The sequence below is a fragment of the Euleptes europaea genome, chromosome 18 (assembly GCF_029931775.1).
Source record: "Euleptes europaea isolate rEulEur1 chromosome 18, rEulEur1.hap1, whole genome shotgun sequence".
Lineage (NCBI taxonomy): Eukaryota > Metazoa > Chordata > Lepidosauria > Squamata > Sphaerodactylidae > Euleptes > Euleptes europaea.
In genome coordinates this window covers 971,166-1,084,079 of record NC_079329.1, presented here as the reverse complement: position 1 = coordinate 1,084,079, position 112,914 = coordinate 971,166, and the positions used below count along the sequence as shown (strand labels likewise).

Sequence of the window (112,914 nt, the reverse complement as noted above, 5' to 3'; positions counted from 1 at the left end):
TCGCGGGCGTCTGCGTGGGGCGACCCCTACAAGGCCATCCGAAGCGAAGTCAAACGCCCCCCCAGTGCCGTCCGCGAAGGGGGGGAGCCGTCCCGTCCCGCTCGGTGGGGGGCGGATTTCGGGGAACTGGCGAGCAGCCCCCCCCCCACGCCCCGGCCCGCCAGCCGTCCGCCCGTCCGTCCCGGGACCAGACAAAAGCGCCGCCGTTTCCCAGCTCGGCGCGCAGCCGCCTCCAAACCAGAAAGTCCGGAATGGCAGAGGAAGCCCAGCGAGCGCCGCACAAAGGGAGGCTCCAGCGGCGAAGTGGAGCAGAGCGGGGCTGGGGGGCCGCAGACGGGGAGGGGGCGGGCGAAGTGGATCCGGGTTAGGAATTTGGGGGAAGCGGCCGGGCGTCACTTCGGACGGGCTGCTGGGGCTGCACGCGCGGGGCGGGGGGCGGGGGGCGGGGGCTCTCACCCCCCTCCCACACACGCACCGCCAGCTGCGAGCGGAAAGGAATCTCCGCACAAACTCACCCCCCCGGTTGCTTTGCAAGCGCCAGGACTGCCCCCCCCACCCGCACTTGTGCCAAAACGGAATTGAAAAGCCAGTTCTGGAGATTTCTCCCACCTTAGGGTACACCTAAAAAGTTTAAAAAAAAACACCCAAAAAATAAGCAAAAAAAATAAGCATCCCAAAAAACTTTGGGAAAGTAAACAAATCGCTGCCCTCTCCCGCAAAAATTCCTGCCACGCGTTTGCAGAAGCAGCTCCGCCCCCCCGCCCCCTCGGCCAAAACGAACTTCTTGCAAAGACGGCTCCCCCGGAGAGCGCGGCCTCTGCAAACACGAGACCCCCCCCCCACGCACAGACGCACGGTTGCAAGTGGAGACCCCCCCATGCCGCCCCCCCTTTGCAGAGCCAGACTCGTCGCCCCTGCACCAGAAGCAGGAAGCGCAGACGCCGGGGGCAGCTGGGAGGCGCTGCGGGGCAACCGGGAGGGGGGGGCTCCTCCCGCCCTCCAACCTGCCCTCCCCGTGGGACAGGCAACCCGCGGGGGGCCCAGCCGCCACTTGGTTGCAAAGGCGGCCACAAAGTTTCGAGGCCCGGGGCCGGTGGGTGGGGGGATAGGACACCCGGGGCCCCTGCAGCGCCCCCAGAGCGTGGGCGGCAGGGTGAGAACGTGTGAACGCTCGTCCCGGGGCCTGGGTGGGTGGGGGACGACCGCTTCGGCCCTGGAGACCTTTGGTGAAAGGCAAAGAACCCGCTGCCTTTTTGAACTCGGCGCCCCATTCCCAAAGAAAGGCTGCAGACGAATAACAGGACAGTGAAACAACTAAATCGTCTTGGAAGAACACACAAGCCCGGGGGAGGGGGGGTTGGCGTGCACGCAACTCTCTGGATCAGATCCACATCCTATTCTGCTTGCTGGTACACAGATGCATTTGGCCCAAACCTGCCTCTGGTATCCGGAAGGTATACTACCCCTGCACATGGAGGCTCTACTTTTAAGCTGTTCATCTTGGATAGACCTCCCTTTCCTCCTCCACAAACTTGTCTAACCCTCCATCTGAGCCGCTGGCCAGCATGGCATCTCATGGCAGCGCACTCCCTAAGTGTGGGGGAGCACTTTTTTGCCTCTCATCCCCCCCCAAAACCCTCTGAGATAAGTGGGTGTTCCTCCCATTATGGAGGGGGGAGATGAGATTGCCCAGCCCCAAATCCCCCAGTGAATGGGGGGCAGTCTTTAATGCTTATCCAACACATGAACACATGAAGCTGCCTTCTACTGAATCAGATCCTCCTTGGTCCATCACAGTCGGTATTGTCTACTCAGGCCAACAGCGGCTCTCCAGGGTTTCAGGCAGAGGTCTTTCCCATCACCTGCTTGCCTGGTCCCTTTAACTGGAGATGCCGGGGATTGAACCTGAGACCTTCTGCAGGCCAAGCAGCGGCTCTACCACTAAGCCGCAGCCCCTCCCATAATCAAATCCAAATCAAATGCAACCTCCCCCACACCCCATGAACCGAGCTACACTGGGCTCCACCAAGCGGGTAAGGCCTCTCTCCAAATTCTCAGTCCACACCAGCAAGTTGAGAAAGCTGGTTGTGAAGAAAGATGGGGAGGTAGGTGGGGGGGGGGCTCAGCAGCAACAGGCCCGTGACCCAGGAGAGGCCGCATTACGTGGGGTTTCCTGCCTGGCTCCAGCCATCCGGAATGAAACAATCCCCTGCCCTTTCCGCTCTGGCAGGGCTGCCCCATCAGGCCAGGGAAGATGAGGCCGGAAAAGCCGTCCTGGCGGGAGGGAGCACAGGCAGAGGCCGCCTCTCTCCTGGCAGGAGGCACGTGGGGGTGGGGTGGGGGGCAGAGGGCGAGCCAAGGTTTCCCAGCAGTTGGCGCAGAATCCGGGCTCCAAGCTACCCCCTTGCGTCACTTCCCACCCACCCCTTTCCATGAAGCCGGGAGTTCCGGACCCCCCGGACCCGGGTTCCATCCTCCCTTCCCTCTTCTAGTATGCCAGATTCCACTCACCACCCCGGGAGATGCAGTGGGAATGAGAAAAGCTTCACCTGCTGAATCTCTGCCTGCCATGAAATGGCATTAAAGGCACAGGAGGTCATGTGGGCGGCAGCCGCAAGTGTTCTATAAGTCCCTTGTGGACCTGGGCTGCATTTTGTCACTCGGTACAGGACCGGCCCAATGCAAGCAGCACTTGGGGTGGGAAATGAGAGCCAGCGTGGTGTGGTGGTTAGTGTGTTGGACTAGGGCCTGGGAGACCCAGGTTCGAAACCCCGCTCAGCCATGGATGTTTGCTGGGTGACCTTGGGCCAGTCACACCCTCTTGGGATAACCTACCTCACAGGGTTGTTGTGATGATAAAATGGAGATGAGAATGATGTAATCCACCTTGGGTTCCCATTGGGGAGAAAGATGGGAACTAACCAAATAAATAAATGCTAAAGGGCCCCCAGCAAAGATGCTCTCACAGCCACAAGGTGCATCTCGAGTCGTCTTTGTGAAGTTGCCAGGGGTGGTCTCGGGCCTGGGAGGCGGGGTTGGGGGAAAGACCCCCTTGAAAGTTCCACATCGCCAGTTCGAGGGTTTTTAGCTGGCCCCAGGGTTAATTGGAGCCAGACCTTTCTAGTGCTCTCTCTGATTTCCATACAAGGCCTGAGATATGGAATGGAAAAGGTAAGGATGCCTCTGAGCATGCGCAGAATTCTCCCCATGCAGCTCTAGCTAGCCCAGGAAAAATAAATAACATTTGGCTTCCTCCTACAGCCACTCTGTAAGAGACCCCGTTTCCTGTGGCTACCATCAGGCTGCCGAGGGGGCTGGGGCACTTCCCGCCACGGGTCACACCTTCCACTCAGACCTTTTAAGCACAGAGCATGACTTCCATTTTCCAAAGGAGAAACTGAGGCAGGAAAAAAAGAAAGGCTATGCCAAGCCCCCCTGCCCCCAGCCAAGTCCACAAAGCCACGCTGGCCTTCAGTGCACCATGGAATGGACCAGTTAATAGGTCAGGTCTGGGGGCCTCTGATTTGGAAGCCCTTCTCCACTACTTGCAGATGGCCGACCACTCCTTAGAAATGACTGGACAGTACTCTACATGTGCTTCAAAGCATGCATGCTTTGAAGGGAGGGCATCTTGGCCATCTTCTGGTCATTGGGGGTGTGGAGGGGGGGAGGTAGTTGTGAATGTCCTGTATTGTGCAGGGGGTTGGACTAGATGACCCTGGGGTCCCTTCCAACTCTATGATTCTGTTACTCTATGCTTCCATTATTACTCCACTGAGGCCACAAGCAAATGCAAGAGCTAAGCAAAGCCCTCTTCTTTCCTCATTATTTAACAGCGATCAATAACTATCTCTCATCCTTTGCCTGATCCCCCCCCCAACCCCTCCGCTCCCATTCTGGGTGGAAAAAATCCCAACTGCCCTGCAAGGTCAGCTGCCAGCAAACCAGCGGCTCCCTCTCCGGGGTTATCTCCTCAGCCAGCTGCAATCACACACACCGCACCCCTCTGAGGGTCAGGCGTGGGGCAGGAAACAGAAGGGGCAAAGCTCACATGCTTTGGCGGGGGGTATGGGGGAGAACCAGACCCACTGATGCCTGGAGTCAGCGCCAGCTGATCACATCTGCCAGAATACCCCACAATTTAGTGAGTGCTCATTTATCGCTCTAATCAGGCGGCCTCGTCAAGTGGTTATGGGATGGGACTGGGAACGGAAACAGAAAGTCCTCAGCAGAAGCCCCAGAATGTCGCCAAAGCGAATCTTGGGCTATTTGACAGGATAGAGAAGACAAGGGCTCTTCTGAGCCTAGGCAGAGGGCTTCCTCCCTCCAATCCACCCAGCTTTCTCCTCCCATCGGCCTTCAGTCCATGATCTTTGGCAGAACTTTCCTAGGCAGAAGAAGAGTTGGTTTTTATATGCCGACTTTCTCTACCAGTTAAGGGAGACTCAAACCGGCTTACAATCACCTTCCCTTCCCCTCCCCACAACAGACACCCTGTGAGGTAGGTGGGGCTGAGAGAGCTCTAAGAGAGCTGTGACTAGCCCAAGGACACCCAGCTGGCTTCGTGTGGAGGAGTGGGGAAACAAATCCAGTTCACCAGATTAGCCTCCACCGCCCATGTGGAGGAGTGGGGAATCAAACCCAGTTCTCCAGATCAGAGTCCACCGCTCCAAACCACTGCTCTTAACCACTACACCACACTGGCTCAGCGACACCTTGGAGCTTCCTGCCAGCCACTCCTTCCCGCTGGCATCCTGGTGCCCTGCAGCCTAACCTGGGAGAGGGGTCCTGCCAGCACTAAGGAAAACTCGAGACTGAGGTGGGGGGGGGGGCTTGTGTGTGTGTGTGTGTGTTTAGTGCTCCCCCCCACCCGCTTGAGCTCCCAGCCTCTTCCACTGAAGTAGTACAGCAGGTCCCGGCAGCTCCAGATACAAATTGGTTCCAGACCGAGCTGGTCAGGGAACCTGGGTCTCTGGCTGGTTGGAGTGCTCTTGGAAAGCCAACCTGTTTTGAATTACGCCGGCTCTGCTCCCCCTCCTACCCAACGCCCCGATAAATTTCTAGTCCGTATCCGGACTTGGGGGTGGGGGGAGATTAAAAAGAGAGGAAAGGAGTCAACCAGGGAAACCCACAAGCAGATTCCCTTTGGATAAATGAGGGGCTGGGGTACCCACGGGGGACCTGGGTTGGCTTCACCTCAGTGGGGTGGGCACAGACTGCCTTTTGCCTCTGCTGAGGGGCTTCCCATTAGGCCCCCAAAAGAGTCAGAGCCGGGGGGGGGGAACCAACACAGAACTGGCTGCTGGGCCGGGACAGGTCTGCCCAGATGTTCCTCATCTGTTGGATGTCTCTGGGCGTTTCTCAGGTCTCCATCTACCTTTTCCTGCTCTGCTTTTTAAAATCCCTGGGAACTGGTAAATGGATTGAGTGCAGGGGAGGGGGGGCAGGCTCACCTTTGGGCTGCAAGGACCGCCCCCCTCCCACACACATGCACAAGCAGGCACAAGGGTGGAATGCTGTCATTTCGAGAAGATGGGAGCCCAAGTTTCCAGATCCTTCCCCCCCACACACACACAACATGTTCACCTAAAACTGATATCCTTCTGTTAAGCTCCAGAATCTGATCCCCCCCCCCCCCCGCGCCTCTAACCTGCTAGAAACACCTACAACTCTCTTGGAGAACTTCTGCCTTTCCCCGGGCCAGGAGCTGCCAACTTTTGTTTCTGCTAAGGGGTTCATTGATCTCTTGCCATATTCCCTTATCCCCCCTCCCTTCCCAAGAAACCCCCCCTCCACACCTTAACTCCTTCCACACCACTGCATTTCAGGACCATTTTCCAAACTGGAAAATTCTTTTGTTCTCCGGTTTCTCCCGGGAAGCCGGGGAAGGGAGCTGAGGAAATCACACCCGTTTCCTCCCGCTGCCATCTTTGCCAACCCAGCAGCTGATGCTTCCCCCCACCCCGCTGGCCACCAACACAGCCAGTGCCCCCGCCCCCAGACATTGCTTTGGGGACCAGTGACTGTTCCCTGGGCACTCAATCCCCCCCCACACACACACATAACCGAATCGGTGCCCGCTTGGAAGAGGCCTGGCCTTGTTTAGCTTGGCAGGCTCTCGAAAGGGACTATTTCCATCCAGAATGAGGGGGGGGGGCTGAAAGGAGAGAGGCAACGTCCCGCCTGCCAAAGTGCCCAGTTTGGGGACCAATTAAAAACAAGCAAGGAAGGCTTCGTTGTCGAAGAGAGAAGCTCCTGGCCTCCAGCACTGCCCAGCACTCACCCCTTTCTCCCGGGTGCGATTTCACGTCCCTCAAGGTCAGTATCGTCTACTCTGACTGGCGGCAGCTCTTCAGGGGCTGAGGTTGAAGTCTTTTACATCACCTACTACCAGATTGGAGATGCCAGGGATTGAACCCGGGACCTTCTGCATGCCAAGCAGATGCTCTGCCACTGAGCCATGCCCCCCTCTCTTTTTTGTGAGAGCTTTGGGAATTCTGGAGGCTGGATCTTTATTTTTATTTATTTAAAATACTTTTATGCCACCTTTCCAACCAATCATGCTCCCCAAGGCGGTGAACATAAAAAAATATATTCAAACAATTAAAAATACATTTTAAATTATTAATTCAATAAAACACAAACAAACCAGAATGGAGGCCCAGTAACCATTATTGGGAGGGTGCCAAACAAAGCAAATAAATCTTCACCCGTTGGTGGAAGACACCAATAGAGGGAGACAGATGAATCTCCCTGGGCAGGGAGTTCCAAAGTTCTCCATTTCCAAAGACGGAGAAGGCCCTTTCTCGGGTTGCCACCTGTCTAGCATCCAAAGAGTATTGCCTTGGTATTGCTTGGGATCAGATTAAGCGCTGAAAACAACAGCAGTGATAATGAGAGAACTTTCTTCCATGGGTGGAGGAGATGGTGGGATACAGTCCCTACGCTCTCCCCAAGGAAGAAGAAGAGTTGGTTTTTATATGCCGACTTTCTCTACCACTTAAGGGAGACTCAAACTGGCTTACAATCACCTTCCCTTCCCCTCCCTACAACAGACACCCTGTGAGGTAGGAGAGCCTGAGAGAATGTGACTTGCCCAAGGTCACCCAGCTGATTTCATGTGTAGGAGCGGGGAAACAAATCCAGTTCACTAGATTAGCCTCCGCCGCTCATGTGGAGGAGTGTGGAATCAAATCCTGCTCTCCAGATCAGAGTCCACTGCTACAAACCACCACTCTTAACCACTACACCAAGCTGCGATGCAGTCCCAGGAAGCTCCAGGCTGGCATGTGGGAAGTCCCAGGTCCAGTGCCTGGCCTCTCCAGCATGAAGGATCTCTACCCGCAGGCGATGGATGAAGGGCCCACCCAGCACCTGCGAGGAGACCCACCGCCCAGGAGGCTCCCACTGCACCGCACCACAGCCGGCCTCCTCTCCCCCTTCTGCTTTCATCCTCCACCCCAGAGCCAGCTGCCTCTCCAGGCAGCCGTGGTGTCAACAGAGTAACTCTCTGGCCGCCCTCCCCACAGGCAGCCACACAGAACAATAGGCCCAGGCAGATGAATGCCTGGCAGTGGCTGGAGGAATTTCCTGAGCAGAAGTGGGGAAAGCAGATCACCAGGCTACAAAATAATAGATTGTGCTGACTGTCCAAAATGATCACTCTGTGCGGGGCTGCTGTCACTGGCCCCGCTTGCCTTATTTCAGCCAGCAGAGAAAGGAAGCAGGCTGGGGGGTGGGGGGGGGGAGAGAGAGAGGAGGGTTGAGGTTCAAAGGCAGGACTCCTGGGTCCTCTGGGAGGTCTGGCTCCTGGGCAGGGGCTCGCTGAAGACCAAATCTACAGCCTGATGTTCACAAAGTCTTCTTTATTTATTTCATTTATGTCATTTACACTCCACTTCCCCCCTCTCCCCCGGGGGGACCCAAAGGGGCTTACATCAGTCTCCTCTTGTCCATTTTATCCTCACTGCAACAACCCTGTGAGGTAGGTTAGGCTGAGTGTGTGGCCTGGTGTCACCCAGGCAGCTTCCATGGCAGATCGGGGATTTGAACCCGGGTGTCCCAGATTCTAGTCCAGCAGTCTAACCACTACATCAGACTGTTTTACTTGGAAGACTTATTCACGTCAATGGGATTTCTACCAAATAGGTGTTTTTAGGGCAGCAGCCTTTCATTTCCTTGAGGGTGAGTTCTTAGGGTATCTACTGATGGCAGCTGGAAGCAAGCAAGCAGTGGGGGAGTGTTCAGGGACAGCAAGAGAGCCCCCCCCCTCGGTGTTTCAGAGGGCACAGAATCATTTCCAAGAGACCGCTCTCTGGCAGGCAACATGGCGCCCACAGGCACCACGTTGGGGGGGCTCCTGATTTAGCAGATCCGATCGTGTATCTTTGAGGCGGGGCCTCCCCCCTACAGCTCCTTTTACAGAGCACCGAGATGCTGGCGAGGGCTTGAATAAATTAAATAAATTAAGCAGAGGCTAGATGGCCACCTGTCAGCAATGCTGATTCTATGACCTTAGGCAGTTCATGAGAGGGAGGGCATCTTGGCCATCTTCTGGGCATGGAGTAGGGGTCACTGGGGGTGTGAGGTAGTTGTGAATTCCCTGCATTGTGCAGAGGGTTGGACTAGATGACCCTGGTGGTCCCTTCTAACTATGATTCTATGAAATAAACCACAATTCTCAATCAACGTACTTATGAACTAAAATTTTCAGTAGAGCCGTAACTCTTCAAGCTGTTTTGTGAGGAAATCCTCAAAGCCTACATTGGGGGTGGGGTGCGAGGGAACTGTTCCCTTATCTTTCTTGAGCTCACATCTGGTTGCCCTGTTGTGCTTCTGCTCACGGGCGACATTTCTTTCACACCAATGGTGCATGCAGGCCACATGTGAAGTCTCCACTGGCGGAGGCCAAAGCACTCCCCTGGGGGCTCCTCACTCACCCGGCACTTTGCGGAAACTGGGTTGCTACCCATATATAGGAGATATGCATCCTGCGTCCTGTGTAGCTGATTTGAACAGGTGGAACTCACCTGAGGGTGAGTACCAAAGCTCCTGGGAGAGTGTTCCGGCCTCAGCCAGCATCCCAGTTAGAAACCAAGCCTTTTAGCCCTCGACAAGTCTTTCATGATGGCAGGTGTGCCAGGCTTGGCTATGGGTATATAAGGCAAAGGTCCCCCTGTGCAAGCACTGGGTCATTCCTGACCAATGGGGTGACATCACATCCCGACGTTTACTAGGCAGACTTTGTTTACGGGGTGGTTTGCCAGTGCCTTCCCCAGTCATCTTTCCTTTATGCCCAGCAAGCTGGGTACTCATTTTACTGACCTCAGAAGGATGGAAGGCTGAGTCAACCTTGAGCCGGCTACCTGAAACCGACTTCCGTTGGGATCGAACTCAGGTTATGAGCAGAGCTTGGACTGTAGTACTGCAGCTTACCACTCTGCGCCACGGGGCTCACTTGGGTGTGGGTAGCCTGCCTCAAATTCTTGCTTAGGGCACATACTTTTAATAGTAGGTTATTTATAGTCCGCCTTTCTCTCACTGAGACTAAAGCGGATTATATAGCGTAAGTCAAGTACAATCACTAGGATGGGACCTCCAGTAGTACAACATGGTTTGAACTACAGAAGTCAGAAAACAAACCAAAGTCTCAAAACTAAAAACAAAGCACGAGCTTTTAAACATGATAAGTTAAGTGGTGTAAAAACTACCTGGTCTGGAGCAGTCTTATAGTGATTGGCAGCAATGCGGTCACGTCGGCTGCAGCCCCTCTCCCTTTGCCAGTGCCGCTTTCTGACCATTTCCTTACAGCACAGTCCTCTTTAACCTGTGCAAAAAGCCCCCTTGAATAATTCCATTTTGCATAGTTTGTGGAAAGCCAGGAGAGTGGGGGGTCTTCCCAACCTTGTCAAGGAGGCCCTTCTAGGAGGTGGGGGTCACAACAGAGAAGGCGGGAGTACAGGCTTTCCACCCACCATTTCCAAGGGGGCTGTGGCTCAGAGCTTGAACGGATCCTGGCTTAAGTCTGGCATGAAAGACCCCTCCAGCCAGTCGGAAAAGCCAGTACCAAGCTCTGTGGACCCTGGGTCTGGCTTCATGCGTTCCTTGGTGAAGTTCAGAGCCAAATCTAGCCCTTATGATTTGAAGGTGGCCAGAATTGCCACCTCTAGTACGTTCCCTTTACACAGCACTCGTTCTGAAAACTGATTTTTACTCCAAGAATGGCCCTCGAAATGTTGCTGGGAATCCCTCCCTCCAATATGGCACCTCTAGGAACAAAAATACCAGATTATTTGGGATTTTTGTGTGTCTGCAGGGGAGGGGGGCTGTGCATGAAGACTAACTGGCTTCAGTTGGATGAGGCAGAATCAAGACTTGTAGATCATAAAATTGCAAAATGGCCCTGTGACACGTTAGACTTACAGTTATCTTGAAGGCATCAGACTCTTGTTATTTTGGCTCCAGCAGCTTCAGTTTGTCTGTATCATAAAAGCGGGTTTTGTGTGTTTTTTTTAAAAAGTAACACAGTAACCCGGAGCAGGACTCGAACCCTGGCCCTACGCTCCGTGCCACCATGTTTATTTCTCATGCGCATGCGTGCATTCGCTGCCATTTCCCTCTCAGCGAGTTCTGCCACCAGCGGCCAGTTCGGCTCCATATTGGCCATAGGGCGGTTTCAGTTTGGCCGCCATCTTGGTTTCACAAGAGACTAACCCAGCGGAAGTTCCCCGCCCTCCTTTGCTGTCATCGGAACGGTGCGCCCCCATTGGCTCCCTGTCTCTGTAGGCGGTGGTAAAACTTTAGGCATAGAGATTGTCATGAAGGCTTGAGCGACGCACATCAACTTGCGGCAGAAAGGGAAATCCGCCCTTGCGCCGAGGCCGCCCCGTGGTCGCTCTGGGCCCTTGCAGTCTATCGTAGAAACCCTCACTACGCTTCGAGATAGGGCACTTTCAGTTCGGCGCCATTTTTGATTGAAACCGAGGCTGCGGGGCGAGTCAGGCGGCATTTTTCCTGCCCGCAACGGTCCCCACGTTCAGACGAGCTGCGGGAAAGGAGTTAGCGGAGGTAGGAAGGGCGGCGCGCGAATGGAAACTGAGCTGCAGAAAAAAGCGCCGCTACGGAAGGGGCAGAGGCTGCAAACTGCCCCCAAGTTCGTGGGGAGCGGGAAAGGGGGAGGGAAGATTGCACCAATATACCACACATTTGTCAGCAGCGGGGGGGGGGAAGGGGGCCAGGACGCTGCCCTCCCCCCAGGAGAGGGGTTGCCCGGGGTCCCTCCTTTTTAGTGCATGCAAAAATAGGAGGGGGGGCTGGAAACAGTTTCGTGCTGGCTGTTCTGGAAACTGAGGCTGGCCGTGGCAAGAGCCCCCCCTGGCGGTTGTGAATCTGGCTCGGACCCCCGCCCCCCTTCTTTCTCTTGCAGGCGACGCAGATGGCCGCCCCCCCTGGTCCCGGTGGCGGCGACCAAGACAGCCTGCCGTGTGCGGCCCCCGCTCCCCTCCCGGCCCCCCCGCTGCAGCCTCTGCTCCCGGACCCCGAGGTGGTGCTCACCCCGGACAGGGAGGGCGGCGCTGCCGGGGGCATCCTGCGGCGGCGCCGCGCGGGCAGAGCCCCCCGCAGACAGGTGAGTGCAAGCGGGCCCGGGGGAGGGGCGCTCGAAGACGCCGGAGCCAGGCTGGGGGCAGCCTGCACGGGAGGAGGGCGCGGGCCTTCTTCTCAGGAGCCTGGACTCGGTTCTGGAAGATGCAATTAGGGTGCATCTCTGAGCATGTGCAAAGGGCCCAAAATGCAATATTCAGCCAGGCCTGAGCCCCGAAAGTGCTTTTAGTGATGAAACCACTCCCCCCTCCCCACCAAGAAATGTTCTCCTTTGCTGCCTGACGTCTGTTCCCTCCTAGGTTCGTTTCCAGCTGGGCTCCAGTTCTCATGAGGTTGGATGCGGCAGCCTGCATCTGCCAGGGCGGGCAGAGGAGGCCCAGGGTGCCCATGGCAGCTGCCCCCTTGCTGGTGGCCTGCTGACGAGAGAGCCCCATGGCAGTTTGACAGAGGACCAGTGGCCTGAGCAACCCCACGGGCTTGGCACCCCTGTTCTACAAAGCACCATCGCTTTGGGGGCCGAGGTCCAGGCGGCACGGGAGCAGGGCTTTGATGCCCAGCGGGCAGCCAGGGACCTCCTCCAGCGCTCCTTTCTCGCCCGATGCACAATAGAAGCTCGAGTAGGCGAAGGTATGTTGGAGGGGCGAGCTGTGGCTCAACAGCTTTTCCACTTAAAGGATCCCTCGTGCGGGGCAAAATCCCTTCCTGGCCTGAGATTCTGGAAAGTGGCTGCCAGCCAGAAAAGGAAGCACCCAAGAAAGTGTGGCAGTAGCCAGACTAGGATCTGGGATACCCAGGTTCATATCCCTGCCATGGAAGCTTACAGGGTGACCTTGGGCCAGACATAGAATCATAAGAGTTGGAAGGGACCACCAGGGTCATCTAGTCCAACCCCCTGCACAATGCAGGAAATTCACAACTACTTCTCCCCCCAGTAACCCCTATATTCCATGCCCAAGAAGATGGCCTCTCATGAATTGCCTAAGGTCATAGAATCAGCATTGCTGACAGTTGGCCATCTAGCCTCTTCCTAAAAACCTTCAGGGAAGGAGCGCTACCACTTCCCAAGGAAGCCTGTTCCACTGAGGAACCGCTCTAACTGTTAGATTAAATTCTTCCTAATGTCTCGACGGAAACTGTTTTGATTTAATTTTGACCCGTTGGTTCTGGTCCGACCTTCTGTGGCAACAGAAAACAACTCGGCACCCTCCTCTATATGACAGCCCTTCAAGTACTTGAAGATGGTTATCGTGTCCCCTCTGTCTTCTCCTCTTCAGGCTAAACATACCCAGCTCCTTCAACCTTTCCTTATAGGACTTGGTCTCCAGACCCCTCACCATCTTTGTTGCCCTCCTCTGGACACCTTCCAGCTTGTCTACATCATTCTTAAATTGTGGTGCCCAAAACTGAACACAATACTCTAGGTGAGGTCTAACAGAGCAAAGTGATACCATCACTTCACATGATCTGGACACTATACTGTTGATGCAGCCCAAGATCTCATGTGCCTTTTTAGCTACATCACACTGCTGACTCATGTTCAGTGTTTGGTCTACTAAGACCCCAAGATCCTTTTCGCACACACTATTGCTAAGACAAATCTCCCCCATTATATAATTATGCATTTGATTTTTCCTACCGAAATCCAGAACTTTACATTTATCTCTGGTGAAATGCATTTTATTGGTATTAGCCCAATTCTCCAGTCTGTCAAGATCATCCTGTATCCCGGCTCGGTCTTCTACTGTATTTGCTACCCCTCCCAATTTAGTATCATGTGCAAATTTAATAATTTAACATATACTCTCATCCCAGCCTACCTCAAGGGGGTTGTTGGTGTGGATAAAATGGAGAACATAGGCCACTTCACATCCCTGTTAGAGAGAAAGGCAGGGGGTATAATGAAGTAAAATAAAATACCAGGCTGGGTAGACTTCTCATCCGGACTCGCCAGAAGAAAGCCAGTTAAGCTCAAAAAGCACAATTTTGGAGGCTGCCTCCCAGACAAGTACAGGGAGAAAAAAGGACCTAGAATACAAGGATGCAGATGGGGCATTAAGAACCACCACCGCACAAGATGGCCTACCATCATACTTCCTTCAACAAGAGGCCAAAGAAACAAGGATGCCTAGTGGCTAGAGAGCAGTGTTGAGGTGGTGGCCAATTCCAAGTCCTGCCTTCGCCACCTCGCTCTCGGTTGCTTTTTCTTCCTCCACCTAATCACCCTGTGAGGGAGGCAAACCCTGAAAAACCAGGCAGCAAAGTTATTCTGGGCCCGAGGGTGGCAGGAACGGTGAAGGGATTCTTGCTGCCATCTCCTGCCCAGGAAAATTGTAGAGGAAACTCAAGGCCACCTTTTGTCCCTGGGAGCTACTTCCAGCCTCAGCATCGCCCTGAGATTCTCCTTCACTGATTTTGCAGCAGAGTTCCAACATAATCTGATTTTGCAGCAATGGCTGGCAAAACTGTACAGCTCCTTCTGCAGGCCCTGTTCTTCTAGAGCGCCCCCCCCCCCGAGTGGTGGGCAGAAACATTATGCATAACTCCGTCACTTCAGAATTCCAGGCGGAAGCTCTGTTTGCCATTTGAAATGAACATACTGCATTAAAATATTTCTGTGCATGTCCATCGCTTGTCTTCAGTGATGCAGTAAAAGACCCCTGTGCTCTGGTGGCAGATGGTCCCAAAGAAAATATTTTTTTTAAAATCTGCAGCCAGCCTATCAGAAGCCCCATTGGGCAAAAGCTCCATCTAGCCCCGGCCGCTTCCTCAAAACCCTTGGGTGAGCACCAGGAAAAGTGCTGGTGGGCACTGTGGCGCCCACAGGCTCCGTTGCATTGGGGACCTGTGTTCTTGCCGGACCCGTCCCTGGTTTACTCTCGCCCCACAGGCATGAACCTCCCTCGGGAGCAGCAGCTCTACCAAGGACTAGTCAGCCTGCAGGTGCCTGAAGAGGAACTGCTGAGCTCTGTCATGCAGGAGAAACGGGTGCTTGCCGGGCCCCGGCCTGAGGCCAGGAAGGTGAGCAGAGCCAGCATGGTGTAGTGGTTTGGAGCAGTGGACTCTGATCTGGAGAACCGGGTTTGATTCCCCACTCCTCCACATGAGCGACAAACCCTAAACTAATGAACTGGATTTGTTTCCCCACTCCCACACAAGAAGTTAGCTGGGTGACCTTGGGCTAGTCACAGCTCTCTTAGAGTTCTCAGCCCCACCTACCTCACAGGGTGTCTGTTGAGGGGAGGGGAAGGGGATTGTAAGCCAGTTTGATTCTTCCTTAAGTGGTAAAGAAAGTTGGCATATAAAAACCACTAACCTCCGCTCTGGCCTTGCCTGCTAGGAGCCAGCCTGCAAAGGCCCAGACCTGATGGCCTTCTATGACCCAGAACAGCTGTTCACAGAGACTGCTTTCTTGGAGGTGGAGGGGTTACCCCCCCTGGAGCTGAAGCCACGTGCCCGAGACCCTGCGGCCACCTTCTTGATGTACCGGAAGCTGCGCCAGTGGGACAGCTGATGGGGGGGGAAGGGCAGAAGCATCGCCCCACCGCGGCTTCCTCCTCCAGCGGACTCAAGAGACCCCCTTGCGCAAAGCACAGCAACAGGGCAGTATATTCACAGGGGACTCATTCATGCTCCATGTGCACCACGCGGTTATACATAAAGCAAATTGCAAGCAATCCTTGGAGTTCCTTCCTCCTTCTGACAGGACGGGGGGAGTGGAACCCAGAGACTGAAGGGGCCATGACAGTGGTTGGTTCTGTGGCTCAGTGGCAGAGCACCTGATTGGCATGCAGAAGGTCCCAGTGAAAAAAGATCAGGCAGGCGGTGATGTCAAAGACCTCTGCCTGAGACCCTGGAAAGCCACTGAGTAGACAATACTGAGAGCGATGGGCCAACTGTTTAATTCAGAAGAAAGCTTCACATGTTCACAGACCCCGACACTGGAGATAGCTGCCCGCACACACCCCATGGACACACACTAGGCTAGCAACTGGTAATCGGTAGGCTTTATTTATATATAGAATCAACATCTTTGTAAATATGAAAGTCCTGGATGAAACCAGGGCCCCCCACAGCAAGGGGAGGGCAAGGCGGGCGGCTCCTGGGGGGGCGTCCTTCAGAGGGAGGGGTGGCCTGGCTGGTTGCAGAGCTGCTTTTCCAGAAGGGGAAAGTATTGGAGGGTTGCCAGGGCACACACAGGAGGCAGCCTCCCACCCACCCCCAAAAAAGCTGGGGCAGGAGCTCAGCCTTGTTCTTTCTTCCTGGCACACCAAACTCAGCTAAGGGAGCTCATGGGGCAGAGCTGCCCTGCCCAGGAACCAGGGGGGGAAGCTTTGCAGTGCTACAGGTGAAGGTTTTTGCCCTGCCTGGGGAAAATGGCTGTTGAGTGGTTGCTCCCCCCCTTCTATCCCACTCCACAGTAGGGGGATTCCACAATCCTCGGCATCCTCTGCCTAAACGGAGAGTGCAGTGGCTGGCTATGTTTGTTTGATTTGCTCTTATTCTGGGGTTGTGAGTGCAGTATATCCACTAGGAGGAAGCCACCCCCCCCAAGAGAGGCATCACCTGCCCACTCCCCTATCTCCGCACCCCCCACTGCAGCATAAGGAACTTGGTAGCAGCTCCAGGCATCTTCGCTTGCTCTGCTCTTCACTCTGCCAGTTGCACACAAACAGACGGGGACCTCACAGGTCAAGCAGCTCCAACTCACTCCAGGGCCTCAGGCGGCCAGCCTGTCCCCTCTGTTCTTACCCGCGCAAGGATCTCCAGCAAATGCCCCCAGTGGCTCAGAAAGGTGAGCTGGAATCCAGCCACGGATGGGCTCTCAAGGCCGGGCAAAGTTCCTCAGTGTGTTCTCAGGGGGCCCTTGTGGAAGAGATAGATGGGGCGCTGGAATCCTGCGGAGACAAGCAGTCAGTCAGAAGGGCCCAGGTTCCCTGCCCTGTCTCCCCTGTGATGGGAGAACACTGCTGCTCTAGTCAGAGGAGGCAATTCTGTGCTAAATGGGCCAGGAGGCTGACACCACAGCAGGCCACGTTAGGGGTCTGAGCCGCACAGAAGACCCCCCTCCCCCATGCCCTGGACCAACCAGACCTTAGTGTCTCTCCCCCGCCCAGCATGACTGATCTTAACTACCCATAATAGTGTGTTGCAATATTAGGGGGAGAGCAACATTTTGATCCTGAAGTAGTACTCCCACGTCCTGGGAGTAAAAAAGCAAAAGGGTTCCTTGGAATAGCCCAGCCAGGATGCTGAGGATGTCTGCTGGGTTTATACCCACGGTTCCACAGTGGGGTGGCGGTCTTGCCTCCTGCTTGTGCATCTCCCAGTGGCTGTCCTGCCCCACTCACCTTTTGAGGTGTGCCTGGGCGTGGCCACCAATTCGTAGCTGGAGAAGCCCACTTCAGGTGAAGTCAGGTACGAGGGGAACTGGTCCGGCTTCAGCTTGATGCGGTGGAAGTTCCTGCACGTGGCTTCCTAGGAGGCGAAGGGAGGAGTGAAGTGCCCCGGCCAGCAGACTGCCCACCCCCACATTCCCACAGAGGCATCAACTCAGCATGCTCAAGCATGAGGGGGCCGGGCAGGTGGAGGGCTGCAACCGCGACCTTCAACCAAGATGGTGAGGTCAGAGCCCCAGGGACAGAGCAGAGCTGCCCAGGACCCTAGTCAGAGGGTGGAACCACCGAACCAGAACGGGTGGACAAGAGGGTGATTGTGACAGCGGCCCCAGATAGAGCAGGCAGTGCCCTGCGCAGAAGCTCCCAGCTTCTACACCAGCCTTTGGGACTAGCAGCATGCCGCACTGAGATCTCTGCCAACCCTATGTGGGTGCCCAGCCCAACCAATCACTCCAGCTGGCTCTGCCTCGAAGGTTGCTCTTCCTCAAGGCAAGCAGCCACACAACACTGGCCCACACCAGGCTCTCCAGCTCCCCTCCCCCAGCCCCCCGGTATGCCAGGCAGGCCTGCCACTCACCGTCAGGTTCTTTCTTTTGCCGTAGGAGGCCCAGGCTTGGGGCTCCAGCAGAAGGATGCCGCCGGGCCGTAGGTGGCGGAAGAGGCGCTTGAAGAGGCGCTTGAGGCCCTCGTCTCCCCAGTTGAGGTGCACCCACTTGGTGAGGCTGAGGCAGAGGATCACGTCATACTCTGGCTGCTGGGCCTCCAGAAGCTCGTCACGCTCTAGAACGTAGTTGCCCTGCGGGGAGAAGTGAGGAGCGTTGGCCGGGGTGGGACGGCAGGGGTCCCCAAACAACCAACCGGCACGGAGCAATCCTGAGGCAGACCCACCCCCTGAGGCTGTGCAGCTGGCTTCCACCAGAGGCTGCTCAGCACCCGTGCCAAAGCCACACAGATCCTCACCCGAGAAGAAAGCTCACAAGCTGGGAAGATGCCAGTATCCAAGGCCAAAGGGGTGGAGACAAAGACGGGTGGGAGTGGGGGGGGGCTCAAGGCCAGTGGGGAGAGAGGTGAGAGGCTGGTGCGGGGAGGGGGGGAGACTGGGCCTGCACAGCTGAAAACTGCCCTTCCTGGCTTTATTCCCAACTCAGCCCTTCCCACCCCACCAGGTAGGCATGAGCCCTGCAGGACCTCTCAAGTCAACCTTTCCAAGAGAGAAGAGGGACAGATCTAGCATGGTGCTGCTTTCTGCACCCTCTGGGACTGGGGGGGGGGATGGGACTGTGCACCTGGGCAGCAGCTGCCTGCATGGCTAAGGGCAGAGGCGTGCCTGGCACGTAAGAAACCAAAGCGTTCCTGCACAGTGTAAAAGCTCGCTTTGGTTTTGAGGGCTTGGGAAAAGCTCATTTCGGTGGGGGTTCTGCCAGGAGGTGCCTGTTTCACTTTCGCTATTAATGCCCTCAAAGCCTCTGGCTAGAGCCACCAAGGCCCAGCTCACAGCCCCTTTCTCTGCACCACCAGACTTGTCGAAGGCCAGGCTGGGGCTCCACTGCTGCAGGTGTGGAGCTTCAGGCAACCTCCCCACTGGCTTCTGCTGCTGCTTGCCTAGAGATGCACCTGGCCAACACCAGACTCCCCCGCATGGCCGCGCTGCCAGAAGCCAAGGGGACCCCTCCCCCGGCTGCTATCTCCCCTGTCAGCCTCTTCCAGCCCCCTCCTCCACTCTTCTTGCCTTAATCCAGACTGGACTGCCCCTCCAGGGCCACCCAGCTCTCTCTCCCTCCCTCTGCCTTTTCCCACAGCCAAAGAGCTGCAGGCCAGTGCTCCAAGATCAGAGCTGTGGCGAGCACCGGGGGAACAGCCATGCTCCAAGGCCCCATCCCTTGCCCTGCTTACCCAGGATCATTTTAGCCTGGGGGGGGGGGCAGGAGGAACTGAGCGTCAACTTTTCTTGCAGACAAGGTGTGTGGGATGCTGATGGCCAGGCTCATTCTGAGCTGTCGGGACTTGGAAAGCAGGAACCCATTTGAGACAAACCAAATTCCCCTCCCCACCCCAAGGTGGGCAAACTGCCCCTCTTCATCTGCACCTGGTTGACTGCCTAACAGGCAGGGCCCCCCGCCCACACCACACCAAGGCTGAGATGACCACAGGCTGTTCCTCAGCCCTCCGTGGCTCATGCCTTTCCCTACACCAGCGAGCAGAGAAACCAAGCACCTGGCAGGGGTGCAACACAAGGCCAGGAAAGGGCCAGCATCAACGTGTTAAAAGGGCAGGTGTGCCAGTGGAAAGCAGGAGGGGCCCAGAAGAGGCCAGGCTTTCCAGGGCGTCATGGACAGCAAACAGCCCTCCTGGGCTCCGCCCTGGCCTCAAACTGCCCCAGAGGCATCCTCCTTGGTATGAGCTGTGCTGCAGGCTTCTGAGTTCCTCCATCCTCGGAATACTGGCCCTCTGACTGTGGGGACCCCTCCAAGAGAATGCCTCTGCTGCCTGCAAGACCACTTGGGGCCATCTGCTCTGCTGAGCTACCCCCCCCCAAAAAATGTCCCAGTCTCTCCCAGGAGACCAGGCAGCGTCTTCCCAGCATTGGGCCACCTGCCTCTAAATTCTCTAGAGGACCCAAGCACCTCGGAGAGCCTCAGTGATCCAGAAGGCCCAAGACACAGCAGCCAACCCTTCTGCTGCTTAAGGAAGCAGCGCCCCCCACCAGGAAAAACAAGCCACTTCTTTCCTGGCATGTGCACCAATTCAGTCAAGGAGACCCAAACCAATTCAGTCAAGGAGACCCAAAAATGCTTTCAGAAGGTGTTGGTCTGCAGTAGAAGAGCTGGATTGGAGGCCAGGAGCATCTTCAGAGACCGACAGGATTTTTCAGGGTTTGTCAGCACTAACGCTAATCAGCACTTATCTTCCACTCCTCCCAGCTTGGATGGATATCTAATATTGGCAAGTCACATGCTAGCTCCTCCTATATGAGCCCCCCTCCCCCAGGACACGCCTGCACATGCCCATAAGGCAGCTGCTGAGGCCCTATCCATCTACACCACACCTGAAGGCCAGTGTCACGGCCCCCAAGCAAGAACACTAGGAAATGTAGTTTTATTCATAGAATCATAGAGTTGGGACCACAAGGGTCATCTAGTCCAACCCCCTGCACAGTGCAGGAAATTCACAACTATCTCCCCCCCACACCCCCGGTGACCCCTACTCCATGCCCAGAAGATGGCCAAGATACCCTCCCTCTCATGATCTGCCCAAAGTCATAGAATCACCATTGCTGACAGATGGCCATCTAATTCCCAAGAGACTAGGAGCCTAAAGGTGGGATGAGAAAGGAGGCATGACAACCTCCACTGGTACAAATTTGCAGACCCCTTGAGAGGCACAAGAACCCCCCAAACCCCCCTGCTAGGGCTCCCTCCCACCCAAAGCAGCAGAACACGGCGTTGACAGCAGCAAGCCCCGCCCACCTTGACTCCCAAAGAAGGCAAAGCTGCCGCAGACACTGCCCTTCCTCCGCCTTACCTTAACGAAGATCACGTTGTTGGGGAAGACGGCAGCATCTGCCCCATCCTGGGGCACCCGCGGTGCAGCAATGGGCCCTCGGCTGGCCATGAGAGACACTGGGAAGGTCTTCTTGGCGAGGCTAGCCCCCTCACCGTTGCCACCCCCAGCCTGCTGCTGCTTCATCTCCTCGGAAAGGTAGTGCCGGATGTTCTGGCGTGCCGAGTGGATGAGAGCCCCGTCAATGTCCACCCCCACCATCCTGCGGGGACCCCACTTCTTGGCCACACTCAGAGTGAGGTGCCCCACGTTGCAGCCCACGTCCAGCACCTCTTTCCCCTGGAACCACTCCGGCCTCATCACCCGCAGCCGTGAGTCCTCGCAGTCGGGATTGCGGTAGCCATAGTACTTGCAATAGTTGCCATACTGGAACTTGCGCTGCCACTGCCGCGGGGGTTGCTGGGCGGGAGGAAGCGGCTGGTGCTGGCACCTAGGCACGCTCCGTCCCCTGTCTGGGCTGCTTCGGAAAGGCGCCTCGCCTGCCACAGCCGCCCCCTGATGCCTGGCTCCTGCCGCCCCCTCTGACTTGCTACAAGTCCTGCGCCTCTTGCGATGGTGGTGATGGTGGCGACTGCTGCCGCCACCTACAAAAGAGGCCATGGAAGCACCAGAGGGGGTGACGCCCCCAGAGCCCTGCTGGCCACGCTGCCCATCTCCACTGCCCGGCAGCAAGGGGGAGACCACCTCATCCCGGCAATTGATGGCCGTGTTGAGTTCGTAGGGCTGAGGGGTGGCCCCGTTGCACGCCTTCTGGCACGACTTGCACGGGGGGGCGGCCTTAGCCCCCTCGGCGTTGCTGGCTGCCCGCTGCGCCCCCCGATGGCGGTGCCTTTTGCGCCCCGCTTTGACCGGCGAGGCCAGCACCGGGGGGTCCTCCTGGGCGTTGTTCAGGCTCAAGGGGTCGGTGATGTCCTTGGGGATGAGGATCTCCACCGGGTCGCGGCCCTTGGCCGGCAGGGGCGACGACTTGGGGGTCTCGGCGTTGAGGGCCTGGTTCACCTCCTCGTCCAGCAGGCTGTTGAGGTTGAGGGGGTCGAAGATGTTGCCCCCCAGCAGGAACTCCGAGGGGAGGACGGGGTCGCACTCCGAGTTGACCCGGCGGCGCCGCTTGAAGGCCGGGTGCTTGAAGCCCCCCCCGCCGCCGCCGCCCCCCACGTTGCAGCTGTTGCGCCTCTTGCCCCCGCCGGGGGGCCTCTGCTGGGGCTGGAAGCCGTTGCGGGGCCGCTGGAGCTCGGCCACGCTGTCCTCCGCCTCCTCCTGGTGGGGCTGCGCGACGGGCTCGTCCCCGCTGCTCCCCTCGCGGCCTTCCTCCGGCGGCGCGCCCCCCGGACGGAGCCGCGCCGCCGGGATCTCCCCCCCGCCGGCCCCGGCCCCTCTGGGCGGGGGCTTGAGGGGCGGCGGCGGGGCCGGGACGAGGAAGGTCTCCTTGTCCGTGGCCATCTCCAGCATGCCTCACCCGCGCCGGGGCCCGGCCGCTCCGCCCGCCCGCCTCACACCGAGCTCCAAGCGCCGCTCGCCCCTCCCCCCCGGCCCCTCCTACGCGTGCGCCGTAGGGCTCCTAACTTCTGCGCAGGCCCGGCGCTTCCCAGCGCGCAGCCGCGGCGCTCCGGTCCCAGTCAGGTTCCGACGCCCATGCGCAGAGGCGCTCGTCTACACCCGTCGACGGCTCCTCCCCTCCCGGCGCATGCGCGAGGCCAGGAACCGCTAGAGGAACAACGCTTCGCGCGTCCTGCCTTCCCGCGATGGCACGCTTCCCCCTCGACTGGGACTTATATATGCGGTGGGCGGGTTCCGAAAAAGACTCACCTCCTTCCCTCAGAAGGGACCAATCGGAATTCAGTATTATGGCCACCCGCGTGGAATCAAAACCAATCAGGGTCTTTTCTACAGAGAACTCTAGAAGCCACCTCCCCTCTCTTCCTCCCGCCTCTTTATTTCCATTTTAGCCAATAACTGAACAGATTTAGAGTGACTGGAGCCAATCCAATCTCACTAATTTTCTCCATAGGGCGGGTGAGGGTCCTCGTATTTTCAGGGTAGTCTGTGTTAAGCGCCTGCGGCAGTGTATTTCAGACTTCAAAATAACAAAAAAGGACGAAATGCCTACCAAGATCCATTTATACAAAGTTTTAGAAATAGAGCAGACGCTGAAAGACGTGGAAAAATATGTTTCCAAAAGCCAGGTACTGTTTTCACAGGCATTGATTTAGTCTCCTCAAAGAACCCCTGAGGAAAAAACGTTATGGATTTGTAAGGATTATAGAGACCTTCTCTTAAAGTGCATAGGCTGACGAGAGAGATTATGTGGAATCGGTGCACTGTTTCTTTTGTGTATATGAAAATTAACACATTTAATTTTTAAAAGCCTTCCAATATGGACAGTTGTCAGAGATCACGTGACTTCAAATGTCTACCGCAAACTGGCTTGCGCAAAGGACACTGGGAGTCGTAGTTTCGAAGTAAGCAATGCCTGAACTTTGCGCCTGCGCTGGAGAATTTTAACTGGATAAAACTGGGAGGGCAAGCTCAAACGCGCATGCGTGTTTTCAGTGTAAACAAATAGCCTCCTTGGTCCCGTGGTGGACTAACTACACAAAATGGCTCTGCGAATCGTTAAAAGGATGCTACTCCAACAACTCAACCAGTTTTCAGTGACTCTGAGCATGTGCAAAGGGCTCTCCAATCCCTGACAGGAGGGGGTATCGAACTTCCAGCAAAGGATGAAAGCTTCCCTTGACAAATCCTTCTAGCTAATAACAAAATTCTTCTGGTTAGCAACAACATCAGTCATATTTCAAAGCACTTTCACTCTTCATAAGGTTTCACATACATTACCTTGTTGGAAACCTTACAACAGAGCCATGAGCCAGGCCAATATCCCTTTATTCCAGATGAGAAGCTGAGGCAGGGAGAGGGCTTTCCTAAGGCCATGTAAACGAATTTGTGGTAGAGGAGAGATTTGAAACAGAGTACTAGATCACAGCTTCCTCCCAGGCGACTCAAGCTCTGCAGCGTGATGAGCAGCAGAGACAGGATCTTTTACGTGGTGGACACGAGGGTAATACCCTCCCTTCAGTTCTTCAAGGGGGGAAAAGCGTTCGTCTTCAAGCGAACCTCTGATGGAGGGTGGGTGGAATACTTCATTACCCTCCAAAGGAAGAGCTGGTATTGCCTAGCTGCACAGAGATGGAGCTGCAGCTTTGTCTGGTTCAAATCTTGCCTCTACCACAAAAGACTCAGCTGCTCTTTGTCAGCATCCTTCAGCAAAGTGGAGCTTGGCAGGCTATAGTGTTGCTATAAAGGAGATAATGCTTGGGAAAGCCCTTTGAATACTGAACACCCTTTTGCAACAGTGCTGTTTCATAGATGAAAACAGAGATGCTCTTAAATTGTCATATCCACAACCACTGCCTGAAGGCTCCCTTCTGGCTATCCTTTTGCATGCTGTGTGGGGGTAGTGGTTAAAAGCAGTGGACTCTAATCTGGAGAACAGGGTTGGTTTCCCCATTCCTCCACATGAAGCCAGCTGGGTGACCTTGGGCTAATCGGTTCTCTCAGCCCCACCTACCTCGCAGGATGTCTGTTGTGGGGGAGGGAAGGTGATTGTAAGCCGGGTTGAGTCTTCCTTAAAAGGTAAAGCCGGCTTATAAAAACCAACTTTTTTTCTTAATAACAATTTACAATCTACCTGTCAGCATCTGTAGCAAGCAAAACAGTAGGTAATGCACCACAAAGTACCTAGGGATTCAGGCATGAATGCTGCAGATCTGGCCCTCCCATTTGAGGACCTGAACTACAGGCAAGTGGGCCAATGCAGGTAGCCCACTGTCGGTCCAGGGCAACCTGAGCCAAGTGGCCTCTGCAGAGCTACCACAGTCCCACAGGGCTCCTTGAGCAGGGCCCAGGCTTGCCGGTCACTTGGTTCAGCATGGTTGAGGTCAGCTCCAGTTTTCCTAGAAATGCTGGCCTCCCTAGCTTACTCCACTGCTGCTGAGTGCTATTTTAGTGGAGACTATATATTTGTTTAGAACTGCCTGCAGGTCATACTGTGGCCTTATATCACAACTTTATGCACCATTTAGTAAATGTGATTTTAATCTGTTAGGGCTGTTTTAACCTATTGTTTATGTGATTTTATAGCTTTGTGTTTTTCTAGTTTATGTGAGCTGCTACCAAGCTGCCTGAGCTGACCCCTACAGAATTAATTTATTTATTTACTTCATTTATACCCTTTCTCCCCAATGGAGACTCAAAGCAGTTTACATCATTCTCCTCTCCTCCATTTTATCCTCACAGCAACCTTGTGAGGTAGGCTTAGGCTGAGAGCACGGGACTGGACCAAGGTCACCCAGTGAGCTTCTACGGCAGAGGAGGGGTTCAAATCTAAGTCTCCCAGATCCTAATGCCACTCTCTAGCCACTACACACACTGCCTTTTAAAGACTGACACTAGCCCTGCATCTCGACAAATCTTTGAGGAAACCCCAAAAGACAAGAAGAAGGCTGGGGATTTTTGCAAGGATTATATTTTGTTGGTTTGTATGTTTGCATTTTATGCATTATACTTTGGTTCCTGACCTGGAGAGCCAGCATGTAGTGGTTAAGGGTGGTGGTTCAGAGCAGTGGAGTCTGATCTGGAGAACCGGGTTTGATTCCCCACTCCTCCAAGTGAGCAGCGGAGGCTAATCTGGTTAACCGGGTTGGTTTCCCCACTCCTCCATGCGTAGCCAGCTGGGTGACCTGGGCCTACTCACCCTCTCTCAGCCCCACCTACCTCACAGGGTGTCTGTTGTGGGGTGGGGAGGGAAAGGGAAGGAGATTGTAAACCGGTTTGATTTTCCCTTCAGTGGTAGAGAACGTCGGCATATAAAAACCAACTTCTTCTTCTTTCCTCGGGTAAGAGGGAAATGCACGCAAATGGTTTGAATAAATAAATGCTCCCATGCATGCATTCCAGAATTAATGATATATCCCCTGTTTTTTAAGGCCCAGAAAATCCCCAGCCCTGAAATTACCTGCCCCACTCCTAAATTGTATACGTAAACAACGGGTGGTCGGGAAGAAGCACTTCGCGCATGCCTAGAGTCCCTGTCTCGGAGGGGTGGGGCCGAGGCCTGGTCAACGAAGGGAGGGAGCCGCGCTCGAGTAAACACCACGGTGGGGCGGGAGCTTCAGCCTGGAATCCAAGTGCGCATGCCTGTAGCGCGGCTTCGCTTTCCTGCCCTGAGTCATCGGGTCCGCTCTGGCAAGGGGGAAGAGAGTCGAGGCGCATGCGCAGTTCGGGTTGCCCCCCTAGAGCGCGCGGGTTCGGTGAGGCGCAAAAGGAGCGGGGACGGGGGTGGGGGAGGGGAGGAAAAGGCGCCAAAGGTCCGAGCGGGAAAAGCGGCCCTCGGCTCTTTCGTGGCCCTTCGCTCTCGTGAGGCGACTAAACGGAGCTCCGCTTTGGTTTTAAATAGCCAGTGAGGAACAAATCGCCCCAAAAGGCTCCTTTTCACCTCATAACGGATGGCTGAGGCGAAATTCTGTCAAAATTGGTGACATGGGATAGAAACACATTTTGTTTTTAACCTCTGTGCTGCCAGTCCCGTCCTAACAACGCTTCCTTGGGAGTAAGCCCCATTGACGAAAACGAGACTTGCTTCAAAGTAGACCTGCCGGGGCTGGCTCCCTGTTGCCTCTTTCATGCCTTTCCAAATAGGGATAACTGCAGTTCTGCGCACAAGCAGCGTCCCAGGCACAAGAGAGGGGGTCTCCTCGCCGTGGTGGAGTGTGGATCCCCATCATTAATGGATCCCAAATGTGGAAGAAAGACCCCCCCCCCAAAAAAAGGGGAAGTAATCTGGCTACGCCTGGCCTCGGAAGAGGCCTGGGGGGGAGCCGCCACCGGCCTCCAGGGCCGGCGAAGCGGGCTGACCCAGGGCCGGGCCGGCCGGGCGTCCCTTCGGCCAGGTCCCGGCCCAAATCTCAACCTTTTAACTCCCACTGTGGGTTTCTGAGGCGGGTGAAGCCCCCTGTTTCAGCTGTACCTGCTGGAACAAAAGTCAGATTTCGAAGTGCTTCTCCGTTTAACTGGATCGTGCCCGTTTCACCCACAGCCTTTCTGGGACTCCCTTTGCCATTTATTTGCTTCATTTATCCCGGGTGTGGGGGGGAAACGAAGACCCCAAAGTAGCTCACTCCATTCTCAGTTTTATCCTCACAATAACCCTGGGAGGTAGGCCAGGCTGAGAGGGTGCGACCAGCCCAAGGTCACCCAGCGAGCTTCTGTGGCAAAGGGGGGGGGAATCATAGCCCCATATTGCAGTTCCCCTTCTTTCCCAGTGCCTTGGCCATAATCCCAACTAATGGAGGCACCAGTGGAAACAAATTAAATCAGAAGAGTTTCCGTCTAGACATTAGGAAGGACTTTCTAACAGTTAAGAGCGGTTCCTCAGTGAACGAGGCTTCCTCGGGAGGTGTCGGGCTCTCCTTCCCTGGAGGTTTTCAAGCAGAGGCTGGATGGCCATCTGTCAGCAAGGCTGATTCTATGACCTTAGGCAGATCATGAGAGGGGAGGGCATCTTGATGGGCCTTGGTCTGATCCAGCATGGCTTTTCTTATGTTCTTGGCCATCTTCTGGGCATGGAGTAGGGGTTACCAGGGGTGTGGGGGGGAGGTAGTTGTGAATTTCCTGCATTGTGCAGGGGGTTGGACTAGATGGCCCTGGCGATCCCTTCCAACTCTGTGATTCTATGAAATTTGGCTTCATCCTGGCTTGGCTCATGTCCATATTTTAGTTAGGAAAAGCCCAATCACACCTTAATGTAATCAGGTAAAACCAGCCCAAAGCATAAAAGATAGTTTCAGAGGGTAGCCGCTACTGGTCTGCAGTAGCCCGGTTTGAGTCCACTAGCGCTTTAGAGACCAACAAGATTTTCAGGGCATGAGCTTTCAAGAGTCAAAGGTTCTGACAAAAGGGAGGTTTGACTCTCAGAAGCTAATACTTCAAAATGCTTGTTGGTTTCTAAGGTGCTACTGGATGTAAAAGGTCAGTTTTCCCTGCTGCCATGAAGCTGCCGTATACTGAATCAGACCCTTGGTCCATCCAAGTCAGTATTGTCTACTCAGACCAGCAGCAGCTCTCCAGGGTCTCAGGTAGAGGTCTATTCACATCACCTACTTGCCCAGTCCCTTTCACTGGAGATTCCGGGGATTGAACCTGGGTCCTTCTGCATGCCAAGCAGAGGCTCTACCACTGAGCCACAGCCCCTCCCTCTTATGCCTAAACATAAGCTAGGCACCAGGCTGCATGAGGTGAGTGGGTGGGATTCTGAATGGAAGTGTAGGGTTGCCAACCTCCAGATGACACCTGGAGATCTCCCACTATTACAGTTGATTTCCAGATAACCTAGATCAGTTCCCCTAGGAAAAAAATGGCTGCTTTGGAGGATGGACTCTATGATATACCCTAATGGAGTCCCTCCCCAAACCCTCCCTTCCCCAGGCTCCATCCTCAGAATCTTCAGGTATTTCCCAACCCAGAAAGGGGGAAAACCCCTGTCTCTGGTGACCACCCACATCACTTCTGAAGTTGGGGGCACACTTGTCAGGGCCTCTGCAGAAAATCTTTGCTGACAACCGTGCAGGTTCATGTGGGAATACATGATCCTTCCATTAGGAAGAAATCAGTATGTGGTAGGGAGTGCCCTAGCCTGTTGACGTCTCTTGTACTGGGATTAAGTGTGGTGGGAGCTAGCATGGTGTAGTGGTTAAGAGCAGTGGACTTTAATCTGGAGAACCGGGTTGGTTTCCCCACTCCTCCACATGAAGTCAGCTGGGTGACCATGGGCTAGTCACAGGTCTCTTAGAGCTCTCTCAGCCTCACCTACCTCACAAGGTGTCTGTTATGGGGAGAGGAAGGGAAGGAGATTGTAAGCCGGTTTGATTCTCCTTAAAAGGTAGAGAAAATGGCATATAAAAACCAACTCTTCTTTTTCTTAAAAGCAGAAAGCTTTTGTTCAAGCATTTTTAACACCCTTTCAGTTTGGTTAAATTATTTTGGAATAACTATCATACCCTCTATTCCATATTTTTGTGACCTTGCCCTGAGAGGACCTCACATACTTCAACTTGGTTAAATTATACAATTGTGTGTTAAGTGCCATCAAGTCACTTCCGACTCATGGCGATTAGATTAAATGTGAAGTAAGGGTAGAGGGAAAATCCTGGGTACTCTCCCAGTCTTTATTTTCACAAGGAGCATTACAGCTTTGTTTTTATGGAAACCCAGTTAAACATGTGCCTTTATTGCTTGCTCTCTTCTCTCTCTCCCCTTCTTAATAAAAAAGTTGGATGGGAAACAAATACCTCCAAGACACACAGTTCTATAATGGCAAGTCAGAACAGCAATGATGGTAAACTCAGTTTGTACTCTGTTTATTTATTTTAAAGGAAGTACAGGGAGGGGCTGTTTTTTCACTGGGGCTGCTTATCAATACAATCCTGCAATCAGAACAGCCATTTTCCCCCTTTAAGTAAATTTCTCAAGGAAATAAAAAGAATGTTCTGTCCCCAAGGATTCTAAATGGGCAATGAAGGAATAGCTATGCCTGAGTTCCCCTCCCTCTTTTTAAATAGTGGGCTAGATATGTGCACACCAATGCTAGGGAGAGGAAGACCATGTATTTCAATCCAGTTCCTGCTCTCCCAAAGGCTGTGACTGAAACTCCTTAATTTTGCTTCTTACAAAAACAGGAGAGGGAAATTGACAAGAATAATGTAGTGGTTAAGAGCAGTGGTTTGGAGTGGTGGACTGTAATCTGGGGAACCGGGTTTGATTCCTCACTCCTCCACATGAGCAGCAGAGGCTAATCTGGTGAACTGGATTTGTTTCCCCGCTCCTACACACTAAGCCAGCTGGGTGACCTTGGGCAAGTCACAGCTCTGTTAGAGCTCTCTCAGCTCCACCTACCTCACAGGGTGTCTGTTGTGGGAAGGTGATTGTAAGCTGGTTTGTGTCTCCCTTAAGTGGTAAAAAAAGTTGGCACATAAAAACCAACTCTTCTCCTCCTCCTCCTCCTCCTCCTCCTCCTCCGTGCTGTAGGGGAGAGGGAGCCCACATGCTCCAAACAGAAAGAAATTCTTATTTTTTCCTCCATCATTAATAAAACAATATTAAAAGGCTTTTCTACAGGATAACTTCCTGGTGAATTGTAATGTTACCCTCGTAACTTGCACATATGTTATTTGGCCCAGCTTCAATGCTACTGGAAAGTGGGGGTTTCCCCATTTCCTCACACCACCATGGTGCGTCCATGCACCACCGGGGTTTTCCTTGACCTTACAGTGATTTTCCAAACCTGCTTTGTTGCAATACTTTGGGAAAGATCACAGCAACGTTGGGTTGGGTGCTATATGGATGGGAATGTCTGAATTTTCCCAGTTCTACCTACACAGCAGCCATTTTCCCTGCTGAAGTCCTCGTAGTAGCCATTTGCCCTCCCCATGCCACTGCAGGGTTTTAAAAACAAATTATTTCCATTGGTTATTTGCATATCAATATAATGGTATATTGATATGTCTATTACCGGTTTGAAAAATCTCTCTGAACTAGCTGCTTCTCCCACCTTCGTAGCGCAGGGAGGAATGGCCACTGTGTGGACTGGGGCAGGGGAAATGTGGGGAAAGCTTTCATCAAGAAGGCCCATTGCTGCTGCACTGCATTGGAAACTGCAGCAACATTGAGGTTTCCATAGGGAAGCACTGGCATGTGGAAAATACATGTGTAGGATTTCCTGCCTCAAGCTGTAAAAAGTCAGCCCCGTGGTAGAGGCATATTATTAAATATTATATACTGTAACAGAGTAGCTTCCTTACTGTGCTATTCTAAGCAAAGTGACATGCTGCTAATTCCATTGAAGTCAATGGACTTAGAAGAAGAGTTAGTTTTTATACCCCATTTTTCTCTAAGGAGTCTCAAAGCAGCTTACAATCGCCTCCCCCTCCCCACAACAGACACTTTTTGAGGTAGGTGAGGCTGAGAGAGTTCTGAGAGAACTGTGACTAGCCCAAGGTCACCCACTAGGCTTCATGTGGAGGAGTTGGGAAACAAACCCAGCTCTCTAGATTAGAGTTTGCTGCTCTTAATCACTACACCATGCTGGCTAGAAAGGTGTAACTTTGCTTAGGATAGTTTCAGAAGGTAGCTGTGCTAGTCTGCAGTAGAACAGGTAGATTCAAGGCCAGTATCACCTTAGAAACCAACAAGATTTTGGGGGTATAAGCTTTCGTGAGTCAAAGCTTCCTTTGTCTGGTGAAGGGTGTCTGGTAAAGGGAGCTTTGACTCTTAGAAGCTCATATCCCGGAAATCTTGTTGGTCTGCTTAGAATCACACTGCTAGTCCGTTGTAGTAAAAGCAAGACTAATTTTTGTAGCAACAATTTTCCTTAGTATATTATTCACTGATGAATATATGATGTTGTCTGTGATTTCAGAATTCCAGAAGGTGTCAAAGAAACTCTTTACCCCTCCATTAACTAAACACAACACTCCCTTTGTTAAAGGGGAACAAGAGCTTCACAGGAAACAAGAAGAAGGCCAAGCAAATGCTATTCCTTTGAACCAACCTTCAGGCAATGGATCTGCAGGCAAACTCATAAAAGCACATTGTCCGAAGGTCAACATGAAAGGTCAAGATAAGAAGCAGGAGAGAAGCACTAAAGTAGAAAAGGAAGGAAAGCACAAGAAGGATCGAGACATTACCAAGAATGTAGGTGGAAAGGTAGATCTGGCCCCTTGAGTTTGCAGTGGCAGTGAGGAATTGCACAGGGACAGCATGGAGCCTCAGCATGGAGGGGCCGTGGCTCAGTGGTAGAGCATCTGCTTGGCATGCAGAAGGTCCCAGGTTCAATCCCCAGAATCTCCAGTTAAAGGAACTAGGCAAGTAGGTGATGTGAAAGACCCCTGCCTGAGACCCTGGAGAGCTGCTGCTGGTTTGAGAAGACAATACTGACTTTGAGGGACCAAAGGGGGGGGAGTGTCTGATTCAGTATAAGGCAGCTTCATGTGTTCAAGGCAGCCCCTTACACAGCATCAGACTGCATCTTCTCCACCCCCCACTTCCTCCCCGCCCGGCACAGTTGCAACTCACCATGTGGTGTCCCCAGAGCTTGTGATGATCTGGTTATCATTAAGGAACCGGCAGCAGGAGAGGTACCCTTGAGAGGAAAAGGAATTGCTGCTCAGTGGAGAACTGATGGGCCTCCCATGTTCCCCCCTGAAAGGGCTTTTTTCAGCAAGGGGGGGGGGGGACCAAGGGTCTGATTCAGTAGAAGGCAGCTTCATGTGTTCATCTAGCTTGGGGTAGTTCCCTTCCCCCCCCCCTTGTGCCCTCCATTCCCCCCCCATCTTCCTCCACAAGACTTTTTGCATGGTTTTTTAGATCAGCAGTTTGTATGTTGCTATAGTGTTGTAACGCTATAGTGATATATGTACTGTCAGTTATTAAAACCTGGAGGTGGACAATAACACCATGTGGAAGTCCCCAGAAGTATTACTGCAGTTTGGGAAGCAAGGTGGAGAAAGAGGCCCTCTTGGAAGCCCAGTTATTCTTGGAAGGCACCACCAAAGCGTAGAGGAAGGGAGGGAGCTGGGTGTAGCTTCTCACGGCTGAGGAAAACAAAAGGTGGCTTTAGGTGCCAGAAGATTTATTATAGCATAAGCTTTTGGGGCCTAGAGCCCACTCCAGCAGCTGCTGGAAAGCTTATGCAAACTACACCTGTTAGTCTTGAAGGCGACACAACACTCCTTTGTTGTTTTGCTATGACAGATAACATTGCTGCCCCTTTGGAGTGGGTAAGGAAAGGGTACACAGAAGCACTGCTGTCTTTATGCCTCAACATGCCCCACTGATGACTCTTGGCATTGAAAACAAGTTCGGTGGTTGAGTGCTGGTTAGCCCAGATACAAACTCAGCCATGAAATAGTGACTTCTGGTTCTACACTTCTACAATCCCATGTGATTGTGGAGTATTCCACACAGCAACTGGGAGGAGCTGTGGCTCAGTGGCAGAACACCTGCTTGTCAAGCAGAAGGTCCCTAGTTCAATCTCCAGCATATCCAGTTTAAGAAGACCAGCCAGTAGGTGATGTGAAAGGCCTCTGCCCAAGACCCTGGAGAGCTGCTGCCAGTCTGAGTAGACAAGATTGACCTGGATGGACCAAGGGGTGGGTTTCCACCCAGGAGAAGGCAGTATCACAGCAGCAAGGGGGCTTTGCAGGGGTGGGTTTCCCCACACTTGCTCTGCCCTGTTTCTCCACAGCTGCTGTTCTCCCCATGCCACTAGAGGCCTTTTCAAAAAGCCAACAAAGGCTGGATGGCTATACCATTGTAACATTATAACCATCTATTAGGTCCTCTGAATTCCCAGCTTTTTAAAAAAGTACATCTCTACCCCCTTTGTTCTGGAGAAAGAATAGAAAAGGTATAACTTGGCAACAAGAAGAGCTAGAGGCTTACTTTTCTAAACAAGCGAAAGTTGAAATTTAGAGGACCCAATAGGTAAATTGTTACAATGATCCAGCTATTGCTGGGGGAAGAGCCCCGTGGCGCAGAGTGGTAAGCTGCAGTACTGCAGTCAAGTACCCCTTTCAATAATGAATAAAATCCTCAAAAAAAAAAAAAAAAAAACTCTTGGCGGGTGTGAATTTAGTTACATTGACTGTAGCCAAATATTTTGCTCATATAATTAAATTCAAAGGACCTCAAAAAAAAAAAAAAAAAAAAAAGAAGCTCTGCTCACGACCTGAGTTCAATCCTGACGGAAGTCGGTTTCAGGTAGCCGGCTCAAGATTGACCCAGCCTTCCCTCCTTCCCTCCTTCCGAGGTCGGTAAAATGAGTACCCAGTTTGCTGGGGGTAAAGGGAAGATAACTGGGGAAGGCACTGGCAAACCACCCCGTAAACAAAGTCTGCCTAGTAAACGTCAGGATGCGACGTCACCCCATGGGTCAGGAATAACCTGGTGCTTGACAGGGGACCTTTTACCTTATTGTGGGGGGCACCCAAAAAATTCCCCTGGTTTCATGGGAGGGAAATGCCAGCTGAGGGGTGACAGGGCAGGGTAATGGTGGCAAAGTGGGTGGCACCTTTTGAAGTGCAGCATGGCTTCTGTGCAGAAGGCAAATGAGCTTTGGTGTGGATCAAAGGTAGTTTGAGAAATTGTGGAGGAAAGCATGGAAAGAGAATGGGTGAGCCATGGTGCTGTGTGGAAGCTCATAAAGAATCCTTTGCAGTTGGGAGCCCAAATTGGAGCAAAAACTCCATTTGGAAGTCCCCTGTAAGACACTGTAAGACAGATGATGTCCATGCCTCAGGGGCCATTTTTGTGCTCCGGTGTCAGTGCTGTTTCTTCTCAGAAGAAAGATTAGAATTGTATTGTTTGAGAAAGCACAGATGAAAAGCCACAGCTAATTAAGACCTCTGTTTCCCTGAGAGGCAGCCAAACTTACAGCCCTCAAGATGTTCTCATTCCCCCCTCCCCCGAGATATTTTGCATGAAATTACATGTTACTTTAAAAGTTACTGAACACTGATATTATTTGTACACGTTGTACATCTGATGTTCAACAGGGCCTCTCCAGCCAGATATTAAATTACAGTCATGAAAAACAAGGGCCCCGCCCAGACATTAATGCACTTAACCAATGTGTGGAAATAACTTGGGACTATGAGAGAGTGGTGCCATGGGAAACCATTAGATAAAACTCCTACTGGAGGAGAGAATGGATCTCTCTTGCACTTGAAGACCCTACTACACAGTCCTGATCAATCAGCCACGTATTTGTGTAAGCAAGGGGTGCTGGCTTGGGCTCTGTATTTACTGTCCTGTGTACAGTAGTTGCCGCAGGCTTGTTGTAACTGCCCTATTTGCTCATCTTTTGGCAGGAAGACGATTGCCTCAAGGACTCAGTATTTGAAGAGATTGTTGAGAGTGTACTTAAGAAGTCTTTGGAGGAGTGCATAGGTACGCTGACAGAGAGAACTTGAGAACGGGCAAGAGTACTTCTCGAGAAAAGAAGTTCTTCACTCACATAGTAAATCAGCTGTGGAGTTCACTGTCACAGAATGTAGTGACGGCCTCTAGTTTAGATGGCTTTGAAAAGAGATTAAACAGATTCATTGAATAGGAGAAGTCTGTCAATGGCTGTTAGCCCTGATGGCTCAATGGAATTGCCATGTTCATAGGCATGAGAATGTCAGAAGAGCCCTGCTGGATCAGACCAGTGAGGGTCCATCTAGTCTAGCATTCTGTTTCACACAGCGGCTGACCAGCTATTCTGGAGGGCCAGCAACAGGGCATAGAGCAGTGGTTCCCAAAGTGGGTAGTACCACCCCCTGGAGGCTGGTGGGATTACCTAGGGGGGCACTAAGAGGCAAGCAGGGGGGCGCTAGAGGTGGCCCCTTCAACTGTGTTGTTCACTAATTTACAATGGATCAAGTTGTGGCACCATGCTGGCAAATTTGGGGGAAACTATCAGATTTTTCCCCCAGACTTTGAAGAGCTGGTACCATTGGATCAAGTTCATCATTTCTGTTGAATACATTTCAACTAAAAAGTTTTAATTTGATTTTGAATAGATGTGCAATTAATTGTTACTGTTTTGAAATTTTATTGTTATTATCTTCTTTCGTGTGTCATGCAAACCCCTATTTTGAATAATGTTTCTTACAGAGTAGGGTAGAGGGGCGGTGACCCAAAAGGTTTGGGAACCACTGACATAGAGGCTGAGGCCTTCCCCTTACCTTCTGGCACTGGGATTCAGAGGCTGAGTGCCTCTGAATATGAAGGTTGCCTTTAGTCACCATGCCTAGTAGCCACTGATAGATCTACATGACAGTAATGTTCTGAATTCTAGTGCTGTGGGGGACAGGAAAAGTAGGAGGATTTTGTGCCCTGCTGGTAGGATTTCTGTTGACATCTGGTTGGCCATGGTGTGAAAAAGGGTGCTGGAGTACGTGGGCCATTGTTCTAACCCAGCACACACAACAGCTGCTTTAGGTTCTTAAAAGAACCTAAAAGAAGCTGCAATGTTAACAATGAGAATTACAATCTGCGCTGCTGCACAGAGCTGGTCGTAATTTTATCTGGTTTTAATTTTTTTTTTTTTAGTGAATGGGACGGAGCAGTCCAAGTATCTTGTACTGTGCCTCCATTTTCCTTCCAAATGGCCCTGTCATTCTAGCAGTAACATAATGTGCCAGCAGAAAGCAGGAGTGTGAGATTTTAAAGGGGGGTGGTTAAGAGGTAGATGGTGCAGAGCTGGGCTGGCTGACCTCGCTTGGCTTGTCGGCCACTTTAGCTCTTGGGATGCAAGCGAAAAACCACAGTGGGTTTAGATACTTGATCTTGGACAATCTGCTTTAGATGTCTGTCAAGTTTTGAAGATCATATCTAGGGGTTATCCATACTGTCACACAAGACAACATCAACCTACTTTCACTCTTCAGACTTTATGAACTCATAAACTTTGAGCTTGCAAAGCTGCTTAAAGACATTTAACTTTTTATTTGCAGAAGACTTTAGGAAGATAGCTCCTTCAGCTGAGGAACACAGTCTGGGAAGGTAAGTTTCTCAATCCTGTTTGTGTACGGCAGCTGTCCTGATTCCACACTGAAGGCAGAGCATTCTGCACTTTCTCTGAGGCACTCTCCAGCCGGGGAAATTACTCTGTGCTGTAGTGTCTACAGTTTTGGTGTGTGGTTGTTTTCTATAGAGGACCTGATCATAAACCAAAGTGAAACAAATACACAAACCCTTAGATGAATCTGATCTGTTTCATTGATTTCTCAAGTCTGTTTTCTTTCCATCTATCATCGGGTGCAGTGAACAAAGGCTTTCTACCTTGTTGTATCTCTGGTGTGAGCCACCCTGAGCCTGATTTTGGCCAGGGATGGACGAGATACAAATTAATTAATTACATAAATAAAATAAATAAAGATATATACTTGGCAGAAATGTAAATAGAAATGTGAAGGCATGGGGGGGGAACATAATTTTTTTGAGGGGTTAGGTTTTTTTCTGAGACCTATTTTACAATTTTTCCAAAGGAAAAAGTTGAAATTTGGGGGATATTAAAAGAAAACTCCTCTGAAATATTTTCTCTTCAGTAATTGAAATGCTTTTAAAGGTAGGCATGCTGTAGACATATGCAGCCTTTAAACCCAAGCATTTCTGCACCTAATCTTCATGAGGAGAGCAGGCAGGGCTTTCATTGCTTTTCAACTGTAACATGCCTCCTGTTGTCCATTTGACCTGATTTGTGGTTGACCTTGTGGTTGACTATTTCACCTCTCCTTCTAACCACTGTGAGATATACCCACAGATCCGGTAACAAGTAGTTTATTGCCCTACTTTGCTGGAGGGAAGAAAAGATCAGAAGGAGATTTGGCAGAAACTTCACCAAAGTCCCAGATGAAAACTCTGACAGTTTCATTGAGAACTGAACACTCTCTATCCAGATAGCAAAGATTAAGGTACACGTGCTAAGACAGCATAGGGTGCATCAGCTTGCAGTTTTCTCTCAAGTATTGGGTATATTTGCAATTTTGCTTGTAGTGCAGCTTGTAGTGCAGTCCTAAGGTGAATTTCTTCAGTCTGGGCTTAGACTGGAGTAACTCTCTTTAGGATTGCACTGTAAGAAATTTATAACTTTTAAGTTCCATAAATATGTCAAATAATGCAATTGTATATGCTAAGTTATAAATGATGCATGTTATGTTGCTAAAGAAGTAAAATTAGTTTAGGTTTGAGAGGACAGTAAGTATTACATATATTTGAGTTTTTCCAAAATTTCTGTTTTTTCTTTCCCCTGTGGTTTCAAATTTTTGAAAGTTTTACATCTCTAGTTGTAAAGTAGATTTTGCAGCTTCAATTTTGGCAAGGCTCCTGTGTTTTTAGCAGAGGCTTGACTGAGCAGATGAAGTTTCTTTCGGCATGCTGACAAAAGCTCTGCCTTTGAATGTTTGCCTGCTGTGCTACTGTACATTTTTATTAATGTCTTTATTTGCTTTATTTCTGTACTGTTTTCCCTTGTTGCTCAATGCCAGGTACAATAAAATCAGACAGTTAAAACCAATCAGAACCTGACATAATAAAACAATAGTCATGGTTTTGTAGTAGTGTTATAACAATCACCCGAAAAACCAAAGCGTCCTTGTCTGAAAAAGCAATACTTCATTTCCCTTTAAAAACTCCAAAGGCTAATAATTAACGATTGATTCAGGAGTATGAGAACAGGAAATAATTAATTAAGCTGGAAGCAGAAGCAAAGGAGGACAATTTAATGGAACACTGGCCACAAGAAGCCCCACTAGCACTTTCGCTGTCCACACTGGACTACCTGAGGCAGCCACTGGTGTTTTACATTTCACAAAAATCACCACAAGTCAGATCTGGAAAATGACTGGCCAATGTGGAAGCACACTGGACTGCCACAGGATGGCATGATGCCCATGCCCGGCCAAACTACTGGTGTGGAAGTAGCCTGGAACTCTCCAGCCTTTGCATGGAGCTCTTGTGCAGTGTGCTGGAGGACAGAGAGCCAACATGGTGTAGTGGTTAAGAGCGGTGGTTTGGAGCGGTGATCTGGAGAATCGGGTTTGATTCCCCACTCCTCCACATGAGGGGTGGGCACTAATCTGGTGAACTGGATTTGTTCCCCCACTCCTCCACATGAAGCCAGCTGGGTGACGATGGGCCAGTTATGCTCTCTCAGCCCCGCCTACCTCACAAGGTGTCTGTTGTAGGGAGGGGAAGGGAAGGTGATTGTAAGCCGGTTTGATTCTGCCTTAAGTGGTAAAGTCGGCATATAAAAACCAGCTCTTCTTCTTCCTGACACCCCTTTTACCTATTTGTTTGTTCAGAACATTTCTATGCTGCCTCTCCAGGAAACCTGTTCAATCTGGCTTACAAGTAAAATAGAGTAAAAACACCAAACATAAAATTATAACAAACTATTAATGCAGTATTGAAAACACAACTTCTTAAGGCCTTTTCAAAATTGAATGTTGTCAACGGTGGGGGACAGAAATGTAGGAGAAAGACTGAATGTACACTATAATCAACATGATATTTTACATTTGCAGCTCAGTTTAAGCCTTGGGCCAAGAGGTGCTTTTCTCAGCCGTATGTAAGCAACCTTGCTTGTGAAAATGCCCAGAGACTCCCCAGCCCCATCAACAGAAAGGAATGCAGCAGCCTGCATGTGTATGAAATCACATTTGTGGCCTCTGGGTGGTGCTCACGTACAGGCTATGCATATGCCCACTCTTCAGCCTTGCAAGTTGCCAACTGCTCCCAAGCAAACCCCTGACTCTACAACTGTGCATGATGCTGTTTGTGTGTTTTAAATTAAAAAAAAACTAGTGAGTGGCAGAAACTGAGTAGAGAGAAAAATGAACGGGGGGAGGTGTTTAATATTTCCCCACCCACCTACTGCTTTGAACAAACCTTGCTAACCACTTCTCTGTTTGCAGGATTTAAAATGCAGGTTAAAAACACGTCTTGATTCCCACTACTCTCAATAGGGAAAAGACACATCCCAGGCAAGTGGAGGGGAGGGGCAGTGGGGAAGGACTACTTCCCCCTTACTCTTTTTTCAAAAATAGCATTGGGGCTCTTTTCTGTGTGTGTGTTTACACATAACAAACAGCTGGGCATCTCAGGCAGAGCGTGGGTGCCTGCTCTTTCTCCTGAATACTGGGAGGTCTGAGGGGTGCTCACATGTAGGATCTCTTTCCCTTGGCAGAGAAGTTGTGGTTTTCTGGACTTGTTTAGGTAGACACGCAGGAGACTAAACCAAAACTCTTAGAAGTGAGAGGAGTGATTTAGTGCTGCTCTACATGCAGTGTTCTGTCAGTGGGACTCCAAACATGTTGTTTAGCCTTAAAAAGCTGGAGGGAAGGGGAGAAATGGTCAGGATTGGGCTTCAGCATTGGGGAAGGGGAGATTTAACTCTTTTCTTCCTCTCTTCTCCAGGCTGTTTCCCTAGTTGGAAATCTGCACACATGTGTATGCACACACACATACACAATAGGTTCAAGCTCTGGCAGGGAAAAAGACTACCTGTCTTGTGCCTGGTTTTGTTCCCTCCTGGAACAAGCCTGGACAGAGTATTTCTCACTTGTGCTCTTGGTGGGGAAGCCCTGGTCCAGATAGGACTAAATGATACCGCTCAAATTCTAGTCACAGTAGTACCACATGCCCTTTCCCCCCACTCCCAGTTCTTCCTTGAAAAGATCCTCTGTGGCTCATTTTAATTGCTCTAAGACGGCATGATTTTTCATGGGAAGGGGGGCTGAACTCAGGCTTGTGCTTTCCCTGTTTGTTTCAGAGAGACTGTGGAAGCCTTTCCACCTACAAAGGAAGCTGTCTCTGGAAAAGCAGGCAGGGATGAAGGTGGGATGATGCTTCTAGAAGCAGAACAACAGGAGCCTCGGCCCGAGAAGAGGAGACACAGCAGGCTTCCTCTGAAGGACAAAAATGAGAAAAGTAAGCCTCTTGTGTGGAGCAGATCTCCCTGAGAAGCTCACTGCTGTGGAAAGAATGGGAGTCGTGACAAAGCTCCACACCATGGGCTGTGCGAAGAATGTGTCAGGGTGGGTGGGAATCAGGATAAGGGGCAGCTGCATAGGGTAGAGTGGACATCCACATTCTTTCCAGGGTTTAAAAACAAGTTGCTTCTGTTGACTGCTAGACAGCTCCTGGTTTCCTCTTCCAACCACCAGCTCCAGTGTCGCCATCTCATCACTCGTCTGGTATTTTTCTAAAGAGGCAACAACACACACAGGGCTTGTTTTTCTTTGTCTCCTGGCAGATGAGAACCCAGAAGCAGACAATGGGGGGCGTAAAGAAAACCGGAAAGGAGCGCCCAAGAAAAAAGTTCAAGGCAACGCCCAGATCATTCACCAAGAGGAAAAGCGAAAGGAGGGGGAAGAGAAGGAGGCAGCAGATGAAGGAAGTGAGCCTCCCCACCCCCCTCCAAAGGGTTCCAGTATGGGTAGACAAAATAGGTGGTGGCCAAAGACCTTGGATGTCAGATGAACTTGGGAGCACCAAAATGCCACACAGCTGTAGCTTTACGGAGAGAGCCAAGGCACCAGCGAGAATGAGAAAGGAAGCTATTTGGCCCACTTAATTAGAAGATGTATGATATAAAACCTACCGGAGTTATTAGGTTCTTCCCTTCTTCTTTAGTCCAGTGTGTTGCCAACACCAGTAATCTAGGTCTCTGGCAGCCTGTTTTGGGGTCGGAATTTAGAAACAGGGATGTCTCTTAAGAAATGGAGAATCTCATGTTGCTAAATCTCTGAGCCCCTTGTGTATGCTAAGGAGACATAGGTGCACCCACAGCTGTATGGGACACCTTACTTTGAAAATCTTTCTTGGTCTGTGAAATCTGCTAGGATCGCATTCCCCCCTCAGAACTGAAGGTTAGAACCACATCTTCGCACAGTGACCCTGCTTTCTGAAGCCCTTCTATGGACCCATGCGCTCATGAGGCTCACCTGGTCACTTCACTGTGCCCTCTCTCATAGATTGATTTGTTACTTCTATGCCTATTGTAGGGTGCTTTTGGCCATTTTGTGGGACAGATTACTGAGGAAGCTGGAAGGGCCTCCTCCTTCTTATTTGTAGAAGAGCTTGCAAATCAGTGCTGCTCCAGAAGGCTTTTATGAAGGATTGGCAAGATTTGAGTCCAGGAGCACCTTAGAGACCAGTAAGATTTTCAGGTATGAGCTCTCGAGAGTCAGAGCTTCCTTCATCAGATAACAACAAAGGGAGATAACTCCCTATCAGATGAACGGAGCTTTGATTCTCGGAAGCTTATACCCCGCAATTCTTATTGATCTCTAAGGTGCTACTGGAGTCAAATTGAGCTACTGCAGACCAACATAGCTACCCTCAGGAGATTGTTGGCCATGTGGCTGTGTGCTGTTATGTAGGAGGGTTGAATATCTCATTTGTTCTGTTCTCTTGCCTGTTGGTATTTTGTTTGCCACACTGGATCCCTGGAGAAAGGTGATGGTAATGTACATTTTGATTCAGAAGGATAGGATGGAAGACTTCACACTGTGACAGAAGACTTCACACACCAACCATACCCAGGGAGTGATGGGAGGGGCCGTGGCTCAGTGGTAGATCCTCTGCTTGGAGGTCCCAGGTTCAGTCCCCAGCACCTCCACTTAAAAAGACCAGGATTTAGGTGCTGTGAAAGACCCCTGCCTGAGACCCTGGAGAGCCGCTGCCAGTCTGAGTAGACAATCCCTTGATGGATCAGTGGTCCAATTCAGTATAAGCCAGCTTCATGAGTTCATGTGATGCCTCTTCACACCATACCATGTGTAGCACCAAGCATGTGCCATAAAAGTTCATTGTGCTCTTGCCTGTTCTCATCCCAGGTTGGTGTGTGGTATGGGTTCAGTGCTCCTCTCCAGCCTGTGGGAAGTGGAGGCGCATCTGCAGTGACATAGACCCATCAGTTCTGCCTGATGACTGGTCCTGCAGCCAGAACCCAGGTAAGGCAGCAGGCCCAGTCTTCTCCTGGGAGAGAGGTAAGGCATTTGGCCACTTCTGCTTCCCTCCGTTCAACAAGCAAGATGTACCAATGTTACTTCTGCCTGTTGTTTGTCGTCAGAAACCACTGCCTGCTGGGGTATAAAGGATGGGACTGAATGATAAAAGGTATCCCAATTTTAATGCCAGTGTGAATTCTGGTTAACCTGCCAGGGGTCCCTGACCTTGTTGACCCTGCGGGCACTTTTAGAATGCTTACACAGGGTGGTGGGCACAACAACAAAAAGGCTGCCAAGCTCTGTTTAACATGATGTCTTTTAATCTGCACAGCCAGTCAGAAGGCCAGCTGGGCACAAGCCTCACCTGGCCCTGCCCACTTTCTAAAAACACGTGGAGGGTGCCAGGAAAGGTGTTGGTAGGCACTGTTGCACCCACATGCACCATGTTGGTGACCCTGGCCTATCCACACACTTGTGAATGTTAAAAAGTAGGTCAGGACTCTTTCTGTGAGTGTTTCAATGTGTTTCAGAGAATGACATATTTCACTGGAATTGTGACCTATCTACTCTCAGCCTTTTTACCCCACAGCATAGGAAAGAGGATGATAAATTGTACTCCTTCAGAATAAGGTTGCTGATACCTTCTAGGTGCCCACCACCTCTTACAAGCACAGAAACAGGTTGCTTGTAAAATGTAATTACCATTTCACTTCTTTGTTGCAGATCTTCAGTACAACAGCTGCAGCGTTCCTGAGGAAACGTGGTCGGGGTCTGAGAGTGAGGTGGTCTACGCAGTTTATATTCCTGGGTCAATTGTGTGGGCCAAACAGTATGGATACCCATGGTAGGGACCCCATCCCCAATTAACTCTGTTCATATCAAAATATTGTGCCACTGCCCTAAACTTAGTCTGGGATCCTAAAGACACGTGTGTGCTCCTGAGCCTCACCTAAAATGAGCGCCAGGCATTCAAGTGCCAAATGAGAAAGAGGGACCTTGTGTCAGGCTGCAGGGAGGGTGGCAAGGAACTGTAGGTACAGTGCAGTCCTAAGCCGAGTTACACCCTTGTAAGCCCATTGTGTTCAGAAGGATGCAACTCTGTCAAGGATTGCACTGATAGTGTGAGAAGAACGTGGCTCTCTGCTAAATTAACAGATTTTCTGTTTCAGCTGAGAGCACAAACTGTTACCCCCATTCTATGCCCCCACCCACATGTATGTTCACTATAGTGCAAATGCATGACTGAGGCCACCCATAGTGATTTTATTTTTAAGGTTCCCAGTTCCACTGGACTGTAATCAGATCTACAATTCCAAGTCAAATGGCTCCCTGCAGTCTGTCCCATTGCTTATCCTCCCTGAGACACTTAGCCAGAATAGCCAAGCTTTCTTAGCACCTTTGCCAGTACAGCAGCTGCAGGCCTTCGATGGAAAACTGGCCAAGAATGGGGCCTCTCGTCCACAGAAAGGGAAATTCCCAAAGGCAATCCTTTTAATAAGCTATATGCTTCTTTGATGCCCACCATGCATCTTATGTTCTCGAAAGAGTTACTTGAAGCAAGGCAAGGATATTTTACTTTTTTGTTTGTTTGGCACCTTCAGTGTGGCTGGCGGTTAACAGTGCAGGGGGTCGGAAAGTAAGATCTAAAATTTGATACAAGGACAGAGTTTAGGGCAGTGAAAAGCAGGAGGGATATGTACTCGTTCCCGTCATAGGGACGTAGGCTTAGGGCCAAGGTGCCTGTGATGCTGGAGTTCTTTGCCTGGAACTCCAGATGTACAATTTAGCACCGTGGGAATACACATAGATTGGGACCATACTACTCTGCTCCTCCCAGTGCCCTTTCCATAGTTGGAAATCCCCCTTTCTTCCAGCTGCTTTAAGCTATAGTAGGGGGAAAGACAAATGTCCATATTGTGCTTCTCTTTTGATCCTTAAAGGATCAAAAGGGGAGGGGCTGTGGCTCAGTGGGCTAGCATCTGCTTGGCATACAGATGGTCCCAGGTTCAGTCCCTAGAATCTCTAGTTAAAATGCTTAAGTAGGGGAAGATATGAATGATCTCTGCCTGAGACCCTGGAGAGCTGCTACCAGTCTGACTAGACAGTACTGACCTTGATGGATTGAGGGTCTGGTTCACCTTAAGTTGGCTTCATGTGTTTGTGTGTGTTACTGTATGTCTCATTTTGCTTTGAGCGCATACCTTCTACCTGTAGAGAAGGGCCATGATTCAGTAGTAGAGCATCTACTACAGCTTTACATTTGAGCTTTTTGAGTATCCACAGGTGAATGGTTTCTGGAAGAATTTTTCTTTACCAAAGAGACCTTTTCTTAAAAATATACCTCCATACTGTCTTGGGAAAGCACTTATTAGAAACCAGGGCTGGCCTGGTACGGTCTTAATAGCATTTTCTGCTCTTTCTCATCTGTGCCTTATAGGTGGCCTGGTATGATAGAAGCCGATCCTGACATTGGAGAATATTTCCTATTTTCTTCTCGTACAGATTCACTTCCTGTAAGTATTATGAGCATGCACTTGTTTGTGCTTTAGTAGAGGACATATAACAGCAGCTGCAGAGGCAGTCATGTCTTGGCTCTGGCAAAGGGTGGCCACACATAATGGTCTTGGGTCTTTGAAAAGAATCCGGGATGCTATATGGTAGATTAAGGTCACCTACAGCAGCCAAACACAGTCTATTTTATTTCCAATTGCAGTCCAAGTACCACGTGACATTTTTCGGTGACTCCGCGTCCCGGGCTTGGATCTCTGCTTCTATGCTGAGGAACTTTGGCGAACCAAATGCAGAGGAAAATTGTCTGGTAAAGAGGCTTTTGTTTGTGGCTGCTAATTGCAACAGAAGATGACCTGATTGGTAACCAGGCAACAGGAGGTTGTGGGTATTGAAAGAAGCCCAACTGACAGGTGATACCTTTTGACAGTAAACACAAACCAGCGGGAGATAACAAAGAAGAGTTGGGGATAGCAATGCCCTGGCCTGCTGGCACAGCTGGGAAGGGAGGGAGGGTGTATGTAGCTTGGGGGGAGATTCTAGTGATAGGAGGAGAACTTTATTTGTTCATTCCCTATCTATTCCTCCCCCTCCTCCATGCCAATTCCCTCTGAAGTGCATTTAGGGCACCGAACTCTTCCTCCTCTTCTCGTCTATTGTTCCACCATTGTTGCATTTTGCAATTAGGGAAGACTGCTGGCATTACATTACAGCTACACAATGTAGCTGCATTTAAAGCTGTTCTGCCATACTGACCCCAGGAATCTAGTTCTGAGGGCCAAACTGGATGTGATTGCGTCAGATCTCTGTGTTTAAGCTCTGATTTCCCCCAGTCACATGGAAAAGGGTTTTCCCCTCAACCCTGAGTTTAACAGCAAAAGGGGCACACAGATAAAGAGTGCAAAATCCTCCTATCACCTGCTCCTGCTCCTCTCTCCATGCACTTTTCTTCTAGCTCATGGTGGTATCAGAACACAGTGAATAGAAAAGAGTCTTCTGGGGAAGGAACTGCAGGGAGATAAGCTGCTTGTGGGTGCGGAAGGCAGGGGTCAGGTACCATTTGAGGTTAAAACTAGACACATACACACATCATTGCCCTTCTTTCTATGGGATTGTGGCAGATCTGGGTTTAAACACACATTGCATCTAGTTTGGCTCTGTGTGTAGAGAAATTGTGCAGAATTCCCTATGTGCTTCATAGAACTACAGCTCCCAGAGTTTCATTGGAGGAAAGCCAGGATGGTTAAACCTGTATCGGTTTGCAGTGTACACAAGCCTGTGAAAAGCAAAAAAACAAACAAAAAAGCCCAATAATTTTTGTTTGGCAGCTGGGAGGACTGAGAGAAATAATAGGTCAGCCCCGGTGTCCGGCTTTTTGTCTTTCAGGCTAAGCCCAAGAGCAAAGGTGACAGGAAGAATCTGGAAGGTGCTCAAAAGATGGCTAAGGAAGCAGAGCAAATAAGCATTCAGGTAGGGTGGTGGGCAGCCTCTGCATTTGTAAATGTTACCCTTTGGCCTCTTTTTGGAGTTCTGTCATTGGGAAGCTTTTAGAACAAGTGAAAACTGCTGTCCAGAGCTGCTTCATAAGAGCATAAGAGAAAAGCCCTGCTGAATCAGACTGATGCAGGTCCATCTAGTCCAGCATCCTGTCTCACAAAGTGGCCAACCAGTTCCTCTGGAGGGCCAACAACACGGCATAGAGGCCAAGGCCTTCCCTTGATGTTGCCTCCTGGCACTACTGTTCAGAGACTGACTACCCCTGAATGTGGAGGTTCCCTCTTATCACCCTGGCTAGTAGCCACTGATAGCCCTCTCCTCCATGAATCTGATTCCCTTTTAAAGCCATCTATGCCTGTAGCTATCACTACATCATCTGGCAGCTAATTCCACATTTTACACATTTACAGTCATTGTGTAAAAAAGTATTTCCTGCTTCTGTGAGGCTTGGGGGGGGGGCTGTGCAGACCCCATTTAAATGAGGGGAGAATGTGCATTCCCAGACTGCACCTTGGTTTGGTTTTTAATTTTTAGAACACCTTTGACAAAAATCAATTTTCTCTCTTGAAGTCTGCCATGGAATAACACACAGTCATGCATGGCATGCTTCTGATAGTTTAAAATGTTAAACAGGGGAGATGGTGAGCACTCTCCTATTGCATGATGAGGAAACCCAATTGTGAAGATTCTAACAGGACTCCATTGGAATATCAGATCCAGTTCTCCAACAGTTTCTTTCCCTTTTGCCCAAATGGACACAGAGGGTGGCCAACGGAGATGCCACCTGAGCCTTTAGGAAGCTAAACTAGAGATCCACATGGCTCAGCATGAGCACTGATCTTATTTAACATTGGTAAGAAGTCACTGGGGGAGATAGATGTACATGTGATTTTGGAGTAGAAGAAGAGTTGGTTGTTATATGCCAACTTTCTCTACCACTTAAGGAAGAATCAAACCGGCTTACCATCTCCTTCCCTTCCCCTCTTCACAACAGACACCCTGTGAGGTAGATGGGGCTGGGAGAGCTCTAGGAGAGCTGTGACTAGCCCAAGGTCACCCAGCTGCATCATTACATTATACTGATAACACCCAGCTCTGAGTTTGTTTATAAACATCCAGCCCCTGATTCCCTTATCTAAGCCAGTGTCTGGCAGCTGTAGCTGGATGAATGAGGCAGACAGTGTAAGTCTGAATCTAAATACAATTCTAATTTTGTACTGCAACCAGTCCAGGTTTGTTTGTCTTTGTTTGGTTTTCTGCAACAGTATATCAGTACCTATCTTGCTCTTTCCCTTTACTGTACCAGGAGAGAATAAGAATATTTGGATTCTGCAGCCGGTTCAATGGGAAAGACCACAAAGGTATTTTGGCTTTGTTGCTTGGAGTGGCATGTGCAACCCAAAGCTTGATTGTTGTCAGAGAAGCCAGACGGTACCCAGGATGTCCCTTACAGACTCCCTGCTCTTTTTTTCATTGAAGATCTTGACAGCCTCACCTGTCATCCTCACACCAAGAAGATTCAAGACCCAGGTGGCAGGAATGAAAGCACTGTGACATCAAACAAGAGTCAAGACCAGGTTTGTGGATTTGGGGAAGGGACGTGATTCAGAGGTACAGCATCTGGTTTGCACACAGAAGCTCCCAGATTCAATCCCTGTCATTTTCAGGGATTTTCATTTGTTTTGTTTTTAATTTTGTTAAGGGTCAGGAAGTAGGTGATGTGTCAGATCTCTGCCTGAGACTCTGAAGAGCCATTGCCAATCAGAGTAGACAGTTCTCAGCTTGATAGACTCAGCATAATGTTGCTTCGTATGTTTGTGAGAGGAGCTTCTTGACATGACTGATTCCCTTTTCCATTTGGCCACCGCAGAAGGCCCTCGGACATTTATTAGGAAAGTGTTCTGTGGAAGTATCAGTGTAGTTGTGTGGTCTGTTGTGCTACCTGATTAACAAACAGCATCTGTATTCTAGCTGTTTTGTGGGACTCCAGAGATGAAACCTGATGGAAAGCTTAAAAAGAAAACCAGTGTGAAAAGTGAGTGTTTTGGCTGAGGAAGCTACACTCTCCGTGATGCCATTTCCACCCCTGCCCAATCTAGCCTGCTGTTTCCCATGTGCTCCACAACTTTGAGCGCTGGGCTCATACAGAAATAAAACCAGTACCTCCAACTTGTTCATGCAGGGGGCAATAAAAGCATGTTGGAAGCTGAAAGCAGTTCCCCTTTGTCAAAGAGGAGTCGAAGCAAGGCAGGACCCCCCAATGCTGTAGCTGAGCTGAAAGCAAGGGACCATCAGGATGATCCCAAAGGTAAGAACAAGATTTCAGCTCTCTTGCTTTATTTGTGTACATGAGATGTTTGTTCTGTGGGTGCCAAAAAGATGTTGTTTCCAGCAGGGTAACTGTGTGTCTGTTGCAGCTAGTGCAACCAAGACACCTTAAAGACTAACACTTTTATTGTGGCAGAAGCTTTCACAAGCCCCAGGTCCTGCTCAGCCAGAGCACAGAGGTGAAGATGCACAAATGGGCCCAGAAAGAACTTTCGAAGTCACAGCTGGGGATGGAACTCCTAAGTTCTGAAGCATTTCTGTGGTTCACATGATTATTTAAAGTTCATTTAGCATTGCCAAGAGAAGGCCACAGAAGGGACTGGCATTCTGCAGCAGGAGAGGATATTGCTGTGCCACACAGGATGACCGTGTGGTCCAGGGGGGAAAGTCATCATTGGTTTTTGTGTTCCTTTCAAGGTCCTAAGATGTCATTTATTGTGCCAAGGTGTAAGGATGCTAAAGCCAAACAACCCAGTTCCTGTACAGACAGCAGCAATGCTAACTTATTGCCATCTGGCCATCCCGCTGAGAAGGGTAGCTTGGACAAGGCTGAAACCTCTCAGGTGGCAGAAAAGTATCTGGTGTTGAATAATGTCACTGTGAGACATGAGGAGTCGGATGCGTTGAAGGCATTTGGAGATGAAGAAGAAATTTTTGGCAGCCAGGAAATGACTGTCTTTGCTGAGGAGAAAAATTACTCTCCTGAAGAGTTCTCTTTGGCCTTGTTTGAAGAGTAGCACTTTGAAGGGATATAGCCTTTTGAAAGGATGGATGGATTATTTCTCCCTTGAGATCACTGAGAAGAACAAACAAACGTGGACAACCGAACTATTGGAGAAGACGCCAATATAGTTTTACTTGAGTTTACTTGAGTTTAATCTTAAACCTGACTTGTTCTAAATGTGGCAGCGAAACATCTCTCTCCCATTTCTTGATTAAACCGGGAACTGCAAGCACAGCCATTAATAAACATGACAGAGTGATTCTTGCTTTAACCTTAGTGCAAAAGAAAATCCAGGCAAAACTGCATCACAATATGGGCATTTTCTGGAAGTTGTGTGATGATTTGTTAGTTCATGTATGTAAATGTTCACATTCAAAATGTACAGCTTTTTGGTGAAACCAAATTGTTTAGCTGTAGTTTGGTTTAATTTTATTAAAGTCTACTTCTGGATTTAAGTTTGAGTCTTCTGGATCGTTTTGTTTTGACTAAACCCACAGTTGAAAGTGTGTGTATGCAGTTTCAGAGGGTAGCTGTGTTGGTCTACAGTAGAAGAGCTGTTTGAGTCCAGTAGTACCTTAGAGACCAACAAGATTTTTGGGGTATAAGCTTTCAAGCCTCATAGCTCCCTGTGTCAGTGTATATGCGCTATCCCTACAAATTCCTGACTGCGCACTTGTACAGACACACAGATGTAGACAAGCTGGAACGTGTCCAGAGGAGGGCAACAAAGATGGTGAGGGGTCTGGAGACCAAATCATATGAGGAAAGGTTGAAGGAGCTGGGTACGTTTAGCCTGAAGAGAAGACTGAGAAGGAATATAATAACCATCTTCAAGTACTTGAAGGGCTGTCATATAGAGGAGGGTGCCGAGTTGTTTTCTGTTGCCCCCAGAAGGTCGGACCAGAAACAACTGGTTGAAATTAAATCAAAAGAGATTCCATCTTGACATTAGGAAGAACTTTCTAACAGTTAGAGTGGTTCCTCAGTGGAACAGGCTTCTCTGGGAGGTGGTAAGATCTCCTTCCCTGGAGGTTTTTAAGAAGAGGTTAGATGGCCATCTGTCAGCAATGCTGATTCTATAACCTTAAGCAGATGATGAGAGGGAGGGCATCTTGGTCATCGCATCTTGGTCATCTTCTGGGCATGTAGTGGGGGTCACTGGGGATGTGGGGGGAGGGTAATTGTAAATTTCCTGTATTGTGCAGGGGGTTGGACTAGATGACCCTGGTGGTACCTTCCAACTCTATGATTCTACAGACTGATCGAAAAGAAACAACTTGGGAGTCACGCAGGGGCCTCGTCACTGTCCGAGGGCAGGGAGCGACTTGGTGGAGTTGCAGTCCAAGAGGGACGAGGGGGACAGGAGGGTGAGGGTCCCAAACATGGTACCAATGGACACTGTGGCAACCTCTGACACCAGAAGAGGTCCCCCCTCTTCATTGGTGGGAGGTTTTTTTAGGTGGAGCCAGGGCAATTGTGCCTGCCCACTGTGCGATTACATCACTTCTGGGTTTACCCCTGGAAGCACCGCATCAGCACTGGTGTTTTTGGGGTTTGAGTGCTGAAGCAGCTGCTGCGATGTGGCGCTTCTGGGGGTAAACCCGGAAGTGACGTAATTGCGTTGCATGCGGCCACACTCGCAATCCCCACTCTGGAGCAGCCCAGTGGATTGGCAGGCAATTGCCCGCCATCACCGCCCACCTGGCAACCCTATTTGGAGGACATTGATTCATAGGGTCACCATGTGTCGGAAGCGACTTGACGGCACTTCAGCAGTCACTTAACAGATGATAGAAAGTTCTAGAATCTACATGTGGTTTAAGAGGTCCAGGTACATACTGAGCCTTCTCTTGAACAATTACTGTATAATAGTTTTCCTTATTTTTCCCCCTACCTAATTACTGAGTCCCTGAATCTAAAAGATTAAACGACTAGTACTGTTCTCCCTTCCTGCCAGAACAGACAAGACTCCCTGATTCCCATTCCAAGGAAGGGATACAAGGGAGAGTTTGAGAGGTACACCATGCTAGCCCACAAAGACTGCATGGCTGCAGACCTCAGACTCTCAACCCTCATTTTTAAAATGACAAGCATTTCCAGTCTTCATAACTGCATAGAAAAGGCTGAGACTATCTTGATACCCTCTTTCTCACTCTCCCAGCCATTTCCTTGCAAAAAAAAGTATTTTAAAAACATATATCAAAAAGCAAAATAATTTTTGCTCTGAATTTTTTAAAAGAAGAGTAATTTATATGCTTAATATGCCTAATTTATTCTAATTATGGGGTGTGGCCTTTCTGTTCACAGAATTCGAATTGTGTGAGTGCAGATTACACACAATTTGTAGGGAATTAAGATTTGGTTTTAATGTTCTCTAGGGATTTGTTTATCAGTCCCTTTTAATTAACTTGGCTCTGGCCTGGGGTACAGCTTCTCTCTCAGGGTGTGCCGGCATTATGGAGTGGAGCGACAGATGAATGAGAAGGTGGGCAGATCATTCCCGCTTCCTCTGGTGTGGCTTCCTCTGGACTTTGCTTCTAGCTGCCTGCTGCCTTCTGGAAGAGACTGCCTGGATCCTGACCTGAGGAGTTTGCTCTCATCGGCTTCACTATCGGGCCGTCTCAGTCCGGTGTCTCTTGCCTTTGGAAGGGTTTGTTTGAGCAGGGAGGGAAAAGATGCAAGTCGCAGTGCTGGGGAAATGGCTTTTTGCCCAAGGTCATCCAAGACAGAGACAGGAATAGAAAAATCTCCATTTCCGGGCTTTCCTATCGATAGGAAATTGGCCTGCAGTTCATAGCAATTTAATACATGGCTGGACACAATCACGCAGAGTGCTAGAACTGAAGAGTACCCAGCAGGACATGTACTTCCATGTGATTAAAAAAAATCTCAAATATCTTTGATAAATTTATGATGAGTAAACAGTGGACTAACACAGCAACCCATCTGGAATTGTTGAATAAATGAGTGAGACATGAAAGGACTGTAGATTTGTAAAAACAAAAAGTCAGGCCAGGAATTTTTTCCACATTTCTTTCTTTTTTAAAGAAACATTCCAAATTGCTTGAGATTGAGGGAGCATGTTTGGGGGGTGACTCAGCATCTGGCTGCCACAGGCTGAAAATTGCAGACGAATGGTCCGTTGCCCTGCTCTAGAGGTTGAGAAATGTTCGTTTTTGTGGTCTGCAGCTTGAATGAGGTCAGTCTACCCAGCAAGCATTGTTCATACAGCAATGAGTATACGGAGCCAAGCACTTTACGAGATCTGAGGGAGGGGGCACCCTCCCCCCCACAGCCCTCTTGGTTCACTTTGAAGGAGACTTGTGAGTCTATGTCCCATCAAGTCACTTCCAACTTAATAGAATCATAGAGTTGGAGGGGCCACCAGGGTCATCTAGTCCAACCCCCTGCACAATGCAGGAAATTAACAACTACCTCCCCCCACATCCCCAGTGACCCCAACCCTCCCCCCGCCATGCAGAATCCCACAATCAAAGCACTCCCAACAGATAGCCATCTAGCCTCTGCTTAAAGACCTCCAAAGACGGGGACTCCACCACCCTCCAAGGCAGCACATTCCACCGTCGAACAGCCCTCACCGTCAGAAAGTTCTTCCTAATGTTTAGGTGGAATCGCTTTTCTATTAGTTTAAATCCATTACTCCGTGTCCTAGTCTCTGGAGCAACAGAGAACAAGCTAGTTCCCTCATCAACATGACATCCCTTTAAATATTTAAACATGGCTATCATGTCTCCCCTCAACCTTCTCTTCTCCAAACTAAACAAACCCAACTCCCTAAGTCTCTCCTCACAGGGCATGGATTCCAGACCTTTGACCATTCTGGTTGCCCTCCTCTGGACATGCTCCAACTTGTCAACATCCTTCTTAAATTGTGGAGCCCAAAACTGGACACAGTATTCCAAGTGAGGCCTGACCAATGCAGAATACTGTGGTAATATTACTTCCCTTGATCTAGACACAATACTCCTATTGATGCAGCCTAGAATTGCATTGGCCTTCTTAGCCGCCATATCACACTGTTGACTCATGTTCAGTTTGTGGTCCACTAAGACTCCCAGATCTCTTTCACATGTACTGTTGTCAAGCCAACTATCTCCCATTCTGTACCTGTGCCTTATTGTTGTTTCTGCCTAGGTGAAGTACTTTACACTTCTCCCTATTGAAATCCATTTTATTGCTTATGGCCCAGCTCTCCAGTCTATCGAGGTCATTCTGAACTCTGACCCTACCCTCCGGGGTATTAACTACCCCTCCTAACTTGTTGTCATCTGCAAATTTGATTAGCATGCTCTCTATTCCATCATCGAAGTCATTTATAAAAATTAAATAGTACCGGTCCCAGCACAGACCCCTGTGGTACCCCACTGGTCACTCATCTCCAGGATGAAGTTGTGCCATTAATGAGCACCCTTTGGGTTCAGTTGGTCAACCAATTACTAATCCACCTAACAGTAGCAGTGTCCAGCCCACATTTTACTAGCTTTGTTTCAAGAAGATCATGGGGCACTTTATCAAAGGCTTTACTGAAATCAAGGTACACTACATCGACAGCATTCCCTTCATCTACCATACTTGTCACTCTTTCAAAAAAAGATATGAGATTAGTTTGGCATGACCTGTTTTTGAGAAACCCATGTTGACTGTCAGTGAACACGGCATTTCTGTCTAAGTGCTTACAGACTGTCTGTTTAATTATCTGCTCTAGTATTTTACCTGGTATTGATGTCAGGCTGACTGGGCGATAATTGTTTGGGATTTCTTTCCCCCCCTTTTTAAAGATGGGGACCACATTTGCCCTCCTCCAGTCTGCTGGAACTTCTCCTGTTTTCCATGAATTCTCAAAGATTATTGCCAACCCTTTGGCAACCCTTTGAATGAATTACCTCCATAATATCCTGTCGTTATCTGCCTTGCTCGGGTCTTACAAACAGAAGGCCATGGCTTCCTTTATTGAGTCAATCCATCTCATTTTGGATCTTACTATTTTCCTGCTGCCTTCAACCTTTCCTAGCATTATTTTTAAAATTTTATTTAAAACATTTACTAGCCACCTTTCTACCTCGTGGAACTCAAGGCGGCTTACAATATAGCTGAAGCAACAATAATAAAAAATTGCATTAAAGACCACAATTTAAAATAATTAGGACTGCCACTAAATAAAATACTAAATTAGTCAAATGCAGTTCTAAATGAAACTGTCTCCTAAAGACTGAAAGTGTCTTTTCCAGCAAGTCTTGTCTTTTCATGATGTGACTAAAGTACAATAGCCTCAATGTAGTCATTTTAGCTTATAAGGTGAATCCTGGCTTGGTTTGCTTTGATCTAGAACCCACTGATCTGTCTTTTTGGTAGTCCATTAAACTTTCCTCTAACACCACATTTCAAATTAATAGATTTTCTTCTTGTCAGCTTTCTTCGTTGTCCAACTTTCATACCCATACGTAGTAACGGAGAATACCATAGTATGAATTATTTTGATCTTGGTTTTCAGTCCCATGTCTTTATGCTTGAGAATCTTTTCTAGTTCCTCCCAGGTCTGTCTCCTGATTTCCCTTTTGGGTGATGAGCCAAGGAATAGAAAATCTGTAACGATTTCAGTTTCTTCATTGTCAAAGTTGTGTAGTCCCTCAGTAGTCATTACAAAAGAGTCTTGGGGAAACCATCTGTTTCTATAAGCACACCAAGAAGTCATGCTCTGGGGCTAGCAAGTCCTTACTCCTAACTCCTGAAGTGCATTCAGACAGTTCACAGCCATATGAACTGGTAACAGCCACTGCTTTGATGGCTTTTAAAATATTTAGGTAATGTCATGGAGGAGGAGAGATCTATTAATGGTTCTTAGCCATGATGGCCAAATAGAACCTCCATGTGCAGAGGCAGTCTACATCTGCAGTCTACACCAGATGTTAAGGACAAAAGGTGGTATAAGGCTGTTGCTGGCATGCCTTGTTTTTGAGATTTCTGGAGGCATCTGGCTGCCCTCTGTTGGAAACAGGATACAGGGCTAGAAGGATTGTTGGTCCAATCCAGCTGGGCTGGACGTCAGTGGCAGCTACTGACCATCAGAATTGAGGCACTGGGATAAAAAATGATAAAAGCATCATCCCCAAAGTGTCCAGTTTTATCTTTGCTCCCCTGCTTCTTCCCAATGTTGCCCTTTTAATTTGGTGAGACTGAATCCTGTGACACCAGAAGGCAGGACTGAGGGGCAAAACTCACCCAAAGCTGTGTCAGAAGGGTTAACTGAAACCCGGGCTCTCTCCTAGACCTATTTTATCCCACCTTTCCTCCCAAGAGCCCAGGGAAGCATCCATTTCCGCTTCTCCTCCAGGGCCAGTTCTCTGGCCAAGACACCCCAGCAACAGCTTTGAGTAACTCCAGCACATCACAGGGTCTGGACATGCTCGCCACCATTGGCAGGGTGGGAGAAGACCCACATGGACTGGAAAGACCTACAGCACCGCTGGCTGGGAGCTGCGAGGCTGGCTGAGGCCCCTCTCAGATCCAGCTAGGGCCACTGTGCTTGGGAGGACAACATACCTTGAACCAGCCCTGCCTCCTCCCCACTCCATTTAATCCTTACAACCAACCTGTGAGGTGGGTTAACTGAAGGATTATCTCCTCCCATACGTTCCTGCCCTGGAATTAAGATCACAGGGAGAGGCCCTCCCGACTGGCTCACTAATTGAAGAAGCTCATCTGGTGGGTACGCGAGAGAGGGCCTTTTCCGTGGCGGCCCCACAATGATCACACAACCTCCACAGGGAGGTGCACCTGGCCCCCTCACTTTCAATCTTTAGGAGGCAGCTGCAGACGGTTTTATTTAGGACTGATGATTAATGCAGTCCTGAATTGTGATTTTAACTTTTGGCTTTATGTATTTTATGCACTTTATATTGTAAGCCGCCTTGAGCTCAGTCAAGAAGAAAGGTGGCTAACAAAAGCTTTCACTATTTTATTTAAATTGGGATTAGAGTGGGAGGGGACTGACCTGAGCTCCCCCAGTGGGGCTTGGTGTCTGAACATGGGCCTGGGTCCTCAGACCCTGCCTGGTGCTCCGTCCTCCACCCCCAACTTTGAGCTGGTGCCTCTGTCCAGGGTCCCAGGAAGCCAGCTAGAGCTGAACACTCCCCTTCCTAATTAGACTCTCCAAAGGCACTGCGGTCACCGCCCCCCCAATCTCTCTCATCTTTTGTGTCAACGTCTCTATCAATTTACCCAAGTAGGGATGAATCCATTTTCTCCAGTGCTGCTCTTTTCTGTGGGAGAGGAGGAGGAACACAAACGTTGCAGCCGCATTCTTCTTTCTCCTTTTGCAGCCCCCCTTCCCAAGCCCCCATCTCCAAATGGTGCCCCTCCTGGGTGGGGGTGGTGTCCTCACCGGTCCAGCCTGCTTTAATTTGGGTGTTGCAGGAAAAGATACCGCTTTTTCTTCCTCCCCTCCCAGCTGCAAGAAACCGTGGATCCAACGGAAATCCGTGCTTTCCCATGCCGGATACACCACTTGCAAAAGCACTCTGTAGCTGCTGGGGGGGTGGGGGGTGGAATGGGATCCGATGGTTGCAGCAGCAGCAGCAGGGGTGGGAGAGAAATCCTTCGATGTGGGGAGGAGGAGGAAGACGAGCTTTTGCATCCTGCGAACCAAGAAGGACCTTGTGACTCAAGGATCCAGCGGCACGGCACGTAAGTGGCTTCCTTTTGTTACCAAAAATCCTTTCCAGCAGGGAGAAGACGGAAGCGTAACCAGGACAAGTTTCGGGGGAGGGGAGGGAAAGGCTATCAGATGTACTACGGGGCTAGTAGCCATCGAGGTGTCTATGCTCTGGGAACTCATTTGGCTGGCAAGGGAAGGTAGATTCTTGTTTTTTACTAGAAAACAGGGACCACTGCAACATTCACGGGCCATGCGTCAAACACATCCATAGCTCCCCCTCCCTTTCTACATTATATGCACAGAACCGTTACTCTGAGTTGATAAGAGCTCGTCACTTTGCCCCTGGAAGGGGGCATTGTTACTGAGAGGAATATATTTCAGATACGTATTAAGGCTTGGATTAACAGTCCTCCCCCCCACACACACACCTATCAGATCTTTTGAATTAATTTATTTTTTGCCACAGTTTTTGACTGCAGGGAGGCAGAGAGAAAGATGGTCGGTTGGCACCGAAGGGGGACTGCTGGAAGGCAGAGAATGGAGGACAGACATCCTGCGATGCATTCCTAAGGAACCTGCCTGTGAGCGCATCGGAGCAAAGCCCACCACCCCATCCTTCGAGAGCCTCCTCTTCAGCCCCAGCCATTTGCTCATCCTTTGCTCTTGAGTAAGCTGCTTGGGAGAGGGCAGGAGTGACGCATGCATGGCTAGGATCCTTCAGATCCTTGTGAAAATGGATCCCTGTGAAGAGAGCAGAACAAAAAATATGAAATTAAAAATCTTGGGGCTGTGCGAAGGGTGGGGGAGCCTTCTGCCGTGATGCTTGTCAGGTTTGCAAGTTTGAATCTGAGCAACACAGGGTTTTTACACCAGTGGTGCTGACTGCTAGCGTTACTTCTGTCTTATTGCAGGGCCAGTGATTGTTTTCTTAAGTAACTCTGGGCACGCTTCAGTGGGAAGTTCTCTTTCAACCATCTAAATGAAATGAGCAGGGTTACCCAATGGGGCTTGTGCAGGCAAAATTCTCACTGGACTGTTCCCCAAGCCCTTCTCACACACTGGGCAATGACCACTTGGGAGCGGAGCTCTGCCTGGATGCAGGCCCTCAGGGGCCACCTTGGGCCCCCAGGACAGGCCCAAACCCAAGTCACAGGACTTGCCCAGCTCCATGGGACCCTTGGGATGACAAGGGCCCCTGGAATTTTGCCCCCCCCCGGTCTGCCCCCTTTGGTAGGCCTGCCAAGCTGCTTGGGTTGCACGAATGTAATGCAAGATGCACACACATACTTGAGGGACTGTCTCTTCCCACTGACCCCCCCCCCAATTTCTTGTGTGTGTAAGGTGCCACTAAATTGCAGCCGACTTATGGGGACCCCTCACAGGGTTTTCAAATCAAGTGAAGTTCAAAGGTGGTTTGCCATTGCCTGCCTCTTTGTAGCAACCCTGGGCTTCCTTGGGGGTCTCTCTTCTAAGTACTAACCTGGGCTGACCCAGATCAGGCTAGATGGCCTGGGTATAATAAATTGTGTTCAGTCAAGACAACTTAATGGTGACCCCATAGGGTTTTCAGGGCAAGAGAGGAGCAGGTGGTTTGCCATTGCTTGCCTCTGCATTGCAACCTTGTACTTCCTTGGAGGTCTCCCATCCAAGGACTAACCACGGCCAACCCTGCTTAGCTTCCAAGATCTGATGATATCCAGCTAGCCACATCACTGGAAAAATCCCCCCTTTTTCCTATGTGTGTGTGCTGCATGCAAACAGGAAGGCGCAGCAGACAGGCTATTTTGGCTTCAAGTCTCTCTTGCCCATGGAGTAGAAAAGAGCCAGAGTCCAGTAGCACCTTAAAGACTAACAAAATTTCTAGCAGGGTATGAGCTTTCGTGAGCCACAGCTCACTTCTTCAGATACCCGTGGAGGTTCACCCAAGTCCCAGCTCTGACCACTTCCTGGAAGGCCCTCACAGCTATCTTTAAAAAATAATAATGAAAACCCAGGCTTCTGGAATCACTGTTTAAGTATTTTCCAACTCTTTATTAGCCTGACTTTATTTAAAACTGTATCCCTCTTTCATCTTCGTGGCTTCTGTGCAATCCCACATCACATGTGCAGGCCAGCCGCAAAAAGATGTGTGCCTGCACAGAAGACCACTCGGCCCACAGTTACATGTAAGTGCAGCTCTGTTTTCTCCTTTATGTGTTTGCAATGGTAAACGTGCTGCATTATTTCCTTCACTGTTGGTATTGCAAGCTGGAGGGTGGCAGGCCTAGAAACTGAGCTCTTATTCCCGCCTGAGCCAGAACGAGCCCGTCTAGGCCAGAACAGAAGGCAGCTCTGCGCTCTCAGCCGTTGCTGACTTAAGAGTTTTACACAAACAGGGATGTGTCTCAAAGTCATCAGTTGCACCCAGTTACTGTGTGCGTTCAGGGCTGTTTTGCGCTGGGGTTGCTGAGGAAATACCAGGCTTGGGGGGTCCTACGGAAAAGGGCTTGTTGCAGGGGCCAGCGTGGGGGCAACGAGCCCCATCTAGAGAGGACTTCTCCCAAAGGCCAGCATAGTATCCTGCTTGTTACTAGCTCAGTGACTTCCTGGCTCCGGTTCTGCATTCATATGCCGAGTGACCAATAGGAAGTTGTAGGGGGTGTCAGTGGGTGCGGCCTGGGAGGAGTGGGGAAGGCCAACCTCTGGAGTGTGGTGTGTCTCCAGAGCTCACACACAATCAATGGTGAAGCTGAACTTCAGTCTTATATCAGACCCTAAACCCCTCTCTCCCTCTCCCTTCTCCCCTTCCAGGTGAACAGTATGCTTTAGTTCTTTGGTGTGCCTCTAGCAACGTGCTGGGTCTTCCTGTCCTGTTGCAGCCATGCCGCCGCGGCCCTCGTCCGGGGAGCTGTGGGGGCTCCACCTCATGCCCCCGCGGATCATGGTGGACTGCTGCCTCCCCAACGGCATGATCGTCACTCTGGAATGTCTGCGGGAAGCTACTCTTCTGGGCATCAAACATGACCTTTTCAAGGAGGCCAGGAAATACCCCCTTTTCCACCTCCTGCAGGTCAGTCGAAGGAGGGCAAAGGACTCCAGTGAGTTAGAAGAAGAGCTGTGGCGGTGAGAAGTGCTGTCAAGCTGCAGCCCGCTTAGGGCGATCCCATAGGGTTTTCAAGGCAGAAGACATTCAGAGGTTATTTGCCATCAGTTGCCTCTGTGTAAGAGCCCTGGACTTCCTTGGGGGATTCTCCTCCAAGTACAAACCAGGGCCAACCACTTCTTAGCTTCTGAGAGCTGATGAGATGGGGCTCGCCTGGGCCATCCAGCTCAGGGCAGAAAAAGAGCTAGTCCAAGGTATTTTGCCACCAGTTGACTCCTCCTGTGCTGCTGCCAGCCACGTCTTAACTGACACGGCAGGGGATTGGCTTGGACCCACGGACTGCGTCCCAGTCCCTGGAGGCAATGCCAGCTGCCTGTCCCACCACCAATAGCTGGGAGAGAGCTGAGTCCCTCCAGTTCATTGGCACCCTCCTTACTGTACCAGTGTGCCCAATATTGTTTGAGTGGTTTGACTGAAGAATTAGAAGATGGTTGCAAAGATGGTTGGGAGCCAGAATGCCTGGGTTCTCTGTTTGAGCAGAATCTAGAGCAGGGGTCTCTAAAATGGGGCCCCTGGGTGCCATGATGCCTGCCAACACTTCCTGGTGGTCACCAAGTATTTTAAGAAAGTGGGTAAAGCCAGGTGGGGCTGCTGCCCAGTAGGGCTTCTGATTGGCCACTGGAGATGTGACTGGCTATACAGATGGCAATAATGTAGTTTTGGGGGCAACATACCAAACACAGTGTTGATTTTATTCTCTCTCCTCTCTCTCAGTGTATATTTATAAGAGATTACTCGTCTTGTCCCCTGCCCTTGGGCATGTGGCTCCATTTCCCACAGTTACCATTTTGTGGCTGTGCCCACCACCACCCTGTGTCAGAATTTCAAAGGATGCCTGCAGGTTCAGAAAGCGCAGGGACCCTTATCTAGAGAGTCAAAGCAGATCCAAACTCCTGCGTCATTAGTGATAAACCAAGATGAGGTGGGGTGGTTGTGAGTTAGAGCAGGGTGCCTGGACTCTGTGGGTGGGAAGAGGGGTCTCCTGGGCACTCAGTGTCCCCAAACCACTTTCCTTTCCATCTCCCAGGATGAATCCTCCTACATCTTTGTGGGGGTGACCCAGGAAGCAGAGAGAGAAGAATTCTACGATGAGTCACGGCGTCTCTGTGATCTACGCCTCTTCCAACCCATCCTTAAGGTCATTGAGCCAGTGGGTAACCGAGAGGAGAAGATCTTGAACCGAGAGATCGGTGAGTCTAAACCCCAAGGCCAAACTAGATCTGACTAAACTTGCTGCAGGAGTGGGGAGGAAGTGGCATTGAGAAAGTCTGATGATCCATTCGACGGGCCCCCTGACCCATCTTCTTTGGCCCAGGGTTTGCCATTGGGATGCCCATCTGTGAATTTGAGCTTGTCAAGGACCCCGAGGTGCAAGAGTTCCGGAGAAACATCCTCTCTGTTTGCCGTGAGGCCGTGGAGACGCGGGGGGCAGTCGGGCCCCAAAGCCAGGCTTTATATGTCTATCCCCCCAACGTGGAGTCCAGTCCAGAGTTGCCCAAACATGTCTACAGCAAACTGGACAAAGGTAACTTGTAGGAGTGCTAGCTCTGGGTTGGGAAATGCCTGAAGATTGGGGTGGGGGGTGCCTGGGGAAGGCAGGGTTTCTGGAGGAAAGGAACCTCAGCAGGCTATGATGCCATAGCGGCCACCCTCTGAAGCAGCCGCTTTCTTTTGGGGAACTGATTTCTGCAGTTGGATCAGTTGTGATTCTAGGGAAATGCCTGGCGGCACCCTAGTCACTTGAGAGACAGGGAGGGAGGTCACAAAGCAGGGCTTTCAAATATTTGGTATGATGGTTGGGAGAAGAGGGTTAGCAGCATTCTGAACTCGTTTGGGCTCTCCTTTATTTTTTTAAAAGCCATTTCCCACAGCTGCTGTGTGGCTATGGGGAACCCAAGTTGGATCCAGGAAACCCAGATCCAATTCATTAAAAACCCTAACATGTAGTTTTTGGCCCTTAGAAAGCCAGAAAGGAAGCACCAATACTTACTTTATTTTATGGGTCTGATTATTGTATCCTTCCAGGAGTTTCTTCCTCCTAAAAAGCCTACCCCAATTTATTTTTATGGCTGTCCGGTACATTTCTCAGCCACATTTCACTCAAGGACCGAGCTGGGTCACAAATTAATAAAACAAAACCAACAGTACAGCTATCATAAAACATTACCCAAAAAATCCATTTTTTAGAAGCAATCAGGTCATACCAATACCCCTTAAAGGTGAAAGGCTTCCAAAAGTATGGTCAGAGGAGACTTCTGAGGCAAGGACGGTCACAGCCGTGGCCCTGCAGGAGAGAAAGCCCTGCCCCTGGTGGCTGCCAGCCTGGCCTCTGGAGTGGACAGGCCGGGGAGGCAGGCCATGCAAAGAGTGTGGGGACTGGGACACAGGGCTGCCACCACCTTTGCACAGCCTTTCCAAAGCCCGTCGCGCCGACCGCTGCACATGAGGGCCTGGCTCACACGAGTGACTCTTCCTTGTCCTGCTTTCCCCCCTCCATCTCCTGAAGGTCGGATCATAGTGACCATTTGGGTTATTGTTTCTCCAAACAACGACAAACAGAAATATACCCTCAAGACGCCGCACGATGCGCTGCCGGAGCAGGTGATCGCCGAGGCCATCCGAAAGAAGACCCGCAGCATGCACCTGTCGCCAGAGCAGCTGCGCCTGTGTGTGCAGGAGTACCAGGGGAAGTACCTCCTGAAGGTGTGCGGCTGCGACGAGTATTTGCTCGAGAAATATCCGCTCAGCCAGTACAAGGTGAGGGGGCCTTTTATACCCACGAGGTGTGACCCCCTCCTATTTTGCCACATGAGAAACACCCCCCTCCCCCGAAAGCCAGTGGTGGAGGGGTTTGTGTGTCAGACAAAGATCTGGGAGACTGAGGACAGAATGCCTGTTCTGCTATGATGCTCACTTGGAGACACTGGGCCAGTCAGGCTAACCTACCTCACAGGGCTGTTGCAAAGATAAAAAGGAGAAGAGAGAACCATACACAGCACCCCAATACCCTTGGAAGAAGAGATGGGATAGAAATGTACTAGACAAATAGAGGTGCAGGACTCCCCACTGAATAGGGGGATCCTGTGATAAGATCCTTTCGTCTCCTACTCTGCTGCTATTAATGAAGCCACTGGGCTGGTTTGTGAAGAGAGAGCAAGTCAGCCATCCTTGCACAGCTGGTTTTGTGTACATGGGTCTCTCTTGTGCTTTTTATCTTTGCAACAGACCCGTGAGGTAGGTTAGCCTGACTGGCCCAGTGTCTCCCAGAGCCCATCATAGCAGAACGGGCATTCTGTCCTTGGACTCCCAGATCTTTGTCTGACATGCAAAGCCCTCTACCTCTGAGTTTTGGTGATCTCCTTCCCAAGGCCCCGTTGAAATGAATGGGAGCTAAGCGAAAGCACCGGTGGGGTATGGTAGACCAAACTACTTTGTTTATGGTGTGTTCCTCCTTTCCATGTCTCAACCCCCAGTACATGAGGAACTGCATCGCCATTGGCCGCCTTCCCCACCTGATGCTGATGAGCAAGGAAAGCCTCTATGGTCAGCTGCCGGCCAACGTGTTTGTGCTCCCCTCCTACGCACGCCGTTCTGCCCCTTCCTCGCACGTCAACGGAGATGTCCCCTCCAAGTCACTTTGGTCTATCAACAGCCTTTTGCGAATCAAGATCCTGTGCGCCACCTATGTTAATGTCAACATCCGTGATATTGATAAGGTTAGGTGTGAGGGAGGCCAGGCCGGGCACCTGGGCAGGGGAAGGGCCTTGTGCCATGTGACTCGGTTATACTCTTGGCAAGGCCAGCCCTTTCCCCTGATCTGCTGATCCCTGTGCAACCCCCCTTTCCCTCACATATGCTATTCCCTTGGACACCAGTTTGGGGATCCATTTTTCTGAGCAGCCCAGAATGGTGGGGAACTGCAAATGTGGTGGCCATTTTTGATGGGTTTTCTCTGTTGGAAGCATGGAACTTACCGAATCTTCTGGGAGAAGAAGGGGCTAGCAGCGATAGAGCAGGGGCACCCTCGAGGTTTGTTCTCATCTTTTTCTCTCGCTTAATAGATCTATGTCCGGACAGGAATTTTCCACGGTGGGGAGCCCCTTTGTGACAATGTGAACACCCAGCGTGTCCCCTGCTCGAACCCTCGGTAATCATGACAGAGGAAAATGGTGGAGGGCGGCAAAGCAGGCATGAAGTGACTCCAAGGGACGAACTGGACCTGTGCTGGGAATTCTGTGTCCAGCTATTTTACAAATGCTCTTCTCAGGAATAATTTCAGAGGGTAGCCGTGTTGGTCTGCAGTAGAACAGCTAGATTCGAGTCCAGGAATACCTTAGAGACCAACAAGATTTTTTGGGGGGGGGGGTCAAAGCTTTTGAGAGTCAAGATTTTCAGGGTATAAGATTTCAAGAGTCAAAGTTCCCTGTGTTGGTATCTGACAAAGGGAGCTTTGGCCCTCGAAAGCTTATACCCCCAAAATCATGTTGGTTTCTTAGAGCCAAGGGACTCGAATGTAGCTGTTCTCAGGAATGAATATGAGCTCCTGAGAACTGAGTTTTAAAATGTCTGGAAGCTTCAGAAACAGAACTCCCGGTACACATCTGGTTTGGCTGTGCCTTGCAAGGGCAGGGACCTCTCTGCCAGCCCCTCCCCCCTGCTGACTCCAGCATGACTCTCTTTATTGGCAGGTGGAACGAGTGGCTTTCGTACGACATCTATCTCACCGACTTACCACGAGCCGCCCGCCTCTGTGTGTCGATCTGCTCAGTGAAAGGCCGAAAAGGTGCCAAGGAGGTGAGTGTCCTCAAAGCAGATAGGAGGGGATGCCTTCTGGAGACGGTCAGACCAGAACCAACGGGCTGAAATTAAATCAAAAGAGTTTCGGTCTAGACATTAGGAAGGATTTTCTAACACAGTGGTTCCTCAGTGGAACGAGGCTTCCTTGTGAGGTGGTTGAGCGCTCCTTCCTTGGAGGTTTTTAAGCAGAGGCTAGATGCCCATCTGTCAGCAATGCTGATTCTATGACCTTAGGCAGTTAATGAGAGGGAGGGTAATCTTGGCCATCTTCTGGGCATGGAGTAGGGGTCACTGGGGGTGGGGTGGGGGAGGTAGTTGTGAAATTCCTGCATTGTGCAGGGAGTTGGACTAGATGACCCTTGTGGTCCCTTCCAACTCTATGATTCTATTTTATGAAGGGCCCCTTTGCCATACTGAGGCTGAGCCTTTAAACCTGTGAATAAGTGATGACGAAGAGAGAATGTGCCTCTTGGCATGTGCCAGATGCTAAGCAGCCACTGCATTAGGGATCCTGGGTTTCCAGACTGGGGTAGGGTGGGCTACCTCTGGGTGGGCTTAAGCTCCAGTCCCTCTCTTACAAACAGAGCATGGCCTGGGAGCCAAGTCTCACGCAGCCACTCACAGCCTCTCTGATCCACAGAAGGACCAGGGCTCAGTGGAAGAGCCTCTGCTTGGCCTGCAGAAGGTCCCAGGTTCAATCCCAGATATCCCCAGTTAAAGGATCTGGCAGTAGCTGATGTGAAAGACCTCAGCCGGAGTCCCTGGAGAGCCAGTGCCCGTATGAATAGGCAGTACTGACCTTGAGGGACTGAGAGTCTGATGCATCCTCGTGTGTGTGCCCACTTGACAGGAGCACTGCCCTCTCGCCTGGGGCAACGTCAACCTCTTTGATTACAAAGACACCCTGGTGGCGGGGAAGATGGCACTGAACCTTTGGCCCGTTCCCCATGGCCTGGAGGACCTGCTCAACCCCATCGGAGTGGGGGGCTCCAACCCTAACAAGGTGAGGCTGCTCGTCTACTGCACAACGTGACACTTCTAGTGTGCAGAACATTTTCTCCAGCTTTGTTGTGTAGTGGTGACTGTGGTTCCTTTCTTGTGGATGGGGAATGCAGAGGCTGAATGGGGAATGCCTTGCCCAGGGCTAAAGGCGAGTCACTGGCCTAGTTGGGGCTTGAACCAAGAATCCTCGGGAGAAAGTCCAATTCTGGAATTTGCTGATAGCCAGCATTTTTCTCTTCATCCTTTATTATCTCTCCACCCACCATTGGCCCCACCTTGTACAGCTCCCACATCCAGATAGTGGCCTGTCAGTTCCACCCCTCTCTGCAGCCCTTGCTGTGGAAAGACAGGAATTGCTATTCTCTTCTCTTGACTTGTCTGCATATTAAATGGTGCCATCAATAGATGAATTTTAATATAAATTTTATATGATATTTATACTGTCGCTTTGTAAGGTTTTATATGTTGTGAGCCGCCCTTAGCCCTGCCTAGGTGAGGAAAGGGCAGGATAATGATATGACATGACATGATATTATATTATATGACTTTGGGAAGCCAATAATAAAAAAATGACAATAATACTTTGGGAAGCCTTGCTGGATCTTCTAGCATAAGTTGAACTGCTGTAGGGGCACACGAGAGAGGGAGGGCCTTTACAGTGGCAGCCCCACGATTATGGAACAACCTCCCCAGGGAGGTGTGCCTGGCCCACTCGCTTCTGATCTTTAGGAGGCAGCTGCAGATAGTTTTATTTAGGACTACATTTGATTACTAGCTGTCCTAAACTGTGATTTTGAATTTTGGTTTTATGTATTTTTATGTACTCTGTTTTAGGTATTTTATTTTTATATTGTAAGTTCTCTTGAGCTCTGTAGGAAAGAAAAGTGGCTAATAAATATCTTAAATAAATAAGTAAACTATTGTCGAAGGCTTTCACTGTCAGAGTTCATCGGTTCTTGTAGGTTATCCGGGCTGTGTGACCGTGGTCTTGGTATTTTCTTTCCTGATGTTTCGCCAGCAGCCCGGATAACCTACACGAACCAAATAAGTAAACTGCTCCTCAAATGTGAACCCTAAATCAGTGCAGCAGGGGGTCACCAACGTTCTCGAGCCTTGGAATTCTGAAAACCAATAGTGGCCTATCTCAACAAAATTCCTGCCGTGGTGGCAGGTGGGGGGGGGACAACGATGGCTGCTTTGGAGGGTGGACTCTATGGCATTGTATCATCGTGAGTTCCCTCCCCTTCCCAAACCCAGCCCTCCCCAGTCTCCACCCCCAAATCTCCAGGAATTTCTCAACCCAGACTTGGCAACCTTCAAGCATCTCCCTATGATGGAGGCAGCTGTTTCTGAATGGGTGCCCCCTGCACCATACAAAGGGGATTATTCCTGGCCTGTTCTGAAGCACCTCCTGCTTCAGTGAGGCTGAGGAAAGTCAGACTGGGCTCTCTGCTTCGAGGAAGAAGAAAGGAAGCACCAGAAAGTGGGTGGCCACAGTGGGAATCATTCAATCCAGGAATGAAAAAGACATTAGCTGCCGGGGGAGGGGGAAGGGGGAAATCCTGACTTGAGAGTTCTTAATTTGCTGCCCCACTTTCCCCTCCACAGGAGACCCCTTGCCTGGAGCTGGAATTCACCTGGTACAGCCACACCGTCAAATTTGCCAACACTGCTGAGATAGAGGAGCATGCCAACTGGGCCATGTCTCGGGAACTGGGCCTCAACTACTGCATGGTGGGATTGGTAAGGGGGCCAGGTCCGAACTTGGAGAGGGGGCAGGGGGCAGAAGTGAGGCAGTTTGGAGCTGGGGAGGGGATAATCTTTCCTCTCCCTTCTTCCAGAGTAACCGTCTGGCCCGGGACAGCTCCCTTGATGAAAGCGAACTGGAGCAGCTCCGGAATATTTGCAACAGGGACCCCCTTTCAGAGATCACTGAGCAAGAGAAGGACTTCCTGTGGAGGCACCGGTGTGTGGGCGGGGTTCTCGTCTAAAGGGGAGTGGCTCTTCATTATTTTAGTATATTTTTATCCCACCATTCTTCCAAGGTGTTCAGCGTGATAAACATTGTTCTTTGGTCCTCTATTTTAATCTTTACAACAACCCTTTGAAGGGGTACAGGAGAGAGGGCCTTTTCAATGGCAGCCCCACAATTATGGAACCACCAGGGAGGTGTGCCTGGCCCCCCCACTTTGGATCTTTAGGAGGCACTTGAAGACAGTTTTATTTAGGACTGCATTTGGTTAAGTTTAGTAGCAGTCCTGAGTAGTGATTTTAAACTTTGGTATTATGTTTTTAGTGTATTTCATTCTGTGTGTTTATCAATATTTGTAAGCTGCCTTGAGCTCCATAAGAAAGAAAGGCAGCTAATAAATGTTTTAAATAAATAAATTTAAGTTGGTTAGGCTGAGAGACATCTTGACCTGGATTGCCCAGGCTAGGCTGATCTCATCAGATCTTAGAAGCTAAGTAGGGTCAGCCCTGGTCAGTATTTGGATGGGAGACCACCATGAAATACCCAGGTCGTGACATGGAGGCAGGTAATGGCAAAGCACCTCTAAACCTCTCTTACCTTGAAAACCCCACTGGGATTGCCATAAGTCACTTGACATAAGTCACTTGTGACTTGACAATAAAAAAAAATGCTGAGAAAGAATGACTGGCCCATGGATGTCCAGCAAGCTTCCGTGGCAGGGTGGGGATATGAACCTCTTTCTCCCAGAGAAACCTCTTTCTCCCAGAGGGCTGGGAAGAACCTCTCCCAGAGAACCTCTTTCTCCCAGAGGGCTGGGAAGCAGGATTCAGTGGGGAGATGGCGGCTGCCTGGGTCCCACTGTCACCACTATACCACGCTGGTAGATGCGTGGATTACAGGAGAAAAAGGGCTGGGAAGCAGGATTCAGTGGGGAGATGGCGGCTGCCTGGGTCTCACCAATCCACCCTTTTCCTTTCAGGCACTACTGTGTCAACATCCCAGAGACCCTCCCAAAACTACTGCTGTCTGTCAAGTGGAATTCACGGGACGAGGTGGCTCAGGTGAGATTAGCGTGTTCTGTTTGTGGCAAGGCGGGCTTCCGTTTCCTTTGGCCTTGTGGCTGGCAACTGCAACTGTCTTTTGGTCATCTCCCGCCTCCCTTCCTGCCCCCCAGATGTACTGCCTCCTCCGGGAGTGGCCTCTCATCAAACCCGAGCTCTCCATGGAACTCCTGGACTGCAATTTCCCCGACCCGGTTGTGAGAGAGTTTGCCCTGAAATGCCTCGTGAAGGGCCTGACAGATGACAAGCTCTCTCAGTACCTCATCCAACTTGTGCAGGTAACGGACTTGTGGTGAAGCAGACCCGGTCTTGGTGGCTGGGGGGGGCCTTCACCTGAAGGCGACTTGTGGCTGTCAGTCTACTGCCCACCACAATGCCAGGTGGCCACTCTGGAGAACTTTGAATAGAGTCCATGTGGCAGGCGTCGAGTGCAGTCCGGCCCTAGGTCAGGATAGGTGTAACTGTTCTGTTTCTCCAGTCAGACGTCCCAACTCCCATTAGTACAAACGCCTGATGCTCAATGTCCCTTGGAGTTCTGTGCCTCCTAGAACATGTTCAGTCCTCATCAGTCTGCTTTGAGGCCGTGGTTCCTCTCTGGGGTTTAAAAAAAATAATCTATATATTTAATCTCAGAGTTGGAAGGAACCCAACAGGGTCATCTAGTACAATCCCCTGCCAATGCAGGAACTACAACTATAATATCCAAGACAAGTAGGTATCTGATCAATTCTTTAAAACCTCCAGTGTTGAAAAATCTACCACTTCATGAAGGAGTGTTGATGCACCTCACCCTCAGGACTTTCTTCTTCCAATTTAGATGTAACCTCCTTTGCTGTAATTGATATCCATTAGTCCGAGTCCTGTCATCCAACACAATGTTTAATATACAATGTCCTGTTTTTCTGCATACATGCGGAGTCTTCAGTGTATGCAGAAACCCGTCACTTGTTTGTGGGTGACTCCGTTTTGCTGCCCCGCTGATAACCCCTTGACCACCCAAGATGGCCCTTAGAAGAAGTGAGGCTGGGGTGATCGTCATTGGATAGCTGGCAATCTCTCTTAGCTTTTGAAACATGATATTCATCAAAGCATGGTGAGAGTGATCCTTCTGCAGCAATGCCTTCCAGGGGCAGCCCTTTGCCGCCTCTTGTAAAGGCAACTGATATTACGCAGGCAACAGACACCTGTACTAAGGCTGCAGTCTTACCAGGGTGTAAGCTTCATTGAATAAAATGGGACTTACTTTCAAGTAGACCTGTTTAGGATTGCTTCCTAAACCCATTGTTGCTGTGCCTGGAACTTCTTGTCTCAGAGGTGGGAACATGTAACAAGCGGGAGAGGCAGGCAGGTCCATTTTATTGGAGCCTGGGGATTTGTGGAGGGGGGCAGGCCAGACCATGACCCCATTACCCTGGTATGGTCCATTTGTGACATTTGCAAAACAGAAATATAGAAATGTCTCTTTTGTGACTCCTGTGATTGTATGTGTTGGAATCTGGGACAGGGGCTTATACTACAAGTTTATGCCATGCCCAGAGAAATTACCCTGGGGCCCTGTGGAGAGGCAGTGATAGGGAAGGCTATGCCTGTTGAATTTCAGTGGATTGTCCTGCCAGGGAAAGAAACTGGAGAAATCTAGATTGAAGCCGTTTGCTACTGGTTGTACTGCATCTCCTAGCTAGAGATCACCCCCCCCCCTTGACTCTCCTTTTGGAAGGTTCTCAAGTATGAGCAGTATTTGGACAACCCCCTGGCCCGATTCCTGACCATGAAGGCCCTGACAAACCAGCGGATTGGACACTTCTACTTCTGGCATCTCAAGTAAGTGTGGCCAAGAGGGAAGAAACGGCTGAGGTGGCTTAAAGAAGGTTCATGTGGGTGGGACTGTCGGATGGCATGTGGGAGCTCTCGGGCAATTGCCACTGGGGCTTGTAGACCTTGCTTGCTTTCCTTTTAATACTTAGGAACATGGAGCTGGAAGGGACCCCAAGGGTCATCTAATCCAACCCCCTGCACAATGGCGGAAGTTCACAGCTTCCTCTCTCTCCTACTCCCCAGTGACCCCTGCTCTATGGCCAGAGGAAGGCAAAAATGCTCCAGGACCCCTTGCCAGTCAGGCCTGGAGGAAAATCCCTCCTGATCCCAAAGTGGCAGTGGCATTACCATGGACACTATATTTTTGTTGATGCAGCCCAAAATTGCATTTGCCTTTTTAGCAACCCCATCACACTGCTGACTCCCATTCAGTGTATGGTCTACTAAGACCTCGAGATCCTTTTTGCAGGTACTGCTGCCAGGACAAGTATCCTCCATCCTTTAATTATGCATTTAATTTCTCCTACCTAAATGCAAAACTTTACATTTTTCTCTGTCACTATCAGTCTGCTCCAGATTGGATGGTTTCTACACCACTTACCATGTTTAAAGGCCATGCTTTGTTTCAGCTCTGTTTGAGATTCCAGTTTGTTTTCAGATTTCTGTAGTCCAAACCCTCCTGTTCCTTGGCTGTCCCATCCTGCCGATTGTACTTGACTTACCTTTCGTAATCCGCCTTGAGCCTCAGCAAGAAAGGCGGACTATAAATAACGTAACACAAAATCATAATAAAAAAACATGAGCCATTCATGAGATCATCCCAACAGCACACTGTAGTGCTATAAAACCAGCCACAAGCATGTCAGGATCTTCTCCACCTGCTTAGTAGAGCAACAGAAGAGCCTCAGCTTGCAGCCGAGTGAGTTTCCAGAGCACCCCCCCCTCGCACACCAGCGCCCTGCTCCCAACGCTGCCAGGCCTCCTCACCAAAGCCAGGATGACCGTTTAGGTTTCATGTTTTTATTCAAATTTTATATTTTAGCTGTATTTAAATCAAGTAAATGTTTTTGATGGTCACACCTTGTGGACTCTGATTGGGTGGAAAGGCAGAATAAAAATATTTTAAATAAATAAAATAAATAAACAGTAGCTGAACCTGGATCATGGAAACAAGCCTGTGCCCAGGGGCTTGTTGAGGAGAGACCAAGAAATGCCGTGGCTCTTTATGATCCTGGTGGGTTGAAGGAAGCGTACTGTGAGACGGATCTTCTGTTCCCTAGATGGGGGCAGGCTTGGGAGAGATTCACCTGGTGGCAAAGAAAAGAGGCCAGAAGTGTGCTCTGAGACGATTCCTGCCTTGCCCTCCTGCAGGTCTGAGATGCACAGCAAGCCTGTTTCTCAGCGCTTTGGGCTGATGCTGGAGGCCTTTTGCCGTGGCTGCGGGATGTACCTGAAGCACCTGAACCGGCAGGTGGAGGCCATGGAGAAACTGATCAACCTGACTGACATCCTGAAGCAAGAGAAGAAGGATGAGACGCAGAAGGTACCGGCCTTGGATCCTCTTTCCCTCTTGTTCTCCTTGTTTCCCTGCAGCTGAGCGCAGTACAAACGTATTCCCACAGTGACCCTCCTGCACTCTGAGGGGTTAAGTCCATCTTCTGGTTCCTGAGCAGAATCACCCTTAGGAGAGGTTGGGGAAGTGCAGCACAGGGGTGGCTGTTCTAAGAAGAGGGGAACCCACCCTCTTCCTCTGGCATGTGTGTGTGGCTATGGTTAATGACGTGCTGACTGGAGACACTTTGCATGTGCTCAGAGACACTGTCTCGTTCCCTCCTTGTGTCTTTTGGTCCTCTCCCCCTCCTCCCAAGATGCAGATGAAGTTCCTGGTGGAGCAAATGAGGAGGCCGGATTATATGGAGGCACTTCAGGGCTTTATCTGTCCACTCAACCCTGTACACCAGCTAGGCAATCTCCGGTGAGACCCAGTTTTCTCCATGGCAAGAGGAAGGTCAGCCAAACAGTTTGGAGGGGAAATTGGCGAGGACTCCTGGGTTCCGGGGGGGTGGGGGGAATTGGTGGGCCGGGAATAGTGAAATGCAACCTCCAAAGGGGCACCTCTGACCGATGTTCCCTCTTGCACCAGGTTGGATGAGTGCCGGATCATGTCTTCCGCCAAGCGGCCGTTGTGGCTGAACTGGGAGAACCCCGACATCATGTCTGAGCTGCTCTTCACGAACCATGAGATCATTTTCAAAAATGGAGATGGTGAGCGCTGAAAAGCAAGAGTGGGCAGGGAGGCCAGACTGGAGGGGACTGGGACAGGCTGAAGCATCACCTCTGCTCAATATTCTGTCTCCCAGTTGGAACAGGAAGGGAATATTCATTCCCGACATCTAGTTGTCTAGCTCAGTAGCGCCTAAGAAGAGCCCTGCTCGATCAGACCGAATACCTGCCTCATCCAACATTTTGTTGCCTTCATTTGCCAGCCAGATGCCCTCAGGGAAGCCCACGACCAGGGGCACAGAGACCAAAATTTCCCCCTCTTGTGGCCCCCACCTAGCTAAAGTTATTCATTTGCATACTGCCTCTGATCATGGAGGTTCCATTTATCAAGTCTGGACATGTTCATGGAGGAGAGGGCTATCCATGGCTACTAGTCAAAATGAATACCAGTCATGATGCATACCTATTCTCTCCAGTATCAGAGGAGCATGCCTATTATATGAGGTGCTGTGGAACACAGGTGCTCCTGCAGTTGTCTTGTTTGTGGGCTTCCTAGAGGCACCTGGTTGGCCACTGTGTGAACAGACTTCTGGACCTGATGGGCCTTCGTCTGATCCAGCAGGGCTTTTCTGATGTTCTTACGACTAAGAACATCATGAATTTGGTCCCTTTTTACAGCTGTGTAAGCTGCTGGTCCTCACCAGGTCTTGCAGCACCAAGTCCTGTAAATGAATTGTGTGGAAGGAGGACCTCCTTTGGCTTGTCCTGGGCCTTCCCTGCCATTTTCACGGGGCGATCATAAGTTCCAGTGTGTTAGAAGAAAAATGTCTTTCTCCACACTGCCCTTGGATCTGTACTCCATGGGTTTATCTAACCCAGGGGTCCCCAACCTTTTTGAGCCTGCGAGCATGGTGGGCGCAGCCGCAAAATGACTTGCCACAAAATGGTTGTTGCAGGAGGCGGAGCCAGCCACAAAAATTGCTACCGCAGCGAAGATCCTTGTGTTGAGGTGGCAGCTGCTTCCAATGCACAGCTAATCAAATCTCCATTGGTCGATGAGAAGCCTTGCTGGGCAAAAGCCCCACCTGGCCCCCTCACTTTCTAAAAACATTTAGCAGGCACCAGGAAACATGTTGCCCATGGTCACCATGTTGAGGACCCCTGATCTGTGGGTTAAGTGCCGTCAAGTCGCTTCCGACTCATGGCGACCCTATGAATCAAAGTCCTCCAAAATGTCCTATCTTTGATAGTCTTGCTCAGGTCTTGCAAATTGAGGGCTGTGGCTTCCTTTATTTAGTCAATCCATCTCTTGTTGGGTCTTCCTCTTTTCCTGCTGCCCTCAACATTTCCTAGCATGACTGTCTTTTCCAGGGACTCTGTACTTGGGTCACATTATGAGAAGACAACAGCCTCAGTTTAATTCACGGGGTAGCCGTGTTGGTCTATCTGCAGTAGTAGAAAAGAGCAAGAGTCCAGTAGCACCTTAAAGACTAACAAAAATATTTTCTGGCAGGGTATGAGCTTTCGTTTAGTCATTTTAGCTTCTAGGGTCAGTTCAGGCTTGATTTGATCTATAACCCACTGATTTGTTATTTTGGCAGTCCAGGGTATCCATAACCCTCTCCTCCAACACCCCTGATCTAACCCTGTTCTAAAACCATGCTGATGGTCATTCTAAAACATCATGTGCGGAGAGAGACAAGGTGTTAAACCCAGATTGGGAGAACTGTTATTCCTTCTTTCAACACTGCTTCTGCACTGGATTTCATGACCCCTCCCCTCCACGCACACACACTTTAACCCACAGAAAGCGAATGCCCGCTTCCCCCAGCATTGTCCTTATGTTTGTTTTTGCTCTGTTTGCCTCGCCGTTGCTCCCAGACCTCCGGCAAGATATGCTGACACTGCAGATCATCCGGATCATGGAGAGCATGTGGCAGAACCAGGGGCTGGACCTTCGGTAAGGAGATGATGTGTGTGGAGAGTCCTGCAGCTGACCCTGGATGTCCACCCTCTCAGCCCCCTCTTAACCCTCCTTTGGCTTGGCTTTTTGTTCTATAAACAAAGGATACTCTGTTCTTCTTCTGGAGGTTCTCCAGAGTCTAAGTCCGAGCACCTTCCAGAATTGTTGGATGTGTCAGGATTTTCCATCTGCCTGTGTTGACCCTTGCAGGGCTGGCAGATTCTTCCTGGGAGTCTACCTGGCAGCCCCCAACAACCCCAGCAAGGCTTCAGGCCAAGGAGCAAAGGAGGCCCCCTCAGCCACCCTTCTCCTCTTCCTCTTGCATCTCTGAGGCAAACCACCATACTGCAGCTGTGCCTCCATCTTTATCCTTCCTGGGGATTTGCTCTGGGTCAGCCTTCAAGAGTCCTGTGGAGCTGCTGCAAGCCCAGGCCTTTCCCTGATTATGCTCAATGCGAGCAGCTCACCCCGCCGTGGGGCAGTCAAAAGTGGGCCACCATGTGGTCACTCGTAGCTTAGGAGCCATCACATCGCCTCTCCGAATGACCTCCTGGTTTTCCTCCGGCCCCTTGCAGGATGCTGCCGTACGGGTGCCTGTCCATCGGGGACTGCGTGGGCCTCATCGAGGTGGTGAAGAGTTCCCACACCATCATGCAGATCCAGTGCAAGGGGGGCCTGAAGGGGGCGCTGCAGTTCAACAGCAACGCCCTGCACCACTGGCTGAAGGACAAGAACAAGGGCGAGGGGTCAGTTGGTGGGGCTGCTGGGCAGCTGGTAGGAGGGGGCGTGGACAGAGTAAGGCTGCAACGGATCTCCAGGCTGCAGAGATCAGCCCCCCTGGAGAACACATCTGCTTTGGAAGGTGGGCTCTGTGGCATTAGACCCTGCTGAGGTCCCTCCCCATCTGGGAATTTCCCAGTCTAGAGTTGGAAACCCCAGGAGTCAGGGGGCTTGGGACATGGGTCTTTGTCACGAGAGCATGTTGGAAGGGCCCTGCAGGACCAAAAGTCCCCTCTGGGCCGCAGCATCTGCCTCTTCTTCCACGGAGGTTCTTCTTCAGCTGATGTAACCCATCCCTGTCACCAGGCCCAGCTGCCATGAATTTGCCAAACCTTTGGAAAGCACTGCTTGAGTGAGTGGCCGTGTCCACATCCTGCTACAGCAAATCTCATAAATTAGGGACCCCCCCATTCCCTTCCGGAAAGAAGTACTTGCTGTGGGGTGGAGCTGGTAGTTGGCCGTGAGGCATGCCAGTCCAAGAGGCCGTTTGGAGTCCGGAGGAAGGGATGAGTTGGTGTAGGGTTCCGTGACACGAGCAGGAGGAGCACAGGGGTCAGAGGATTCAGGCAACACACAATTGAGCCCCGGTCAGCCTGGGGGATAACTTGGGGTGGGTGGGGAGGATGCTTTTGTGCAATTAACCCTTTCTCGCCTGGTGTAGTTACGATGCAGCCATTGACCTCTTCACGCGCTCCTGTGCTGGCTACTGTGTGGCCACATTTATTCTGGGCATCGGGGACCGACACAACAGCAACATCATGGTCAAGGATGATGGACAGGTGAGTTCCAGTTTTCACCCTTCCTGCCTTGCCTTCTCTCTCACCTTCCCTCCCACCTACTGGGGAAGGGGTGTGGCTCAGTGCTAGAGCATCTGCTTGGCATGTAGAAGGTCCCGGGTTTGGCCCCTGACAGCATCTCCAATTAAAGAGACTAGGAAAGTAGGTGATGTGAAAGACCTCTGCCTGAGACTCTGGAGAGCTGCCTCCAGTCTGAGCAACAATACTGGCCTCGATGGACCAGGGGTCCAATTCAGTAGAAGGCAGCTTCCTGGGTTCCTATCATGTGCTCCATGTGCCTTTGTCCTCACTGGTTCTGGTGCCCCCTGGAGAAAATGAGTCACCATGACTAGCTGTGGTCAGTCTGGGTCTTCCCGCCCTCTCTCCCCCTCCCTGTTTGCCCTTCCAGCTCTTCCATATAGATTTTGGGCACTTCCTGGACCACAAGAAGAAGAAATTTGGCTACAAGCGGGAACGGGTTCCCTTTGTCCTCACCCAGGACTTTCTCATCGTCATCAGCAAAGGGGTGCAGGAATGTACAAAGACCAAAGAGTTTGAGAGGTAACCGCCTTTGTGCTAATCAAGCCAATTGCATTTTGCATTGTACCTCTGCATCTTGAGTTCCTTCTTTGCCACCACCCCCTCCCACCTTCAGACTGGGCTATAAGGACTGGGCTATAAGGACTTGGAGATCTCCGTTCTGACTTGTATCTGATGAAGGAAGCTTTGACTCTCAAAAGCTCCTACCCCTAAAAGCTGGTTGGTTTCAAAGGTGCTACCGGTCTTGAATCCGGCTCTTGTACTTGCCACATCAGCTTGGTGAGTGCTGAAGGACCCCAGAGGGTCTTGAAGCACTGCTAACTCCTACAGAGGATGGGCTCTGGCTTTCGTGGCCGTCTAGGCTCTCTTTGGGCTTTCGTTCCTTTCCCGGGAAATCCAGGAGCCCAGGCCCGCCTTCCTCCTGGTCTAAGCCAGCAACCTGCTTGTCACCCCAACAGGTTCCAGGAGATGTGCTACAAGGCTTACCTGACCATCCGTCAACATGCCAACCTGCTGATCAACCTCTTCTCCATGATGCTGGGCTCCGGAATGCCGGAGCTCCAGTCCTTTGACGACGTGGCCTACCTGCGCAAGACCCTGGCACTGGACAAGTCCGAGCAGGAGGCGCTGGAGTACTTCACCAAGCAGATGAACGAGGCCCACCATGGCGGGTGGACCACCAAGATGGACTGGATTTTCCACACCATCCGCCACATGCCCTTGAGCGAGGCCAGCCATGACTGACGGACGCAGCCAGGGGAGGGAACATGCAGGCACTCAGAGAGGCCGGGGGCCAGGACCACCCACTCCCTGCCTTTAATTCCTTAGGTGGCCTGGTTCCTCGTCCTCCCTTGGGACCAGCAGAGAGACTTTAGGAGGCCTGCTTTGCCTAAGGAAGCTGAGAAGAGAGGCCCAGAGGTGAAGAAGTCGGGTCAAGAAGGAGGCAGAGGAGACCGCGGAGGCCAGGCTCCCAGGTGCCCCTCAGAGGCAGGCGAGAGGGTGGCGTTAAAAGAAAAACCTCCCCCTCACCATTTTTTCTCCCACAGATTTTAAATTCTCACCCCTTCTTTCATTTTTGGGCTAAACGGGAGTCCCCCCTCGTCTCCCCTCTGGGCAGGTTTATACTTGAATCCCCACCCCCATCTTTCCTCATGCCCCCTCTTGTAATTCGCTGGGAAGATGGGGAGAATGAGGAGGGGGGTGGGAGGGGGAGAGGAGTGGGAGGACCCCTTTTCTATGTCAGGGTGGACAACAAGAGAAAGAAACAATACTTGAAAATGTCCAGAATTGGAAAGGGAAAAAAATAATAAGTTTCTTTCTTTTTTTCGAAATAAAATTTTAAAAAGAAAGAATTTGGATTGTTGTAAAAAGGATGGTTTCACTTTGGATTGGAAAGGGAGGGAGGGCTTCTGAATCTCTTTATGACTCCTCTTGAGACGGGTCGTTCCCTGCCACTTTGAGCAGTGTGGGGCCAGGTGATTTGCCCCGTTCCAGAGGATCATGCTGCAAAAACAGGCACCCCACAGCTCCTGTCTCATGTGCTCAGAGGTGCCATCTTCTGGCCAGGGTTGCCAGGTCCCTCTTCACCACCAGCGTGAGGTTTTTGGGGCGGAGCCTGAGGAGGGAGGGTTTGGGGAGGGGAGGGACATCAATGCCATAGAGGCCAATTGCCAAAGGGGGCATTTTCTCCAGGTGAACTGATCTCCATCAGCTGGAGATCAGTTGTAATTGCAGATCTCCAGCTAGTACCTGGAGGTTGGCAACCCTACCAGGGAACCCTGAATGAGTAAATCCGGTGGCCCTATAAAGACTGACACATTTATTGCAGCAGAAACATTCATGGGCTCAAGACACAATGAAGGTCTTTTTAAGATTTCACAAAACTCCACTTTTGTCTTCGCAGTAACACAGCTGCTCTACTGAGTGACTGCAGCTAGAACCTGTACCCCCTTGAGGAGCAGCATGCGGCCCTGGGGAACAGTGGGGGGCAGAAGGATCATGCAAGGCTAGAGGGAGGGAAACATGGAGTGACCTTATGATTCTGGAAGACGGCAGACCAGAATTTGTGGACTAACTGCTGAAATCCCTTTGCAGGAGGGGAGGGGATGCATTCATAGAAAATGGGTTGGATCCAGCCAGCTTCTTCACTCTTCTATCCTGCCCAGTTCCCTTCCTGAGCCCTGACCTCCACCCACATGCAGGTCTCAGGATCACCAGCATCACCTTTTTGGTGGTCCCAGGGGGCCCTTCCTGCACCAGCTGATCGGATCCAAACCAATATTTGAACATGAAAGGGAAATGTAGTTTGCATATTTGTTCCAAGAGGCATTGGGGTGGTGGTGAATAACGACACAGCTGTAATGAGAAATAATTTATAGTGATCTCTGCCACTGATAAATTAACAAGTTTTTCACTTATCATTAACGAGGTAAGGTGGCTTTTTATTCTATCACATAGCAATAAACATTTATAGTGATCCCTGTCACTGATAAATCATTAAGTGGAGGAGTTGGGGTTTAACAGTGGTACAAATAACATGTCAAAAGGTGAAGGGAACAATTAAGGCAGCTGCAAAACAAACAGGTAAGCACAGGATTTTGCCCCTATTACACAGCGATAAATCCATCCAATTTATAGCAGGCCCTGCAGCTGATAAATTAGGGGAAAGGGCGTTTATACAGAGGGGGGATTAAAAGGGGGGAAGGGGGGACCACAACAGCCTCCTATCCTATTGCATAGCAATACGTGAACAATTTATAGTGGCCCCTGCCACTGATAAATTAAAAATGGGAAGGGCAGGGACAGTAAGGAGAGGGGGACCAGAGCTGAAATGGTGAGTGGGAGGGTGAGGAAGAAGCAGAATTCTGGGATTTGCTTGCCAAAGGTCACAATGCATCCCTTTCCCAAATGGAACTGCTCTGCAACATTAACAACCATGGCAACTGTCAGATTTTTAGGAAGTTCGATTGGGATAACCCGGGGTGTAAAGTACTGACTTAGTTTGAAATTTCAAACAGCAGGTTTAAATTTTGAAAATCATTTCAGCTCTATCATTTCAGCTCTGACAGGGACGGGGAGCCTCATCTGTACTGGCTGGGATCAAAAGTTGGTGTCGATGTCCCAGACGTCCCCGCTCAGGGCGTTGGCCGCCCCCTGGAGCGTCCAAGTGACGAGGGCCAGCTGGCGGCGGAAGAGGACTTCGTCAAAATTCTCCGGGGCCTCCCGCAAAAGGCTGACGTGCTCTAACAGGGCCGCCATTGTGTGGGGGCCCCGGCCATGCAAAATATGCCGAAATGGGGTTTCCGTGACGGCCACGTACTGAGAGAGGAAGTAGAACTCCACCTGGGCAAAGAACAGGGGCCACGGTCAGAAACGGAGAAACACAGACCTTAACTCTTAGTGGGCTTCCGAGGGAGGGACCATGGGTAGAGTATCAAAGCGTGGCACACCGACCTACGTCTGTGCAAGTGACTGCTCCTTTTTATTCCAGATTTATTTGTCTGGAATAACTACCATTCTCTTATTCTGCAATTGAAATCCATGCTGTGGATTCTAATATGAAGCCTGCATTTGAAATTTTGGATAATACAAATTATTTTGGATAATACAAATTCCTTTTTGCCACTGTTGAATTACCCTGTTTAAGAGTAGTAAGAGGGACTTGCTCTGTGCTACATGTGCTGAAGCAGGAACCCAAACAGGTATTTATCAACACAGAGCTCTTCCTATTGAGCAGGGATCCCTAGCATGGTGCCCATGGGCGCCACAGGGCCACCAACACCTTCCCTGGCTCCCACAAGTGTCTTTAAAAAGTGGACAGGGCCAAGTGGGGCCTTTCTCCAGCCAGGCTTTTGATTGGTCACTGGAGACTTGATTGGCTTTGCAGATTTTTAAAAACACTGCTTGGGCAGCAGCTGCCACCACAGCACAAAGATGTTCACTGTGTGATTGAAGGTAAGCTATGGTGGCCCATGATGTGGCTGGCTCCACCTCCTGTGGCAGCCATTTGGTGGCTATGCTCACAATGCCATGTCAGAATTCCAAATGTGCCCACAGGCTCAAAAAGATTGGGGACCCCTGCTATTGAGGAATGCAAACACATGTCGACAACCCCCCCTCCAGCAGTCCTTTTTTATCTTACCCTCATAATGCGGACGTTGTACATGCGCAAGAGCCTCTCATTATGTTCCTCAGAGCTGTAGATGTCCTTGCGCAGTTTCTCAGCTGCCCGCACATAATCACCTCGGGCTGAGTAAATCCACTGCAGGGTCAGACCGCGGCTCTGGATAGGGGGGAAAGATAACATGGAGAACGACCAGTATTCTAAGGGAGGGCCCAAAGGATCCAGCATGGTGGTGTTTTGAGATGTGAGTGGAGGAGAGCAGCTCAGCATGTTCACACACACACCCTAATAGGAAAAGGGTAGCCATAGAGCTTATGCAGGCCGGTTAAAAAGTACGTGGGTCAGTGGTTCTTAGCTGTGACAACTGAAGAGAACCTCCAAGTTCAGTTAGATCTGAATCTAGAAACACCTTAGAGACCAAGAAGATTTTGGGTGTATAAGCTTTCGAGAGTCAGAGCTCCGTTCGTCAGGTACCAAGGGACAAATGGAGCTTTGACTCTCGAAAGCTCGTTCCCCGAAACTCTTGTTGCTCTCTTAACAAGGTGCTTCTGGATTCGAATCTACCTGTTCTACTGCAGGCCAGCACAGCTACCCTCTGAAATTATCTCCAAGTTCAGTGGCCTTTGCATGTGGGCTCCTAGGGCATAAACAAGGGGTGGGGAAGGTGTTGTCTTCTGCACTTTGCTTGTGGGTCTCTCGGGGAAAATCTGATCAGCCACTGTGGGAACCAGGATGCGGGACCAGACGGAGCCCTGGCCTGAAGGAGGGTGGAGAGCGCTTTCAGGGCCGCAGCTGCAAAGCGAGGTGGCGCTGCAGCGTTACAAGGGCACATCCAAGAACGTTGAGCTGTCTGGTGGGAGGAGCCGGGCAGTGTTGCCGGTACCCTAATTTACGGGATCAAAACTGGGACTAGAACTGGATGCTCCCCCTGCTGTTGAGAATTGTGCCCGCAAAGTTGCCCAGCTGTGTTAGAGCAAGTATTTGGGCCCACTGATCCAAAAGGCTGATGGTGGGAGGGAGGGGAGACTCCCAGAAGACATGATGGTGGTGGTGGGGTGGGAATTCCAGTTGGGGAAATCCCAGATTTTCCATTGGCCCGCTTCCTGTGTATCTTGCATACTTTTGGATTCAGAAAGGAGTGCCTGAAGAGACCTTCTGGAGATGACCTTGTTGAGCCTGGCTGAATTTACCTCCAGTCTTTTCCCCTAGGACAGGGGAAGGTAGTTGTGAACTTCCTGCATTGTGCAGGGGGTTAGACTAGATTACCCTGGTGGTCCCTTCCAACTCTATGATTCTAACATGGTGCCTGTGAGCACTATGGTGCCCACCAATATTTCCCTGGGCACCCACCAAATTTTTCAGCAGGGCCATTGTGTGGCAGGGCTTGTTCAAACGAAAGGGATTTCCACTGGAGGATCAAGAGGATGGGTCAGCCCCCCCCCCCATGGCTTTTCTCAGCCAATGTGTGACTCCATTCCCCCTTCCGTTTTTCCTTCTTCCCAGGAAGAGGGAGGTATGCTATTTGGCTCTGCCTCCTGTGGCAGCTATTTTGGGGTGGCGCTCCCAACCCCTCTCAAAATTCCAAATGTGCCTGCAGGCTCAAAATAGATGGGGATACCGGGGCTAGGAAATGTCCCTAAGAAGTCACTGGTGCCTTTGGGGGTTACATTGATGGGGCTGTACGTAGAAAAACCTTAATAATAGGGATCCATCATCTAAGAGGAACTCTCTCCCCCCTCCTTCCCCCCCTCTAGCAGATCTCCCCCCACCCCCCAAGTAGATCCCAACTCCTGACCTTCAGTAGTGCAGTGTATTCATGGAAGCGGGTTACATGCTGTAAGAGGACATCTCCATAGCACCCGTAGTCGAGGGGCAAGAGGTGGTCGTGGGTCAGTTTCATCAGTAGGTGACCCACAACCTCGGCCACGGTTTTGGCTACGGCAGGGAGGCGCCCGTGGAGAGCTCGGTTGAGGTTATCATAGGTGTCAGCCATGGTGTTCAGGAATGGGTAGGGACGGGACTCCTGCAAGCAGAAGAACCAGGCAGAGGTTGAGGGAGAGCGGTGAGACTGTGGGAAGGCTAAAACAGGTGCTCCACGGTGTCATTTTGTGCATTTGTCCTGGGCCAGGGAGCCAGAGCTATGGAGCCAGGGAAGCCAACTACATGCCCTGGTTTATTTATGGGGCTGGCTGGGATTGCTTGCCTTTTCCAGTTGCCCTTGTCTTTATTCTGGCTTCAGTGCCAGCACTGAAATGAGTTCTTGTTTCTTTATCTTTTGGAAAAGGGGAAAGAGAAGAGCTGAACCTTTCTGAAGCGCTGAGTTCAGACTAATTTTTAGCTTTAACAATGTGCAGGAGTGGAGTTCATTGCAGGGGGCATAAGGGGAGGAGACTACTTGCGAAATCTGTGGCAGGCGGGTTAGGGACCCGCAGGGCCTCCTGTGTTGCTGCCCGCTAGGCAGGAGCCGGCTAGATGTAGGCAGTGGCCGCAGGAGATGCCGGCTGCCTTCCACGCAGCTTTTGCCCCGGTGTCCCATGCCTTTGTAACCCCTGCCGGTCGTGGGGGGGGGGGGCTTGACTAGAGAACTGGCCCCGGCAGTATATGTGAATACTGCCACCCTACCTCCCTCTTCTGGAAACGCAGAGAAGTCAGGAAAGTCCATATATTTGCAAGAGTGAACCAAACACTGGCAACAGGTTTTGCTAGGGTTTTTTTTTTGGGGGGGGGGATTCCAAAGGCTGAAATCAGCCACCCAAATTCCCAAATCTAACAAAGGGAAGTTTGACTCTCAAAAGCTTATACCCCCAAATTTTTGTTGTTCTCTTAAGGTGTGACTGTACTCCAATCTAGCTCCCAAATTCCCAACACTCGAATCCCATTTTCTCCCAGGATGAACACAAAGCTGAAAAGGGGAGAGGGAGAACTCACCTCTGCAAAGGAGAATTCCACAGCAGGGACCCCCCCGAATGCGGTGAAGGCGAAGGCGCTGCTGTCCATGGGAAGAGAACGGATTCTGAGACAAAGGAGGTTTAAAAAGTCTTGTCAATGGGAGAAAAGGAGGGGGAAATATTACACAGGGCACAGCGGATCCTCGGTCAGGTGGTGCTTGGCTCTGGGTGGTATGGGGGAGCACTCTGCAGATGCCCTTTAGCACTGCTGCAGCATTCCGGGTTCTAGCCCCAACACTGAAAATGGGTTCAGGAGTTCAGCCCTGACTCAGACAAAGGAGAAGCAGAGGGGTGAAGCATAGAGGGAGGGACAGGAGCCCGAGGAAGGGTCGGGGGCACTGAGTCCTTACACCTCGCTCTGCCATTGCCGGCCATGGTCTGTCACCTGGTCAAAGATGCTTTGGTCACTGCGGTTGGGGCTGTCCACCTGCAGAAGAGGAGGGCGGAAATGGCTCAGTCTGACCTTTGCCCCAAAGCCAAAGGGTCGAAAGTCTTAGGCCTCCAGTGCCAAAAATGGACAGCTTCTCGCAGGGCTGTCTTGAGTCCTCACAATCACGCCCAACCCATCTATCTCTGCTCAGAGAACCAAGAAGACCTGGTCCCGCTGCCATGTGTGCCTCAGCCCCTGGCTCCTCTGCCTGCTTCGCCATTGCTGCCTCTCACCCGCAGCTGCGTGGGTGACCTCACCTGCTGGCAATCTCCCCAGCTCCAGAAACGGGAGGGGGGGCTTCTCACCTGTTTGATGATGCTCTCGATGAGGCTGATCAGAGCAGGGCTGGTCTTGGCAAAAAACTTGTCGTCTCCTGCAAGGAGGCCCAGGGGAGCATTTTACATCCGTTATCAAGGTCCTAGTCCTCATGCCTGCCCCCTTCTCTCCTCCCATGTTCCCCTTTTCACCCCTGCTTGTGCCCTTCCTCGCCACCTTTCAGCTGTGCAGTCTTTTTGGGGGTGGGAGAATGCTAGTCTGTATATTTTTGGGTGTCTCCACAGACCCTGGAAATGCAGACCCTGGAGATGCCATCTTGGTCATCTTCTGGGCATGGAGTAGGGGTCACTGGGGGTGTTGGGAGGGGGAGGTAGTTGTGCATTTCCTACATAGTGAAGGGTTGGACTAGATGACCCTGGTGGTCCCCTCCAACTCTATGATTCTATCCCCACTGTCTGCTAAAGTATAATGAAAGGGGGGAGAGAGGCCAGAAAAAGACCCCAGTCTGTTTATTCCTTTAAAATTTCCTCTCACTCAATGGCTTCTTTCAGACCTGCATCGAAACATCCGTTCAGCCTGCTGGATGAGTTTATTTCTAAGAATAAAGGGGCCAATGAGGGTCAGATAGGGACCACAATTATTTCAAATCCCCCTCTTCCCCAATGCTATTGGTGGTGGAAAGTGCTGTCAAGTTGTAGCCAACTCATGGCAACCCTGTAGGGTTTTCAGGGCCAGAGGTGTTCAGAGGAGGTTTTGCCACTGCCTGCTTCTGCATGGTGACCCTGGATTCCTTGGGGGGTCTCCTATCCAAGTACCAACCAGGGCTGGACCCTTCTTGGCTTCCAAGATCCCACTAGATCAGCCTATCCTGGGTTATTCAGATCAGGCCCCCAAATGTATTGGGTGGAAAACATTATCTCCATGTTTTCAACATTTCCAGAAATGTTGATCTCTATCCCGGAATAATTGTGTATTGTCAAAAGATGAAAGGTCAGGCTGCCCCTTCCCTCAGACGTGAAATGTACAACAGTGAGCCCCCCCCCCCCGCCGCCGCCACTATATCTGGCAGTGTAGGGTTCCAGGACTAGCAAAAGGAGCTGGAGAGCCCACAATGGAACCCGTCTGCTTCCAAGCAAGCAGAGAATTCTCCCAGGATGCACTCCCCACCACCACCAGGGCTGCACGCATCCGGTGCCCACGCTCACCTAGGACTGCGTTGTCCACACTGATATAGACAGCTGCTTTCAGATGCAACATGGTGAGATACCCCTGCAAATGGGGGGGAGTGGGATTTAAGGGCAGGTTAGTAACACCAGCAGACTCCAAGGGGAAGGAGCTGCCGAGAAGTCTGGCCACAGAACCGTCCTGTGGCTCAGGACCCCATTGGCTCCTTGCCCAGTATCCAGGCCCCTCCACCCCTCAAAATGCCAGGTGAGCTGCATTTCCTTTCCTTCCCCAAAACAGTACATCCACACACCAGGGGTCCCCAACATGGGGACCCCGTAGGCACCATGACACCTTTCCTGGCACCTGCCAAGTGCTCTTAGAAAGTGGGCAGGGACAGGCCAGTCTTCTGCCCTGCAAGGCCTCTGATTGACCATAGGAGATTTGATTGGCTGCGCAGACTTTTTAAGGCGTTACTTTTGGCAGCAGCTGCCACCACGGCTGCCTAAAGGCAAGTTGTGGCAGCTATTTTGTGACGTGCTTTGGCCTCCCGCAGCAGGCCATTCTGTGGCTGCGCCCACAGGCTGAGTCAGAATTCCCAAGGCGCAGGCACTCAAAGGCTCAGAAAGTTTGGAGATCCCTGCTACACTGTCTGGGGCATCTGCACTCCAGGAGAAGGCACAGACAACCCGAGGGCCCGGCTCACCTCCAGCCATTCGGTGGAGCCCACGCTGCCAAAGTCGCCGGCATCCCAGCTCACAAACAGCAAGCTTCTTCGCAGCTGGAACCCTGGAGAGTTGGAGAAACTCAGGTGGGGGCAGAAGCAGAGAGGCTGGCCGTTTTACAAGCACAGCCTCCATCTTATCCGTCCCCCTGTCTCACAGACTGTCATTCTGTAAATGGCGGATATACTTGCATTTACTTACACACACGGATGCACATGAAGCCTGCCTTGTACTGATTCAAGGCCTACTCAGCAGCTCTCCAGGGTTTCAGACAGAGGTCTTTCACATCACCTGTGACCTGATCCTTAACTGGAGATGCCGGGGATTGAATTGTGGGACCTTCTAGATGCCAAGCACTGAGCCTATGGCTCCTTCCTAAATGAAGCTGCCTTCTACTGAATCAGACCCTCGGTCCATCAAGGTGAGTCTTGTCTACGCAGACTGGCAGCGGCCCTCCAGGGTCTTTCCCATCACCTCCGGTCTGGTCCTTTTAACTGGAGATGCTGGGAATTGAACCTGGGACCTTCAGCATGCCAAGCAGATGCTCTGCCACTGATAGGCTTGCCACCCTCCAGGTGGGAGCTGGATAACTCCCAGAATTACAGCTGATCTCCAGACTACATAGGCTGCGTATTTATTTTTTTATGTATTTAAAACATTTATTCCACTTCACCTGGAGAAAACAGCTGCTTTGGAAGGTAGACTGCATGGCATTATACCCTACCGAGGTTCCTCCCCACCCTAATCCACACTCTCCCAGGCTCCACCCTTAAATCTCCAGGTATTTCCAGTCCCAGGGTTGGCAATCCCAGCCTCTGAGCCACAGCCACTTTTTACCCTTCAAGGCAGTCATCTTTTTTGACAGCCACATCGATGTTCCAGGAGCTGTTAGTGGAGCTTTGAGCCCCCGCAAAGGCAAAACATGGGCCTGAAAAGTTAACTTGCCGCTATGTTCTACCCATGAGCAAGTCCCCCTCCCTGGCTTACCATTCCGTACCATGGCAGCAAAGGTACGGGCCAGTTCCAAGAGAATGGCCGTGCCCACACCAGAATGGGCAGCTCCCGGCCCCAGGGAGTCTCTCTGAGCCCCCACAATGAGATAATGATCTACGGGTAAAGATTATAGAAAAAGAAATGTATTAAATGTGAGAAAGATCTTCAGTGGAGGGAGGGGGTGTTAAGGAAGGACCTGCACATGCAGAATGCAAGCCCCCTCCCCTTCTCCCCTCTCCCCTCTCAGACACCACAGGAATTGGGGGCTCTCATCATCCCGATGTATCTTAGACCTCCTGTCCCCACAAATTTATTTTTATTTAGTTTGTTTACACCCCACTTTCCCCCCCATGGGAACCCCAAATGGCGTACATTGTTCTCCTTTCCTCCAACGACCCTGCGAGGTAGGTTAGGCAGAGAGAGTGTGACTCCCAAAGTCACCCAGCAAGCTTCCATAACAGGGTGAGGATTCAAACCTGGGTCTCCCAGACCCTAGTCTGATATTCTAACTGCTACATTACACTGCTCTCAAACCCCCATCTAAAGAACCCTAGAGACTTCCAGTTTCTTGTACCTGGTTCAAATCTACCCTCGATGCACCCAAAAATGTTGCTGATCATGACAGACTGCTTCACGTTGTGGACTCCCAACTGCAACCGGAAAGCGGGCTCTCCTGGGCCGAGCATGTAGGGGACATCGGGAAGGCGTCCAATCCAGTCTTGGGGGGCGATGGGACCGGTCAGCTGTCTGCCGGGAAGTGAGAAGAAACCCTCCACATTTAGCTATGGAAGAGGAGACCTGCTTCACTCCCCAAGCTTGCACTGTTCCACTGGACCTCTGCCTTCTCCTAGAAATCCGGGAGGCCCTGCACCAGGTTCCTCCTGCCCGCCCCCTTAACCTAACTCACCTGAGCAGGTGTGCAGCCATGTTAGCACTGATGGGGTGCGCTGGGATTTTGGGGAGCCCGGAGGACTGTACTGGGGGAAACTGTGTGTGGTTGAAGGAAGGAAATCCAGGGCTGTAGGGATCTCCCGCGCCCATGTGGACCTAGAAGTGTGGGGAGAGAACAGGGAGCTGAGCCACAGACAGAGGCAGCTCCCACCGTAGGTTTCTGCTCCCCCCCCCCCCGGTGTGCTGTGTTGCTCACATGTCCATAGATGCTTGTATTCTGGAACAGCCCCAGTTTGTGAGGATCTTGGGGGATGTCGAAGGGGTCTGGATAAAGGAGAACTCCCGCGGCCTGGGAGGCCTCTGCGTTGGCTACCTGGGGCAAAGAGAACTCAGGCGTTCAGGAACGGAGTGCCTTTTTGATTTCACTCACCACATACCTCTCCCCTTCCCAGCAGAGAACCCACAGCAGGCCAAGGGTCAGTGACAGAGCACACATTTTGCTAAAAACACTTGGTGGGCGCTAGAAAAGGTGTCAGCGGGTTCCATGGCACCCACAGGCACCATGTTGGGGACCAGAGGGTTTTCCAGGCAAGAGGCAGTCCTAAGTGTTTTGCCGTCGCCAGCCTCTGCATAGCCATCCTGGGCTTCCTTGGGGGTCTCCCATCCAAGTACCAACCGGGGCTGTCCCTGCCTAGCTTCCGAGATCTGAGGAGCTTTGGGCTGGCCTGGGCCATCCAGGAAGGGATGCAGGCTCACCTTCTCAGCATAGCTGATTTCCCCTACACGGACAATGACCAGCTGACCATGGGGGTTAACACCATGCTGCCTCAGAACGGTAAAGTCCTCTCGGCGTCCATAGTTGGCAAAGACCAAGCCACCCTGAGCAGAGACAGGGAGGAAAGGCAGAAGCACTTCACGAAAAGAAAAGGCGAACTCTGTCCCAAAGGAGGGGCCGTGGCTCAGTGGTAAGAGCATCTGCCTGGCCTGCAGAAGGTCCCAGGTTCAATCCCCAGTATCTCCAGTTAAAAGGACCAGGCAAGCAGGTGATAGGGAAAGACCCTTTTCTGCCTGAGAGAGCCCCTGCCGATCTGAGTAGACAATACTGACTTTGATGGACCAAGGGTCTGATTCAATATAAGGCAGCTTTATGGGGATAGGCCATGGCTCAGTGGTCAAGCATCTACTTTCCATGCAGAAGGTCCCAGGTTCAATCCCCGGCATCTCCAGTTAAAGAGACTAGGCAAGGAGGTGATGTGAAAGACCTCTCTGCCTGAGACCCTGGAGAGCCCCTGCCGGTCTGAGTAGACAATACTGACTTTGATGGACCGAGGGTCTGATTCAGAAGAAGGCAGCTTCATATGTTCATGTGTGTCCCGAAGCCATAAGGGGTGGGGGGGATATAGATGATAGGAGACGGGGTGCAGCTATGTCCTCAGCCCACAGTTTTTCCAAAGTGTGTGCTTTCAGTTTCTTCCCCTTTAAGGCCACCATCTTTTTCGACAGGCATGCTAATATTCCAGGTGATGTGCTGTCCTCGCGCATCCCCGCTCCCACTCCCTTAGAGGCCAGAGGCAGAATCGCCAACCTGCTGTACACACATTACCGTGACGACGCCGGAGGCACTGTAGGGACAGTAAACCTCAGCATCTTCCAGAGGCAATTTCTCCAGCACAGCCCCATCGGCACTCACACGGTGGAGGAAATTAGGGTGTTGCCTGCAGGGGGGAGGGCAGAAGGCATCAGAAGGGGCAGCCACACATCCTGAAACAAGCCTGCCACGTCCGCACGTTCCACTCACCGGCTGGGCTTCTGAAGCCCTACGTAATGGCTGTCGGTCCAGCTGTGGTCCAGTCCGTACGAGGCAAAAGAGCTGAGCACATGGCTGGAGAGGACGTCCAGGCGGGGCGAGCCAGGAGGGTGGGGGGCCTCGCTTATTCTTCTGTGCAGTGTGGGGAGAGAAAGGGCAGGGCATCGACAACAGGAATACAGAGACACACAGACACACCTCCAACACAAACCCACCAGTGACAAAAGGACCCACATCTGGGAGGGGATCCCCATCAGATGGGATGAGAACCAGCAGTTCTATTGTTAACCAAGTGGACGCCGTCCTCGTTAAGCGGATCCTCCTGACGCTTCTCCTTAGATTTTAAAGTCTCTTTGCAGGAACCCGGAAGACAGGCGCAGGCCCAGCCCCGTGGCGCCTGGGCCTGCCCTCTTGTAGCATCTGAGCCGAGGGGAAGCAGTCAGCTCTGACCCACTGAGGACCCAGGATGAGAGATAAGACTCCCATTCATTTTGGTGGGGTTTGTATGGGAGGAGTCCACACACACACCGGATTGTGTCCCATTTCAATCAGAGGGCTCCCAACCCCTCCTTCCAGCGCTGTTTGTTTTGGAGAACCCAGGAGTCCTGCTTCCTTGCCATCCCCCCCATCCTATCTCTGCAGAAACGGGAGGACTCACCGGATCGTCGCTTCAATCTTCTCCTCGTTGAGGTGCTTCTGAAACATCTCCCGCAAGTCAGCCCAGTACAAGGGGGCTCCTCCCGGGTCGTCCTCCATGCCATACGGCCGTTCGTCACTCACGACGGTTAGGAAGTCCCCACATACTCCGCAGGACCCCCGGGAGGAGATATACCCCAGGAGGAAGGCTGGGAAGGCCGAAGAAGGGTTAGCAGGAAACTGGGTGGCGGCACCAGGTTGGACCAGTGAGGGGCCATTCCCGAATCTAGAGCCAGGGACCTCGTGCTGGAAGCGGGCATCTGCACCCCAGTGTGGAGCTGGCAACCCAGATCCCCGCCCCCGGATTGACACGTCGTCCGGCCAGTCCAGAAGGGCAGGTGTTTTGTGCCTTATTCCCCGAAGGGCGCACTCCGAGTTATGCGCCTTGGTTCTAGGTCAAGTCTGAGAGTCCCAGAGACACACACGGTTCTGGATGCCGGGGGGTTAAGGAACAGGCGCCAAGGCCAGGTGAATGAAGAAGCAGCCGTGTTCTGTGGGCATCGTCTGTGCAAGATGGCAGCCATGACCAGACAGATGGTGAGGTAGCAAAGAGGGGGTGGCCGGGAGCTAGGGGTCGAGGGTTTGTGGGGGTGAAACCAGGGAGCCTCACCAGGTAGCTGGACGCAAACTGTGGTCAAGCTGTGGGACAGATGCCAAAAGGAAGAGGCAGCGACGGGTGGACTTTGGAGGGGTCTGTTACTATTTGCTGCTGGTGGACACAGTGGTGGCCACAGGCATAGACCGCTGTAAAAGATTAATGGAAATCTAAAAGGAACCTCCACATTCAGAGGCAGTCAACCTTGGAATCCCAGTGTCAGGAGACAACATCAGGGGAAGGCCTCGGCCTCTGAGCCCTGTTGTTGGCCCTCCAGAGGAACTGGTGTGGAATAGGATGCTGGACTGGATGGACCCTCACGGATCTGACCCAGCAGGGCTCTTCTGGTGTTCTTATTGGGAAGCTGACACAAGGTGCTGTTTGGTGGCCAGAGAGATGGGACGAACAAGTGGAACGCTTGCAAGATCGAGGGTCAAGGATCGGCAGGGGTGGCTTCATACCCAGGACGGAGGGGAGCTTGGGAAGCGGTCACCGGAAGGGGCTTTGGGGTTTTAGCTCCCGAGGGAGCCTCAGCAGAAAAGGCTGCATCGCCAAGGGAGGGGTGGTTGAGAAGCAAGCAGGACTGGTGCATGGTGGAAGGAGCCCATGAGGAAGGGGCATGCTTGTGAAGAGGGCAGGGCCCCCGGTGGGACCTAGAAGGAGGGGCCCCTTTCTGGGAGGGGCTGCTCAGCAATGGTGGGGGGGCACGGTCTATGACTAACGGAAGCATTAGTGGATCAGCGCAGGATACTTGCCTACGGTGAAGATCAGGAGGCCCACAAGCACCAGGTACGATCCTGCCTTCCAGCGGTCCTGCCACGGACAGCAGGCCGGCCTCGCGGGCCTCTCGCTGGCCACGTTCCCCTCGTGCTCCGTGGCTTCCACCACCTTCACCTGCAGCCCCTCCAGACGGCAGGCTCCGTCCCCCTCAGGTGTGTTGCGGTAGATGGTATAGGACCGTCGAGCAGGTTTCTTGCTGTCCTGGGGGTTGTCAGAGAAAAGGGGACAGTGTGTGGGTCCAGGCTAGGGGGGCGTGGGCCAAGTCCCCCGGGGGCTGCCAACCTTTTAACCCTTGCCTTACCCCACTCCGCAACAGGGATCTCCACCAGGCCATGCTGTCTCACGGACGGTTTCTGCCCTGCGAAGAAGCACACACAATTAGCCTCAAGACCAAATTCCCCCGTCTGTTCTTATCAGGAGGACGTCCCACATCCCTTCCACGGCGGACGGAGAGGCTGTTTTTGTTACGTGACTTGGGGGTCTGGATTATCAGCGCCTCGCACAGAGCGCTGTTATCACACAAGGCAGGCAGCCGCCCTGCCCAATGTACAAGTTAGTTGATGGCCTAACGTGTATGCCAAACGCTGGGGGAGGCCCCCCCGGGGGGGGGGCTTTTCACCCCAGGCAGGATCTGTGGCCATCCGGCTCTCTCTGGGGCTCCTGGCTACCCTCACCCCAAAAACTCCCTGGGGAAGCTCTGGCAGGTGGGCGCAGCTCCTGCTCCGGGTCCGATGGAGATGCTTTGTGGGGCCATAAGGACATCGGAAGAGCCCTGCTGGATCAGACCAGTGGGGGTCCCTCTAGTCCAGCATCCTGTCTCACACAGTGGCTGGCCAGTTCCTACGGCCCACTCACAATGGCGGAGGCAGGGTCGTGGGCGCCACTGTTTTCCTGGCTGAGACTCTCATGCTTTCCACGCTTGCTCAAAAAGTTCACCCAGTGATATGAAAAATGGCATCCGGCGAATTCCTGCCTGCCTGGCAGCTCCCAAAAGGCCTGCTTGGGTGAGACGTGGCCTTCCCCGCATGATGCCGTGGATCAGCCACACCGAGTAGGGATCGAGGCCTCCGACCAGATTGCGTGAATGTCCTTTTGTGGCTGGGGAGGTTTCCTGGGCGGGAGCGAATAGTCAGGCGTAGACCCTGATCACCAACGCAAGTGACCCACCCAGTTGAGGAGGGGGAGGCCCAGAGTCTGCTTCAGAAGAAGCAGGCTAAGAGTTGGCTGAAGGGTGGAGGGTCTCTCTGGAGCTCTTGGGGGAGGGGGGGTGTCAGAGGCTGTGTCACCCAGCACAAAGTGTCCCCCTCACCGCCGTCTGTTCCCTGCTGGGATAACTGTAAATCAGGCTGCTGCTGCTGCAAAGTGTGCACTCGGGTTGGCTCCAGGCAGCTCTGCCCTGAGAACTTCTTATTGCTTGGAAAACGGGGAATAGGCACCATGAATGCAGCTGGGCTCACTTGCGTGAATCATCTACAATGGATGTGTGACACTTGGGAAGCCTGTTCTCTCTTGTTCTGGTCCGGACTGTATGGGCTGAACCGGGTGTCTTGGCAGTGCTGTCTCATGACCCACCCCCAGCTTAGCGCTAGTCCTGGGTTCAGATCCTCACTCGGCCATGAAGCTGACTGGGTGCCCTTGGGACAGTCACTCTCAGCCTCAACAACATTGCAGGACTGTTGTGAGTAATACAACAGAGGGAGTAGGGTTGCCAGGTCCCTCTTCGCCATCAGCGAGAGGTTGTGGGGGCAGAGCCTGGGGAGGGCAGGGTTTGGGGAGGGGAGGGACTTCAATGCCATAGAGTCCAATTTGTAGAGCAGCCATTTTCTCCAGGTGATCTGATCTCTATTGGCTGGCGATCAGTTGTAATAGCAGGTCTCCAGCTAGTACCTGGAGGCTGGCAACCCTAAGAGGGAGTGAAAACTCATGTACGTCACCCTACACTCTTTGAAGGAAGGGTGGGGAGCAAAGCTTAATACTCACGGCACACAACAGCACTCTCAAGCTCCCCGCCCACCCTTCCAGGGTTCTCTTCTTGCACCTGGGACTTCTGCCCACCTCAGGACTATGGGAGGTGTGGGTGTTCCAAGCCCCCCCCTCAGGATTAATAGTTGCCCCAATTTCACCCCCCCACCCCAATTAACTCTTAACCCCTGCATGGTAGGACTGTGGGGTGGTGTAGTTGCTGAGAAAAGGACTGCAGACATCCTGCTTTGTGCTCTCCCTCCCCCTTGCCACACAAAGAACCCAGGAGTCCGAGTTCCCGGTCGGTCTGGCCTCTGCCCCCCACCCCCACCCCCCGAGCAGACAAACCAGGATTCCTGACCTTTGTCTGGTTCCGGGAATAATTCAGCTTGCTTCCAACCAGAGAGCTGGGGATTGCAGACCCCCCCCCCATTCCACCCCTTTCCCAAAGGACCCCGGATTCCTGGCAGTGGCAACCAGATCCTCTTCCTCAGAGGGACTAGAAGCCCACCAGAGGACGCAGCCCCTTCTTTGGGGACTGTCCTGCCTGTGATCTCCCAAACATTTCTGGGGGGCTGGGGGGGAGCTCAGTCATCCCCTCCTGTTCCCCTCTGACTGTCTGCCTGCAGACCCCATTTATGAATCCCTCCCCCCACTGACCTGGATTTCAGAACAGAGGTTTGGGAGGGGGGAGTGGAAGCTCCCCCATGCGGGGGCCCATCCCCCAACTGCCCCCCCTCAGTAGCAGAGACCCTCTCCCCCCCCCACTCACTGGCTCTCGGGGAAACCGGCTTCGCGGAGGCGACTTGGGAGGCTGGACGTGGCCGGAGTTCTCCCCCCCCCCTCCTGCCCGCCTTCCGGGTCATTCACCCCCTGCTGCCTCCACCTCTGCCCAGCCATGGGGCAGGAGGGGGGTGGAAGGAAGGGGGGCGCTCTGTCCTCAGCGCCTTTCTGTGGCTCTTTAAATGCCCCCCCCAGTGAAAGTGGCACATCTCAGGACGGGTTGCCAACTCCAGGTTGGGAAATCCCTGGAGGTTTGGGGGTGGAGCCTGTGGAGGGCGGGGTCTGGGGAGGGGAGGGACCTCAGCGGTTCCCCTGGAGAAAACGGCAGCTTTGGAGGAGAGGGGGCTCTAAGGAAGGGGTGGGGAACGTCAGGCCCGGGGGCCGTTTAAGGCCCGCAAAATCATTTGGTCTGGCCCTTTGTGGGTCCTGGCAGATCTCGAGCTCAGAAGGATCTAAGACTGGCGTTCCGCCCGCCTCCCGCGGATAGGAACAGCCTCTATTCAAGGCAGATGTGAGTTTGTTTTGCCAAGAAAAGGAACCTTCCCCCCCTTGCAGAAGAGTCATTAGCGTGGAGCTGCTAGGACCGCCCAAGAAACTGTGTTAACCCTTTCCCATCCGGGCCGTGGAGAAACTTATTGGTCGGCTAATTTTTAAGTTGATAATTTTGTATGGCCTGCGAATGATGTTATAAATATCCAATTGGCCCTTGGGTGAAAAAAGGTTCCCCACCCCTGCTCTACGGCATGATACGCTGCTGAGCCCCCCTGCCCTCCTCAAACCCCGCCCTCCCCTAGCTCCGCCCCAAAGTCTTCTGCAATTTCCTAACCCAGAGTTGGCAACCCTACATGTGGGTCTATGAGCCAGGACTCCTGGGTTCTTCGGAAAGGGACTGGGTCCCGCTGGGCTTAGGAACCAGGACTCCTCTGGGGCCTTTAGGAGGGGGGAGGATCTAAATAGTTAAATTGCCATGTTCTGGGACTTTGCGAACATTGTGGAGGCAATTTTTTGTTAAGCTGGAATTAAGATGGGGGGGGGTAATTAATGCAAATTGCTGCCAGCTCCAGATTGGGAAATATCTGGATATTTGAGGGTGGGACCTGGGGAGGGCAAAGTTTGGGGAGGGTACCTCAGCAGGGTATAATGGCATGGCACCCACCCTCCAAAGGCGCTCACCCTCCAAAGCAGCCATTTTCTCCAGGGGAATTGATCTCTGTTGTCTGGAGATACAGCTGGAATTCCAGGAGATCTCCAGACCCCACCTGGAGGTTGGCAACCTTGTGGGTCTTCTGGCCTGCCCAGTGTCTAAAGCACTTCCGGAGGCCTGGACTGCCCCCCCTGCCCCCCAGGAGCTCCTGGTTCTTCCCATGTGCTCTTTTTAGTAGCTGACACCCACGAAAGGGCACAAGTGATAAACCTTTTCATCGTTGGAAGCTAAAGTAGAGAGTACATTTGGGCAAGGAAAAGCTGTGTGTCGTGCATGGAAATGCCCACAGGTTTGTGTGATCAATGCAAGAAGTGAGGGAGGCCAGAAATGCAGGCAATAAACCAGCTTCCAAACCTCCCCCACGCCAAGCATGCATGGGAGCTAGGGTTGCCAGGTCCCTCTTCCCCATCAGTGGGAGGTTTTTGGGGCGGAGCCTGAGGAGGGCGGGGTTTGGGGAGGGGAGGGACTTCAATGGCATAGGGTCCAATTGCCAAAGCGGCCATTTTCTCCAGGTGAACTGATCTCTATGGGCTGGAGATCAGTTGTAATAGCAGATCTTCTGCTATTACCTGGAGGTTGGCAACCCTGGTGGGAGCAGGACGGTGGGCCCCCAGTGCAAAGCACCATCATGACGAGACAGGCCCGACTCAAGTCTCCTGGGGCTGCCCCTGGAGTCACCCGAGCCCCCCCCCCCCCGTCAGAGCAGCTGTTTGCTTTGTGCAAGGAGAGGGCAGAGATAAGGAGGACCGGGGACCAGACCGCCAGACACTGTGGCACCAGGGAGGGTGGGGCTAAAGAGGAGGTCCGCCCCCTTCTGTGATGTGCCACGCCTTTTAACTCATTCCCCTTTTTCTGCCCCCCCCCAATAAAGCAAAGGGAATCATGCTGCTAATTTCTCCCAGCTCTGGGGCAAAACAGATGCACAGAAAATTATGCGTGTGTTTTGTTGAAGCAATTTCAGTTGACTCTGCAAAAATTCACAGAAGTCTACACCTGTGCCAACGGACAGCTGGCGTAATGAGGCATGCACCGGTCCTAGCGCAAGCCGTGTGCCTTCCAACTGGCTTTTCCCATACTGTGGATCTGAAGCACACTATAACTCTTGCCCTTTTGAGTTTTCCGGTATGGGGGGCGGTGAGGGGCCTGTGTCTTGCAAGCACATATTCCCCACATCCCTAGCCATGAATTGTTTGCAGTGATCTCTTTCCACATAGTATCCAGTAAATGGGTTTGTTTTCCCAAGATAAGAGGGATTTGACGGAGGGAATTTCAAGGACAGAAGTGAACCCAATTCCCTATCTTTCAGGGCAGATCGCAGGACAGGAAATCGGCCATCATACCCGGATGCTGCCTGGCCTGAACCATTTGACCCTTGGGAATGGAAGGGCCCCAGGGAAAGGCTTCCGATTCAGAAACAAAACCCAGGTTGCTCTAGGAAGCGAAAAGACCTTTAATGAAGACGAGAGAGATCGGCCAAACGCCCCCACCCATTTGCCCAGGGACACCTTTCCGTCCCAAACCCAACTTCCACCACAGCTGTGACGACATAAATACACAGAACATTTTACACCTTTAACTTAATATCAAATATAAACTCTCCCAAAGTCCCTCGGAACAAAACTGTACATGTATTTACAAAGGCATTTCTGGTGCCGAACGCTGAGGTCCCTTCCGGGAAAGAGCTGCGAAACAGCCCTGGACTTGCCACAGAAACTGCCAGCCGTCTGCCCCCCCCCTCGCCCTCTGAAACGTCTCCTAACATTTTGTATGTAACACTTTCCCAAACAAAGTTCTGTCTCCCATTCATTCCATCTGCTTTCTTTAGTGGATTTCAGGAAATGGCCACTGCTAGAGTGGGGGCAGGCTGGGGGGCTGGTCCTGGAACACCCACCCTGAGTGGGCGCTGCCCTGGAGCCAAGGGGCTGCATTGCACTGGCACCATCTCCCAGGCTGGGCCCCAGCAACAGCTGATCCCCAGGAGAGGAGTCCAGCCAGCCCACCCGTTGCCTCCAGAGCCACAGCCGGGAGCCCTGGGGTCAGCGGATTGCAGGGCTGTTTCCACACTCCCCGCCTGCCCCTGCTGCCCCTCCTCCTTCAAGTCTTGTGTGTCCCTAAGGGGGGAGTCAGCATCTCCCCCTCTCCCCTTGGGTGTCAGGCCTCCTGGCATAGGTGTGCGCCCACCGGCTTTGGTTTCCACCTGTGCAATCGAAATCGGAAAGACCAAGCGTGGGATGGAGCGCTGGTGCTTCTGAGCAGGTGTGAGCAGGCAGTTTCCCACCACACAGAGCAACAATGTCCCCAAGGAGTCGTGCCCTCAGAGCATGCCTGTGTGCACGTGCGCCATCAACATTTGCCAGTCACTCAAACTGCCGGCTGGTGATGCTGGGGGGCCCTCCTGCAATGAGGGCTGCAGGCAGAGTGGTTAGAGGCGCCGGCCTCCTGCCGTCACCTGGCGTAGTTCCGACAGGCTTCGGTGATGTACAGGTTGGCTTTTCCACGAAGGAAGTTCAGGTGAATGCTGAGGAGCTTCTCCGTGGTTTGGATGGTCAAGGAGGGAGTGGGGGCCGCATCCAGCAATCGGGCCTCTGCCTGCAGGAGAGAAGATGCAAAGTTGGTTCAGAGCGGTTGCGGTTAGCAGACCTCTTTAGCACCCCTCCATGAGAGAATCAGCCCTCTTTTAGTGGAGGCTCCCCAATTCTGCCACAGAGCTGCCATCCGAGGTCACATGTACATATGATGCTGCCATACTGAAGCAGACCCTCAGTCCATCAAGGTCGGCATTGCCTACTCAGACAGGCAGCAGCTCTCCAGGGTCTCAGGCAGAGAGGGGTGCTTTTAACTGGAGATGCTGGGAATTGAACCTGGGACTTTCTGCATGCCAAGCAGATGCTCTACCACTGAGCCATGGCCCCTCCCCTACATCTGCCTCTGAGCATGCACAAAGTGCATGGATCTCCCACCTCAACCAAGGCACCTGGTTCATTGCTTCCAAGGACGGTATTAGCAGAGTGCCTCTAGGCAAGTGCAGAGTGCTTTCCTGTTTTCAATAATGGTCTCTAGGCTTCCAGGCTTCCGAGCCAAGACCCCGGGCTCCCCACCAACATCTGGCTTTTCCCCCTCTCGAGGCTCACCTCCACATTGACGCTGCGCAGGATCTCCTTGACGCTCAGCAGGGTGCTGGTCATCCTGGCCAGCTGATCCCGGAGGGAGGGCGGCGTGGCCGGCGGGCGCTCCTGGGCTTGGCTCAGGGCTGTCAGGAGGAGGGCCAGGCCCCCCCAGACCTCCGAGGCCTGCCGGGCTCTCTGGCAGGGGGGAGAGAAGAAGCCCTTGGGTCAGGTGGACAGGCCCCCCGGCCGGCCATTGGGCCCACCCGCCTGCTCCCCGCCAAGCTCCAACTTACAGTCATCATTTTCCACTCTAGAAAATTCACCTTGGTGTCCGGCACCTGGACGGTTTCCAATAAGGGGCAGGAAGCGGCGCAAAGCCTCCCCTGTAAGTAAAGAGAAGCCTCATCATACCCACCCCTTTCTGATCCTCCGAGCCAGATTGGCCAGGGATCCTGGAGGGTTGTTGGTTTTTTGCCATCTTCTGGGCATGGAGTAGGGGTCACTGGGGGTGTGTGGGGGGAGGTGGTTGTGAATTTCCTGCATTGTGCAGGGGGTTGGACTAGATGACTCTGGAGGTCCCTTCCAACTCTATGCTTCTATGTTTCAAGGTGCTTTGTTGCCACAGGGTCTCCCGAGGAATGCTGAAAACTGCAGCTTTCCGAGATGCTGCCGCACTTCCCAAGATATGCATTTCAATCCTGCTTTTCTCCCCTGCTGGTCTCCCCTCCTCCATTCTCACACTACTATAACCCTATAAGATAGGCCGGACTGAGAATTTGCGTCAGGCCCAAGGTCACCCATGGTAGGATTTGAACCTGGGTCAACCAGGATGCTAGTACGCCACCTGTCCACTATGCCACACTGGTTGGGACCACGGCAGTCTGAGAAATGGGAACTTGGCTTGGAGGACAGGCGACAGAGAGGTCCCTGGCCAGAAAGGCACTCAGAAAGGGGTACGTACGATGTCTTGGTCATCCTGCTGGGCTTCCAGGATATATTTGTCCATGACTCGGGGGTCGCAGATGGGCTGCAAAGGGGTCAGCAGAGCCGGAGGGGCCAGAAACTCCAACATTAACAGGAAAGGAATCAGACCTGGGCAGGGGGAAGGAGACACGGTCAGCGCCTGCTTGGGCCTTATCCTAGCTCATTTCCCACATCCCTAAATATTGCTGCACATCCACCCCCCAATGTTGGTGCCTCTGAGCCTCACGTAGGCATCTACGCCAGCCTCAATTTGTCCGTCTGTCTTTTGCAAGCAACAAAATCAAATTTTTCCTGTCCCTGAAACCCCCCAAATAGATTTAAGAGCAGTAAATTTCCCCTGTGCAGCTTTGAAACTCAAACCTCCAGTTATGGGGGTGAGGGAATCCTGAAGCTGCTGACTTCCCCTCTGGCAGGGCTACGGCCAGGCTGAACCCCCCAACTCCCTGCCCCCTGGGGGGGGGGCGGTCTGTTTCTCAAGGCTGCTATGCACAATGTGAGGTTTCATGTGCATGGGATCCCGGGCTCGGCGAGATTGGCTTCTCTGGCCGCTGGCCTGCTGGCTGGTTTGCAGCTTTCTCATTCCAAATTGCAGTGGCTGCTTCAAGACTGTCCTGCATGTGGGGGTCACATGGAGCTGCCTGACCGTCAAGCAGCATCTTGGCCACCAAGGTCGGCCCTGGATGCAGAGCTGGGCCTGCAGCCCTCGGCACCGCACCAGCAAGGGTGGCCTGGTCCCCTCCAGCCACTGACGGGGGGTTGGGTTGCCAGATTCGGTTGGGAAACTCCTGGAAATTTTATTCTAACAACAGCCCTGTGAGGCAGGCTATGCTCAGAAAGAGTGACTGGTAATCCATAGCAGAGTGGGGCTTCGAACCTGGGCCTCCCAGATCCTAATATGTCCCTCAAAACACCCTGCTGGCCCTTGGGGTGAGCCAAGGAGATTCCTCTTTCAGAGCGGCCAGGTGGGCCTCTAGGCTGCAGCCCCTATGGCAGGGCATGTCCTTGGCATGTGGAAGGTCCCTGGCTCAGCCCCTGGCATCTCCAGTGACAAGAATCTCAAGCAGCACGATCTCAACCCCACAAAGCAGCTGCCAGACAAATGGGCAAGAGGGACTGTGGGCATGAAGCTTAATCTGGGATGCTCCATCTCATCGACAACCTAAAATACCGTGTCTCTGATTCTCCCCATGCACCCAGGGGCACCAGCTCTTGACTGCCCCAAGGCTGCATTCCTTGGGGGTCCCTGACACCTCTGCTTTCTCCCTGGCCTCAGGGTCCTGGGTCTTCAGAATGCCCCCACCAAGAACCTGTATGCCATGACAGCCCATCTGGTCTCTGGCAACCTGAAAAGGGTGAGACCTAGATCCCTTTTCCTTCCAGGACCTCCTTATCCTGGGTTAGGAGCATTCTGCTTCTGCCGCCACCCCGGCCCGTTCTCTTTGGCACGTGCCCAACCCAAATCGATCGCGGTGGCTGGCACCCGCCAGCCGACCTCCCCCTTGGCAGCAGCAGGAGCGAGCGCTACTCACCAAATATCCCCATAGCCAAAACTTCATGGTCCTAGCAACTAGCGGACCCCGCGTGCTCCATCGCTGGCCATTGGCGGTGGTTTCGGGGCTGCCAGCTGGACAGGCTATCAGTCCCACGAAGGAGTGGCAGGGGTCACTCTCTCTCCCTCTCCCCAGAATGCAGGACGTTCAACTGACCTCGCCAGTGGAGACTTTGGGGGCAACCAGAGGCGATGAGCAGAGCCAGCCCAGGAACGCGGTCCGGTTGCCGTCCCTTGGCACGTGTGGTGAATGAAGCCTCTCCACCAACACCCAGCCTCTCGGGAGAGCCTGGCATCACCTTCTCCAGAGCACGGTGGGTGGATCTTCTTCTACTTGCCTCTTCAGACCACAGCGGACACCAATGCCGTTGTCTCTTGCCGGCAGGTCCGAGCGCAGGAGAACTTCCAGAACTCCCTGCCTGCCTCGGGACCTGGGAAACGTTTGGCTGTTTGCCTGCAGCCTGGTTTCCCTAGCTGTGCTTGCTTGCAGAAAGAGAGACCCCCCTCTTTTCCCTTTGCAGACCCCAGAGATTGCCAGCTGCGCCACCAGACCCACGAGTCACGGTTAATGTTTCATCCGCCTGCTCTCTGTGCTCCCGGTGCCCGAGGTCGTGCTCACATGCTCTCCCACCCACCCCCCTTCGCTGCACACCCGCACTCCGCTGACAGCAGGAATGCCACTGGACAGGTCCTGGAAGAGATGGACAATTTTCCTCCGCAGGCCGGAAGGCAAAGGAGTTTCCTCCCAGTCACAGCGGAGTGTGGAAGAAAAGGCCCATGCTAGGCTAAGCACGTCGCCCCTGGCCACACGCCAGCCACAGGTTGAGGCGCGGAGGTGCCGAGGGTCATGCGGAGGGCTCCAAAAAGGGTGTGAGGATGACCACGTCCCAAAGAGAGCCAGGATGCACCTGAGCAGGGGACCCAGGAGTCCGGCAGCGGCAGCCCCCTCCTCTCTCACAGACCCCCCAGTTGCCTGACTCCCAGCCTGCCCTTCTGCGCCCCCCTCTCGGCCCAAAGTGCAGACCGCTCCCCTATCCCCGAGAGGCAAAGCCCCAGACCTCCCCCACCCAGCATAACGGCCCATTATTGGCTCCTGGCTCTTGGTATATTTACTGTGAGCCGGCTGACTCTGCTCCACCTGGTGCACACCTGCCTCCCACCTGACCCTGTGCAGCAGCTCCTGGCCTGTCCCAGCCCCCGCTGGGCAGGATCAGGCCGTCTTTCATTTACACCCATTGGCAGAGATTAGATTTTAAACATACGACCTCAGCCCCCCTCCATGTGCAGACCCCACCTCCTCCTCCGGCCATGAAGGCTGCCACCATTTCTTAAGTGCTTTTAACAACTGCATGGCAGACAGACATCCAACAGGTAACGCTTTCCACACAGCTGCCTCTTCTGTTTACCGGAGGGGTTTTTAAATATAGAATTTTTAATAGTGCAAAGTTACAACACGGGCAGTTGTTTAAGGATCTTGTGCTCAGCTTTGGGTCCCACCTGCAAGGAACGGCTTGAGGAAGGAGGCAACGGACCGTGGGGCACCTGCTGAAAAAGGCAAACGCTCTTCTAGAGACCTCTGGCCAGGCTCCGCTGGAATACAGTGCGCAGTTCTGGTCGCCTTATCTCAAAAAGGACACTGCAGAGCAGGGGAAATACAGAAGAGGGCAACCGGGAAGATTCAGGGGTCGGAGCCCCTTCCCTGCAAGGAGAGCGAGCGAATTTGGGGCTTCTTAAGTTGGAGAAAAAAAGCCTAAAGGGGGCTCTGATAGAAGTTTGTATGGTGAGGTGACAGGAGAGGGAGGGGGAGAGAGAGAGAGAGACCAACCTTGGGGTCATCCGATAAAGACTGACTTGCAGGAATTTCAGACCAGAAGAAAGGAAGTGCTTCCCACAATGTGGGATTTGTGGAATTCACTCTCGGAGGATGCAGGATCCCCCAGCTGACTATTTAAAGGGGTTGGGCCTGAAAGGTCAATCAATGGTCATTAGTCATGAGAGTTAAATGGAACTTCCATGCTCAGGAGCAGTGTACCTCTGAATACCAGATGTTGGAGGGCAACAGCGTGTGGGAAGATTGCTGCCTTTCAGTCCTTCTTGTGGGCTTCCTGACGGGGGTGAATATCTAGGAAACAGGATGCTGGACTAGATGCAACCCCCCTTCCCCCGTTCTTTTGTTTAGTTATCCAAATGAAGACTCTGGCTTCCTTGCAGCTGTTAAAAAGCACAGGAGCTGCTGTCCATTAAGGCAGTGGCACCCATCTCATGTGGGCTCCCTGCCCTGGGATTTGCGGAGGGGCCATGGCTCAGTGGCCGAGCATCTCCTTGCATGCAGAAGGTCCTTGGTTCAACCCCCAGCATCACCTGGTAAAAATATCAGGTAGTAAATGACATGAAAGACCTCTGCCTGAGACCTTGGAGAGCTACTGCCAGTCTGTGTAGACAATTCTTACCTTGATAGACCAATGGTCGGTTCCAGCATAAGGCAGCTTCATGTGTTCGTGATTCCAAGCAAGGAACTGGGCTGGAGAATCCCTGTGCTTTCAAGGGTCCTGGAGCCGCGCCCGCCCCTCTCTGGGAAGCCCAGGCCCCTCCCTTCTTTGGTAACAGCAGACTTTGGCTTTGCACCAGCGCTATCTGAATCAAAATGCCGGCCAAGGCAAGTGCCTCCATCCCTATAGCTGGTGCCCCGTGTTCCCACTGTGCACTGTGCAAACCACAGCCCTGCCAAGATCTCCCTGGCTCAGAACCCACACGGCCCTTGTCAGCTGCCTCTGGTGACCCAGATCGTATACAGAATGCTGGCAAATGGGTGTATGCCCCAGGGGAACAATTGCTTATTGCATTCGCTCAGGGAGGGGCAGGAGACCACAACCACCACCACAACACACGCACACCGCCAGGTGCCCTCTTTGGTGCTTCTCAAGACCACAGCACAGATGAAATGAAAACAGAGGAGGAGGCAATCACGCACAGCTCTGACTGGCAGGGGATCCCCAGCGCCTCCGGCAAAGGAAGGCACGTTCCCAGCACCGGACCCCAGAGAGATTTTAGTGGAGATGTGATCTACCCCACCCTTCTTTCCTTCAAGGAGCTCAGGGGTCTTCTTTCCACTGTTTACCCTCACAACAGCCCTGCAAGGTAGGTTAGGCCAAGAGAAAGCGCGACTGGATTAAGTCAGATCAGAACCTTCTTTCACATTCTAACTATTACGCTGTGCTGGCTGTTATGCTCGCGACTGGACCAGGAAATTCCTGCCTGCTGAACAGGGCCTGTTCCTCATTGTCACTCATGGGGTCTGGGGTGGGTTAGGGGACTCTGGGTCTGTCTTTGTTTTAATTCTACGTTCTGCAGCTGAATGTTACAATCTGCATATATGATGAAAATTGAGCCAATTTGGAGCAGTGGACTCTGATCTGGAGAACCGGGTTTGATTCCCCACTCCTCCACATGAGTGGCAGAAACTAATCTGGTGAACTGGATTTGTTTCCCTTCTCCTCCACATGAAGCCAGTTTGGGCCGGTCACAGTTCTCTCTGAACTTTCTCAGCCCCACCTACCTCCCAGGGTGTCTGTTGTGGGGAAGGGAAGGTGATGCTAAGCCGGTTTGATTCTTCCTTAAGTGGCAGAGAAAGTCGGCATATAAAAACCAACTCTTCTTCTTCCTCCTCCATATTCTTGCACAATATAGTTCACAGATTGGGCTCTGAATAGCCATGAACAAACTCACCCCACCAGAACTGTATTTTGTCCTTCTTGGCAGCGCTCACATGTTTTTAAACCGATCTTATCACAGGGGACTAGAAACTTGTGTTATGAAACAGAATACAGAGAAGATGCTGAATTTTGCAACCAGTTCTAACTTGCACTTACAGAGAGCAACGGCAGATTCTGTACCCAGCCCTGGCCTCTGCCTCTGAACGGGGAGGGTGGGCTTCTTGCGGCCACAGCTCGAACCACCTCTGCACGTGGTTACCCAGTGCCTTTTACTGCAAGCTCTGCTAACGGGGCCATTGGAGCCTCACTCGGCAGTCAGTTCCGCTGGCCGAAGGTGCACAGCGCAAAGCGAAGAACTTCCTTTTCTTTGTGTGGCTCCTGGACAAAATTTTCTGGGATGATCCACCTATCCACCCCTGTGGGGCCACTAAAACAAAGTCTCCACCCACGGCACGGGACCGAAGCAGCCTGGCTGCTGGGCTTCTACGTGCTTTTGTGCCCCGACCCCCCAGGCCACATGCAGCCAGGGTGTCTGACCCAGCAGCAGCCTATTGTTACGGTACTTCCTCCAGCCAGGAGGCGATGGGAAGTCCACCTTTCAGGAGACCAGCCGGCGCGGAGCTGACCCTTGGCCCCCGGCAGGCGTGACGGCACCCCTGAGGATGCTTCCCACCCCCCATGCCAGAAGCACAGCCAGCAGTCGTGCTTCTGGCCCCCATTTCTGTAAGCCTCCACCCCCTCCTCTGTCTGTCTGTATTGCTGGTTGCTTTGCCGGGAGAGCCAAGACCTCACACCCCCCCTTCTTCAGCAGCAACACAGCCCAACAGAGCTACTGGGAAGCCGATCTTAGCCCTGCCTTCTTTAGGCCCATTTCCCAGGTGCAAAACCAAGGCCAGGAGAAAGCCCACTAGCAGGGTTGCCAACATCAGGTTGGGGAATTCCAAGAGATTTGGTAGTGGGGCCTGGGGAGGGGAGGGACCTCAGTGGGGTACAAGGCCACAGAGTCCACCCTCTGAAGCTGCCGTTTCCTCCAGGGGGACGAATCTCTGTTGTCTTGTGATTAATTGCAATTCTGGGAGACGTCCAGCCCCCACCTGGAAGAGGGGGTGGGCAGGGCCAGGGCAGGGGTGTGCTTGGACTGGAAAGGCCCCAGAGCCAAGGCCAACAGGTGACCCAAGCTGCTAGTTCTCATTCCTTCCCCCACAAGTCCAGAGATTTGGTTTTCAAGACATACCGGCCTTCCTCTGAGAAAAAAAGATGTTTATACCAATATTTATATCCTGCTTTTCCTCCCATCAGGAACCCAAAACGGTTTACAGCATTGTTCTCCCCTCCTTTTATCCTCCTAACAACCCTGTGCAGTAGGCTAGGCTGAGTATGTGTGGCCTGGCCCAAGGGCACCCAGGGAGTTTCCAAGGCAGAGTGGGGATTCGAACCTGAGCCTCTCAGACCTAAGCCCAATACTCCACCAGCTCTTGCCTCCCTCTTTGCTCTTAGCTAGAACAGGCTCTTCTGCTGGGGGATCCCTGGCCCCCATCCTTCCAGTGCAGCCTCACGCTTAGAGGTATCAAACTAGGACTGGGAAGCCCTGGGTTCAAATTCCCAGTCACCATGAAAGTTCCCAGGTACCCTTGGACCAGCCATTCCCTCTCGGCCTAACCCTACCACACAGGATTGTTGTGAGGATGAGATAAGGTGAGAACTGTGCTGCAGGGGTGGGATCAAAACACACGAAAAAGAAAGTCTCTCGCTTCTTTCGGGACCTCCTCCGGATTGCATAACAGGCAGGAACCAGGGAGTCCTGCTTTCCACATCACGCTGCAGCAGGAAACGGCGCAGCAGCTGGATCTCTGCCTGCCCAGCTACAAACAAAAGGTGGCCCCCCCACCTCCTCCCTCCCCCAAGGACTCAGGAGCCCCAGGTCCCATCCTGCTCTGTCCTGATGCACTCAAGACGAAGAAGCCTCTTCCGGCTGCTGCCCCTTCCCTCTGTGCTCCAACCTGCTGGGTGCCCAGACGTCTCCAAGAACGGGGCTCGGGAGTCCTGGTCCCGCCCAGGGCTTTTTCCACCCTGCTTCTGGGCGCAGGCCAAGGATCTCGGTGACTCCCAGCAGTCATACGTGCTGGCCAGCACACGCCGGAGCCTTGATCCGCCGACCTGGCAGCTGGCTCCATCGATCCTGTCCCTGTCCCCAAACAGGACCTGGGCCACTGGCGCCAGAGACAGTGACAGATCAACCAGGTCAGGCGGGAAGGGTGACCTCCGACCCCTGTCCATCAGTCTCCCAGGGCCTCCTCCAGCACAGCAGAAGGGCAGTGGTGTCTAGTGGCTACAGCAGGCTCTGAGTGCAAAACTGCTGCCCTCCTGCTGTTTCTTCCTCCTTCCTGCCATGCTTAAGCCGGTTTTAAATTTCTTCATGTGGTTCTGGAAGATGTCTGAAAGAGCTCACTCCATCCTCACAACGGTCTCCGAGAGTTATGCCCATTTTACAGACCAAGAACCGAGTGTATGACTCAGGACAGCGGAGGGACTCGAGCCCGGCCTGCCTCAGCCATACACAACTCCTTTGCTCCAAAGCATTTCTCTCGTTCACATCCCTCAGTCCCAGTCAATACCTTCTGTAACTTAAGCTACCAGTCCTCATTTTTATTAGAGACCCTTCCCCACAACTGTGCCTCTCAGTGCCACTTTCCTCTCTGCCTACTCCCCCCACCAACACACTTCCTTCAGCAAAGCTTTCCTCCCCGAATCCATCTTCCTCCTTGCTAGCCTACCTAACAGGAAGCTAACAATTGAGGCATGAAGCAGCCTGGAAAACTTCCATTCTTTCTGAAAAGATGAAGATGTAAAATCAGCGGTCAGGCAGAAGGGAAGCTTCTTCCTGGAATGCATTACTAACCTGTGGAACTCTCTGCCTCAGGACACCACATTGGCTGGTAGCATAAATGGCCTAAGAAAAGGGATAAGCATACGGCCCATGATCTTACAAACTTGCTGCTAGACACGAGCTGTTCACAGCCAAGGCAGCACCAATGGCCTGATGCTATGGAGGGATATTCCCATCAGGCTTTGCAATGTGCACTTCCCCTGAGCATCTTTTTGGCCACTGTCAGGAAGCCAGGCTCTGCCTGGGACAGCACAAGAGCTGCTGAAACAGCCTTTCGCTCTAAATCAGAGCATTAAAATGGATACTAGTCATGCTGCATACCTATTCTCTCTATTATCAGAGGAGCATGCCTATTATATTAGGTGCTGTTGAACACAGGCGGGACAATGCTGCTGCAGTCGTCTTGTTTGGGGGCTTCCTAGAGGCACCTGGTTGGCCACTGGGTGAATAGACTGCTGGACTTGATGGGCCTGGGTCTGATCCAGCAGGGCCTTTCTTATGTTCTTATATGTTCTGATCCCTGTTTCGAATTTTCTCTCTTGCCACCAACTCACTGGGATGGTCCTAAGCAAGCCCCACCCTCCATCGGCAAAATTGGGCTTGTGATATGTACCTAGCAGGGGTGTTGCAAGGAGGGCAGGGAGCTCTTCCTGTTGGCAGCAGAGGATCAGAGGACTCCCAATAATGAGTATAAATTATGGGCTGAAAGGTACCAGTTGGATATTAGGAATTTTTTTTAACGGTAAGAGTAGTTCAGGAGTGGAACTGGCAACCTAGGGAGGTGGGTGAGCCTCCCCCTCACTGGCAGTCTTCAAGCAGTGGCTGGACAAACACTTGTCAGGGATGCTTTAGGCCAGGGGTCCTCAAACTTTTTAAACAGGGGGCCAGTTCATTGTCCCTCAAACACTGTTGGGGGCCGGACTGTTTCGAGGGAGGAGGCGGCGGCGCGAGGGGGCTCTCCGGAAAAGCATCCTCCTTACAAGCCCGTCATTCCCCCTGTAGTGGTTAAGAGTGGTGGTTGGGAGCGGGGACTCTAGAGAACCGGGTTTGATTCCCCACTCCTCCACGTGAGAAGCGGAGGCTAATCTGGTGAACCTGGTTGGTTTCCCCACCCCTACTCACGAAGCCAGCTGGCTGACCTTGGGCAAGTTACAGCTCTGTTAGCGCTCTCTCAGCCCCACCTGCCTCACAGGGAGTCTGTTGTGGGAGGGTATGGGAAGGGGATTGTAAGGCAATTTGAGTCTCCCTTTAGTGGTAGAGAAAGTTGGCATGTAAAAACCAAGGCCATTTATTCATGGAAGGGTTTGCCTTGGATTTGCCGCTCTCCAGATGCACATTTTCCCCATCCGAATTCTCCAAACTCTCCCCTGGGGTGGGGTGGGGGATTTACTTTTGAGTTCTGAGAATTCGGATAGGGAAAATGTGCATCTGGAGAGCGGCAAATCCAAGGCAAAACCTCCTGTGCATAAATGGCCACAAGTCTTTTTCTTCTCCCTGGAGATATGACCAGCCCCCCCAAGGGGCCCCTACAATTACCTCCAGGCCACAAGGATACCCCCAGGAGGAGAGAGAGCCCCGAGCCGTGAGAACGCTGCCAACTGTGGCCAAAACAGGAACGCCAGGACAGGAAGTGGGCAACTGGGCGGCGTGCGAGGCAGCAAGACGCCTCGCACACCCAGGAAAGGAGGTTTTGGGCCTGGGAGGGAGAGGGGGAAGGGGGCGACCGGGCGGCACGCGAAGCAGCGAGATGCCTTGTGTGCCCAGGAAAGGGGTTTGGGGCTGGAGAGGGAGCAGGGAAGGGGGCGACTGGGGCGGGAGGGAGGCTTCCAGTTGTGCGTACACAGCCAGGAAGCCCAGAAAAGCTCTGGGGAGGGGGGCAAGGGGGGACTGGCTTCCTTGGTCCCCGGGCCGGACAAAAGCCCTCCGGGGGCCGGATCCGGCCCTCGGGCCTTAGTTTGAGGACCCCTGCTTTAGGCTGATCCTGCATTGATCAGGGGTTGGACTAGATGATCTTGCATGGCCCTTTCCAGTTCTATGATTCTGTGAGTACAAGATACTGTGCGCCAGGGCCCTGAAAACTTCATAGCGCTAAATAAGTGCCATCTATTACTGTGTATCAATTTACTATTTACAACAATGCTACTTGCTTTGTTGTGCGTGTGAATATCAGAATTAGAGAGCCACTGTGGTGTAGTGGTTAAGAGTGTTGGATGAGGATCTGGGAGACCAAGGTTCTAATCCCCACTCATGCCGTGGAAGCTTGCTGAGGGGCCTTGGGCCAGTGACATCCTGGCCTACTGCGCAGGGTTGTGGTGAGGATAAAACGAAGGACAGAACAATTTAAGGCAATTTGGGTTCCTACTGGGGAGAAAGGCAGGGTATAAATTAATTAAATAACGAAATAAATGGCATTTGTTCTAGTAACATAAAGAAAAGCAGGTTAAAACCTAAGGCTAAAATCTGGAACCGATTTTGATAGTATCTCCTGCATCCGTCCTATTGCTGGGAATTCTTCACCCTCACCCTTGGAGGCTCTATGGTGACAGGACCTATAGCCATCTGCAGAGTGCTTTTGCTAATAGCGGGTCTTAAAATAAACAAATCATTGCCTCACTTGGGAAGCGCTCGAAGAACGCTTGACTTGGAATCTGGGTTTCCGTGGCCACTTCTGGCGTGGAAGGGATGCTGGCAACTCTTCCGCTTACACCCTTTCTTCACCTGTCTTGTGAGACGCATCCTGAACTCTTTTCCTGAAAGCAGCTGTGCAGCTCCCTGAGAAAATGGGTTACTCAGTGTCAGGGAGAATCCTGTGGGCTCCTTGGGATCACAAGGAAATGAATCTGGGAAGGGAGCCCTCAGCATTCCGGAACAGCAAGGCCAGTGGCGGTAAATGCAGGTCTGAGCCAAGGAACCCCCGGAGTTCATTTTCAGCGATATAACTTGGCTGTGTGGAATGGCTGCAGTAATGGCCAAGGGTTTCTAAGCATGCACAGAGTGCTTTCTGCCCACCACCTTGCTACCTCCATTCCCACACATTCAAGAACACAGAAAAGGAAGTCTCCCTCTTTAGAAATGTGTATCCTCCATGGCAACCCCCCCATGTTCCGCCCCCCGTATCTCCAAGGGCATGAAGGAGCTGTTTCTTGTGCCCTGGGAATGTTTTGGGATCCCCTATCTTATCAGAGGATTGTGTCAGGACACACATAGAAGACACATTTCTTGGAGTGGCAGTGCGGGAATGCCTGCCCAGTGGAAAAAGTTATTTCCGACCCCATGTGATAAAGCTGTCTCCCAACACGTAACTGCGAAGACAAGATGGAAAAGATGCTTTCGGGAGCAGTGGCCTAGATCCAGACAAGTGCCAAAGATAGCTTTGCCTGCAGCAAATCGTCCCTTCCCTCATGTCATCTCACGCAGGGAGAAAAATAAAAATTAACGGGAGGGGAAGTTCTGTGCCCGGCCAGCAAGCCCCGACTTTGAATTGTCCACATCTCCCCAGCGAGCAGCCAGAATCAAAACAAAAACACCCGGGGCTTCCTCTAAGGTGAACTCTTCCAGGATTCTGGCCATGATTCTGGCAATCCTGACACGAACCCCGACAGCCTACCGAAGAAAAGAGCCCTCGGTTTTGATCCACAGGCGCCATGTTTATCTCCCCAAAGGCCTGCTGGTCCCAGGCAAGGCCTGGGGCTCTGTCCACGCCTTCCCCTGAGGGGGCCAGCGCAGGTTGGCAGGGCTAGCAACTGTCGGGGCCTGCGTGGCCACCTCTGGAGCATGGAGGCATGGATGAGAATGGGACCTGGCAAATCCCTGACCCCCGGCCTTGTCTAGCAAAGCGGTCCCCAGGCCTTAGTCATCCCCAGGCCCAGCAGCAGCTTTGCCCCACACCTATGGGGCAAGACACCAAGTCATCCTTGTATAAACCAGCTGCAGTGGGTCAGAGAAGAAAGCAAGAGAAGGGCCTCTAGCGGTTGAAAAGAGCAGGAACCCCTTCCTCCAAAATCTCTTCTGCTGACCAGGAAGGCCCACAACGCTCCACAAAACGGGTCTCCTGGCCCCAGCAATGCCCCATAGAAACACCTTCACCTCCCCACAAAACACTGGAAAACTGTTTATTTCCTAGATCTGAGCAACAGGTAGAGTCTCAACCCAAACTGCTGAAGACACTCACACGCAGTCTGGGATGTGCCTTCTGAGAAGGCATAACACCCCCTCTTCAGCCCCCAAAGCCACCTCCCAGCCACACACATACTCTTCATGGATGAATGAGATGGCTGCTCTCTTTCCCCTCTGGTAACCACTTCATCTTGACACCAGGAAAACCAGTCTGCTCATCCCCAGGAGGGAGTTGAACCCTCTTCCTGGTCCTGATTCACTTTTGGGGT

The 112,914-nt window shown here is 51.8% G+C and overlaps 6 protein-coding genes across 8 annotated transcripts; 3 read left to right on the top strand and 3 right to left on the bottom strand.

The window, feature by feature from the left end:
- Positions 1-11,434: 11,434 nt before the first annotated feature.
- PPP1R35 (protein phosphatase 1 regulatory subunit 35) lies at positions 11,435-15,112 on the top strand. Its single transcript, XM_056863789.1, has 4 exons — positions 11,435-11,626; positions 11,901-12,228; positions 14,489-14,619; positions 14,939-15,112. The coding sequence occupies exons 1-4, from the start codon at positions 11,435-11,437 to the stop codon at positions 15,110-15,112; spliced, it is 825 nt and encodes a 274-aa protein (XP_056719767.1).
- Positions 15,113-16,418: 1,306 nt separating this feature from the next.
- On the bottom strand, positions 16,419-22,007 carry MEPCE (methylphosphate capping enzyme). The gene is made up of 4 exons (XM_056863788.1): positions 20,520-22,007; positions 17,575-17,793; positions 16,950-17,076; positions 16,419-16,496 (listed from the first exon to the last, which is right to left on the bottom strand). The coding sequence occupies exons 1-4, from the start codon at positions 22,005-22,007 to the stop codon at positions 16,444-16,446; spliced, it is 1,887 nt and encodes a 628-aa protein (XP_056719766.1). The 3' UTR covers positions 16,419-16,443.
- A 9,210-nt stretch (positions 22,008-31,217) lies between these two features.
- ZCWPW1 (zinc finger CW-type and PWWP domain containing 1) lies at positions 31,218-49,183 on the top strand. Its single transcript, XM_056863605.1, has 13 exons — positions 31,218-31,304; positions 34,481-34,559; positions 36,110-36,158; positions 39,928-40,085; positions 40,411-40,558; positions 41,907-41,911; positions 41,996-42,112; positions 42,833-42,953; positions 44,547-44,622; positions 44,823-44,927; positions 46,004-46,087; positions 47,421-47,475; positions 48,860-49,183. Exons 1-13 carry the CDS (start codon positions 31,218-31,220, stop codon positions 49,177-49,179), a joined length of 1,404 nt encoding a protein of 467 aa, XP_056719583.1. The 3' UTR covers positions 49,180-49,183.
- A 10,495-nt stretch (positions 49,184-59,678) lies between these two features.
- LOC130489993 (phosphatidylinositol 4,5-bisphosphate 3-kinase catalytic subunit alpha isoform-like) lies at positions 59,679-77,679 on the top strand. Of its 3 annotated transcripts, none has more exons than XM_056863786.1 (21): positions 59,679-59,890; positions 61,011-61,173; positions 61,299-61,508; positions 62,490-62,740; positions 63,457-63,699; positions 64,045-64,130; positions 64,672-64,777; positions 65,631-65,783; positions 67,391-67,516; positions 67,624-67,748; positions 68,734-68,815; positions 68,929-69,093; positions 70,533-70,636; positions 72,002-72,173; positions 72,499-72,605; positions 72,774-72,895; positions 74,735-74,813; positions 75,392-75,562; positions 76,258-76,375; positions 76,782-76,933; positions 77,371-77,679. In XM_056863786.1, exons 1-21 carry the CDS (start codon positions 59,702-59,704, stop codon positions 77,654-77,656), a joined length of 3,210 nt encoding a protein of 1,069 aa, XP_056719764.1. In that variant the 5' UTR covers positions 59,679-59,701; the 3' UTR covers positions 77,657-77,679. The 3 variants fall into 3 exon arrangements, with proteins under 3 accessions (XP_056719764.1, XP_056719762.1, XP_056719761.1); XM_056863784.1 differs by having other exon boundaries at positions 67,391-67,525; positions 72,505-72,605; XM_056863783.1 differs by having other exon boundaries at positions 67,391-67,525.
- A 2,328-nt stretch (positions 77,680-80,007) lies between these two features.
- Positions 80,008-93,248, bottom strand: TFR2 (transferrin receptor 2). Its single transcript, XM_056863604.1, has 19 exons — positions 93,196-93,248; positions 92,642-92,698; positions 92,316-92,536; positions 90,928-91,114; positions 90,261-90,401; positions 90,066-90,177; positions 89,219-89,341; positions 88,719-88,835; positions 88,479-88,618; positions 88,146-88,318; positions 87,566-87,685; positions 86,560-86,642; positions 85,895-85,958; positions 84,719-84,786; positions 84,334-84,410; positions 83,964-84,048; positions 82,831-83,058; positions 81,054-81,194; positions 80,008-80,254 (listed from the first exon to the last, which is right to left on the bottom strand). The coding sequence occupies exons 1-19, from the start codon at positions 93,246-93,248 to the stop codon at positions 80,012-80,014; spliced, it is 2,433 nt and encodes an 810-aa protein (XP_056719582.1). The 3' UTR covers positions 80,008-80,011.
- A 5,486-nt stretch (positions 93,249-98,734) lies between these two features.
- Positions 98,735-101,988, bottom strand: EPO (erythropoietin). Its single transcript, XM_056863791.1, has 5 exons — positions 101,910-101,988; positions 100,358-100,488; positions 99,690-99,779; positions 99,421-99,591; positions 98,735-98,878 (listed from the first exon to the last, which is right to left on the bottom strand). The coding sequence occupies exons 1-5, from the start codon at positions 101,920-101,922 to the stop codon at positions 98,735-98,737; spliced, it is 549 nt and encodes a 182-aa protein (XP_056719769.1). The 5' UTR covers positions 101,923-101,988.
- Positions 101,989-112,914: the final 10,926 nt, after the last annotated feature.

Excerpts from the sequence above, each read along its gene's own strand:
- LOC130489993 (XM_056863783.1), top strand. The coding sequence starts at position 59,702 with ATGCCGCCGCGGCCCTCGTCCGGGGAGCTGTGGGGGCTCCACCTCATG. Across the intron at positions 67,526-67,623 it reads ACTACTGCATGGTGGGATTG|AGTAACCGTCTGGCCCGGGA; the intron begins GTAAGGGGGCCA and ends CCCTTCTTCCAG. Across the intron at positions 67,749-68,733 it reads GACTTCCTGTGGAGGCACCG|GCACTACTGTGTCAACATCC; the intron begins GTGTGTGGGCGG and ends TTTTCCTTTCAG.
- PPP1R35 (XM_056863789.1), top strand. The coding sequence starts at position 11,435 with ATGGCCGCCCCCCCTGGTCCCGGTGGCGGCGACCAAGACAGCCTGCCG. Across the intron at positions 11,627-11,900 it reads GCAGAGCCCCCCGCAGACAG|GTTCGTTTCCAGCTGGGCTC; the intron begins GTGAGTGCAAGC and ends GTTCCCTCCTAG. Across the intron at positions 14,620-14,938 it reads CCCGGCCTGAGGCCAGGAAG|GAGCCAGCCTGCAAAGGCCC; the intron begins GTGAGCAGAGCC and ends CTTGCCTGCTAG.
- TFR2 (XM_056863604.1), bottom strand. The coding sequence starts at position 93,248 with ATGAGAGTCTCAGCCAGGAAAACAGTGGCGCCCACGACCCTGCCTCCG. Across the intron at positions 88,836-89,218 it reads AAATCAGCTATGCTGAGAAG|GTAGCCAACGCAGAGGCCTC; the intron begins GTGAGCCTGCAT and ends TCTTTGCCCCAG. Across the intron at positions 88,319-88,478 it reads ATGGCTGCACACCTGCTCAG|ACAGCTGACCGGTCCCATCG; the intron begins GTGAGTTAGGTT and ends ACTTCCCGGCAG.
- EPO (XM_056863791.1), bottom strand. Across the intron at positions 99,780-100,357 it reads AGCAGGATGACCAAGACATC|GGGAGGCTTTGCGCCGCTTC; the intron begins GTACGTACCCCT and ends CTTTACTTACAG. Across the intron at positions 99,592-99,689 it reads TAGAGTGGAAAATGATGACT|AGAGCCCGGCAGGCCTCGGA; the intron begins GTAAGTTGGAGC and ends CCCCCCTGCCAG.
- MEPCE (XM_056863788.1), bottom strand. The coding sequence starts at position 22,007 with ATGCTGGAGATGGCCACGGACAAGGAGACCTTCCTCGTCCCGGCCCCG. Across the intron at positions 17,077-17,574 it reads GCAAAAGAAAGAACCTGACG|GAAGCCACGTGCAGGAACTT; the intron begins GTGAGTGGCAGG and ends TTCGCCTCCTAG. Across the intron at positions 16,497-16,949 it reads GCCCAGGCACACCTCAAAAG|GATTCCAGCGCCCCATCTAT; the intron begins GTGAGTGGGGCA and ends TTGTCTCCGCAG.
- ZCWPW1 (XM_056863605.1), top strand. The coding sequence starts at position 31,218 with ATGAAAGGTCAAGATAAGAAGCAGGAGAGAAGCACTAAAGTAGAAAAG. Across the intron at positions 31,305-34,480 it reads ATCGAGACATTACCAAGAAT|GAAGACGATTGCCTCAAGGA; the intron begins GTAGGTGGAAAG and ends ATCTTTTGGCAG. Across the intron at positions 36,159-39,927 it reads GAGGAACACAGTCTGGGAAG|AGAGACTGTGGAAGCCTTTC; the intron begins GTAAGTTTCTCA and ends TGTTTGTTTCAG.